Raw genomic sequence first — 144,179 nt, forward strand, 5'->3', positions numbered from 1 at the left:
GAATCCTAGCTGTTCTGCAATAATTCTCAAGACATAGCCAAACTCCACTCTGTCTTGGAGTTTTCCTATGTCTCCTAAATATATTATATAATCAGGTCAACTGCTAATCTTGCCTACAGAAAAAACCTGACATGATCAGACAGGGCAATCCATTTTGAATTGAACCTGGACTTCCTGATCTTGTGTCATGAATGTGTGGATTTTTGAAGAGTTGTATTCATGAATGGGATGTATGAAGGGCATGGTTGTACGGATATGTCTTTGAATGAATTTATGCATTAATACAGTTCTGATTTAGCATGAATCTGAACTCATTAAGTTTTAGAGTAGGGCTGTGCGAAGCATGGGAAGGGGTGCCTGCTTTTTGCAAAGTGGTCCTCCTCAAGTTTACATTCTCCAAAAGGCCAATTATGTTTTTTCAAGGGCCTTCCCAGAAATTTTCCACTTGTAGGAATAACTACCGGTACTAGCAGTCCTAGTGGAAATCTTGGGTGGCATGGAAAAGCACACATGACAAACATGTGAAAGTCTGTTAAACAGCGAAGCCTTCTGGTTGTTAGGATGGCCTCAACACTTTGATAAGGATGTTCTGCTCACAGCAGTGTACTTTCCAAGACACTTCTCTGTATGCTTCATTTAGCTCCAGCAATGCCTGCAATGCAGCTCATTGTAGCTTGCTCAGCAAAAGATGCATTTAATTTTTTTTGGCTTAGAAGTTTGTGTGAATAAAATTCATATGCATATATGGCATTGGTTATACCCACATTCTACTTCAGACATAATTTGCTTTGGATTTTGGTCACTGTGGCATAACATCCCTAGGAAAATTGAACATGGGGGAATGTAGCTTTTGGCTTAGGAGAAGGAAGAGGAAGGGAAGAGATTCAGGAAATTTAAATTTTCCTTCAATTCTACTCCTTTGAAATTCAATCTTTCTCCCACTTATTGATAAGAATTGGCACATAATTCTGGTATTAATGCCGGTAATACATTTAACACTAAACATTGGCATTAAGTTACGCTGGGAACTCGAATGTGATTTTTCCGATTAGCTGTGCCTTACATTACTGATGAGTTACGGAAGAAATCAGTCCCTTTCCTTGTATTCCAGGGAGGGAATGGTATTGCACGCCTCTCGCTACAAATCTCTTGCGGGCTTGAATCGCTGAGCGCACATAAATTCAATAAGGGGGAAGCTACCCCTTACCGCTGCACGCGTTCTTCCGTTGAATTTCTGTCCGCCGCGTACCTTTGCAAACGGAAAGCCCACGAATACTATCTGCCGACAAAGATAGATTAAGAATTCCACGGAAATGCCTCTAGTTTCAGATAGAGAAGCAGCCGGTTACCAGAGTTCCCGGAGGAAGATCTCGTTCTAAGTTGCGTTTTGATCTCTCGACAGCAAAAAAAAAAAGGTAAGTAACGCGAAGAAGCGGGAGGAAATGCAATGCAATCCTTTCTTCAGGCTCTGGGGGTCGCTGTAGCCCTTCCTTGAGCTCTATTCTCCTTCTCCGGCAGCCCCCCGAGGAGCCTGAAGCTCAGCTTGGCGGCGAGCAGCGCACGGGCAGCCTGCTGCCGCGCCGCGCGGCGCCTCCTCCAAAAGCTGCGCGCGTGTGCCGAGCGGCGGAGTGGCAGAGCCGGGCAGCCCCGCCAGAGGGACGAAGCGAGGCGATGCCAGCCGTTTCCTGGCGCCAGAGCCGAAAGGGCCCGGGCACGTGCCTGCGCTGCTGAGTCTCAGCCACGGCGGACGAATCCGGACGGACCGACCGCCCGGCACGCAGCGCGCTGGGGAGATGAAAATGGGGAGCGGCGTGCCCCGCCGCAAGGACGCGCCGGCAGAGCGGCTGTGAAGGCGCGCCCAAGGTAAGGGGCTAGGACGACAACGGGGCTGGAGTCGGGGGCACTGAAAGCGCTGCGAGGGGCAGCGGCGGCGAATCGGAGCTAGTTAAAGTTTGCCCTTGGTCCCCCGGCGAGCGTGGGGGTCTCCCTGCAGACCTTCAGCCGCTCCCCTGGACTTGGGAATCGACGCCGGCTTGCCCAGCCTGCCCTTTCTAGGAAGAGACTTCGTGATCCGGCTTTCAGAAAGCCCGGCGGACCGACCGGGTTACTTTCTCGCTTTGGGACTTGAAGCGGGGTCGCCCGAGGCAAAGCGAACTAGTTGCCCGCCTTGGGATTCGGCACCGGCGTCCGTTTTAAAAAGCCGAGCGTTTTCTCCGTTTGCTAAAGCGGGGGGACAATGAGCCTCCCTTTATTCTGGCGCTCCCGTTAGAGTTCGGGTGCTGCGTTCGGCAGGGCAGGGCAGCGGTCAGGTCTGCGAGGGAGTGACAGGCAAACTCCATTTTGGCTGCGACAACGGGTGTTCGTTGGGGTCCGGGTTTTTTTGGGGAAGGGGGGGAGCTCGATAAAAATGGCGGAGGTGCAAAGTCAAAACAAACTCTCCCGTCAAAGTAAATCTCACCTGACCCCTCGCTCCCCCCAACATCATCCACATAGTGATAGTTTAGGGTGGTCTTGTTCCTCAGCTCTGATTTTCTCCCTAGAGATAAAGGGAAGGATGCGAAGACTCAGAGGGCAGAGATACAGGTTAAAAAAAAGGGTGGGGGAAGCAGGATGCTCTTTGCAGCCTTTTGGGTCTCTTGGCTCCTTAGGAAAAGCACAGCAGAGCATTCCTGTCTCAAGTGAAGGAGGCAGGGTGGCTGGCAGCTCCCTTGAAGTCTGGCAACAACGCTGTGAGGTGTGGCTGACTGTCAGCCTTGGAATACTTGCAGGGATTCTTCCTAGGGGGTGGAGTAGGAAGGACAAAAGAGCCTCCCTAGCATGATGGATTTCAGTTCCAGTCCTGATACTACTTCATTCATTTCCATACTTGTGACTTTCAGTACCTTCTAGAGTCATCCAACCATTGTTGTAGCACAATAGCAATGAAGAACAGGCTATATACCATTCCAGCGATGCCTGGAAGATGCTGTGAAGACGCTTTAAGGTTGTTAGTGGAGAAATGCCCTTAGGATATCATACAGCTTGCGCTGTAATGAAGTATTATAATAAAGACAAGTGTTGTATCATCGCTTGGATACCTGAGTGACGACGTCAATTGGATTAAGGATGGATATCTCTTGAAAATACAATACTGCGTGTTGGGGACCAGAAATATTCATCCCTCGGACTCTTGGCACCATGAGTGTTTACATATGCTTTGAATTAGCAATGTTGCTCTTGCAGTGGAGTCTCCTTACAGTGGAATCACAGGCACTGTAGCAGATACTGTGGTCACAGCTTTAAGGAAGCAGGCAATTGTTTTTCGAATGGTGGCTGCAGCATTGTGGCATGAAGTGTTCCCCTCGAAGTGGGCTGCCATTTGTATTGATTGATGTTTCTTCCCAGGGTAAGGCATAGCCTAGTACACTTCTGCCAGTTAAGATGTGGAGATCCAGTTTCTTGTTGGATAAGTCATTGTTTCATTGGGTCTGAAGTAAACCACATGACTTTTGTAAATTATACCTCATACTTCATTTTTACATTGTTCTGTAATTTATTGTTCTGGAAAGAGTCGATCCAGCAACATCAAGGACCATTAATAGTTTCCTTGGGAGACCCTTTGGAAACAATTTTAAACTTTCCAAAGGATGCAAGTAAGCTACACACATGAAGACATTGATTGATACATAAAAGGGATCCAAGTCCAAGACTTTAAAAGTGACAATATTTTTTTGTCACACCCTATAGCTTTTAGTGGAAGGTTCACTACTGGACATAATTGCATTGGATAGTCTGATGAAAGCATTTTTTTCCATTTCTTTTTACTACAGTAGCCCTTCTGTCTGTGAGGAAATAGATGCTCTTGCGGTAAAATCCCCCCCAAAATGACAGTGGGCAGATGAGCTTTTCTGCTGTCTCCATGAGAATGCTGGCAATACAATTATTACCTTGCAGAATTTTATTCTATTCTTAAAACAGCAAGGGCTGTTCCCACTCTTTCTATCTATCTAATTGGGTCAATGTCTGAGAGAATCCCTGAGCTAGCAAATTGACTCATATAAGACATATAAGAGCTTGTTTGAAATTAGTATTATTCGGAATTAACAAAGGCAGCTAGATTGGTAAGTACAGAATAATATTGGAGTCTTGTGCTGAAAGGATAACGGGCAAGTACAAAGGATTGTTGATTGTGATTTGAAATTTTGCACCAATATTTCCAATTTAATATGCTGGACTTTATTACCAACTTTTCTTTTCTTTTTAGCAAATGGAGAACATCAAAGAATGTTCAGCACTTTTTGTTAGAGAAAATCTGAATATCAGGAATCTGCTTTAATTTGTATAAGCATTTGCCAAAAATGGATGCATTATTAAATCAGATGAATGCAACTTCACTTGCCAGGTTTCAAAGGAAATACTTCAGTGCTGGCCACTGTGATATAAAACCCTTAAGCTCCGTGCTGTATAACAAAGGTACCCTGTGGAAGTATAAAGTGAAAGTGAATGATGATAATTTCTTGCTATCATAATTCACTTTTACTTTATATTTCCAAGAGCCACCTCTTATTATCATCACTAATTGATTGATAATTTCTCTAAATCTAATGATTAATATTTTTAGGAGGCAATGTGAAGATTAGGAAGCTGAATGATTTTTGTATTACACAGTGGAAATCTGAAATTAAGAAATGGGTTCTTATAATACTGAAGGGCTTGTATCTTTTTTCCCATTACCTCTATTTTCTCCACAAAAATAAGTTCCTTAATAGAGGGGATGATCTCCCTCCCTCCCTCCCTCCCTCCCTCCCTCCGACTCTGTGATTTAACAGCTGGATTCTAATAAAGAATAATTGTTTAGAGTTAAGCTGTGCTTTTAGGGTTAAAGAATAAAACACTCCTGAATTCACATTAAATTTGGGAATTTCTTTTCAGCACCCTAATTGAGCCTGTTGTTCTTTTTAACCTACAGAACTACTTTTGTTTTTCCTTTTAAGCATTCTTTGATTCACTGGCCTAACTTGGGATTGGAAGAGTCTTATATTATTTTTAAACATGCCCTTATTAAGTGGCATCAAATTTATGTAACAGTTATTATGTGATGTATTTTTTTTTAAAGTAAAAATTAAAGTCTGGCAATTTTGTATCATGAATTAAAGAATGCAGAAAGTTTTACCAGATTAATCAAAAGTGCTCTTTTTTGCTCCTTTCTTAACAGAAAGCTAATTTAAATGTTGACAAAGATGTCTCCTGCATCTTCTTAGCAATTGAGTAATTCTGATACAACTTTCAGTAGATGGCAGAACCCAGCTGAACTTGTCTGGGCTCTGGTTAGCATTTGAAAGACTGCCAAAGGATACCAAGAAGTTATGCTAGATTAAAAAAATCAAAACCACATCATGGAATAAGGCAGGGGAAAACCACTTCTGCATAGTTGTCAAGATAAATTCATGCTTGTGTCCATGTAATCACCAGGAATCAAGTTTGGTTCAAGGACATTTTTACCTTTTCATATGCAGAGAAATTATGGGAATACCACCGAGTTTATGCAAATAGAGGACTTTGAGATATGGGACAGCCATGTCTGCTTGTTGCCATTGAATAATATCAATATCATGTGATAGATGATAAGTGTAGAAACTGCACTTTAAGTAGAATATAATGATCTTCATTATGTACAGCAATGCAATATTTATGTTGTCCAGAATAAGATATATAAAATTGCTTTAAGTAAACTTCCCTGGGTGCAAAATTAGGATGTTTAGCATGGTTTTAACAGTTATTTTTTTTAAAAAATGATTGACGTGGGAACATGACAAAGATGCAGGTAATATTCATACTGAGAACATGGATAAGGCATATTTTTCCCATCTCTCCTGCTATAGTAACTAGAATGGTCCAGTGAAGCTGAATTGTGTTTTTCAGGACAAATGAAAGGAAGTAGGTCATAGTTAAATTGTGTGATTTGTTACTACATGGAAAAGTGATGGACATAGGCTGACTTTAAAAAGGGTTTGTTATCAACTGATGTCAGCCTTCCCAGGTGGATCATACAGGGCACACGACCAGATGACCTCATTCTACTTTATTGTAAAGCTGCATTGATAGAATCTTGCAAGTTTGATACCACTAATTTCCCATGATTCTTTTTCAACCCAAGAAAGTTAAAGAAGTTAGAGAAATTCCTTTCTGAGTTTCCTTATAGACTATGTCTTTTTTTATCTGGTCATTCACTGAGCAGCATCTGCCCCCTCACAAGGAAATTCCCATTTACCATTTCAACTAGTACACAACTGCTTCACAAATTCCTGAAGGAGAAAAGTTATTAATATGCAGTCTCAGTGGTTGTATATTACCTACAGTATTGGGAGCAGCATGGCTCTCTGAGTATTGGTTGATGGGAAATGAAGCAAGATTTATCCTATTCTGTCATGCATGTCTTTCTTATTGCTTTCCATTTACATTTGGTTGTCCACCATGGAAAAGAAAATGCTGGACAAAGGAGGATTCTAATATTTCTAACAGACAGTAATACTTTCCCATTTTGTCTTTTCTTAAATGGTTATATTCTGTGTATAGGGTTAAATAATCCTAAAAAAATCAACCACCTTGGCAAATATCTAAATTTGAACATTAGGGAATTCTTATATCTCAGGAAGGTTTTGCATTTCATAGGAAGATTTCATTTGATTCATTGCATTGATATTTATGAATGATTCTTCTTCTTCTTCAACCAATTATGTTAGGTATTGTTTACCAGTTGCCATTTTCTCTGGTAATTTGTTTTAGGTACATTCAGAAATATCAGTTGCATATCTTTTTTTAACTTTTCAAACAGATTTATTATTAACTAAAACTGGATTTTTGGGAGGGAAGGGAAGGAACAATAACTGAGACATGCTCCAAATAAAGCTTGTTCACCACCCAGTAACCTAATTACTGAGGAAAACATGCTAACATTGGATTTCATTATACTTTGGTTAAAAAAACATTTTACAGTTTTCAGAGTTTTTTTAATTCTATAAACAGAATAGAATAGAATAGAATAACAGAATTGAAAGGGACCTTGGAGATTTTCTAGTCCAACCCCTTGCTTAGGCAGGAAATCCTACACCTATTCAGACAAATGGTTATCTAATCTCTTCTTAAAAACTTCCAGTGTTGGAGCATTCACAACTTCTGGAGGCAAGTTGTTTCACTGATTAATTGTTCTGTCAGGAAATTTCTCCTTAGTTCTAAGTTGCTTCTCTCCTTGATTAGGTTCCACCCATTGCTTCTTGTCCTGCCCTCAGGTGCTTTGGAGAATGGCTTGACTCCCTCTTCTTTGTGGCAACCCCTGAGATATCGGAACACTGCTATCATGTCACCCATAGTCCTTCTTTTCATAAGACTAGACATACCCAGTTCCAGCAACCGGTTTTTATGTTTTATCCTCAAGTCCCCTAATCGTCTTTTTTGCTCTTCTTTCCATGCTTTCTGGAGTCTCAACATCTTTTTTACATGGTGGCAACCAAAATTGGATGCGATATTCCAAGTATGGCCATACCAAGGCATTATAAAGGTATTAACACTTCACATGATCTTGATTCTATCCCTCTATTTATGCAGCCTAGAACTGTGTTGGCTTTTTTGGTAGCTGCAACACACTGCTGGCTCATATTTAAGTGATTAAAACAGAGCCCTGGGGTACCCCACTGCATACATCCCTCCATGTAGATGCAGTTGTATTCAGGACTACACATTGAGTGTGGTTGGTCAGCCAGTTACGAATCTATCTGATGGTGATGCTGTCTAACCCACATTTTTCTATTTTATCAAGTAGTAAGTTATGGCCTACTTTGTCGAATTTCTTACTGAAGTCCAAGTAAATTATTTTAGAGGATGATCAGGCTTGTTATTTTAATGGCGGATTTTTCCTGACTGGATTTAATTGAAGATTTTTTTGGTTACTTCTTAATTGTATATTCATTTTTAGATAAATATTTTTATTTAGGCCTTTTACTAGAAAAATATGTCTTTTAACTAGAATTAACAACTATAAATTAATACTTCAAAACTGCAGCATTTCATTTTATACATTTTGAGAAATGAGCAGAATTGCTGTGTCTGAAATTAAATCACCAGTTTTCTGACATTTTTTTGTTTATTGTAACATCCAATAAATCTATCTGTTTGGAAGAATTTTATACTATATTTACCACGTTTTCCCATTTAAACTAGCACTCTTAAATCAAGTGAATTTCTCTCCCTCTCACCTCTCTCTTGTAGGGTGTCAACATCTACATTTCTTTTAAATTAAACTGTTCTGGACCATTTGGTTGTAAAGAAGAAACACTTTTTAAAGCTTTTTAAGATAGACTTAAATAAGATTTAAAATTAATAAAATTTGAGATAAAAACCCAGTATTTGATTTTAGCACTCATTTTCAACTTGTAATCATACGTCTGATTACACTTGTTTTGTAACTTATTGAAGTTACTGTCTTTTCATAGAAGCCAAACATACAAGGAAATGTATGATGTGCTTCATAAATCCAGGTGTCATACAGAAGGACATAGTATGAGCCATGGTGGTGCAGTGGTTAGAATGCAGTCCTTCTGCTGGTTGCTGGCTGGTCTCAGTTCGGCAGTTCGAGTCTCACCGGATCAGAGTTGACTCAACCTTCCATCCTTTCAAAGTCAGTAAATTGAGGATTCAGATTGTTGGGGGCAATTTGCTGACTCTGTAAACTGCTAAGTGATATCACTATTATATTTACTTTCATTATTAATATCTTTTTTTCATCAGTTGATTGAAACTAATGGTTGAAAACTACAGTATCAATGGAAATACAAATATAGGAAAATATGACAGCTCATTGAAAGCCTCACAGAGAATTAGATTCTTTGCTTTTGACCAAACAATTATAAAAACAAATTTACTGCATTTGCTAGGAAGGGCATTTCTTAAGAATCACAGGAAGTGATTAATTTTTAAAGTTCCATTAGGGAGATTTTTCTAAGTATAATAAATCTAATACTGATCTCATGCCGTGTATGTAGTAGTGTTAAATCTCTTCTTCACAGTTATATGCTCTTAATCCATTTATGTAAATGATATTCCAGTTGTTCATCTTAAATCCATTTCTGCCAAATGTTCTTTATTGCTGCGTTAGAAACCCAGAAATATTGGGGAGAGAACTTAGAGTGTAAACCATGAAACTGAAGATAAGTTCAATAATTTCTGTTGCAAACTTTAAAGTTAACCTGGAAGAAAAAAAAACCTGGATTACATTTAGTTGCAAATTAAATCATGCAAAATATTCAAGTGCTGGGATGGCCAAAATCATGGAGAATCTGATTTCTTTTTAAAACTTTCCTGAAAGTCTCATAACTGAGTGCAAGGAGAGAGCACATACAATTTATTTTAGTTTACAAGCCACAGTGTCTTGCTTCTACAACATACTGAACCCAAACCTATCAAATAGGTTATGTAATATATAAACCCATTTACTTACTAGTTTATTTCAGAATTTCCAGAGGATTCAGTTTCAGTCAGTTATGTAATGGATCAGATTGTGAAAACGCTCTGAAGTGAAAGTGACCTATTCATGTGATCTGAATGAGTGAATACACACGAGACACAGATTATTGATAGGACCTCTACAAGGATCCAGGTATGTCCCTGTACAGGCATTCTCAGTGGAATTTCTTTGCATAGGAAAATTTTCTATCACATGGTGTGTTGTTAATTTATATGAAAAGGCTTTTTCTTGATTCTGCTTTAAGCATCAACTTCCTCATGGTATGAACTTTTAGCAGCTAAGAAGTTTTTGTTTTGTTTTGTTTGCCTTCTAAAATTCAGTATTCTATGGATGCTCAATTTGCTAGGCTGATTTCACTCTCTCTTGTCAATGGGGTTTTGTCATCATATTTTTGAGCTGCATCAGAAGTTAATTTTATTTATGGCAGTTTATATGCAGTTCAGTTACCAAAACACTCCACATACAGCCTATAAATAGAACCAAAATAGAATGAAAACAAAATATTCTAACAGAAACCAGATTACCAATCATTATATTAACAAAAAAGTGATTATTTGCTATTACAAAGCCAAGAGAAGAGGATATCTAAAAAGAATGCACCAGTTCTGGAAGGAACAATATCCAGAATCAGAAATAACAGGACAACAGAACAGATCGGTGTTGATTTATAATATGAAATGAAGTATTCACAGACAGAAAATTGGAAGAACTGCAAAGGTCTACTAGAGCATAGAAATTGATTCTTTGCTAGAAATAGTTCAGACAGTAAAGGCAAACCAGGGGGAATTGGTAGTAGAGGAAACCAGCATTGCTATTGAACTGTTTTCATTCCCAAACCAGGATCCTTGTCCCCTGCTTTCTCCTCGGAAAGAACAGAGACCTCCAACTAGACAACAAGAAGAATGGAAACAAATAATAACTGATTTTATTGAACACCACAAAACAACAGAATAAGTTTGTCGGCACTGAAATTTGTTACACTCCTCAAAGCCAGCTAACACAAGTATTAAAAGATGCCAATACTGTACTATTAAATATAAGCACCAGCTGAATGGTAGTAACAATGGTACTGAAATGGGGTTTGGACTGACAAACGTGCCACTTTTACCATCAACAGGGGAAAAATAATGAAAATTGAAAGAACCAAGATGCCCTATGGTAATAACATCAAGAATCTGGATGAAAATCATTACAAACACCTGGGCATTCTTCAGATTGGCAACACCAAGCACATTGAAGTTGAGAAGAAGGTTAGTAATGAATATATCAGAAGGATGAAGAAGTTCTTGAAGTCTAAACTCAGTGGAGAAAATATTATCAAGGGAATTAATACCCGGGCAATTCTAGTTAATAGATATGTATTTGGAAAAGTGGACTGGACTCAAGCAGAACTAAAAGTCTGAGATAGGAATGTCAGAAAAATAATGACAACGAATCATGGCCTTTCATCCATGTAGCGATGTTGACAGACTGTATTTACCAAAGAGCATAGTTTAGCCTAAAATATTGCAAGTACATCAGGCAGTTAAAGAAGAAAAAGAAGTCACCTGTAGGACAGTGGAAGATGCTGGTATCCCATGAAAGCTTTCTAAATATCAAAGAGATCAAACTAGCAAACTAGCAGGCAAAGTAGATAACGACAAGATCTGGCAATGGCTAAAAGAAGAAAAGTTGAAGAAAGAGACGAGAGGCAAATTCTTGCTGCACAAGACTAAATACTAACTACAAATGGATATAAAATCAGTACTGAGAAGACTGCAAATGACCTATTTGCAAAGAAGCTGACCAATTAATTAGATTGCCCAGACTGATTAGAAACAACTTCATGACCAAAATGATACATTGGAATATCTGAAAGAAACACTGTTTTCCGGCAAGCAAGAATTTATGTTATTACAAGCTAGACAAAGTAATAGGAAATGAAGAAGCTAAAGTACTGTAGGACTTTAGAATTAAAAGAGACAACAATAGCTTGGATTATGCCCAGAAATTTATTGACAACCACTCAGGCTTTTGCAGTAGTGGTTGTACTTGGGCAAATTTTGAAATACTCTTAAAGGCTTGGATCTCCTGCACACTGTACCAGCTATAACTTCTGAGTTATTTTGAAGGACAGACCCAAATACTGTTTATTGTTGTAATCTAGAGAGGCATGAATAATGCTATAAAATTTAGCATGATAGAAAGGTCTTCATTAGCATTTTGCCCACTAAGTAGAGTTGTTGAAAGGCCTGGCAGTAAGTAGAGGTTTATTTTTTATAAGTGCTTCTGGGGAAGAGACAGGAGTAGGAATAAAATAAAAAGCCACTTTATTTTAGACCATGTTTTTTTTAAATGAAACATTTCTACTAGAATTATTATTTCCTTAATTTCTTCAATTTACTTCTACTAAATTAAGCAAATCTGGTTCATGCAGTTCACTGCCATTACTCTTGAAAAAAGAAAGAATGTTGTGAAAAATCAAAACAAATTGTTTAATGACAATACAGAATAGGAGTTGAGTGAACCAAAGATGCAGTTGTGTGTGTGCAAACTGGCTTAAATTAGTTTATTGCTTTTATAATGGTTAGCCTTTGTTACCCTGATCCCAGTGCAATGATGGTGAACCTTTTTTGGCACCCAGTGCCGAAAATGGAGTGGGCGCACAAATCCTGAAAGAGGAGCTGCCCAGGGGGCATGCATGCACCAGAAAATGAACTTCCGGTTTCCAGCATGTGCATGTGCACTGGCAAGCTAGTCTTCCAGTTACTGCAACGATCAGCTGGCCGGCATATATGCTCATGCCAGAAAACAGAGGACCAGCTCTTCCCGTTACCAGCACTATTGCACGCTCGAAGGCCAGCTGATCATCGGACCCGCATTTGCACCAGAAACCCGGAAGAGGAACAGGCAATACCCCGCATGCCAGGTGACATGGCTCTGCATGCTACTTTTGGCATGCATGTCATAGGTTCGCCATCACAGCCCTAGAATGTAGCTTCTTTTATTTTGATAATGCAACCTATCAGTGTCTGACAGTAGTGGTAATGGTGCTAAATTGTTGAGGCAGAAACACTAAAATTGTTTCAGTTATAAAGTTGTAATTCGTTGCTACAGGAATTTAGTAGAAATGAATCACAAGCAGATTCACAAGAGAATCATAAGTGGATTCACTGGTAGATGTAGTAGCAATAAACCACAAGAAGTTAAGGAAATAATAATTGCAGTAGAGAGTGCACTGAAAGCCTTGGCTTCTTTAGCATTCCACCAGAATTTCTTTAGTCCCTTAACTGGCACTGTCAAGGACTGCATTTGTTTCATTTGCAGGCATGACTCCATGAGTTGCTGACCTTATTTGTTGACTACATTTCAATGGTGCTCTTGCTATCATTATACTCCAAGGAAGGGGTTCTATCATGTTTTGTCTGATTGTATTTTTACTGTGGGGAAGACATATAGAAAACATAAGATTCCTCTAGAAGGGATTCAGAGGAGCTCATCAACATAAAGTTAAGCAATGCTCTGAATTTGAAAGGGGAAAAGGTGTTTTTGATTGTTCTAGGTTGCAAACATATTACCTGTGTGATAGTCCTTAAACCAAATACATCCATTCCCAGAATTGCATGGCAGTTGTGGAGGACAGCTTCATGACTATTGGAGAAGGCATGACTGTTTAAAAGAGTTGCAGACAACGGTAATGTGAATGGCTCCCTGCATATTTTGGCTTCAGTTGCTGAGTCCTACAGCATGTGTTTTGTTCACATTTCTTTGAAGGGGAAGGAAGGACAGAAACCAAAGTTGTAGTTTTAATATTATTGAGTGATCCAAGGCTAGACAGACTAATCCCTTTTTCCTTTTTACCAGATGTATGTATTTACTAAGCCATAGTTTCTTCCATTTTGGTTTATTGGATTTATACAACATAATAAATAAACCATAAGCCATGTTTAATAAAATACGATGACTATATTTATACAATATGACAAACCAGAATTACATTTTTATTTTATTTAGCAAAATATTTGAACCAGACCTCAGAAACTTAGTGTTTGAGACCATAAGTTCTCATTTTAATGTGTTTATTGATAGATGAACTTAGTTAGGTCCTTTATCCTGGTAAATGAATGTTGTTGTAACTGTACTTGTACCAAGTTACCAAAATAAAAATGAGTAATCAGGCTAAAATATGGACCTTTACCATACGGATATATTTTCTAGAAGAGCATTTTTTTTTACTTGAATACCAGCATCTTGGTATTCATTGGATAGAGACAGTTATCAAATGCTGGATTTGAGGATAGAGTTTGGTTCTGCCAAAGATGTAGAAAGCAATCTTAACATAAAATATACAGCTGTTGCATATTTCTTCAGGAAATGACTGTCCATTAACTAGACCTATCCATAGCTGATCAATCAACTCTTTCACTGCCAAGACTCAAATAAAAGCTAAAATCAGTATAGAGCACTCAGCTTAAGTAGTCACATATATAATGCATGTATAGAATAATGCATGTATAGATAACAGCATTCACCTGTACTACTAAGTGGATTTTTCTCTTTCTAACCAAGTTATAATGATGGTTAGATTATTATTATATTATAATAATATTATTATTAACTGCACAATAATATGAAATCACAGCTGTTTTGGTGTAGCCTTCAAACACATCAGTGAAGAATATGTGCAGATCCAAGCAGTGTGGCCTTTTTAAATTAACAAATGGAAAATTTTCCAATACAGATTTTCTAAGTGCCATTCAGTATTTTTTTAGCACGGTGCCCAGTGTGCTGATAATCCCTGGGACCACCATGGCTGGTTACAGCTATAATTTTCGGATACCTTTATTATCTTCTGTAATTCTTTGTCTTCTTTTCTAATGATCTCTGGTGCTACATCAATTATCCACAGTTTTGTTTTCCAACTACATTTAAGTATGGTGTGTTATGAGCCAAGACATCACTTTGTAGTTAGATTATTATGATGGTCATACAATCAGACAGATGTTTAGATTTGATTTGGCATTTTCATCCACCTGTTGAGTCCTTCCCAGGGACCTGGGATAGGCAGATTTTTTATGGTTGATCACAGATGTTGATGATGTGATGATGATGTTGATGATGGTGGTGATGAAATTTATATGTTGCCTGACTCTTAATTATTCTGGATAGTTAAGCAAAACATAAACTATTGCATTATATGTTTAAAGTGTGAGATCACAAAAGATATAATAAAAACATTGTAGAAAGCCTCTGTTTTGTATATGAAAAATACTGTAGATGAGACTTCAAAGTTGAATAGTGATTTAATTCTAGAAACCCAGATGCCTACAAAGCAGGAAGGTTTAGGCCGTATACTGTATATCTACAGAAGTAAAGGCATATATGATCTTCCGAATATATAATGTAGTTACTCAGACCATTATTTATAGCTTAGTATGATGCTTGACTGTATCTATTGCAGCTTGTTCAGTGACCCATTGTATCTTATGCAGTAGCTTGATGTGTGAGCCCAGTCACTGAATTCATGACAGACCATTCAAATACAGCCAATGACCCAAAACAGTTTGGGGCAGATGGAGATGCCACAAGACACAGATGAATGCTCTTGAAGGCCAGGGAAGGGGAACTAGGGTAAAATTGTTTCTACTGGAAGTTAATCTACAGATTTTCCGCTGTATCTTGCTCAGTCAGAATCTTAAGGAACAAAAGCCAAAAATACCTGACTATAAATGTATTGAACACTGTTGAGCATAGACTATTGTAAGCGAGAGGCAGACCAAACAACTGCAGTTAGGCTGCTATATAATCCTTGCCCCTTACATTACAAAATAGAAATGGACTCTCTTCAGAGTGTTTATTTATTCATTTATTACATTTCTATGCTCCCCATCTCAGCATAATACAGTGACTCTGGGAGGCTTACAATATATTAAAAAATTAAAATGTCCTAAAACAATTAAAATTAGAATAACATATTAAAAGTTAAGAGATGGGCATCCTGGGAGTGAGAATCTTATGCACCTAACAGCTACTCCAATGTAGTAGGCCCCTGTTAGTGCCCCAGATCAAGTGGCAGAGGCAATTTTTAGGCTCTTCTAGAAGGCCAGGAGTGTGGGAGACAGATCTTACCTCTGATGGGAGAATATTCCAGAGGGTGAGGGCAGCAGAAAGCAGAAAAGGCTCTTCTCCTGGACCCCACCAACTGAAATTCAGCCAAAGAATTTGGCCAACACTATGTGAAGTAATCTATTTCCACTGGAACAAGTAAGGCAGGGGTGGGTTGCTAATCCTGTTCCAACCGGTTCAGTTGGAATGGGGCCGGTGGCGTCCTTGTGCACGAGTGCAGTTCATGCATGTGTCTTAGCGCCTGCACGATGCTCTAGCTGCTCGCGGAGACTCGCGCAGGCGCTGTATATGCCATCCAGCTGCTCGCGGAGAATCATGCAGCTGCTGTATGTGCCATGCACCTGCGTGGAAGCGCAGAAGCCTTCAAAGACCGGTAAGGAGCGCGGGTGGGCGGGCGGGCAGGCCCTTCGCCGTTCCCGGAAGTTACTTACTTCCGGGTTCGCCGACCAACCGGTTCGCGGGGACCGCCGCAAACCGGTTGAAACCCACCCCTGGTGTAAGGTGGCTCTTCATATACCCCAAGCCCATGCCATAAAAGCTCTTTAAGTTGTTGACCAACATCTTGAATTGGATCCAGAATCAAACAGGCAGCCAATGCAGCACACATGACAGCAGTGACACATATACCACCTGAAGGCCTCCAGAACTGTCCATGCCACTGTGTTTTGTAGACTCTTTAGTTGTAGACTCTGAATTCTCTGCAACATTCTCTTCATAGTGTTGCTATGTGTTTAACTGTATTACAGCTCTTCCCTCCTTTATGTTTAGGCTAAGCTGTTCTGAATTTCTGACTATTATTCCCATGTGAGGCAATGAGAGATAGCATTCCTTTGAAATGGAGAACTAGGTTTATGGAGAGATTTTCATATTTTCAAATACATTGAAGAAGAGAGAGTGGAACTAGGGCCAGCGGCTGTAATGTCATTGATATGATTTGGCAGGACCCATATGAGTTGAAGGATAGAAAGTAGTGTGTTGCCTTGGAACCTGTATTTATGCAGCCTGGATGTTCCCATGAGAGCTGTGAATTGGCTACTCTATATGCAGATGATAATGCCCACATTATTCATTCATGTGATAAGCATTTCTCTGACTTGCTCAAGGACGGAGTCTCACATTTCAAATGCATAGAGGATATGAGAACATCTGGCTGTATTGACTGACCTTCATCAGATGGATGAAGCACCCAAAAGGGAAAGGTCGAGGGTGGGGGAAGAATTTTTCATTGTCTTTACTGTTTTGGTTCATGGGCTTCAACAGCTTTCCTTATTGATGAGGCATAAGGAAAATGTGTCTTATTGCTACTGCCCAGTGGTGTAGATACATTACAAAAGAAATGTAAACTCCTTTTTGCAAAGAAGCATTTTTTAAAATAAAGGAGTAGTGCAGTGCATGTATTAATGTGTATGTAATATACATACTGTGTATGTGTGTGTGTGTGTGTGTGTATATATATATATATGTGTGTGTGTGTGTGTGTGTGTGTGTGTGTGTGTGTGTGTGTGTATTTGTGCTGATAAATAAATAAAGGGAGACTAGTTCAAATCCCAGTAAGGGTATGGCTAGCTGATGAGAGCTAAATAGCTTGAAATAGATCTATAGTAGCCTCCCTTTATTTATTTATCAGCACAAATTAAAAAAACACAAATATAACAAAGGCAACAGTAAAAAAATTGGGTTTCTGTCATGATGGACTCTTGTGACGAGCCAATTGACAGATGATGGAAGCAGTTAGCTTCCTCCTATAATTGGGGCTTGCCAGGGGTTGTAAAAATCTAATACACACACACACACACACACACACACATATATACATACACTGTACGTAAACACACACAAACACAAATATTAATATATACAGTGTGTCAGTGTGTAAGAACAGCTTCTTCAATTCTTATCTTTGGGACAGGTTTTGACTATAATGAAAATGTGAAATGTAAATCTCCTATGTGTGTGTGTGTGTGTGTGTTATAAAACAAGAATGATCTAGTGGTGTTAGCTATTGTTAGGAGATACCAGTTATTCAGCTTTGATGAATCATATTGCAGAATTACCTCTTCCAACAAAATGTCTATAAGAAGTTCATGATCTGAACATGAGTACTGCAACAAGTAGCAAGTGAAAGGCATATTGCTTTGAATATAGAATATAAGAGAAAGCCTTCTGAACAGGTAGATATTGATAGTCTTTTTCTATATGGAAAATTATCATTGGTCACCAAAATACAGTTGAATTTTATACTATATTGTGCTGTGCTGTTCTGTGCTGTGCTCTGTGTGTGTATGTGTGTGTGTGTGAGAGAGAGATGTTCTACTTACTTTTTTCTGCTCCATCCATCAACCTCATCTTGTTCTTGCTTCATCTCCTTAAAGATTTCTCTTGATGAAGAATGTGCCATATCCTCTTGTTACAGGGTATGGGATGGCCTTTCTCATTTCCTATTATTTTTCTGCAAATTTTGTTGCAAGAACAATTGGGTAGAAACAAATAATATAAAAGTTGTAGAATTTCCAGTGGCCTGCAGGCATACTGGACTTTTGATTGGAAGGTAATAAGTCACCTCCAAGTTTCCTTCTGTAATACTGAACTGTCTATGACCTTGACAGAGATAGACATCTGATGGCAGATTGACACTTGCAGCTGACAAGGTGTTTAATCTTGCAGAAATAGTGCCAAGGAGAGAAGAAGAAATTATTGAAACACTTGGTGCACCTGTCTCAGTAGATAAAATCACCTGCAGAGGTCAAGAGGTGTTGCCTGAAAAAAGAAAAATAACCAAGATAGTAGTCTACCTACCCCAACTTGCTTCTGTGATATAACTGTATTTTCTTGCAATCGCAGAATTCAGAATGAGTTCCTTATCCATTAGGTGCAGAGGTAATTATGAGCAGGCTTAAATACATTCATATTTCATCTGTCCTGTTTGCTTCTGTGGCAAATGGAAAAATAGACGATTCTTTATCATTTCTTTCAGCCACTTATGGCATATCCTGTATTGACTACTGCAATGCACTCTAAATAGGGCTACCCTTGAGAAGTATCCATAAGCTGCAGCTGATTTTAAATGTGGCGTAGTGAGCAGTTTGGGCACCCTTCGAGTTGCACATATAATAGATCTGCTACGTGAACTGCATTGGGTGCCAACTTGCTTCCAGATCCAATTCAGGGTGTTGGCTATCACCTTTAAAGCCCTTTGTGGCCTGGAACCAGGTCACCTGGGGAACCACCTCATCTCTATTTCACTCACCTGTCCCACCTGGTCAGGCAGCAAGGGTATATTGTGGACCCCATTAGTTAAAGAATATCAACAGGTGGGAGCCAGGAAAAAAGCCTTCTTTACCATTACCCCTATGGAATAACTTGCCCTCAAAGGCAAGATGAGCCCCTTTTCTCCTAGCCTGCTGGAAGAGTGTCAAGATTCTGCCAGTTGGCATGGAGGTTTAAGAGTGGCATGCAATTCTGGGAGTGATTGGTAGGTTCAAGGTAACCGCCTCTGCCTTTTTAACTTTTTAACTGTTCTTTTAAACTTCATTTTAGTCCTTTTTTAAATTTTGTTTTTAACTCTGGCTTTTATACGATTCTGTTGCTTTATTCATAAATAATCCAGAGTCACACAGGTGAGATGGGCAGCATAAACAATTGATAAATAAACTAAATAAATAGAATTCACTTACAGGTTGTTAGAAAAGGATATAATGAATTTTTGTTTCTTCAGAACTGTTTTCTCCCCAATAATTCTCTTCTGGTGACAATTTTATAACAATGTTCAACAAAAAAAGATCAGATGTATATTAGACTTTTTGTTTTAACTGATAATGTTCTACCACAGATAGGTAGTTCAGTGGTGGGTTCTGGATCTCATTGCAATTGGTATGCTGCAACAGGGCCAGGCATCCACCATTGTGCATGCATGCAGCATGCGTGCAGCACGCGTACAGCACATGCATGAGTACTTATCGCCCGTAGTGCTCCAGCTGCTCGGCGGAGTGTTGCACAGGTGCCATACGCTCTGTGCACGTGTGCGAATGCCTCGATGGGCTCAAATACAGGTAAGGAGGGAGGGAGGGGGGCAGGCCCTCCAGAGCACCAGACTGGAACGGTACCTGGTGTTCCCAGCAGGCACCTGTACACCCGTACTGAGGCGTACCAGTCGTATCCCACCACTGAAGTAGTTGAAACCTCTTATGACCACTATAGGTAAATATTAAAAGTTCTAGTAAGCCAAAGAACCTATTTAGATATAGAACAGTTGTTATTCAATAGCCTAGGATAACTTAGAAGAGTTCATTTCTGTAATCAGTTCCTGAAAGAAAAGCAGATAAAAATATAGGGAAATATCCTTTTTTGGGGCTGGTATTATAACAGTTGTTAGAGGGAAAAATGAGGAGGAATTTAAATGTTGCTTGTTTTGAATTTTGTATTAAATCTCTCTACTTGTCACCAAGGACAGAACTAATGTGGTGAATGTGTTCTTTATGGAACGCATAAAGAACGCATGGAAAGACCAGTTAGTATCAGATTCCATAGTCAGCATTAGGTCATGAAACAGAATAGGAGTCAACATGCATTACATAATTCTATTAGCTCTTCATGTTCTGAATCAGTCTCTCACAGACATAATGCATTGTGTATTCTGAGCTTTGGAATATATACTGATAACATTAAGTTAAGTTAGATATAGCTTGAGAGCTTTCAAGTATGCTGTTTTGATAACATTGAATGAAGGGCCTTCTAATTCATTCGTTACTTACCTCTGGGCAAAGTGTGAATCTTTTCTGAAACTAAGTAATTTGACCTATCAAATACGATTTAGGGCTTCTTAATGGCTATGTTGACACAATCCACTTAATGTGGTTACTGCATTAGCTCATGTTCTTTATGTGCACTAAATTGAACTATAAATTAAGAATAGGTTAGGCTCATATATACACACTAAGACAGAAAAATAACTAAAAATAGTCAAGATTAACCAAGCATGACATCTTTATCCGACCTGATTAACATGTTGTATGAATATTGCTATTGGAGTAATTCTTCCCAATGATTATTGCAACAGTGATTAGATGGAAGAAAGTGCCTGGTACCCTCCACATGTTTTTGATTACAGAATCAGTTAGCGCATATGAGATGGAATGCAAAATATTTGAAGGGCATCTGGATTAGAGCATTGAACCTGACCTGAATTCAAATAATGATTTGCTGTAAAATTAACCTCATGTGAAATTCTGTGAGGCTGGTAAACTCAGGAAAAAAAATTGATGTCTGGAAAAGCCTTTATTATTAACAGAATTTTAAAAATCTACCATAGCAATTTCCCATTACTATTTATACCTAGTGTAATTAAGACAAAATTACTCTGAATCTCTTTCTCCTATTACTTCCCTCCTCTGGATTCAAGATTCTCTTCTGTAATGGCTTTGTTTCCTTCTATTTGTTTCCCCAAACTGTAAGGCATTTCATCAGACCTAGGGTTATTTTCAACCTCACTTCTTTCCATCAAAGGAAAGTTATACACATACGACATAAATGATATGCTGGAAAAGGTTCTATCAGCAGCTAATTTAACCCTTAATTCTTTTAAGGGCAATACATAATGCAACTGTATTATTATTCCATTTCACATGCAATGGGAAGTAAGCATGGTTTTAAAACCTGGCATGCTCTAACTCAAATCAGTCCTGGAAGAAAAGCTTCATGGGGTCTAAATCTGTGTTGGATGCAGCTGTCTTGGCTTTGTTTCTGTTTCAGAAATTAAGATTGGCAGAGCCTAAAAGTACTGCAAAATCATAGATGTTTGGCATGATTCGTATGGCATTAGTTTACATTAGTTTAGTCTTTTTTGGGAAAAGCTTTTCTGTTTTTTCCCCTGTAGCAGTTTAATGAAACTACTGTTCTAAAATGACCGATTTTAACAATCTGATTCAACCATTGTTCCATTTTTTTTTACTGGGTTTGAGAATCTCTGGGACACCCAGAAGATCACCTCTCTATCTGGTGTCCCAGTGATGCTTAGGCTTAGCTGCAGTGTACAGGAACAGGTCCTAAGGTGCTTGAAAAGGAAAAGTAATGGTAGCTTTTCCCCAGTCTGGCTTCACTTTACTGTTCTCTGGTACTCAGACCATTAATTACAGCTGCCAGTGTGGAGAGCAATGTAGGGTTATCTTTAAAATGTAATGAGCACTTCCTGAGATATGGCATTTGCCTGCTGCTTCCGCCCAGGAGTCTCCTCTCTATAGTTCATACCAAGCCTCTTAAAGAAACACTTGTGATGTTTTTTTATTCATAGTGCAATAAATAAAATACATGTCCACATTTAATGTGAGTAAAACCTCTGAATTAGCTTGACTTTCCCCCCATTGTCAGTGAGATGCATCTTCAGATGAAGCTGGAATCTGTTGCTGCAATATTTCAGGTATTTTCCTAGGAAATATTTATTGGCATGGGGAAGTTTTTGAAATGAAATTCATATAGCGATGCGGTTGTTTAGACTGTGATTCGGTTATTTGCATCTCTACAATATCATGTTATTTAACATTTGTTTGTAGAGGGAAGAAGAGATTTATAGAATAAGAGAAACATGAGATATTTTGTGCTGAGTAGTTTAGTCATCAACTAAATACATCTCTCAGATTTAAGGACAGTAAGTTTGATATTTTATTTTGGTGGCATATTTCAAATATTTTTTTCTTCATCTTCTCTATGTAGAGATTTTTAATTCATTGAAAGAAGTATTTTGTTTGAATTTTTACATTCAAATTTATATTTACATTCAAATTAAATCCACTTGATTCAAAGATTTACTATGTCAAGCAAGCTTAAACATAATCAGTGTCTACATCTAGATTATGGGAATTGTTTCTATATCTTTGAGTTCTGTGGAATAAAAATCAAGATAAAAAGTCAATTAGTCAATCTTATATATATATTTAAATGGACGAAGACAACATTTAGAACCATTTATTAGTTTTCTAGTTTATTTGGTTACATCAGTGTATATATAGCTCTGTATTCATCATATTATTCCATTTTGGAGTAAGAGTGTTATACAAAATGCAGAAATAAAGTAAGAAATAAAAAGTAAAAAAAATGAATAAGATAATAAAAGGGAAACCCAACTAAATCTAGTTTACATCAGTGCTTCTACTATTCTACTATTATTGCAAACATTCTTCGCTTCTTTACACCAATACGTTACTTAATATATTGCCTGGTTTTTTTAAAGTTCTTTCCTCTTTCCTTTTGAAAATCTAACCATCTCTATCCAATAATAACTTTCTTAACCTTCCTTTTCCTCTCAGCCAATTCATTTTTAATGTATGGGCATATGTATGTGTGTATCAGTGGTGGGTTGCAGGCAGTACGCCCCAGTAGGGGCGTACCGAGCCTGCTCGGAGCACAGGGTACCGTTCCGGTACAGTGCTCCGGAGGACCCACCCACCTGCCCAAGCTCCTTTCCTGTCCTTTAAGCCTTTAGCGCTTCCGCGCACGTGCGTGGCACGTATGGTGCCTGCATGACACTCCGCCGAGCAGCTGGAGCATCGCGGAGGCTTGCAGAGGCGTCGCAGGCAGATACGACCCATGCACGTGCTGCGTGAGTCCATGTGGGTGATGCCGGTATCCGGAACCCATCACTGGTGTGTATAATTAGTTATAGATACATACATACCTACATATGTTTACACACACACACACACAGACACACACACCGTATTTTTCAGGCTATAAGATTCACCAGAGTAGAAGAAGCACCAAGATTTTGAAGAGGTAAACAAGAAACAAAGATTTTGCATTCCCCAGCCCAAGGAGCACTCTGCAGGCCTCCCAAACCCTCTGGGGAGGGCAGAAATGTGATGCTTAGGGAGGAGTTGGTTGGAAGGTGAAAAACGGCCCTGTTTTTCGCAAAACTGGCATGCACAAAGGGTTTGGGAGGCCTGCAGAGTGTTCCTGGGGGCTGGAGAGAGCAAAAACGGCACTCCTGGGGGGTTTGGGAGGCGAAAAATTGGCCCATTTTTTTTAAAAAAGGGGGTGCGCATAGGGTTTGGGAGGCCTGCTGAGGGCTGGGCAGAGGAAAAATGGCCCTGGTTTTGTTAAAAATGGGCCCATTTTTCACCTCCCAAATCACATCAGTATGCTTCTTGAATTCTTGCTGCTCACTTTTGTATTCATTCCACATTCATATTTAATCCTTCTCTTGTTGTTTTCACATACACACTTCTTAAATTACCCATTCCCACTTCATTCAGTTTATATTTATATTTTCCTTGCTATTCCAGACTTATTGCCATATCACAATATGAGCAGAAATCCACTTTTATGTACAACATTTTTCTTCTTTCTACAAATATTCATTACTTGCAATAGACCTTATACAACCTTTTATATAGCACTTGCACATCTTAAAATGTATTCATCTATTTTTATCTGTTTTGTAAACATTTTGTCAAGGTACAAACTTTCATTTACTTGAACTAGGTCTTTTTTTGCCATATAACTGATAAATTGTTCATACCATTTTCTAATTAGAAGCAACTGTCTGAAGAAGAAATTAAAACTGAAAAGTGTTTCGTTATTTCAGCTAGGACAGAGAATTAAAATATACCTTCAAATTGACTGCAAAGTACTTAGAAGAAAAAAAGATAAAAGATTTTGCAATAGACTTCATAGTCCGAAATAGACTTCAATATTTTTGAAAAATTATGGGGGAATCACAAATATTTAATGCGGGGAAGGAAACCTGGGAATAGTTCAAAATCAGTATTTTTTTTTCTAGGAAAAGTGGGGCGTGGAGGAAGTCTAATACAACAATAGAAAATTCTTTAGTGGATATAGGAAACATTTCAAAGCTGCTATTTGTGATACATAGTACAGACTAGAAGGATTGTAAATTTTTCCATTTAGTTATATTTACTGGGGTTTTCTTTAAACAGTAGCACTTAAATTATAGCTATGTCTCAAATTGCCCCAGTGGGATTGGCCTACCTCACTCAGTCTGGGAGGACTCTTGTTGAGGACCCCAATCAGTCAAAGAGTTTCAGCCGGTCAGGTCTAGAAAGCGAACCCTTTCTGCTGTGGCTTGCCCACCTTGCCACCTAAAGTGAGGTCTGTTCCCACTTTTTTTTTTAGCTTTCCAGAGGAGTGTTGGTTGTATGAATGTGCTGGATGGCTTGGGTCTTGATGCGATGCTCTGTATTGGAGATTCATTGGAATCCTTCAGTATCAGAAGACTATGGTATCGTGCTCTGGCTGTATGCAAAGCTGGAGTGTCCTCTCCAGAGGACGAGGCCTGGGTAGATTAATATGGAGGATAGACTGTTACCCAAGCAGCAGATTCCCCCCTCTACATATCCCTGAAATAGTCCAATGGAACGGCAGAGCTGAAACGATTGGTTCCAGCTGCGTCGGAGGAGTTACCAGAACGTGGTTATACACAGTCATGAACTGCTTCCGGGATTCCAGCTCCGGATTTTGCCTCAAGGTTGACTCCTGACGCCTTTTCCAGTAGTGGATATAGCCACAAGGCAGTGGAAGTTTGTAATCAGAGTTTCCTTTCTCCTAGAAGATGGTTCTATTACTTTATTTGCCATTGGGGCATAGAGCTGCCTTCCACCTTCAAAACTGTTGACCGTCTTCTCCTATAACCCTGGAAAGGGCCCTTACAAGGTGCTAGCAGCCTGGCCAGCTGGACTAAAGTTTTTTAAGGAGATGTTACTCTTCCATCACTCACCCTTTTTCCTGGCTTGTGACAGGCAGAGCCTGGCTTCCCAAATGTTAGGCCCAGGATGATGGGTTTTTTGGAGATGGCTGGTAGACGAATAGGGAAGATGTCTCTGTACTCTCCTTGCCTTTGTTTTTTTTAGCTTGTATTATTATTATTATTATTGTTATACAATTGTATCACAGCGGCCAGTTGTTTCGCCGGATTTGGCATTGGTTACTAGTCGGGCCCCACCCAGGGGCCTAGGACGTCATAACGTATTTTCGTAATATGCGTGCAGATCCAAGCAGTGCAGCTTTTTGCATTTGACTGATGGTGATTTTGTCAATTTTTAACTGTTTTAAATGTAATTCCAGTGCTTTTGGAATAGCGCCCAGTGTGCCAATTACCACTGGAATTACCACTGCTGGTTTGTGCCATAGTCGTTGAATTTCGATTTTTAAGTCCTGGTATCTTGCGATTTTTTCATGTTCCTTCTCGGCGACCCTGCTATCACCTGGTATTGCGATGTCTATGATTGTGACCTTATTTTTCTCAACCAGTGTGATGTCTGGTGTATTATGCGCCAGTATTTTGTCGGTTTGTATACGGAAATCCCACAAGATCTTGACCATCTGATTTTCGGTGACTTTTTCAGGCTGATGTTCCCACCAGTTTGTTGCTGTTTTAATATTATAATTTTTGCACAAATTCCAATGGATCATTTGTGCTACTGAATTGTGCCGCAATTTATAATCAGTCTGCGCGATTTTTTTACAGCAGCTGAGTATGTGATCAACAGTTTCATCAGCTTCTTTGCAAAGTCTGCATTTGGCATCATCAGAGGATTTTTCGATTTTGGCCTTAATGGCATTTGTGTGGATAGCTTGTTCTTGCGCAGCCAGGATTAGTGACTCTGTTTCTTTCTTTAATGTACCTGTTTTTAACCATAACCAAGTTTGTTCACTGTCCACTTTATCTTTTATTTTTTCCAGAAATTGACCATGCAGTGCTTTGTTCTGCCAACTCTCCATTCTTGATTTTATCACATCTTTTCTGTATTCTTGTTTTGTCTGTTGGGCCTTCAGTAGATTTTTGTTCTTTACTTCGATTAATAGATGTTCTTGAGTGTCTTTTAAATAATCAGCCAGTGCATGTTTTTCTTCTTCAACTGTTTGCTTCACTTGTAATAATCCTCTGCCACCTGATTTTCGGGGCAGATATAGTCTATCAGTATCACCACGTGGATGTAAACTGTAGTGCATTGTCATTAGTTTCCTGGTTTTTCGGTCCAAAAGGTCCAAATCAGCTTGTGTCCAGTTAACTATGCCAGCTGTGTATCTTATAACTGGTGTTGCCCAGGTATTTATGGCCTTGATTGTATTTCCACCATTCAATTTAGATTTCAAAATTTTCCTAACTCTGTTGGTGTACTCTCGCCTGACAATAGTTTTTACTTCTCCATGCTTGATGTTATCCAACTGCAGAATGCCTAAGTATTTGTAGGCTTCATTTTCTTTGCATTTAATTAGTTGGCCATTGGGCATTTCAATTCCCTCAGATGCAGTGATTTTGCCCCTTTTTATGGATACAGTGGCGCATTTTTCCATGCCAAACTGCATTGAAATATCGGTGCTGAATACTCGGACTGTATTTGTCAATGATTGGATATCTATTTCTGACTTTCCATAGAGTTTCAAATCATCCATATATAGTAAATGCGAAATTTTTTCAGCTTTTTTGGCTGTTTGGTAGCCTAATTTCATTTTTTTTAAGATTACTGATAGTGGGATCATTGCGATGATGAACAGAAGAGGTGAAAGTGAATCACCCTGGAAAATTCCTCGCTTGATATTAACCATTCCGTAGCTCTCATTCCCTACTGCCAACTCAGTTCTCCATTGTTTCATTGCCTTTTCAGTAAAGGATGTAATATTTTTGCTAATGCCAGTTGTTTCTAAGCATTTTATGATCCAACTATGTGGCAGTGAGTCAAATGCCTTTTTGTAATCAATCCAGACCATATTCAAGTTCGTTTTTCTGTTCTTACAATTTTCTAATATCATTTTATCAATTAGAAGCTGATCTTTTGTGCCCCTGCTCCTTCTATTATTATTATTATTATTATTATTATTATTATTATTATTATTATTATTATTATTATTATTATTATTACCGTATTTTCACGACCATAAGCCGCACTGAAAATCCTAAAATTTGATCCAAAATCGGCAGTGCGGCTTATAACCCGGTGCGCTTTATATGTGGAAAAAGATCTCCCAGCTGCTTTGCTCCTCGCGACTGCAACAGATGTCCAGAAGCGGCCCCTGGGGCCAATGGGGACCGGACCCATAGCTCGACAGCCCCTGTCGCCTCTGGACGTCCACCGCAGCTGTGAGGAGCCGAGGAGAGCGCGGAGAAGAGCGCGCGATGGCCCCCGGCGCTCCGGGAAGCGGGAGAGGCGCGCGGCCCGGCCTCTCCTCCCTGGACGCCGCAGCAGCCCCAAGCGCACTGATCCCCGCGCCCTTCGCATCGGGGCATGCTCTTGCAGCACGCCCCGATGCGAAAAACACAGAGATCGGTGCGCCCGGGGCCGCCGCCGCGACGTCCAGGGAGGAGAAATCAAACCGCGCGCCTCTCCCGCCTCCCGGAGCGCCAAGAACCGTCGCGCGCTCCCCTCCACACTCTCCTCGGCTCCCCACAACCGCAACAGACGTCCAGAAGCGACAGGGGCCACCGAGCCGGAAATCCAATCCCCACCAGCCCCAAAAGCCGCTTCTGGACATCTGTTGCAGTCGCGAGGAGCGGCACGAAGGCTCCCGGCGCTCCAGGAAACACCGAAAGCAGCTGGGAGAAGCGCGCGGCCCGGCCTCCCCTCCCTGGACGCCGCAGCAGCAGCCCCAAACTCACCGATCCCAGTGCCTTTCGCATCGGGGCGCGCTGCAAGAGCATGCCCCGATGCGAAAAACACAGAGATCGGTGCGCCCGGGGCCGCCGCTGCGACGTCCAGGGAGGAGAAACCAAGCCGCGCGCCCCTCCCAGCCGCCCTCGGCGCCCCCCGGAGCGCCAAGAACCCTCGTGCCGCTCCTCGCGACTGCAACAGATGTCCAGAAGCGTCGGGAAATGTGCGGCTTATAACCCGGTGCGCTTTATATGTGGAAAAAGTTTGAAAAATTAACGTTAATTGATACTGCGGCTTATAATCCGGTGCGGCTTTTGGTCGTGAAAATATGGTATTATTATTATTATACAATTGTATCACAGCGGCCAGTTGTTTTGCCGGATTTGGCATTGGTTACTAGTCGGGCCCCACCCAGGGGCCTAGGACGTTGTAACGTATTTTCGTAATATGCGTGCAGATCCAAGCAGTGCGGCTTTTTGCAGTTGACTGATGGTGATTTTGTCAATTTTTAACTGTTTTAAATGTAATTCCAGTGCTTTTGGAATAGCACCCAGTGTGCCAATTACCACTGGAATTACCACTGCTGGTTTGTGCCATAGTCGTTGAATTTCAATTTTTAAGTCCAGGTATTTTGCGATTTTTTTCATGTTCCTTCTCAGCGACCCTGCTATCACCTGGTATTGCGATGTCTATGATTGTGACCTTATTTTTCTCAACCAATGTGATGTCTGGTGTATTATGTGCCAGTATTTTGTCTGTTTGTATGCGAAAATCCCACAAGATCTTGACCATCTGATTTTCGGTGACTTTTTCAGGCTGATGTTCCCACCAGTTTGTTGCTGTTTTAATATTATAATTTTTGCACAAATTCCAATGGATCATTTGTGCTACTGAATTGTGCCGCAATTTATAATCAGTCTGTGTGATTTTTTTACAGCAGCTGATCAACAGTTTCATCAGCTTCTTTGCAAAGTCTGCATTTGGCATCATCAGAGGATTTTTCGATTTTGGCCTTAATGGCATTTGTGCGGATAGCTTGTTCTTGCGCAGCCAGGATTAGTGACTCTGTTTCTTTCTTTAATGTACCTGTTGTTAACCATAACCAAGTTTGTTCACTGTCCACTTTATCTTTTATTTTTTCCAGAAATTGGCCATGCAGTGCTTTGTTCTGCCAACTCTCCATTCTTGATTTTATCACATCTTTTCTGTATTCTTGTTTTGTCTGTTGGGCCTTCAGTAGATTTTTGTTCTTTACTTCGATTAATAGATGTTCTAGATCTTCTTCTTCTTCTTCTTCTTCTTCTTCTTCTTCTTCTTCTTCTTCTTCTTCTTCTTCTTCTTCTTATTCTTATTATTATTATTATTATTATTATTATTATTATTATTTTAATACTTTCATATTTATGCTTTTAATTGTAAGCTTGCCTGAGATTCTTTCTAGAATGAGATGTGTGGCATATAAATTTAATGAAAAAATAAATGTGCAATACATAATGTTTAACTTTGTATCATATAAAAACTGAATCAGCTTCTGTTCATTTGAAGGACCTAAAGTTTTGCATACAATTATATCTTGCATACAATTATATCCACAAAATTATTTATACGCGTATCCATAAATACATTAAAAACTAAGGACACATCCTTGTCTGATTCCCTGATCAATATTGACTCATATACTAAGCATTCAATATATTTTCACATATTAGCACTTTTCATTTTATATTCTTCTTTGCATATTTAACACCCAACTGTCAATTTCATATTTGAAGAAAATGTTCCATAATACAAGTGTATTTATCTTACAATAAGTTTTTTTCCACATGCATAATACATTTGTCACTAACTGGCTATAGAATAAAAATCTTGTTTTATCATTCCCTGTTCAGCATAAAACTATACTGCACTTCTCAAATTTTTTTCATTGTACCTCTTATACCTTATTAACCTGACATCTTGCAGACATTTCTGCAATTACATTATCTATACCTGGAGGCTTATTATTTTTAACTTTTATCACATTTATGACATAAAGTAAAATTTAAAAGTAAAACAATTTATTTCAGAAATCTACCCTAAATAAGATTAATAAGTAATTCCTGGGAGAAAACCAAGTTATTAATAAAAAGCAACCCAAGCCACATAATGCTTAAATGTGAGCACATAGCAAAATAATGAGACAAATTAGTATTTTATTGTGAGTATGTGTTTTGTGTGAAATAAGAGAGGTATGAAACTGAATGAACTTGATTCTGCTATGGAAGTTCTTATAAGTCATTGAATTGCTACTATACATGAATTTGCAAATCCACATTTGGAAAACCTATAGTTGTCATTATCTCTTTCAAAAACAAATTCAAAATATTTTTTGTCTGCTTGGTTATCAGTAGTATACATAGCATAATGTTGTGAATGTTTAATTCATTTCAAATAGCTCCAAGTGTTGCATGCATCCATTTATGTATCATACATTTCAGAATTATTTCTGGTGCTGGTTTGTTTATATCTACTCTCTTCTTAGATCCATATCACTGATATGCAAAAACTTCAAAGGATTGTACAAATTCTGATGATATATTAATTATTACTTGAAATTCTGAGCAAATGTATTTAGCTTAATGCACGCTAATTTTCCTAAGCAACAACTTAGCACTTAGAGAAGTTACCTATATAGACCAGGCATGACAGGGCATATGCAATAATAATATGCTGAAGACAGAATTAGCTGAAACCAATTTCCTTTGATTATTTCAACCAAAGGCTGTATTCTGAAATCTAGATGTGGTGATGTGATAGATAATAATGCTGAGTGCCATTACATATTACAGGGTATTTGCTTGCATTATTCCTTTGTTTCATATCCAACTTAAAGCTAAGATTATGATAAATGTCTTCTTCAAATTTCCTTTATAGGCCATTACAAATTACAAGAGTACATATTTTAAGCTGTTTATTTAGACAGATGGCTCTGATTGTACCAAATTAGTTAACTCATGAGATATATTATTGCCCATTCAATTGGACCAAGGTCTTTTGAGTTTTTGAATTTATGATGGTACATTTGTGGAATTGATTTTAGCTGTCAGTCTTAAGAAACAATTGCTAGAATTAGTCCAGAAGGATCTACAGTATCCTTGTTTTGTGGTAAAAACATCATAGGAAGAAGCACCATGTCAATGCTTGTGATATAGTAACAATGAGTAGAATATTTTTCTTAAGCATTCTCTCAAGATCATTCACACAGCAAAAGAATCAGAGAGTTTCATGGTTATATTTCAAGAACATCAACCAGGTTACTTTCATGAATTTGTGTATGCCAGTAAAATAATCTGTGCACAACAATACTGAAGGATTAGACTGTGGAGACCAAATTCTACTTATAACCATAAAAGAACATGAGGTGACTTGAAGCAATTATATTCTCTCAGCCTAGCAAACCTCAAAGGATTGTTATGGGGATAGAATGGAGAACCTCATATAAACCCTTTTAAATAGATGAATGCAATGTGGAATAGAAATCTAATAAAGATATAGAATAAGTTTACCAGCATAAGAAACATTGCCTTAAAATTAAGATTTCCTTTAGGATCAAAATTTTGTCAGAACAGCCCTGCTGAGGATCGGTGGCTCAGTGCTTAATGACGTTGGAGATGGTCTCAGCTCCAGCGGGTCAAGCTTTACCATTGCATGACAGGGTGAGCTTCTGTTACTTGTCTCAGCTTCTGTCCAGCTAACAGTTCTAAAGCATGTTCTATGCATGTAGATAGATAGGTTCCACTTTAGGGGGGAGACAGGATGGTGCTTCGTGCAGGGAGTCAGATTCCTGATGGCTCTGAATCTCCAGGAAAAGCCTTGGGTGATGCTGCCAGGAGAGCTACTGGTTTGAACCCAGCTTGCCCTCTTGTGGCGCACTTTGTGAAGTGCGCAAGCGTGCCCTAAAACAGAACTGGTACCTTAGCAAGCCAAACTACTACTTTGCAGTAGCATTGTGATCTCCTGGCTACTGCAACAATGCCATACAACAACAACAACAACAACAACAACAACAACAACAACAACCTTGCTGAACCAAACTAAAGCATGGGTTCTCAAACTGTTCAGCTCATTGACCCCTTTATGAAATTTTAAATTGTTCATCAACAAACATTTATATATGAAAATATTTTATTAAATTATTACTGTAATTAATAGTACTTTGAATAATGAATCCCTTCAAGTAGTTGAAATCTACAGGAATCTCCTGCCAATCTACAGGAAGTAACTTTGAGAGCTATGTTTCAATATAACGGCTTTTTGATTTATCTTCAATCTCCTTTCCTTTTGTAAATCTTGGGATAATTTCATTTAAGATCACCTCGAGGCAGATAAATTTTTAGGATGATCTAACATAAGTAATGCTCTGTGAAAAAAATTGTAAGTTTTGGAGGACTTCTTGAGATCCAAAGCCTGTGTCTCTTCCCCTCTCTCATTACCTTTATGTAAGAACTTAATGTGTCTCTCAATCAAAAATACACCGGTCTGAGTAAAATAGTAATAAATAGCTAGGAAGAATGTGACACATGATAAGTCACAGTGGTTTGCAGTGTTCCTTACATGACCTCTGCAAATTGCTGACACCATCACTTAGTTTTCCTTGAATCATTTATTAACCTAGGGTGCTTTAGGGCAGTGCTGCATGTGCTTCCATTGGTGAGAGTGCCTAGGGGTGCTGGCCAGGGTCCTGTTCAAAATTTACAGGCTAAATAGGATTCCTGCAGTTCATCTTTACTTTGTTGAAGGTCTGTGTCAACAAGATTTCATTTCATTTGTCTGCCTGTGTAGAGGAGTATAATTGATACTGATAGTTGCTGTGTGGCTCTTTCAATAGATAGTTCAAAACAGACTTTGTGTAATCAACATATCATCTGTATGCTGGGATCTTTTCTTTCCCAGAGGATCAATTAACCTGCATTAGCTAGTACATCTTTTGCCTTTTTATTTATTTAGTCATTAATTTTGCTTTTTATCAGAACAAAATTGTTAATATTTTATATCCCCTCTCTTTTTTTGCTCAAAGCTATTAAGGCAATATACAATGTTTAAAAATTAAACACTCAGGAATAAAAACATATAAAAGAAACATTTGAACAATAAAACTCAGTAACAATAATTTATTTTTAGGGTAAAAGTAACTTTTATTATTCAACTAAGCTATAGCTGGTAATAGTAACTTGATCCAACAGTCAGATTCACCGGGTAAAATTGGGTGATGAAATGTATCTTTTAAATCCTTTTGCAGTTGATATAGTTCTGATTTTCTCAAATACTTCCTATTCAGATAATTATATTAAGAGTTAGAGGAATTTGTGGAAGTGTCAGCACTAATTTTCACAAATCAGATCTGATGTGTTTTCATATGCCTTCCAAAACATAATAGGAAATCTCTACAGATTTGTGGATTGCGTAGAACATCTTTACAATATTTAGGTATCATTATTATTAAAATATTAATAAAGTTTTTACTAATAATGATATACAAATTTGGAAGAAATTGAAGAACAAGAAGAAAAAAAATGGGCTTCAAAATATTTCAATATTTTGGGGTGAATTGCAGTGGAAAAATTGTGCAGCTCAATATTTTGCTTTAATACCTTCTGTGAAAATTCCAGCACAGGCTTTAAGACATGGACAAAAAAAAAGCTTTTTTTACTTTTATTTAAAAAAAAAAGAAAGAAAAAAAGAAAGAAAGAAAGAAAGAAAAGAAAAGAAAAGATTCACCTCAGCTTCAACGCTAGAACTGCAGCAGAAGATTATACATTGCTGACACTCCAATTAGATTGAGGCATCTATATCAAAATTAGGGTTAGAGACATCGCAGAGATGTCTCCAGTTCACCATGCCTCTCCCATAATTCTTAATAGGTGTACAGACCAGAGGGGAGAAGGCCTAGTCTGCAGGCTCAGAGCTCTGCCATTTCCTCAGGCATAAGAGTCTCAAATTCTTCCCAGATGACAACATAAGGTGTTGCCCAACCACCTCATCAATTCTGTACAGACAGCTTCTTTTTTTCTATAACTTTATTAAATTTTGAAACCAATTCCAAGTGGATCTGGGTGATTTTTATCCATGAGTTGCTCCACTAACATTTTACAGCAGCCCTCCAAATGATTTTTGATACATCTTTCGCTAAAATGGTCCAGGTTTTTAAAGAAGGTCACCAGATGGCACTCCACAGGCGCTATAGTATTAATGCATTTTTTACAGAGATCTAAGTGCTTCAGTGCATATATGCTTGTCTGTTGTGGTTTCAGCAGGTATTTTTGAAGTGAACAATCAGAAGTGACATTGGGTAATGTAGGCTAAATAAAAGAAGGAAAAAGATCTTAAAACTCTGACAGTCTTTCCCAGTGTGGTGCACTTCAGGTTCCTTGGATTTCAGTTACCATAATTCAGCACAGTGGGAGTTGGAGTTTTATATATCTTAAGACACTTCATTAGGGAAAGCAGCTACAATAGTGGTGTAAAGCAGCAAAGTTCAAAACAATAGTATTTTTAACCACCTTATTAACATTGTCGGAGCAGCTGTCCAAAATTCAATTAAAATAGCAATAAAATATTAAAAGTTAACAATATAATTCAGATAAATAGAAGTTACAGTAGCAATAGAAACAGTAAAATTGTACCAGCACTAATACAAGGGTAGAATAAAGTTGATCATTAAGTACCTGGCAAAATAAACATACATAAATGAAATGTTATCTCCTCCCTTTCAAGCCTAGAAAATCACCACCGAGATTTCCAAAGCTATTTGATAATCAGCTTGTTTCCCGGGATGTGCTTTTTGATGGGATAGAATAAGAGACAGGTGTTGATTACAAATGCTAAATATCAATGCCTATGTTGTACAGATATCCTTCCTTTATGGAACCTATCTCATCCTCAAGCATTCAAGGATTCTCCAGATTTCAGTAGTATGTCAGGGATATTAATTTTACATTTCCTTGTTCCACCTTCTAGTTTTCTTTTTTTCAAAATCACATTAACCTTTTTGTGTTACTAACTTAAAGTGATACGGGTAGTCCTCAACTTATGATCCCTGCATTGGGTGCCAGCTTGCTTCCAGGTGTAATTCAAGTTATTGGCTATCACCTTTAAAGCCCTTTGTAGCCTAGAACCAGGCTACTGAGGAACTGCCTCATCTCTATTTTATTGGCCCAGCCCACTTGGTCAGGCAGCAAGGGTATGTTGTGGACCCCATTGGTGAAAGAAATTCAATAGGTGGAAGCCAGGAAGAGACCCTTCTCTGGCATTACCGCTGCCCTATGGAATATCTTGCCCTCAAAGGCAAAATGAGCCCCTTCTCTCCTAGCCTGCTGGAAGAATGTCAAGATTCTGCCAGTTGGCATGGAGGTTTAAGAGTGGCACGCAATTCTGGTAGTGATTGGTAGGTTTAAGGCACCCCCCCTTTGCCTTTTTAACTTTTGAACTGTTTTTTAAACTTAATTTTAGTCCTTTTTAAAATTTTGTTTTTAGCTCTTGCGTTTATATGATTCTATGGCTTTATTCATAAATAATCCAGAGTCATACATGTGAGATGGGCAGCATAAAACAATTGATAAATAAACTAAATAAATAGAATTTACGTACAGGTTGTTAGAAAAGGATATAATATTTTTTGGTTTCTTCAGAACTGTTTCCCACCCAATAATTCTCTTCTGGTGACAATTTTATAATAAAATTCAACAAAAAAAGATCACAAATATATTAGACCTTTTGTTTTAACTGATAATATTCTACCACAGATAAGAGGTAGTTGAAAGCTCTTATGACCACTATAGGTAAGCCACAGAACCTATTTAGATGTAGAATAGCTGTAATATATTTTTGTATTATCAACTTAAAATGATACAGGTAGTCCTCAACTTATGACCCTAATTGGGACCAGAACGTCTGATGTGATATGATCATTAAATGGGTCATCATATGCTTGTGCTTGATTTTATGACTTTTTTTGCTTTAATTATGAAGCAGATATGTCTTTTGCATTGACTCTGCTTGTTGGAAGCCAGGTGGAAGGTCACAAATGGTGGTTATGTGGGACACTGCAACCCTCATAAAGGCATGCTGGTATCAAGGGCCCAGGTTGCGATCATGTGACTGCAAAGATGTTGCGATGATCATAAGTTTGAAGACCAGTCATAAGTCAGACTATATATAATCATTAGTCCTGGATGGATACACACATGCGCGCGCGCACACACACACACACACACTTACTCACTCCCCCTCCCCTTCACAAATAGGTTTTAAAAGATTTATTTTGTTAATGAATTTCCTATTGCTAGAGGAATTCCTACTGTGAAAGAAATTTTAAGATGGGAAAGGAAAAATTGTGATGCCAAAATGCTGGGCTCCCCAACTGTGCTTCATATTGGTATAATTCACTAAAAGCCTTAGATCTTATTAGCTTCCCAATGTTCCCCCTTAATTGTACAGATATATTGTATGTTTTAACCACCATTATAACAAATTACTATGTCACCCTTGTTTAGTGTCTTCTTAAAATGCTGAGTCAGAGCCTGTAATTCATGGATTATTGGTTTATATTTGGGAGATAAATAATGATGCAAAAGATACTTTTCAAAATAAATCTTTCATTTGTATCTTGATATAACTATATTCATCTCCTTTAAGCAGGAATTAATGAGAAAACAGGAGTGTGTAATAAGAGTGTTGATCCACAAACCTAGAAGCCTTTCTCATTTGTTGTCATTCTGTGCATCTAAAACAATTGCACTGGCATCCAGAAACCTTTCAGGCAGTTTCTTGTGACACGAAGAAGCTCCCTGAAACCAACAGGACAGAGTAATAGGTTCATAACACACACACACACACACACACACACACACACACACACACACACACACAAACACACACAAACACACATAGTATACATATATTAGAAATAAGTCATTAGAGAAACCCAATTCAGGTTTTGATCAGAAACGGCTGTGAGTTGGCTCTGTGTCCAGTTGGGAATCTGTATCACTATAAGCAACATGCACTTGCTTTCTGTCTCAGTGTTAATAAATTCAAATTGGGCATTAAAATTTTATAGCTTCTGTAGTTCTTCAGACTCTGCTAAATCCCAGCAGGTAATATGCAAGGTTATGAAGCTGTCATTTCCCCCATCCCTGGTAAATTGTGTTTGCATTGGACAGGATTGTTTTGTCTGCTTGCTGTTCTTTGCATTTCTTGGTCAATGAGCATTTCTTAGTTAAAGATCAAAATTTGAAAAAAACAGAAATAAAGGCTTGTGTGTGGCTTGTTTCTCAGTTGCCATAGGCTTTAGTGTTCTAGGCAGCAGCTCTGTTTTGCCAACCTAGATATATTAAAATGTGGCAATAAAATTAGGAATTTTCCCCCCAATGCTTTTTTTAAATATATCCAAATCATTTTAAAAGGATTTTGAAATAAAATCTTTTAAATACTCCAGACATCCCAGCCCAGTCACACAGTTGTCATATATCCTTTATTCCCCAAACCGACTTCTGAATATTCTATAATTCATGGATTTTTATGTATGGTATTGAACATTGTAATTCCTGTAGACATAGGACAAACTGAAAGAATGATTTCTTTCTGCAGGTGAAATTACATTTATTTTAATAAGAGAAGGATTATTCCTTCCTTGTTTGTGAAGTTCTTTTTCCTCTTGACATAGAGGTTAATGATCCATTTTTGTCTTTCACAAGAATGGAACAGCTGTATCATTTATTTATTTCTGTATATTTTATACAAGTTAATGTATATATTTCAATTCTCCAATATTGGTGGAGATAGCGGTCATGCATGGGTTAACTCAGTCAGTAACCAACAGAACTGAGTCTACCAAAGTGTTGTCATTTCCTCAGGGGAGTGTCCTCCCGCTTTTCTAGACTCAGTTCGATCGAACTGGCTGTGCTAACTGCTTTCTCCTCAACTTTAAAAGTTATTTAAATCGTATTTAATTGGATTTTGTTCTAAATTTCATCTAAATTGGAAGGAATCATGATAGCTCTTTAAAGCTAAGTCTCTCAATTAGTCCGGGCTATTGGGAGAGATTTTTGAGGCTTTTGTCTCTGATTTAGATTTAGATTTTATTTGGTTTGTATGCCACCCTATTCCCGAGAGACTCAGGAGCTTGCTGGCAGAGAGCTTTCCGGCAAACAGTGTCTTGTGGCAACCGTCATTTGAGGCCTCACTCTGCGCTGCTACCTCTGCTGGGCTATGCGTCCCTTCGCACCACAGCCACTCCAGCTGCTTTCAAAAGCTGCCAAGGACCACCAGCAGCCCGGAGCAGCTGCCACCACCGCCGGGAAACATCGCTGCTGCACGCCGCCACCGTTCCTCAGCACTCCTGCCCCATCGGCTGCCTCTGCAGCCTCCCCGCAGGGCCTTCATCGCCCTCAATTGCCTTGTGGTCTCGGCTACCTCGTGGTGCCTGGCCCATAGGTTCTGTAGCCTCGGTGGCCATTTTGTTTTGGCATGAAAATCTCCAGCAGCCAATTTGAAGTTCAACAAGTCGTGAGTACAAGCCATGGCCTCTTCTCCTGCCCCTGAGCCACAATTGCCTCTATCCACCAACAAGACCCCTTCTGCTGGGACCTGCAAACGCAAACTGGCCCCAGAAGCATCCCCCACGGAACCTTCCCCCAAGACTCCCAAGGAGTCACAGAGGGGTAATACCAAGCCACAGGCCAGGGATAGTGCCACCCAGGCTCCTCCCTGCAAGGACAGGGCCAAAGCTAATCACACTGAATCCCATCTTTTTTAGCCCCAAAGGGCTTCTCAGACCAGTCCTCCACCTGACTTGTCCTCTGAGTCAGAGGATGATCTCTCTCCTGCAGTTTCCATCATTCAGCCAGAGGAGGCCAGGGGCCCAGGTGACTTTGCCTGCAGTGGGGATGAATCTGAGGGGGGGGGGGCAGAAGCATCACTCCGGATGAAGATCCCTCTATTGGGGAGGATTCCCCTCCCCCCGCTGCTGCTCTTACTCTCCTGGTATGGCAGGCATAATTTCTGAGGCCACTGAACATGGTGTAGCAGTGACCCTTAAACACAGATCTTCTAACTACTCTACCCCTCGCAGGTCTGCTTCTTCCTCGGGTTCCAGGGATGGGGGGTCTCAGCTTCATCGTTGCATAAGCTCCCTGGCACTTCCAACCAGCCTTTGGTTTTTGGTGAAGAATGCCCGGCAAGGGATTCAGATCTTTCGGAAGACGAGGGACTTCCTCCTGACCCCCCTGCATTTGTCGGTTTGTTCAAACCTGCTGTCTTTCATTCTCTCCTTTTTAAGGCCAGAAGAATCGCTGGCATCCCTTCTCCTAAAGCACCTGAAGGGACAGAAACTGACAAGACAGACACTACTGATCCCCTCTTCATCCAGCCTAAGGTCAAAAAGGAGGTGATTCCATCACCCAGACTCTTCATAGACATGGTCCAGAACCAGTGGGCATCACCAGGTACAGGTCCTCTCCCCAATACCTTGGATAAGCGCCTTGGAGGTACCTTCTGTCGACTTACCTATAATTGGCCTTTCTTCCCCCAATGCTGCCTCAGCAGCTCCTGAGGAGGCTCTTTGCCCTGAGGACAAGAGAATAGAGCACACGCTAGTCAAGAGTCACCAGGTCTCAGCTTGGGCTGTTAGGGCGGGTACCTCTGCCTCCTTCTTTAGTCGCTCTGCCTTCTTATGGCTGAGGCAACTCCAGGCTAGGCTCCCAGCCAGGGATTCCAGGGCTCACAGGGACATTAACAAAATAAAAGTGGCCCTAGAATACACAGCAGATGCTTCCTTGGACGCAGCTAGGTTTGTGTCCAAGGCCATAGCATCCTCCATTTCCACCTGTCGTCTGCTTTGGCTAAAGCAGTGGCAGGCAGAAGCCCGGGCCAAGCGGAGGCTTGGCTCCTCTCCCCATTCTTCATCCCTTCTCTTCGGAGCCCCATTGGACCCCCTTTTGGTGGAGTCCAAAGATAAGCGGAAGGTCTTGCAGCCGGCCACTAAGAAGCTGGAGGGCCAAAGCCAATCCTTTTATTGCAGACAGCCCTTTCGAGGTCAGGATGGGGGGTTCCTTCAACTCGCGTCCACAATGTCAGGCTCCTCCCAGACAGGGCCCCTCCTTTAATAACAGGTCAGGCAGAAACAGCCAGAGATTCCAGCCCAGAAAGTCATTCAGGGACAATACCAACCGATCCTTCAAGAGGCAGAAGTGACTGCCTGAAAGATCTCCCCATAGGGAGTCAGCTGTCAACCTTTGCAGATCATTGGGACGACATCACCAACGACGCAAGGATCAGGGCCACAATCAGATTCGGCCTTCTTTTGGATTTTCTCTCCAGCCCTCCGAACCACTTTGTCCCTTGCCCCATTTCCAGGGATCCTCAAAAGAGGCTCCTAGTGGAGCAGGCCATCCATCACCTGCTCTTAATATTCAACCTGTGCCTCCAGGACAGATGGGACGGGGGTTCTACTCTTGTCTCTTTATCGTGCCGAAGTCTTCAGGGGGCTGGAGAGCGATCCTTGATCTCAAATTCTTGAATCGGTTCATCGGGTACAGGAAGTTCAAAATGCACTCTCTCTTGTCAATTCTAGAGAGTGTGCGCAGACACGATCTCCTAACCTCAGTGGACCTCACAGAGGTTTACATCCATGTACCCATTCATAAGCAACACAGACTCTCCAATTCATCTATGCAGGCTGTCACTTCCAGTATTGCGCCCTTCCCTTTGGGCTATCATCAGCCCCAAGCGTCTTCACCAAGATCCTGTCAGTCGTAGCAGCTTACCTCCGTGCCAGACCCATTCGGATCTTTTGTTACCTGGATGACATCCTCCTGTTGTCCAGGTCACACACACAAGCCCTGTGGGATTTACAAGACACCTTGCAGGTACTTCAGGAGGTGGGGTTCTCCATCAATCAGAGAAAAGCCACATGACCCCCACCTCTCGTCTAGTCCACTTGGGAGCTCTTATCGACTCCACCTAGGGAAAAGTCTTCCTGTCTCAGGAGAGACAGCTCAGCCTCAGGGAATTAGCCTTAGAGATACGAAGGAAGCGGCATGCCCCCCTTCTCCAGCTGTCCCAACTGCTGGGGAAGATGGTCTCTTGTTTCTCCATCATTCCTTGGGCGCGGCTTCACAGCTGTTGCCTCCAAAGGTTTCTTCTGCCATTCCAACAGCATCTGTTCCCCAGCAATAGTCAGGTTGACTCCAGAGGTCCTTCTCTCTCTGGATTGGTGGATCTCCCTGCCATCTCTCAGGGGTCTCTTTTCAGGGAACCTCCTGACCTCATTGTCACGATGGACGCGAGCTTGATGGGTTGGGGCACTCATCTGGAGGATCAGATAGTTCAGGTTCTCTGGTCCGACTCTGACCTCTCCCAAGTATGAATTGGTTAGAATTGAGGGTCATCCATCTAGCTCTCCTTCAGTTCCACTCTTCAGTTCGCAACACACATGTGCTCATTCGGACAGACAACATGACAGCCAAGGCACATGTCAACCGCGGGGGGGGGGGAGACGAGAATTGTTTCTCTCATGGAGTCCGCCTTTCACCTAGGGATCTGGATGGAAGTCAACCTTCTCTCTTTCCACACCGAACACATCTCGGGCTACAACAACTCCAGGGCAGACTGGTTGAGCCGTACAACACTCAACCCTGCGGAGTGGACTCTCAACTGTTGCATCTTACGACAGCTGTCAACCAGGTATGGGGACCTGATCCTAGATCTCTTCACAACAGCATCCAACAAACAGCTGCCCAGGTATCTGTCTCGCTAAATGACACCAGGTGTGGAAGGGACGGACGCCTTGAGGTGCAGGTGGCCCCGTGGTCTCCTGTACGCCTTCCCTCCCTTCCCCCTGATACAGAGGGTCATTCAAAAAATGATAGAGGATGAGTCTGAGCTCATTCTGCTTCCCCCCAATTGGTCGCGCCGGCCGTGATTCGCGGACCACATCAACCTCTCAGTGGGGCCAGAGTGGCATCTTGCCCTGATACCGTCCCTTCTTCATCAGGGTTCCATCAATACCCCGACCTATCTTGGCTCCGCCTAACTGCATGGAGGCTGAGGGGAAGGTCTTGAGGATGGCTAACCTTTCTGAGACTGTAATCCAAACCATTCAGGCTTCCTGACGCCCAGCCACTAATAGAATCTACGAATCAACATGGCAGACTTTCTCAAGGCTTCATTTTCCCAGGTTTTGGAGTTTCTGCAACAGGGACAAAACAAAGAGCTTGCGCCTAACACCTTTCGGAGGCAGGTTTCGGCTCTGTCTTTGGTTCTCTCTCTTCACTGAAATGAGCCTCTCTCCTTACACTCTCATGTACGATCCTTCATTAAGGACACGTCTAACCTCTACCCTCCTGTCATCCACCACTTTCCCTCGGGGGATCTTACCAGGGTCCTTGACTCCCTCAGTGGACCATCCTTCGAGCCGCTCAGGTCGGCCTCCCTGCATCACCTCACATTGAAGACAACCTTCCTGGTGACTATCATGTCGGCACGACGTATCTCAGAATTGGCAGCTCTTTCCATCCGTTCCGACTTGTGTACCTTTCACCCAGACCATGTGGTCCTTTGGGTTAATCCCACCTTTGTCCCAAAGGTCAATTCGGCCTTTCATCGGTCCCTGGCCCTCACCCTACCAAACTTTTGCCCTAATCCCTCTCATAGACTCGAGTGCAAATGGCACAAGTTAGACATCAGAAGGGCTCTTAAGATGTATATTGCCAAGACTTCAGATGCACTGAGGAGCTCTTCATCTCTTTCCATCCCACAAATAAGGGGCTAAAGGCTTCACCATCTATGGTGGGGTGCTGGATCCGATCGGCTATAACCAGGGCTTACGTGGCAAACCAGCTCTCCCCTCCATCTAACATCACTGTGCATTCCACACGAAGCGCGGCTACATCTGCAGCGTGGACAAGGCAGGCCTTGGTGGAAGAGATCTGCAAGGCGGCCACCTGGGCGACCCCTAATTCTTTTATCCGCCATTATAAGATGGACAGATACACATTGGTGGATGCGGCATTTGGACGGCGAGTCCTCCAGCAAGTTCTCCCTTCTTCAAGCTCTTAGCCCAGTCTCAATCCCACCCAGGGACAAGCCCAACTCTGGTATGTCCCATGCATGACCGCTGTCTCCACCAACGTTGGAGAATGGGGCGTTGGTTCTTACCTGATACGTCCCTTCTCTAGGCAGGTGGAGACAGCAGTCATCCCCACCCTTGGTTCCTGGCCTAGTGACAGTGGGCATTATGGAGCTAAGGGTTTTTTCCCCTGGAGAATTGAAAACAGTCAACTAATGCACAGGAGTTTACTTATCTCCTTCGTCACAAAAGCGGGAGGACACTCCCCCGAGGTGATGACATCACTTTGGTAGACTCAGTTCTATTGGTTACTGACTGAGTTAACCCATGCATGACCACTGTCTCCACCTGCCTAGAGAAGGGGCGTATCAGGTAAGAACCAACGCCTCTTTCTTCACAAAGTTTTCTAAAAATAATGGTAAAATTTCAGGCTTTTTTCATCATACTTTATCAAAATGTCCGTATATTTTAATTTCACTAACTATTCTATTTCCCACTCACTGAATCAGTCCATTCTCTTGCCTATAATTGCACACAGTTCTTAAGAGTGGGTGCAGCTAATCTTCATATATTGTGCCATAACTGTTGTTTTCAGGTTTTTACTTATTAGGAAAGGATTTCAGCTGTTTTTCATTTACCACTGTTCTTTTTGTGTGTGTCATCTGACCTTTCTTGGTTATGTCATTGAGATTTCTTTTGATCTGGTTTTAGAGATAGATAGTTCTATAATCACACCTATAAAACGTATCTGACCTCGCCTAACTTTCTAGTCAGTTTCTCCCTAGTATATTTGGGAACAACTGAATTGATTTTTCTACCAATAGTTTATTCTGTGAGCTCAGTTAACTTCATTAGAAAACAGTTGTTTAAAGTACATACATTTCCACATGCAAACTGAAATACCAATGTTTCCTATTGGTGGAAGTATAAAACAGAGACATTTTATTCAAAATAATATCATTCATGAACCTTTTCCCACATATACATAAAATAAGCATGGATTTGTTTGCTATGAATTTGATATTGGATGGCTGAATAAAAGAATAGGTGGTGGATGGAGTATTGGGATGGGGAAACATAAAAAGGAATGTAAAAATAATGTAAAAATTGATACATATATAGAAATCTGGCCTGCAATCTTTTATGAAAAAGTTTACCATTTTTACAAGCTACTGTGAGGCTTTCAAAATTTGCAAGTTACTTTTCAGTTCTTCAATGATTTTTTTTTTAAACTGGTGTTTTTTTCATTTTTAGATGCCCTAATGTTTCCCCTTCTTTTCAAACACCAAGTCTACCTGAGATTGGCCAATGCACAGACAGTAGCTGTAAAGTCCCAATAGGAGGTAAGTATAGCAATTGCTTAAATGGTTTGGTTATGGGATTTGATGGGGAATGCTTGACAAAATATTTTTATGGGAGAGTTGAATGAATCTTAATCAGAAAAAGAAATTAGTTGTGGATGTTCCATCACGGAGGTTTTAAAGAAGAAATTGGACAGTCGTTTATCTGGAATGCCACTGAGAGTGAGACTGTCTCTTGAGTTGGAGAAAGGACAAAAGTTCAGATAAGCTGGCTATTTGGAATTGGAATACTAAGGACCCTACTATTAATCAGAATAAATATGTTCCTTTTTCCCAAGCCATGCTTATTGCATTCAGCTGTTTCAGTTTGGTCAAATGAATTTTGCTTTTCCTGATGGAAAGTACTTCCATCAGGAAGTCAATTTGGGTAATGGTCAATATGGTGTAGGGGTTAGACAAGATTAGACAAGATCCACATTATAATCTGTCTTCAATGTGGAACAGCTTTTTTTCTGTCAGGTTCATACATTTCTGTTACTTAAAGGTTTATGGTTTCCTCTTTTGTCTTTTCTTATTTATTTTAAGCATTTTTATAATGGCATGGCTGCTTTCACATTAATAAATGGATTTCTGACTTTTAAATTATACCTTCCTTTGTGAGAATGATATAGTGACATTTTTTTTCTGCATATAGTGAAACAACTATCTTTTCCCAGAGATGGCTGTCATTCAATTTGGCTTTAATCAATCTAATTGACTGATTAGCAGCAAGAGAAGTTGCTGCTAATGAAGTTGCACCATGCCCGTAAATTGCCAAACCATTGAGCTCTTCTATATCTATGTTTGAATGTGTGTATGCAGCCATATAACGGGAATAAAACTTTTTCTTAGAAAAATGTGAGCTTGGATATTCCTCAGAATTCTGCTTAAAGAACTGTTTTATTTTTCACCAGCAGAAGCATGGAAACAGTTTTTTATACAGCTCATTGAAGGACTTGGTGTTCTAAAAATCTGCATCCTGCCAGTGGGATTTTTTGCTGATTCACAGGGAAAAGGTTATGTTAGGATGACATATTTGTAATTTATCATTAGGGAAGATTGTAATACAGAAATGCTGAAATATAATTTCACTGTTTGTAGAAAGAACAATCTAATCAAATCTTATAATTGTGCATCGTCTTCTTTCCCTACTTTATGACCGCAAAGTTCTCTATCCCCAATGTAAGGCATTTTAATTTATTTCATTTTAATTTATTTTTTGGCATGGCAGAATGAGTGAAAGGAACGTCCAAAGTTTGAGCAAAGGAGTATTGGTGCTCTCTCTCTGCCTTATAATGCTTTGGGGAAGGCTGACACAGGCATCATCATATCACAGAAGCCATTCGGGTAAGTCAAATTATTTCTTTTCTTGTAAATCTGCAGTGTTTAATAGAATACTGTACTTCATTTTTTCTCGTTCTGCTGCCTTCCAGAGATATTGCAACTACAGTTGTCAGAAGTGTTAATTTGCTTTGTTAATAATCAAGTGGGCTGAAAAAAATTGAAATTACGATAGCTGCGCAATAGCTACAGATGGGGCAAGCTGAGCGTGTAGGTAGGTAGATAGAGGGATAGAGAGAGAGAAATAGAAAGATAGAGAGAGAAAGAAATACAGTATGTAGGTAGGGAGAGAGAGAGAGAGAGTAGGTAGGTATCTAGGTAGATAGAGGCAGAGAGAGAGAGTAATATAGTAGGTAGGGAGGGAGAGAGGGTAGATAGGTAAATGTTTCCAGGTGTATTTATCCATGTACTGGAGAATGAAATTGCTGACAATCTGCAGCACCCAAGACTTTGTTTCTGCTGGTACAGCACTTGATCAATGTAATTCTCATCAATCAGTTAAAAAGTTTCCAAAAGGAAAAAAAAAAGTTTTTGCACTCTGCAAACCTCCCAAAAACGGCCCATTTTTTGCGAAAACAGGCCCGTTTTTTTTTTAAAGGGCATGAATAGCATTGGGGCGGGCTGGCAGCATGCTGGGGGGGAGGGACAAAAATGAGCAAAAAATGCCCGTTTTTTGCAAAAATGGGCACTTTTTGTAATTTTTTTTTGCATGCATAGCCTTATGGAGGCTTATAGAGTGCTGCTGGGGGCTGGACAAAAACGCTTGTTTTTTGCTCATTTCTGCCCTCCCCAGCCCCCAGGAGCTGTCTGAAAGCCTACATAAGGGTATGCATGGCCATTTTGGTGAAGGGGCGGGGCTTAGGGAGGCAAAAAATGCTGTATTCAGTGTATAAGACGCACCCAGATTTTCAGCCTCTTTTTTGAGGGGAAAAAGTGCGTCTTATAGTCCAAAAAGTATGGTAAGTAAAATTCTCAGGAACCTCCAAATGTTGTTATCAACTCTAATTCTATATATGATAAAATGGAATATGATAACATGACTGGAGAGGTGAAACACACACACACACACACACACACAAAAACACACAAACACGGCGCTGCAGATTCCAAGAATTCTGATAATTTCTAGACAGGAGTTGGAAGTGCAGGCTATCAGTGGCTGATTGTCAGGTAGATGAATAGTTGTCTGCTACACCTATTTATCTCCGCCCCCTGCCTTTTATCCCCAGAGCTAGGGTGGGCTTCATTAGCAGCAGGGACTCTTCTGTCCCAAGGACCAGCCCATAGATTTCCACTCCTCTCCTCTTTTCTTCCTTCTGCACATCTGCACATCTGCACATCAAACACTGCACTCAGCTGCTCCTCCTCTTCCTCATTAGCCAACTCCAAATCTGGGAGCTGTTGACTCTCCATCTGAAGGCTGATGGAAGGCCCAGGCTCTGCCTCTATCTCTATCTCTGAAAGCTCCATTCCCTCGTCCCCCTCGGAGCTCTCAGAATTACCTTGATGCTGGCCCTGACTTGCTTGTCGCCTCCTCATCTGATTTGGCTACCTGAAGAACTAGAGGCCAATAGGCCCAACACTATCCCATATAATGATTATGTGGCTCATGACATTCTATGAAGGCACGGTTAAAAACAAATTTCCTTCTCCCCAGGTGTCAGACCAAATGTCCTCACAGCTCACCTCCATCCACGCCCAATGCTTAGGGAAGATCCAGCTTCTTCCCCTCTTCACAGCCCTCTGGAAAGCTAAGAGGTCTCTAGGATATAAGGGCAGAGGCTGTTCCAAAGGAACTAATATTATTTCACCCGTCTCTTTCTGAAAGTTGTGTACTCATGGTTCAGGATTTATTCAGGCAACCAACTGAATAAACATTGATGGGGGAAATCTAGTTTCCAGCTGAGTTCCTCTTTCATGTTTCGTCTGGTTTACAAATGTATGCTGCCTAAGGACTATTTCTGTCAAAGTGCTTTCCCATACCATATGCTCTCAATATGAGCTGGGCTTTGAAAATTGACCATCAATGTTCTTTTCTTTCATTCAAGTCCATTTCATCTGAACCTTTTTCTTCCTTCAGGATAGAAGGATAGTCAGGATATTCCTTCTGATGCTGGTAATTAAGGGAAGATGTTGAGAGCCCCTTTGTAATGAAACCAAGTAATATAAATTAGCCATTAGTTAATATTTGCAAATTAGCAAAACAAAACAAAACCAAAAACCAAATAGATAAAAAAATTAAAAAGCAGTGGTATACATTTTTAGTTTTTACTGAAATGTTATAGGGACGCGGTGGCTCAGTGGCTAAGATGCTGAGCTTGTTGATCAGAAAGGTCAGCAGTTTGGTGGTTCGAATCCCTAGCGCTGCATAATGGATGAGCTCCTGTTACTTGTTCCAGCTTCTGCCAACCTAGCAGTTTGAATGCATGTAAAAATGCAAGTAGAAAAATAGGAACCACCTTTGGTGGGATAGTAACAGCATTCCATGTGCCTTCGGCATTTAGCCATGCTAGTCACATGACCACGGAGATGTCTTCGGCTTTGAAATGGAGATGAGCATTGCCCCCTAGAGTCTGGAACGACTAGCACATATGTGTGAGGGGAACCTTTACCTTTAACTGATAATGGGCTGAACTTCAGGTGTTTGTAGAATAAAACCTGTATAGTGGGATTTTAATTATTCAAAAGTGAATACATTTTTACATAATTAACATAATAGTATTAATTTATCTTTCATGCTAAAAATATATTCTGCCATCCCTGAATTCTCTACTGTGACCTGCAAGGAGAGGAAGTTCAGGGATTAATAACTGCAGAGAACTGTCTGAACCTTGCTTTCCTGTGTGGCTTCCTGCGATTGGAAGCAATTAAAAGTGAATAATCACCTTGAGCAGTGGTCCCCAACCCCCGGTCCGCGGACCGGTGCCGGGCCGTGGAGTACCTGGCACCGGGCCGCGCAGCGGCCGGGGGCCATGATCGCTCTTTTAAATCCGCTCCTCTTAAATGCATTTCTCTCCCCCCCTTTGGTCCCACCCTCGGCTCTCTCTCCCTCCCTCCCTTGCCGTCTCCTCCCTTCTCTCCCCCCCCTCCCGCACCGATCCATCGCCAGGGAAAGAGAGAGTGAGAGAGGAGAGAGAGAGGGAGAGAGGGAGGGAGTCAAGAAAACTGTTCTGGCCGCCGCTGAAATGACTCAGTAACTTTTGCGCTTGGATCTGCTTTTTCAAACCTCCCCCAATCATCATCGCCTTCCTTCCCGCCCTGCCGCGCTTGGTCTGGCTCTTTTCTTTTTTTGCTCTCTCCTCGGCTTTTCCTGCTTTCTCCCTGCAATTTTGTCACCCAGATGCATGCTGTGGTTTGCGAGTGCGGCTCGGTTTTATGTGTCCGCTTCTCTCCCTTTCTCTCCACACACACCCCACCTCCATTTAATTATTTTTTTTTAAAAGAAAGAAAACCGTAGTTCTGCCAATTGCAAAAAAAAAAAAAGTGTGTGTGCGTGCATATCTGCCGGCGGGTGTGTGTTTGTGTGGTGTGTGTGTGTGTGTATGCGCGCGCGGAGAGAGACTGGTTGGAAAGGAAGGACAGGACTGGCGGTGTGTGTTTCTGCAGCCCCTCCGGTGGAGGCTGCACTAGCCGTCAGATCTGGTGTTTTTTTTTTCCCCTCTCCTTTTTCCGGCAGGTCGTTTTAATCCTTGCTAATTACTTTCTGTTCTTCGCTTGCCAGCTTCCTTCCCACCCTCCTTCCTCCTCCTCCCCCCCCCCGCCGGGTGCGCCTCCCCGCTTTTACTCCCAAACAGTTATATATATATATATATATTTATTTATTTATCAGCATAAATATAACAAATGTAACAAAAAAGGCAACAGTAAAAAATATTGGGTTTCTGTCTGGATGGTCTCTTGTGACGAGCCTAATGACAGAGAGTGGAAGTGTGACCTTCCTCCCACACTTGGGCATACCAGGGGTTGTGACTTTAAGTGTATATATATATATACTTAAAGTCACAACCCCTGGTATGCCCAAGTATGGGAGGAAGGTCACACTTCCACTCTCTGTCATTAGGCTCGTCACAAGAGACCATCCAGACAGAAACCCAATATTTTTTACTGTTGCCTTTTTGTTACATTTGCTATATTTATGCTGATAAATAAATAAATTGATTAGGTAAAGGTAAACCCTTTATTTATTTATCAGCATAAATATAGCATATATATATATATATATATATATATATATATATATATATATATATATATATATATATATATATATATATATATATATATATACACACTCTCTCTCTCTCCACGGCATTCGCGCGCGCGCGCTCTGTTCTTTGCCCGCCGAATGTGGTGGGGAGGGGGAGGGCGGGCAGAAAGGTTGGTCCAGGTTGAGGGTTCAGGATGGTCTTTGAGAAACATAAGTCTGTCCGGGTGGGGGGGGCATATTAAAGCACTTTATATTTATGTAATTGTATTTTATTTTGTAAGGCATGTTTAAATACAATAAAATAAAAGTTGTTTAATCAAAACAATCTGATATATAAACAATCAATGTGTCGTCGCGAACAACGCCCCCCCACCCCTGCGCGCGCTCAGCGGGCCACGGTAAAATTATCAAAGGCTGACTGGTCCGCGGCGATAAAAAGGTTGGGGACCACTGACCTTGAGTATTTAGGAAGATAGTTTTGTCCGTAAGGGCAGGGGAGCCTTTTTGGTTTGCTTGCAAGTGCATAAGTCCCATTGCTGCTACCTAGAGTATATCCTTGAATGTGGTAGGAGTACATAAAAAGTGGGCATATGGGGAGAGGGATGTAAAGGGAGAGGGAAAAGGCGGAGGGAGGAAGAGATTGATCAGGAAAGGCATAATAAGTACCTGTCTGAGGAGAGAGAGAAAAAGCAAATGCTGCTTGAGTCTCACAGGCATAACTGCATTGTAGTCTTTTGAGTTGTAAATATAGTTCTGTCATTTTTCGTATACAAGCTATTTTCTAATTCTCATTTGAAAGCAAAGCCTCTCGCTTGACGAGAAAGAGCTGATGGAAATTGGGCTAAGAAATTCAAATTTGCATTCCGCTCATGTCTGTTGCATACTTGTATCTGCATAAAAGTGATACTTCTAAAGTAATTCTGCTTCACTGCTTCTTTTCTGACCATAACAGCTTTTGATGCAACAGAGCTTTTTAACAATAGCAGAACCTATGAACTCCGGTTCGGCTGCATTTTTGGCTTCCATACATGAGGCATTCTTCCAAACTGCTTTTGTATTTAATGACCTAATGTCAGAAGGCTGGTTCTACTTCTTGTGTGCTGTGAAAGACACAACAGTGTTGAAAAGACGTTTCAGGAGTTGTGCAATAGCTCTATATTTTCTTTGAGATGTATCAGCATATGCTGCAATTACTAATGGGAGTACTTGGAAATAGTTACAAGAGAAGCTGGAGGCACCAATGATGTTACGCTGTAAAATGTTTTTTTTTTTAAAAAAAAAATTCAGCTTCATAAGTATGTGGAAGGAAGTCTTGCCTGGAAACTCATATCAGTCTTCCTAAGTATTTCCAAGGATAAATGGAATGAAATAAAATTAGAAGTCCTGCTCAGGCATGCAATGCTTCAATGCATCCTCAAATGAGTATATTTACTCCTGTAGATGGCTTTCCAAGGTGACAATAGAATGGTGTTCTGAAGATCCCATTTTTCAGTAGTGGTGCCTACATTATATGTAGGAAATTTATGTGCAAGGGGATCAGGATTTAATGGTTTTTTTTTGGGGGGGGGGTGTAATAATCTCCCCCCACAAATAGAAAGGAAATCTCTGTCTCTCTCCCCCCCTTAAAGAATATTCTCCCTAATATATGGGAGAAGACAGATGAAATATGATTCCATGTACTTTATTCCTTATTCTATTTTTACCATTCATGTCCTTCTATAGATAAATCAATTCTAATCTTTTACCTAAACACATAGTCTCATTTCAAATAATCACTGAGGATCTATTTTTTCTTCACTTCCTAATTTATTGCTAGGTGCATATGAAGATAAATTTCTCTAATAATGTCTGGAATTATTTTAGAGGGATTAAAATTTGTTTATGACATACAGTTTCACTAAATTATTCTCTTCATGAAATTTGTCAAGAAATTTCTTGGAATAAGAGGCAACAATTTGATTTGGGGGAATGTGATGCATGAGGCCAACATATTTTAAGACAGAACAGAATTGTAATGTTATAACAGTATGATAGTCCATCAATTTTTATTCCATCATATGGAATATACATGTACAGACACACTCTATGTTTCTCAGGATGAGTGAGACAGTTTATTTATATAATATAAAGATTAAGTTTATGTTGGATTTTAATAGTAAATCACAACTAGCTCTTGAATATGTGGATTTCTCTTACACACTACTTTCTGTGCATATAAAGACTCATTTGTATCTTATGATTTAATTTTTTGTTCAGCTGCAGTGTCTGCTGAATGTTCTAAGAGTGAAATAGGGATATGTGTGCATATGTGTCTATGTATGTGTGCCTCTGAATATGTAATGAACATTTTCCTAGAGATCAAAGCAGCAAAAAAGGGCAACTACTTTTATAAAGCCATTGTTAAACAATTTTAAATTTAAAAAAATTACTGTGATGAAGGCAATGATCACTAGCAGAATTTATTTGGACATTCTCAACTTTAAAATTAATAATTGGTTGCCTTAATGAGTTTAAGGTTCAAGTTTCTTGATGTGCTTATTTAAATGCAATTGTTTGATAAAAAAGCTGTAATGTCAGGCTTTCTCTTTGAACTCCTTCAGTTTTGCCTAATAAATCTAAATTCAGAAAACAAATTTAGAATAAAAAATCCAATAGAAGAGGATATGTGTAGATTTACATATTTTGGATAATGAGATGTCTGCAAGTACAAGCAACAAGAATTATATAGTACACACACATACACATTTTTTTCAACAAAAATGTTTTAATGGAAGGATGATGCCTAAAGAAGTCATCCTGTCCCCTAATTTCCTCCTGCTTCCACTTTCACAAATTGATTTATAAAACAATTGAAAGTCAAAATATTCGTGGGGGGGAGGGGATTATTTACCAAGCTAGTATGACCTTGGAAATCAAGCTGAGAATTGCAGGATTCTTGGTTAAAAACAACTCATAACATACAATGGAGATGTTCCCTGCTGCATGAACAATGTAGTGGAGAAGAAAAGTATGAAAACATTGGATATCCTACCTTTTCTTTTCCAAGAACTTCAGCATTTTTGGTAAAACCCTAACTGAATAAATGTATCCTTTAAGGAAAATGTGAAATAAAATATTTTCAAGCGTTGATGTTAATTTTAGAGAAGAATTAGAGGATGCTATAAAGTAAGCATCATCACTGAGTCAAGGTGGTAAAATGCACTTCTTAACGTGGGCGGATTTGCAGGTGTCCATACTTTTCTATTTCTATTTTTATTTCTATTTTCAAGGAGATTTTAAGTAGCCCTTAAGTTCTGTGTTTAAAATATTGGATGCTAAAGCTTGTGAAGACATAATCATGGGCCATTTTTCAGAATACCAACTATTCCCATGGTGACAAGCACTAATGCATATACCTTTGCAGGATTTTTGTTTTTATTGGTTCACTTTGTCAGAATAAATGGTAATGTGGCATACTTTGCTCTGTTGCATCCCCTTCTTCACTGCAGGGGTACCAACTAGTTTTACTCTAAGGTGGAGTTCTTTTTGCCCCCATATTATAATGTCTGGCAGCTTTCATCAATTCCATTTATTCCAGGAAGTTTCATAACTCTCATCCTTTCCATACTTACATTTTTCTTCTGACTTACCAAGTAGAAAATATATGTGAAGTTGTCAGCTATTTTCAGTATTTTCTGATGAAGGCATGAAATAGTTTTTAATATAAAGATACCAATGTATAATGTATAAAGATTATTTAGATTAGAATTTGGAAGCTTGGAAGAAAATTCTGTTGAAAATTTATTTCTCTCTTGAACAGAAATTATTGATGATTGAAGTATAATATTTTGTCTCTTACGCAGGTATATTTATTTATGTATGTATTATACTTTGTTGTTATTATATTACATACTTTTCATGCTATTCTTTATCTTTTATGTCCAAAAGTATGTTGTTCAATGGCCATAAGAATTCAGCAGCAGAACTAGTAATAAAACCTTGATTTGAAGTGAATTTCCAGTTGTAGAATAAAATAGAATGGGCATATTTTTACACACAATTGTGTCTCTGCGTATACAGATTTGAATGGCTTTATTTATGGCCATGTAATAGCATCTTACCAGCATGACAGACATTCACTGAGTTATAAACTCATATAAACTGTGGTGAAAGAGATGAGTAAAATTACCATTTTATAAAGGATTTGTAATATACTCTGCAAAGCTGATATGAAAAGTTGATAATCCTCTTCTTTTCTATACACTTAGTTAAGGCATAGTAAGTGCAAGCAATAAAAACATTACTTGTTCCTCTGATAATCATTGAATATGTTCAGGCATAAATGAGTTTAAAACTTTAATTATTCATTGAATATTAGAAGTAGCAAGGTATAAGAGCCAAGTGTGGAACACAGACTTCTTACTTGGCAATCAGCTTTGGAGAAGCTTAGCAATCTCTGATTTTAGAATTGATTATCAGGTAATTAAAAAACTGAATTCTGCCAAATATCAAATCTTAATATTGAGAGGATTAGATTGATTAGCAATATTGTGGTTGAACTAAGAAAGAGAAAGAAATGTAATAGCGAGAAAGTTTACAATTATATATTGGAAAGCAGTCTTCCCCAATTTTGTATCCTCTGACATGTTAGGCTATAATGTACGTATACTCCAGCCAGCTGGTTGAAATTATGTGTTACAGTTGTGATCAATTCCATTCAGTCTAACACATTTGGAAGACCCTAGCTGTAAAGAAATGGAGAATCTGTCAGGTCATCTGGACAAGGCCTTTGCCTTGTCTCTATTTTGCTGGCATTCAATGCTTTTCTGCAGATTGCTCCTGCTTTCGCATCGGAAGTGCTGAGAATTTTTGGATTGAAAGGATTAGATGGTGACATCACCATTGCACAGGGATGCCTGGTTGGGGACTCCTTCCAGGTTAATTGCCCACCAAAATGGTATCTATTTATCTACTTCAGATTACTTGCTTTCAAACTGTTAGGTGGGCAGGAGCTGGAATGAATGATGGGAGCTCATCTCATCACAAAGCAGAATTCGGGTCTCGAACACAGGCTAGCTGATTGTCAACCTAGAGTTCTAACCTCGTGAGCCGCTGCACTTGTATATGGAAAAGACATGCTAGCATGCTTTAGCACATTTAACAGCACTGCCTTGCACCAAGGAAGACATGAAACCTATCTTGCCATTCAGTAGTTGGGCAATTCAAGTGGTGAATAAACTAGGAGCTATCCTGTCTTTTCTCTGGTCAAAAACAAGAACAGCTCTAGTTTTAAAGATCTTAAGGCTGTGATGGCGAACCTTTGGCACGCATGCTACAGGTAGCAAATTGAGCCCTTTCTGTGGGCATGTGAGCCCTTGTCTAGCTAACTTTCACTGCACATGCATGTGCGTGCCTCCCACCAGTCAGTTGATTTTCAGGTCTCTGCCATGCATGCCTCGAAGCTCTGGGGGATGTTTTTGCCTCCCAGAGCCTCCAGAGGCTCAAGAAAAGCTTCCGGAGCCTGGGGAAAGCAAAAAATGGGCCTCTTGGAAGTTTCAGATATCTAGAAATGAGCCTGTTTCCGGCCTCTGGAGGGCCTGCGGAGCCTGAGGAAGGCTGTTTTTGCCCTCCCAGAGGCTCGAGGAAAACCTCAAGACCGTGGGAAGGGTGAAAATGCCTCCCCTCCAAGTAGGCCACGCTGGTGTGTGTGTGTTTGCATGCACAGGGTTCACACACACATGTGCAGGGTTCGCGTGCACATGCACAAGGAGTGGGGCGCATTGCATTGTGGGTGTGGCCACATGCATGCGTGCGATAGTGCCCACACACATGATTTCTTCACATGAGGAGAAAAAAGTTAGTCATCACTAAGGTATCACAGCTCTTTCCACTAGAAATAGAGATATTTATTCTATTTAGCCTATAAATTCAATTAAGACTTAACAACCACACATTACCCTAATATTTGCATTTGGTGGGGATGCAGGGGTTATGTCCAAAAATGCAGTCATATAACTGGGTAGGAGCATCTGGTAGTTTGTGGATGTTTTTGTGGATTAGGGAAAAGAATAGATTTTAAGGTTTCAAGTTGACATATTTTGCTTCACAGATCTTACTATGGTCACTCTTACTTTGCAAAACATACATTGCTCAAAGTTGTTCATTTAATTTTAATACTTTAATAGTAATGCATGTTCTGTGGGGCTACAAAATAGAATGTCAGCATTCCAAGTATCATCCAAAATTAAATCAGAGTCCAAAGCAAAGTAATCCTCAAAGTTCCAATTTATTAAGAGACATGTTGGAACATTTGTGGAAACCCGAATCTGAGCTTCCTGGGTTTTTCCCACCCAGTTGAAAGTTCATGATCTTGCATGATCCCACACCCACAAGTCCATCACATGGTCCAATCATCCATTGCCATGCTGGCAGTTCCACCCATCCAGTTCCTGTTAGGTACAGAGGTGCAGAGACAAAGAATGACCTTGGCTTTCTAGAAAGGAATTTTTTATTTTGACAACAACACATTTTTCTCCTTACTATTCCCTCTCCCAATTCCCCACTAATGAAAAAGCATAGTAAAATAATAGAGAGTGTGGCAGGCCAAAGATCCTAAAAGGAACCGGCTGTAGGCCTGACAGGCGGCCTCTTCTCAGAAGAAAAATGTTTCCTGAAAAGAGAATAACAAAGGGGTTAATGTAACAGAATTAACCACCTCTTCCCTCCCCCTCCCAGGGGGACTCTTTGGCTTGTTGGGAAACTTCTCATGGAATTGTTTTACTAACATCCACTTTTAGGTCCCAGTTTTTCACCCAAGTACCTTTGGACAAAGGGTACCCATTCCAATGCACTAAGTACTATACAGCCTGGAGTCTAAGATTTTTTCACTTCATAATGTCTCTCTCCTTCTATCACTACAGGAGGAGAGGGATCTTGGGTGGACGGTTTAATGCTGCTGGACCCAATTACTGGTTTCAACAAGTTACAATGAAATACTGGGTAAATTTTCCCTAGAATTCTGGGTAGACTGAGTTGAACTGTAACTGGGTTAATTATCTTAACTATTGGGAATGGACTTAGAAATTTTGAACCAAATTTCTTTCTAGGCATTCTTAATCTTACGTATTTGGTAGATACAAAAACTTTGTCCCCCACATGAAAGGGGGTTGGAGTGAGCGATGTAGGTTCCTGCCACATCTGCTAGAGCTTTCTTCATATTTTCCCATCGTTTCTTTAGTGTGTCCATCCATTCATTCAAGACATGGAGGAGGGAGATTCTCTAGGCAGCTCAGGCATGGGAACAAATTTCATATCACTGGTAATATGGAAAGGAGTTAATCCAGTGCTGCTATGGACCACATTGTTATACGCCAATTCGGAGAAGGGTAGAAAGTCCGACCAGTTGTCTTGATAGTCCACGTAACACCGGATGTATTGTTCCACCATCACATTGTCCCTCTCCACTGTGCTGTTTGTGCTGGGATGAAACGCTGAGCTGAGTCTTTGTGTGGACCCAATGGACCTCAGGAACTCTTTCTAGAACTTGGTGGTGAACTGAATTCCGTGGTCTGAAATGATCCTCCTGGGCACTCCATGCAAGCAATAAATGTGTTTCACAAACATTTTCGCTAATTTCTTTGTGGGCAACCCTGAGCAAGTGATGAAATGCGCCTGCTTGGAAAACAAATCAATAACTGTCCAGATTACTCTATTCCCGCTGCTATCTGGGAGCTTGATGATGAACTCCATTGCAATCTCCTCCCATGGTCGGCTAGGACTGGCCACTCGTTGTAGTAGTCCAGGGGACCTATCCAGCAGTGGTTTCATTGTTGCGCAAGTAGCACAGCTTTTTATGTAATCTTTCACCTCTGATTTCATCTTTGGTTACTAAAATTGATGCCTGGCGAGGTGGAGCATTTTTAGGAATCCAAAGTGACCTATTAGTTTCGCATCATGGCTTTGCTGTAGAACTTCCAGTCTCAACCCCACAGGGATGTACAGTTTGAACCCTTTCCAGGCTAAGCCACCGTTCATCATTAGAATGACCTTGTTATTGTTGAACCACGGGTCTGCCAGGAGTGTCGATTTCAACGCTGTTATCAGCTTATCCTGGCTTCGGGTGGTGACCTAAGCTACCTTTTGGTGTGAGAAAGAAATGATAGGGGGAACAACTTCTTCCTTGTTACTAGTACTGCAGTTTTCTCGACAAAACATCCGCCAACAAGTTTTTTTGGTACTTGTTGGATACCTAGGGGTTTTGTCTCTGCTGCAGGTGCTGCAGGTTCTGGGATCTTGGGTTCAATCATCCCTGGGTGGCCCTTTGGCTCCACCGGTGGTAGTGGGCCAAATGCAATCATCAATTTTTTACTGCTGTCCTCCCACTTTATCGTAGGCGTCCACTTGTCAAGCCATGCAACCCCAAGGTAATTAATTCCGGCATCTTTGGAACCACAGTGAATCTAAGAAGCTCATAGTGGCAGCTTACCTGTAACTTTACCAGTTCGAACATTAGCATGGCCGGGCTCCCCCAATTAGTGTTCCATCTATCTGCTCAACCTGAAAGGGGTGGGCTAGAGATCTTGTGCATATCCCTAGTTGCTTTACAATTGACATGCTGATTAAGCATTGAGTGCAGCCGGTGTCCACGACTGCTTCAACTTCCCCTTCCACCCCCGTTTTGAGTCCTTGGAGCTTAGCTTGGAAGGTGAAGGGATGGACAGGTGCACTTACCATTGTGTTGTCTACACTATTCTCTTTCCCGAGGTCTCCCCATTGGTTGGATTTTTCATCACTTTAGGTTGAGGATCAGTTTTCTGAGTTTGTTGGCCCAGATGACCCTTTTCTGGTGTCATATGGGGCCTTCTCTTTACTCCCCTGGCAGTTGGTGCAAACATTTGTGATATTGAGGCTGGAGTCAGGCACTCTAGTGCTCTCTGGCCAAGTTGACAGCAACAGTGGCATTTTATTGCCTCCCCCCAAGGGACGGAACCCAGTTGCATCTGTAAACTTAGGAATTACCTCATCACATTGTTCCGCTATCATTCTGCAGTTTCCCCCTCATTCATTCCTTCTTCCATTGTTGAGAATGGAAGGTGGGATAAGAACCTGTTGGGGCATTGCAGGTGAGACTGGACTCAGTGGGGGAGGGTTCAATCCTTGGTTGGCCACTGCCCAGTTATCTGACATGGTGCCATCTGCTGAGGGAGATCAGGTGTCCACTGGCATCTCTCCCATCCATGACCTGGAAAGGAAGCCCATTCCAGTGGTACTTGATTCACAGGCTGCATCCCAAACATCAGTGGCTGACTAGTAAGAGATGTTGGCCAAACCCCTTCCTGCTGGCTGGGTTGAATTCCCCATGTCTGTCTGTGACTCAGCTCAGGATAATGGGTCAATTCACTTGTTGCTGTGTGGAAGGAGTAAACATCTCCACTCAAGTCCATTGCAGCCTTTGCTAGGGAAGGAGGGGGGAATATTTACTCACGTTTGGCTGCACCAGTTGGTCTGGAAGGCTTCAATCATCTGGTCGGCTACTGGGTGATTGCTCTTGCCCTCTCCAGCCGTGTGTTGAATTAGCCTTTCCAACTGCCTCTGGCTGCGACTGCATCTTCCCAGACAGTATAAATCTTCAATTTTACTCCTCTACAAATTCCTCTGCACTTTGGAAGTTTTGCAGAGAAGCAACTGGTCATCATCTTTCTTTTCTCAAAGGCTCTATCTTCATCTTCGCTGATATTTTACACTGACCGGGTCAGGTCAGTGTTGGGAGTCAGCACCCCTCCCATCCCCCATGCCAGGTTGCCGGTGAAAAATTTTAAGTGAGATTCAGGTTAATGTCAGTGTTCCAAATATCCTCCAAAATTAAATCAGAATCCAAGGCAAAGTAATCCTCAAAGTTCCAATTTATTAAGAGAGACATGTTGGTACATCTGTGGAAACCCGAATTTGAGCTTCCTGGGTTTCCCCACCCAGTTGAAAGTTCATGATCTTGCCCCCATACCCACAAGTCCATCATATGGTCCAATCTTCCACTGTCATGCTGGCAGTTCCACCCATCCAGTTCCGGTCAGGCTTAGAGGTGCAGAGACAAAGAATGACCTTGGCTTTCTAGAAAGGAATTTTTTATTTTGACAACAACACATTCTACTCCTTACTATTCCTCCTCCCAATTCCCCACTAATGAAAAAGCATAGTAAAATAATAGAGAGTGTGGCAGGCCAAAGATCCTAAAAGGAACCGGCTGCAAGCCTGACACAGGGATTGGGAAATTATATGTGATGGTTACATTGTAGAAAGCCCAATGTTGTAAATTGTAAGGCTATTATACAATTATAATAGTTTGTTTTTCCCAATTCATTCTTTTGTTTTGGTTTTTTTTGTCTGCTGCAACCTCTCCTCCTCATTATACTGTTATCTTTTTACTGTATTTAAAAGAGGGTAAAAATTTGGGTGTGTCTTATACACTGAATTTAGCCCACCCACCCACTGGCCTCCACCCTTTGGCTCTGCCTCTTAGCAATTTACCTCCTTGCAGCAAACAAGAAAATGGGGCTTGCAGAGGTGGCAATAGGCTATGACAATCCCTGCAGCCTGAAATAGCTGAAACTGAATCTGAACGTGAAACAGGCTGTTTGCTACAAGGAGGCAAATTGCTGGGAGGTAGAGGCAGATTTTTTTTCCTTCTAATCAGGTTAAACTGAAACAAGCTGTTTGCTATTTGCTCCAAGGAGGTAAGTCAATAACTATAAATGCCTATAGAATGTTCAAAATATTAGACTTATTTTTTAAAGACTGCTTTATTATTGTTCTACATAACTTAACAAAATGAAGAAACTTTTTAAAATAAATGCTTGATCTGAAGAGGCCCAGTGCTATTGTATCTTCTTTTAAATAACAGAGAATAACATATACTTCTAAAAAGCCACATCAATTTTAACAGCATCTGTACAAGTATAGTCTGAAATGTAACACCACAGTGTACATCGTTCGTACTGTTTGCTGTTTGCTACAAGGAGGAAAATTGCAGAGGCAGATTTGTTTCCCCTTGTTTTCCTCCCCAAAAGCTAGATGCATCTTATACTTTGAAGCGTCTTATACTCTGAAAAATATGGTAATTCCTTGTTTGGTTTGACTTTTGTGTGAATTCCAGATATTGTAGATCAGAGGTGTAAAACTCAAGGCCCACAGGCCGGATCTGGCCCATGGGATGCTTAGATCTGACCTGTGGGGCTGCCCTGGAAACAGCAAAGAACCAGCTTGCGATGCCTCTGCCAGCAACAATGGCCACGCAGAGTCCTCACGAGCTCTGTTTTCACTCGCAGAGGATTGCAGGAGGCCATTACAGCCAGAAATGGAGCTAAGGAGTAGAGTTCTCAGGCCACTACAGGTGCTCCTGACATACAGTATGCTGACGTCGAGCTGGCCATGCCCACCCTGGCCATGCCCACTCTGGCTATGCCCACCCTAAACACAAACCTGATGCAGCCCTCAATGAAATTGAGTTTGACAACCCCTGTTGTAGATGGATCAGCTGCCTCTTTTGTTGCTTTTCTCTCCTTTTATCCCTTCTACCATAAGACAATAGGATAAAAAATAATTTGCCAGTTTGTACATGACTGGAATTGGGTAATATAGAATCATTCAACTACTTTATTTTTAAACATTTATGCAACATGCTAAATATGGGATATGCTACTAAATGATTCCAGGGAAGTATGTTCTATTCATTTGAAGTCACAGCAAGTTCCTTCAACTCACTGCGTGATTTGCCATATATTTGCATACTTTACAAGAATTTCTGAGTCTGAGTTTGTCACTGCTATTTCTTGTGGATTTGTACTATTGATTTAAGGAAAGCTGGGGAGAATTAGGAATTGATTTTTTATGAATGGATTGGAATCTACATTTGGCAGAGATGTTCTGAGAAAGATCCTGTGTTCAGAAGTCTTCCATTTTTGTACCAGGTTCTGGTTGGTGATTTTGGGGGTTCTAGGAAATAAAACTTATTATGCACAATATACTGTGAATGAATGAACGAACAAATGAATGAATGAATGAATAATGATAAGGTATACATAATTTCAAGTCAGGTTTGATTCCTGTTGACAGTATGCAGCTTCCTTGATCATGGAATAGAAAGAGTTTTCTGTTGCCTTTTTCTTGAACATTTTGAACATTCCTTTTGATTCTAACAAATAATCTTTGAATTTCCAGGTGGTCTCCCATTCAAAAGCAAATCTTGTTTTTCTTTCAGTGGCAGTCCAATTTCAGCTAGTCTCAAAAAGCTATCACATTTGAAAGTGTGATATGACAGAGCATGGCAATTGTTTATATACATATTTATCTAAAAGGAAAATGATTCTGAATTTAAGGAAGATCAGGTAGAAAACAGCACCCCTCTTTGTTATAATATTTTAGTGAATCTGCTGACTTCACTATTTTATAGATAAATTACTTGGCAGAAATAGGAAACTAGTATTCCTTTTGGGTAAATATAATAATGGATAAAAGGAATATAGTAATGGATTTTAAGATCATTGTGTAGGTATAGAGCTATTTTTTATTTCAAGAAAGATATCTTGATCAAATGGTTCCTGTTAAATGTTAAAAGACATAAATCTTCATTTAAAGGAAAAATCTCACCCACCTGGGATTGAATGTGCAGCTGTCTGTATGCAAAACTGAGCTGAAACTTTGATTGATTTCAGAGGTGACACAAAGGAGAGAAGAACACAGTATGCTTCTCATTGCAAAAATGAACATGTACATACTCCCATCCCTGAGGGAATTTAGGACATTTCTTAATTGAAAGCAGCTTCACAGAATTTTCAACTGATTAAAATATTTTTGTTTATTAGGGTTCTGTTACTTCATTAATCATTCATAATTAATTTACATTATCAGGACCAACAGTGGGTGTTTTTGAATACCTGGATATAGAGAGGAGGTTCTCCTGTAATTTACAATTTAATTGAAATCTGGAGTTTAGAGATGCAGTATTTCCATTTAGAAGTTTAACTTAAGAAGTTTAATTTAAAAAACAAATCTGAATGGCATCACTATTTAAAAGACTCACTGACTTTGAGTTCAGCTGCTTGCTGCCCACATCATTTGTTCACATCCGTACTACTCCTGGGCAGAGGTAATATTTTCATTCTGAAAAGCAACATATTTGTTAGCTTCAAATGCAGGTTGGCTGGCAAGGCCATCTCAAGGTTTCTGATATGAAATATATTAGAAGGAGGAAGAAGCAGCTGTGTATATAGTAGACCTGATATACTATTGTGCCTTTCAATCATAAAACCACTGATTAATAAAAAAAAACCAAGTTTTATTCTGGGCTTAAGCTTTGGTTAATTGGTTTGTCTGCCAAGGTAAAACAACCTTGGAATCTTTTCTGTTTGGTCTGTAGTTATGTTTGACCTGGGCTATATAGAATAGAGGTGTAGGCAGCCTTTTTTGTGATCAGGAGATGCACTGTGAATATAACTGTAAATGTGTGTGCGAAATGTGTGGTCAGCCCAAACTAGTTGACTACAGGCTAAAAGCTGCTTCATTGAAAGTTATGGATCATAATCTAACATGCTGTAGTACTTAAAAGTTCTTCATGCTTCCAACCTAGGGATGAGAGATACTGTAATAATTGGGCTAAAGTTACACAGAGAACTTTATTGCGTATGAGAGCACTAGAACTTGGGTTTGTCAGCTCCTAGTTCAGCATCTTAACTTACTGTGACATCCTGGTTTTTGTGTGTGGGTGTATGTGTACACACTGATTATATTCCATCAAGTTAGTGTCGACTCTTAGCATCTACACTGATATATTTCATATACACAGTTATATGTAATCCTTTAAATGCCATACAGGTAGTTCTCAACTTATGACCACAATTGAGCCCAAAGTTTATGTTGCTAAGTGAGAAATTTTTTCCCCACTTTATGACTTTTTTTACCACAATTGTTAAGTGAATCATTGGGTTGTTAAATTAGTAACACTGTTGTTAAATGAACCTGGTTTCTCCATTAACTTAGCTTGTCAGAAGGTGGCAAAAGAGGATCATATGATCCCAGGAAACTGCAATGGTCATAAGTATGAAACAGTTACCAAGCATCTGAATTTTGATCACATGATCATGGGAATGCTGCAAAGGTCATAAGTCATTTTTTTCAGTCCTGTTGTAATTTTGAATGGTCACTAAATGAACTGTTGTAAGTTGAGGACCACCTGTAGTGGATGAGGAAGCGATGCGAAAGTGTTATCATGGACCGTCTGTTTGTTTGCTGGATTCATGTGCCACTAAGCCACTCAAATGTATGATTGCTTACACAATAAGCACAATAAGGGGTCATTGGTGGTCTCAGAGCTTGGTTGTTTTATTGCAGACATTTCATTACCCAAACTAGGTAACATCATTAGGTAATGAAACATTTGCAAGAAAACAACTAAGCTCAGGAGGATCCCTCATTTCAACCCTGAGCTACAAATGTTTTACTTTATTAACAAGCACAATAAAACAACCACAAAAATTACAGTTAAAATGTCCAGAGTGATGACTGATTTAAATACAGGTAGTACTCGACTTGTAACAATTGAGCCCAAAATTTCTAGTGCTAAGTGAGACATTTGCTAAAGTGAGTTTGCCCCATTTTACAGCCTTCCTTGCCACAGTTGTTAAGTGAATCACTGCAGTGGCTAAGCTAGTAGCTTGGTTGTTAAGTGAATCTGGCATCTCTATTTACTCTTCTTGTCAGAAGGTCACAAAAGATGATCCCAGGACCCTGCAACTGTCACAAATATGAGTCAGTTGTCAAGTGTCTGAATTTTGATAATGTGACCATGGGGATGCTGCTGGGGTCGTAAGTGTGAAAAATGGTCATAAATCACACTTTTCAATATCATTGTAACTTCGAATATTCATTAAATGAACTGTTGTAAGTCGAGGACTACCTGTATTCTTGATAATCATATTTGAAACATCTACTAAAACCTAAAATGTGCATGGCATATAACAATAGTGTCCATGTGAACAATAAAACACCCAGAATGATCCTATGTATTTGAGACAAGAGCCTGTTCCTCAGTGTTTCAGCCATTATGGAGAAACAAGATTGATAACTAGTTCAAGACCTTAAGCTACTTTTTAATACATTCCTGGCGGTAAACACAAGCTAGTATATGGCCAGCTGCATTTTTGCACCAACATTGGTTTTCAGGTATTCTTCAAAGAGAGCTCATGTAGTGTCTATTGCTGCAATTGAGCTGTGTAATAAAAAGTGTGATAAAATTATAGGGACTTGATGGCTCATTGGCTAAGACGCTGAGCTTGTCGATCATAAAGGCCGGCAGCGGTTTGAATCCCTAGTGCTGTGTAACGGGGTGAGTTCCCGTCACTTGTCCCAGCTTCTGCCAACCCAGCAGTTCAAAAGCACATAAAAATTGCAAGTAGAAAAATAGGAACTAGCTTTGGTGAGAAGGTAATATGCCGGCCACATGTTACCTTCCTCCACGGAGATGTCTTTGCACAGCACTGGCTCTTCAGCTTTGAAATGGAGATGAGCACCGCCCCCTAGACCAGGAACAACTAGCACATATGTGCAAGGGGAACCTTTACCTTTAATAAAAAGAGCGTAAAATATCATTGTGGGATTCTTGCCCTCCAAGTAGCAGCAAGCTGACCACAGCTTCCCCCCGCCCATTCAGCAGGACCTGTGAGTCCAGGGCAATCAAACAAACCCTTTGAAATATCTGAAAAAGTTATATGAGAATTTTAAGCTCAGTGGGGATTTAGAAACTGTGTTATTTCATTGTCAAGCAAAACCCATTCCATGGGTTGCTATAATAGGGAAGAACTACTTGTGTTGCCCACCTCTAATAGTGAGAGAGATTATCTGAATTTTGCTAACAATCTAGTTTAATTTAGTACTTTAATATGTTAATAAAATGTATAGATGTACATTATTCATGAAGATTAAAGTCAGATAACAGAGGGGATAAAGATCAGTTCTATCACTTGATTCTTGAATTTCAGATGTCATCTATGAAATAGCTTAAAAAAGAAACTCCTTAAAACTGCCATTATTGCCGCTTAGTTATAGGACTAGATTTCATTTTCCGTGTCTGCAAACAGTGTCCTAGCAGGACAAGAAGTGCTGGTTGTTCAGAAACCATTTGGCTATTGTTTGTCTCTGATTATTACTTCAGGCAAGGCAGCACACCTCATGAAAGGGCAGCACCAACTTGGGGCTGTCTTCCCAACTAGGCAAGTGGGGGTCATGGATGGGAAAACTTTGCCCAGTTTGACTGGTGCCTCAATTCCACCTCTACCTGAATCACAAAGCCCAATCTTTGTGTCTGATTCTTGGAGACTGCCGGGACAAATCCCTGTAGTTTTCTTCACAAGGTTTTTCAGAAGTGGCTTGCCATTGCCTCCTTCCTAGGGCTGAGAGAAAGTGGATGACCCAAGATCACCTGGTCAGCTTTGTGTCCAAGGCAGGGCTGGAAAACATGATCACCCAGATTCTAGTTTGAAGCCTTAATTACTTTATCAACCTGACTCATTACTTTCAGGACAGACTGCCACAATGTGCTGTTTGTAAGACTGCCTTTGAAGACTACTCAGAAGCCACAGATGGTACACAATACAAAAGCTTGACTTTGGGTGCGCTTTGATACTTCATTTTTTAATTACATAATAATTGATTTGAAATCACTACTCCATTCCTGCTCGTACTTTCTAATAAAATATTTTACCATCTATTCTTATTTTCGAGTTCTACCAAAGGGTTAAATATTCATGACTCTCAATATCAAAATCTTCTCTATGCCCCAGTAGTGCCTAAAAATTTCTTGCAACATGCAATAAAACAGCTTTTCTACTGTATGTTTATCCAAGCAGGTTGACTCTGATGGAAATTAATAATTTTTCACTAAGGTAAAGGGTTGATATTTCAAAATAATTTCCTAAATAATTTTTTGATCTGACAAAAATATTTATTTTGGATTAATACTGGGATCTTTCTGAAGGCTAATGAAGCAGGGAACTATATTAATTTTCACAGCATAAATTTTGCCCCACAAACCTAATGGAATTTTAATCTGTATATTAACATTCAAATCAATATTTTTAAATGTTTTGACATGTTTATTTTCACATATTTAGAAATATTTTAAAAAACAAAGTCCCAAATATTTAAAATAATAAGTAGAACTCATAAAACCAAACATTTTACATACTTGTTCTGATACAATGTTAGTATTATCAAACCTAAAGAAAGCAAGCTAGAATTATTTTTTTTAATCTCTCTCTCTTTGTTTTACATACAAATACAAATGCTTCATTTTTATTTTTCTGTGTCTGTGACATTTTATAAAATTGTAGAGTGATACCAACTGCCTGAGAAGTTTCCTGACTACTGACACATACGCTAAATGCACGTATTGGACATTATATTTTATACTAATCTACTCGTCTTCTTCTCTTTTGTGTTTGTGCATCAGAGGTCATCTTAGTCACACAAGAAAATGTCTATCATGAAATGGATTTTTGTTTTCATTTCTTAAGGGCTTTGTCACCTATATATTTTTTGATCAATTTTGTCACTGAGTGATTGGAGAAGCCATTTATATTTTTGGAGAGAGGCAGCTAATGTCGTCTAGATGAGGGCATAAAATGTGTTTGACTGCTCCTTTTTACAGGTCATCTGGATTAGGACAAAGCTTTAATTTTATTTGTATATCCAGGATTCATGTAATCTCTTTTTTTTTTACAATGTATATATGCTTCTGCAAGATAAGTTTTTTTAAAAAAGATAGGGGAAATCAGGAGGGAAAATGACAGCTAAACTGGAGTGAAAAGCATGGCACACAGGGCAGAAAATTGTCCCCATCTCTCCCACGGTTTCCCACTGTTCAGCATTAAGCACTTGCTCTGATTTGCCTTCTCAGACAGAACTGATAAACATTTTCTTCCAGCTCAGCAAGAAAAAAAAAGGGGGACGTTTGAGGGAGAAACTCCTATCATTGTCATTATGCATCCACTGTAGAGCAGGGTTTTTTCTTTCTTTCTACAGATACTTGATATGATATAAAAGCCCTAAACAGATCCTTGGAGCTTTGAAGGCTGGCATTAGCTGACATGATGGGGATAGCTGTAAATCTGTATATTGCCATTATCATACATTCTCCCAAACCATAACCATGAATTTATTCAGCCATAGCAAGACTCTGTGTGTAGATATTTTGTGCATGTAAAATCCTACCATCTTTCCCCGAAAACAAGACACGGTCTTATTTTCTTTTTACCAACAAAATATGACTTGGGCCTTATTATGAGGGAAGGGTTTATTGTTTTAGGATTGCCAGGTGGCTCTCTTGCAAGCGGGTTCCCAAAGAGCTGGGCAGAGCCTCATGGGTGAATGGCTGTGTTATGCTGTCGCAGCAATGCAACACAACAGCCATGAAGCGACCACGCTCACGAGCAGCCACCTGGCAAACCCCCTTTCCAGCACTGGGCACAGCACCATTCACTGACCTAGGGGTATCGCCAAGCCGCATGAGCGCCTGTTCGCCATTACCCAGTTCCCATGGCTTGGTGCCTTCAAAATGCCAGTGAATGATGTTCTGCACAGCTGGAGGGGGGGTTGTGTGAGCAGCTGTTCCGCTCTCGCTCACGCACCTCCCAGCCTCATAATGCCCTGGCCCAGCTCTCCCTGCAGAGCCAGGGCACCTCCGCTGCAGCCGCCACCACCGCCATCCCAGCATGGCTTTTTTAGTGGCTTCCAAACCAAGTCTTCCAGCAGTGGCCTCTCTTGGTGTACGCTTTATGGTTGTACGCTCTGCTGACAGCTGGTCCACAGGCGCTCACGTGGCTTGGTGATACTCCTAGGTCAGTGAGTGGCGCTGTGCCCAGATGGAAAGGGGGTTTGCCAGGTGGCTGCTCATGAGCATGGTCACTTCATGGCTGTTGTGTTGCACTGCTGTGATAGCACAACACAGCCATTTGCTCATGAGGCTGTGCCCGGCTCTTTGGGAACCCACTCGCAAGATAGAAGCCACCTGGCAACCCCCCTCTTCAGCTGGGCAGAGCGCTGCTCACCAACCTAGTGGTATCCCAAAGGCTCCAAGCAACACAATCACCTTTGCCTCCCCCCGGTTCCCATGGCTTGGCACCTTCGGGATACCACTAGGTTGGTGAGCGGCGCTCTGCCTGGCCGCAGATGGGGGGTTGTCCATGGAGCTTATTTGAGGGGGAGGGCTTATATTTTTGTCCACCAGAAAAATGTGGCATGGCCTTATTATCTGGACATGTCATATTTTCAAGGAAACACAGTATTTTTGTTTTTAATGTGGTGTTTAGAGGTCAATGTAAATTCTTTTTGTATGAATTTTCATATCATGACAAGCCACAAACCCTGACTTACTTAATCATTTTGAATTATTGAATAATATTGAAAAGGTGAAAATGGTGTTTTTAAATGCTGCACGAAGAATAACATTTTAAGCACAAATTACTTGTCCATTAGGGACATGCGTGGGATGAAATATGGACAGGAAGAAAGTGAAGAGAATTCTGTGGCATGATGGATGTCTACTCACGTAACGGTAGAGATTGATCAGTAAATAGATCCATTTGCCTGCAGAGTTCCTGCTCCTGTGTCAAAGATCCATTAGCCTGTTTACTCTAAAACAGGGGTGTCAAACTCTATTTCGTTGAGGGCTGCATCAGGGTTGTGTTTGACCTTGGGACTGGTGTTTGTGTGTGTGTGTGTGGGGCCAGGGTGGGCATGGCCAGGTCAATGTCACCCGTGTTGGGGGCGCCTGTGGTGACTCGAGTGCTCTGCCAGTGAAAATTGGCTGCTGAGCTCCATTTTCAGCTGTAACAGCCTCCTGCAACCTCTGCAAGCAAAAATTGAGCTTGGAAGAGCTGCATGTGGCCCTCCCAAGCTCTGTTTTCTATTGCAGTAACCTCCTGCAATCCTCTACAAGCAAAAATGGAGAGCCACACCCAGCCCTTCTGAGCTCTGTTTTTTCTGGCAGAGGCACCATGGGGCAGTTTCCATGACAGCCCCCAGGGCAAAATCTGTGCACCCCATGGGCCAGATCCGACCCTTGGGCCTTGAATTTGACACCCCTACTCTAAGCCTTTAAATATTCAGTAAAAAGCCTTGAGAGGAACTGCTAAGCCCAATCTCCCCTAACCTGAAATTGGGGATGGTTGAAATGGAATCCCACATATTTAAAGAAAATTTATGCCAAGTACATTTCATTGGATATATTCAAGAAGTGGTTGGCCTAGACAAATGTTATAAACTATGATGACATTTTGTGTGTAATAGCATCACAATTATGACTTGAATAATATAGTTTGCATCAAATATAGATGCTATTGGGTTGCATGTCATGTCACTTGCCCTGCTTTCTGGATGATGATGTTTTTTAGTCTATCCAGACTAAGCACACTGAATTGCATTTAGCTAGAATGCATCTCATCTATTTCCATTTCTATTCCAAGTGTGTATTTTACTTAATTGAATTTACTACTTAAGATATCTCATATTCAAGTTGGAAGCAATATAACAAAGTAAATTTATCAGGGTTTTATTTCCTAAATAAATATATTGATATAAAGCAATAGGGATTTTTTGGTTATTAGATTTTAATGTCTCTTATAACATATATGACAAAATTCAAAAGGTGTTATATAATTTCTTTAACATTATGAAAAATGCTTGGCTGTATTTTTAGCCATAGTAATTTTTCATTTTGTGTTTGCATTTTGTACATTACAGAATGCAAGACATTTGGCAAATTTATACATTGGGATAATCTTTTTAAATTGTTGTTGTCAGAGCTATTAATATTTTAGATTAGATTTTTGTGAGCAATGTTTTAAATTATTCAGGTTATAATAAAACTAAATTTGGAAACTGCAAAATTACTCTATATTCAACTAAAATGCAAATTAATCAAGATGTTCAGCAGCATCGACAATTCCTAAGTTACTCTTTCTATTGCAATGTGCTTTAGATGGTTCTGAATCTGGCATTTTTATAACTACTATGAAACTGTATTATTAGGGTTGATACCACTTATTTTTAAGATCTCTGGAATAAAGAATTAAAATATCATTTTAACAAATATATCTTTATCTGATAATATCCTAAAGCACAATATGTTTCATATTATCTTAAAATGAGATTAATTCAACAAAATATTCTTTCTCACATATAAAGTTCGTTTAATTGGTTCTAGTAATCAATTTCATTAGGGCCAAAATAAAAAAATAGGAGCTTTTTCCAGTGCCCTATTTTGAACTGATATCCATTGTTTTATTGATACAATGTTTATACAATAGATACAGTTTAAAACTGGGAATGCAAAATATGTAGATATTAATATGTGTGCATTGTGTATGTGTACATTTCAGAAGTTTAGAAGTATTGGTTGTGAAAAGTAGCACAAAAATCTATGGTGGGTTCCTACCGGTTCGGCCCAGTTCAGCTGAACTGGTAGTAGCTTGACGGCCTGGGTCATTGGAACCAGAGCGACCCAGGCATACCACACTGATGAACTGGTTCTCCCAGCGGCGACATAGGCGCCATCATCTTGTTTTTTGCTTCTGAGCATGTGCAGAGCAATTTTTGTTGTATTGCAAATGCATGCGCAGTGCATTCCTGAGCAAGCTGGCAGTAGCAGCTGTCGGAACCCACCACTGACAAAAATGATTATTATTCCATGTTGGAAAGGTAGAACCACTCTAGGTTTAGCTTTTGGATTATAAATATGAGCTGTTTTTGTGATGGCTTGTTTGTCATCTGTATAATGAAAAGACCAATGATTATAATTTTATCTGATAAAGATATAATGGCTTATTTAAAAACTTAGCTGAATGAATTCATCCACACTATGTGTTTTTTCTTTTTTCTTTTTTTTCTATAGTAAAGTGAAAATTGTATTTATCTGTATCCTGCCTTTATTATTTTTACAAATAACTCAAGGCAGTGAACATATCTGACACACCCTCCTTCCTCTTTCTCTTTCCCCCACAAAACCTGTGAGGTGGTTCGGGCTATGAGAGAGTGACTAGTCCAAGGTGGCTGGCTTTCATGGCTAAGACAGGACTTGAACTCATGGTGTCTTGTTTTCTAGCCTGGTGCCTATACAAAATAGCGCATAGCAAAATAAAAAAAGAAGCCTAACACATTTTTTTTTAAAAAAAGGCTTACCTTGTACCCACTACATATCTGAGGTCAAAACATGTTTGTATCTATTTTATGACATGTTTGTATCTATTTTATGACATGTTTGTATCTATTTTATGACATAATCTCTTCTCTGCATTATACTTTGGTGCTATCAGTTGATTCTGAAGTTTGTGCACCATATTAAGTTCCTGACAGTAAAAACAATTAATCAGTGGAACAGCTTGCTTCTTGTAGTTTTGGATGTTCCATCGCTAATGATGATTCTCTATATTATTCAGGTGTTATTGCAGCTGCAAATGAAACATGTGGTTTGAATATCTTGCTGAGAAAGTTCCCTGAGCTAAGTTCAGTTTGCTATTGGAACAGATATTGGAAAGCTTGCAGTGATGAAGAATTCTATACACAAATTCTAAACATTTTCTCTTCCACAGAAAATCCTTCCAATATTTCAAGCTTAAGTGAGACACAAATAAACGTAAAGAAATACATATTTATGAAGACAAATATCTCACCTAGAGGTGAGCTCTGTTGTGATTCATATTTGCTTTATAGCCGGGTTGACTAACCGAGCAGGGTTTTTTATTTGTTGTTTAAAAAGGAAATTAATGCACATTGCTTTCTTTCTCATGTAGTCATAGTGGTGCTAAGACAATGTAACTTTTTGATTAATAAGGCTATACCCTACATCATCAAAATAGAATAAATCAGAATGGAAAACATAGCTTATTTTAGTTTTAAGCTTCCTAGGGTTTTCTCTCTGTGTATTAAGTGATACCTGTGGGGTAGCTAGAATGCTGGATACGGATATGAGAAATTGAAATCTCTGTTCATCAGTGACACTCTAGGAAGCCTTGAGCATTACTCTGTACTGCATTTTAAAACTGCCTCATAGGAGTCCTACGAGGCTAAAATGTTGTTCAGAAAGCTTTCAAGGTAACATTTCATGGCATTTTTGCCAAATAGTTCATAATCTTTCTCTACTTTTGTCAGTGCTCAAGTATGAAAGAGATTATCTAGAGAAGTTAACATATCTTGTAATTGATTTATATGCATGAAGGGAACTCTAGTCTACAAAAAAGCTTATGAGTGCAATAAATCTGTCAGTCTTTAAAATGCCACAACTGTAACATAACACAAGAAATATACCCTTGGCCTCTTCGTGTAAATAAAAACCCATGGTGCCAGTTTTTCATCCTTTTGTGTGCAACTGTTCTCATAGTTTTAAAATGTGTATCTATCCTGAATTGACAATTATTCCATTGACAATAATTCTTTCTCATTAATTATAATGCTTTTCTTACAGCCTAATCTTTATTGCCCCATTATTTTATTCTCCTGGCCATGTGCGGAAGGCATTAAGAACCCTTACCTTGGGCAAATAAGAAGGCTAGTGAAATAGATAGAATCTTTTTTTGGGGGGGTTTCACCCCAAATTAAATCTCCCTCCTTCTGAAGTGCAGCAGAAACTTTTTAAGAGTAATCTCAGATGCAGACAGTAAAGTGTCATGAATTGAATACTCTTCGGCTTCAACTCTGTCAAGTGAGGAGGTAAACAAATCCTGCTAATCTCAACATTAAATGTCAGTTATGACATCTCTCCCCCCAACTCCTATTACCTGCAGTTTTCAGACATTCAGATTTCTGACGTTTAGAGAAACCCTTAGAAAAGGTTTTGAGAAAATTGTTAGTCCCTTCTGCTGTAATCTATAGCAAACATGGGCTTTTACTTCTGAGGGGTCCTTGGTGCTCTCTTAGCTTGGTTGTTTTCTTGCAGACCTTTCATTGCCCAACCTGTAACATCCATCAGTGCTAGTAGAGTTTCTTCTCATTGTATATTCTGGTGGCTTGCCTTTCGGTGTTACTGGGAGTTGTCTTGGTAGTTGTTAGGTTGGGCTGTTTATTGTTAGCTTGTTTGGTAAGCAAGAAAATAAATAAGAAATGGACATAAATATAAACGTAGCATTAAGGTTAAAAGTAAGGAACAAGACAATTGCAGACATTTTAATTTTGAATAATAAAGTAACTCCTAGTGGGAGAAAAAACAAGCATAGTCTTTGTGTCTCTCTGCCAGCTTGAGAAAATCTCAACTATCATTTTTCAATCTGTCAAACAATGAGAGATCTCTGGGTAGATAACAAGATGATTTTAAAAAAGTAGCATGCATAAAATAATAAAAAACAGTGGAAAAATAAAACTAACAGAATAAAGACAACAATGCAGGAAAGAATATTAACATTTAAATAGATAAAAATCAATGTCTTACAGGCAATTAAAATCTAGGAGTTTCTCCAGAGATGAGAAAAGCAAAATAAGGGTGGCTTCCTTTCCCCAGTTTTCCATTCTATTATGTTTACATAAATGAAATCTAAATATATACAAACTGCCCTGTCCCTTGTTGTAAAAGGCATTTCAAGATATAAAGAAATCAGTCCAAATTCAGTTGGTATTAGTGCAGTCCTCTGAATTGGAGCAACTCTAATTCTTATAATTACAGAATAGGTATTGGAATATTTAGAAAGCATGTTCATGTAGTCCCTTGGGAATACATAAAGCATTATTCTTCTCAAAATCATTACAGGAGAAAAAGGTACCAGCTGCCATAAACCTATAATTAGTATCAGCATTGAAAGACATTGTCTTTATGAGGAAAGAAAAATATGATAATTTATATTTATATAAAAACACAATCAAAAGAAAACAGTGAATTTATGAGATTTGTCATAGCAGAACTATAAATTAGAGACAAAGAAGTTGATCTGTTTTGAATATAATGACACATTTCATTATAGGATTATTTTTTCCTGCTGCTGAGATTTTTTTAATCAAGTGGTTAAATATTTTTTTCCCTATCCTAAAGCAAGATTTTACTTTGAAGCTATGCCTCCTCCTTTTAGCTTGGTGAAATAAAATTGTATTCTTGAGAGATGAAAAATTACAAAAGCTGAGGTAAAGAATAAGATTAAGGCATAGCTTTAGAAATGATTTTGGGATTTTAGTTCTTCAGGAAATTAAGACAGGTTCATCTCATTAACACCTATTAATTTCAAAGAAATATATTAATGTGACTTTCCTACTCCTTTTTTTCTCTTGAGGTTCAGTTGATACTTACTACTCTAAGGCTTTCCTCCTTCAAAGAAAGTAGTATGTGGCTGCTCCCAGCAACTCCTGAGGCAGTCATTTAAATCTGTGGACTAGTTAATATGCCTCAAACTTGAGCAGGATGCTTATGGAACATAACTTATTAGCCCACTTTATTTATTGAGAGCCTGCTGATTTGAAATAATAAAGGAGGTGGTCACTGTATACTTCATGTATGCTGAAAATGTTGGAGGGAGGCACTATTCCTCCTTCCTTTAGATAGAATAAGGAAATCTTTGCCATTTCAGGAACTTTGGCATGGTAGCACAAGGCAATGAGTGAATGGCAGGTTTTGTATTGTTGGTAAACTGAGGTAGCATGAAATGGCTTATGGTATTAATTGCCTACAGTATATTACATTTCAGGGATTTTTTTTATTTCATTCAAGTTGTGTCTGATTCGTGAGACTGCCAGGAAAGGTTCCTGCAATTTTTTTTGGCAAGATTTGCCATTGTCTCCTTTCTAGGTCTGAGAGGAAGTGATAATCCCAAGGTCACCCAGCTGGTTTCAGAATTCATGATCTCTGAGAAGAAATCCCAAAGCAGGCCCAAGGGTCTAGATTCCAGTTCTCTGCTATACTTATGAGACTCTTTGGTGCTAGAATTTTTTTTCTTCTCTTCATTTTTATTTTTCTCTCTTGTTTAGCTTATGAGCTACTTCCATAGAAGGAGAGTACTTCAAATGTTTGACCGTCCTGCAGAGATGCAGCTGTATTGATACAACTGCAGTTAGGGTGTGGATTCCTGAAGCTCTTTATGGCTCATTGAACACCCAAGATTGTTTTGTAAATCTTTCAGCATCTGCTGTTGCTTGAGCTCTTTCTGGTTGCCAGAATTAATGAATAAATGAACTGTTCTAACCAAATCTATTAATAAAAGTTATGAGAAACTGGCAGGACTTGAAAGTAACAGGCAGCACATAGTAAGTTTGAGGTCTGAGGTAAAGGTGAGCCATGATTTGCTGAATAGAGATTCACCAATTCATACCTGATCTTTATCCTTTCATCGTTATATCACATATTACATATCAACTTAAGGATTGCTGGTCAAGGATTCTTTAGCTGAGCAAACACATCCCCAAATTTATTCATTTCTTCAGATAATTCCAGAAGGTCATTATGGATTATAATAATGTCAATTTATGTGAAGTGTTAATTATAAACAAAATTATATTTAATATCTGTATAAAATTCATATCTTGCAAATCAGTAGGGTACCTCAATATTATTGTCCCAGATCAGTTATATTGAGGCTGAAAAGAGTGCTTGAAATGTTGCGGTCTTCATGACATTTAAACCAGGATTTTTTTTTACAGTTCTGACAGAGAATAAATGGAGTAATCATAAATCAAGCAAATTTCCTATTGTGCTCAATCATAAAGCTGTAAATTAGTCTTCAGGCTCTCAGAATTGCAGTGGGTTAAACAATGGCGTTGTTCAAGCCAGATCAGGCATTAAGCTTCCAGCAAACAACCCACACTTGGTTTCAGGCTACAAGAGAAAAGATGGTAGAAATTATTAGGTCCAGGGTCATGGAATTCATGTAAACAGTCATGAGCCACATGGCTTTAAAGAAAGGCTTAAATCTAAGATCTAAAAAGCCCCCACAATGTGTTGAATGACTAAGCTGAAGAAGTCAGAAAAGGCAATTATACAGCTCAGATCAAGGAGCACCAAATAGAAATACCAGGAAACATGCATTTTAGTAGTCTGCCTTGTTTGTTTCTGTCTTTCAGTAGTGGGCTCTTCCTGGGCTTCTCTCATGGAAGCCACTTTCTGTCAGACAGTGATGGATGGGATGACTTGCTATTGTTGCAACTTGATCTTGATCTATTTTGATATAGTCCTTAGTTCTTTCTCCACTATTTGAACTATTCCCCTATTCAATCTGGAATCAATTTTTGTCCTCCATCCACATCCAGGAGGGTTGACTTCAGTCCCATGGACCTTAAATCCATTAATAGTAATAACAATCATGATCACACATATATGAAGCTCTTTAGAGATGTTTTGTAGCCTTTACATTTACCATACTTGGGTATTACTTTCTTCCTTTCCTTTCTGCTTTTCTTTTTCTTTTCTTTTTTTTTACCTGTTCACTATACCGCACATAATGACACAAACAGCCTGAGCAAGTACTTTTCTCAATTTAAAAAGGATGAGTGATTAATTATGAGATTAGAGATGCCTGTGATAATTAAAGTAAATAGTCTGATTGAGAGATCACTAAAATCCAAGAATGCCTTTTAACTTTTGAAGGGTACCAATACTTATGTCTATGCCATTTTCAATTGTTTTGTTATTTACAAGAATATGCTAAGTCATACATCAAAAGCAGAGTATCTGCTCTATATACTTTACAGTAAATAATAGTGGAATTTAATTGTGTCAGCTTCAGGTTAATTTACTGCAACTTGGGGTACCAATACTTTTGGCTGCTTTTTCAAGTTTGCTTTGATATTTGCATTTATCAATAGTTTTCTGGGATCAGGTCCCTTTAATCTGATCAGTAGAGGAAAACATTGTGGAAAAGTTCTGAAATCTGTGTAATTCTCTGGAGGAATTATTCACATTCATATGAATTTTCAGTCTTTTGACTCTGCTTTTTGTGATTAAAATGATTAATAATACAAAAGACGAATCCATCAAAAAACAACCCTAGTTAGAATTTTCTACAAAGGAATGAAAAATGGCAGGCAAGTACACCATGAATGCTTTTCTGGAAGGAAACTGGCAACTGTCAGATATAAGGGTTTTACCATGTCAAATGATTATAGGTTATGTAGTAGCGCATGCATTTGCATACCTGAAAAAGATGCTGCTGCATTAGAGAAGTGCTGCACTTCCAAATGGTCCAGCAAACCTCTTGTTTTTAAAGTATGCACAACCAGATTAACGGATCAACTTGTTTTAAAATTAGTGCAAAAACAAGATGGATTTGAACATAAAAGAGATATTGGAGGTGGGGGCGGCTAAAAAAATTGAAGAGAGCAGGACAAGAAGTATCTCAGGACTTTTTCCTGTTATTTTGCATAATAAACATTTCTACTTTTTCATATAAGTTTATATAGGTTTTGTCCTAAATGTGAAAGTGGTACTTTTACATATTCTAATGCTTATGATGAAGAGGAATCTGGGGACCGCTGCTGTAAATGCCAGGGCAATTTCAAATATTATTTGCAATTTATTAGTATGACATATTGCCTTTGTTTAATTGAGAATCTCTTGTTTCAGGTAATTAAAATTATTTAGATGCATATTCCTAATAAGTACATTCTTCACAACAAACAAGATTCAACACCCACAATGCTACCCCCATTTTCTCATACTGTTATCTGTGAAAAATGGCTTGGGATATTTATAAGTTTTGGGAAGTTAGGCATAGTTTTATAGAAAGTCTGAAACTATTATACTTTATATTAAACTTATAAATTATATATAATTTATTAACTTATAAATTATATATAATTTATAAGTTTAATATTCTGTGCAAAAAAGTAAATGCATAATACTTGTAAAAATATGTTTAGTTGCTAAATTAAATACATTTTTAATCTTTAGACTACATGTAGCTAGATAACCTTTCTGCAACTACTGAAACACCCCAGATTAGATACAGCCAAAATGTTAAGTCTTATTTTTAAATAGAAGAAAAGTTTGGGAAATTTAGACATGCAAAATAAATGTCCTAAATCTTGTCTTAGCTTAAGGAACATATTTTGCTCTTTATTAAATGTTACCTCTATCTTCCCAGAACAAAACAACAGTTTATTTTTCCTGTTTCCAAAGTAGTTTTGGGACACATGGCCTCTAATCGGCCCCTAGCTATGCCCAGATCATTTTATTTAACAAGCACAGTATTAGTATTTTTCCTAAAACTAATAGAAATTCTGAGAATATGGAGTAAAGTGTTTCATCAGCAAAATAAATCTCAAATAACAAAGGAAATTTTAAAGAACATTATTAAATGATTACAAAATCATGTTGCAGTTCACCTAGGACTGAACAATTTTCTCTCCCAATTAAAGACTGGCTTTCAAATGCTTCTTGGTATGAATCAGAAATTATCTGAACTTGGAAAAATAATTATGGTAGGTAAGATTTTATCTGTAATATGCTTAGATGTGTAGAAGTTAACCTGCACATATTAGTTTTTCTACAAATAGCTCTAAATAGTCTGAGACTTGGGATCTAAAAATTTTGCATTTGTTTTAATTTTTCATTAATACCCTGAAGCCAGAGGTACGTTCCTACCAGTTTGACCTGGTTCGGCCGAACTGGTCGTGGAATGCCGGCCTGGGTCGCAGAATTGGCAGCGACCCAGGATGGCCACGCCCCCAAACCTGTTCCCTGGTCACCACCACCACCATTTTTTTTAGTTTTTCACATGCACAGAATAATTTCTATTGAACTATGCATGTGCATGCAGCACGCATCCAGTATGCATGCAGCATGCATCCAGTGCACACACGCACAGGAAGCGCATGCAGGAGCAAACCAGCAGTAACACTGGCTGAAACCCACCCCTGCCTGAAGCCCACCCCTGCCTGAAGCACTCTGTCTCTTCCTGTCAATAGTTAGATACATGTTGAATAAATATACTGGTAAAAGTGTATTACTTTTGACTTGAGGTTACAGATCATACACAAAGTATACATAGATGACCTCTTAGGAGAAAGCTGCAAAAGGCACATATTGAGGGACAGACTGTGTGTAAGGATGATAATTCTGGAAAGAACAGCCAAAGTGACTCAAAAATAAATGGGATTTTGAGAAAAGGGACAGAGCGTGTCAGCCAGATTTATTTATCATCTGAACAATTGTCCCCAATATTCAAAAGGAATCTCTGAGGCTTTTTCCAATGTCTTCTTTCTAGCGAAGGGAGGGAGGGAGGGAGGATGGAGGGAAGGAAGGAAGGAAGGAAGGAAGGAAGGAAGGAAGGAAGGAAGATTTTTGCCAGCTTCCCAGAAGGAAACTCACTGGGGAAGCCAGCAGAAAGATCACAGTCACTTCTACGCCTACTGCCTTTTTTGCCCACTCTTGGCTATTTAGTGAAATACTTCTCAGCTACTAAGTGAATTACATCAATAATCAGCTGAGAAGGCGAACATTAGAAAACCTATATTGGAGCAGATCATAACTTACCTAGTCCAGCATTCTGTTTCCACAATGTAACACAAAATATTCCATGGAAACCTATCACAAGTAGCCACTGATATCCTCCACAATTTCAATTCCCCTGAAAATGTCCATCTTGGTGAATATTTGCTAAGTCCTATAATTATGAATGACAAACAATTTTGCATTCTTTCGGACCTTACCTGTCCAATGTAACTGCAGGAGTAGGGGTGGGTTATAAAAAAAGTCAGGATTACAGGTATCATTGTGCAATCAAAGACTTGGCCATTTTAAAATATTTGTGATGTGCATTAAAAAAGATTTTGTGCTCCTCATCTTGAGTTATTTTTAAATTCCCTTGGTGCATGTCTTTGCTGGTTGCCATGATGTAGTTAGTAGTCCAGTACATAGTGAGATGGGAGACCATATAAATTTGTTTAATAAACAAGCAGACAAATCCAGGTGCTTCTCTCCAATTTGCCAAGATCCCATTGTTATTAGCTTTTATTAGCTCTTAGTTAATTATTAATATTAGTGTGGGAATTTGGAACTCTTAAATTTGGAGAACCTGGGATAACATTTGCTAGCCCCCAATTTAATTTTGCTCTATGTTTAATAACTCCCTCAATTTGACTCAAAACTCCTATAATTTAGCTTTGTTGAATTATTTGTTTGATGGATGGATAAATGGATGGATGGATATATTGTATTTGGTTTTGGTCATAGCCCACAACACAAAGAACCAGACCATAAACCAACCAGCAGACATAAAATACAAAATATAAGTTTGCGTAACATAAACCTTCAGGTAGGAAAGTTGCAAATGGCAATCACATGACTCTAGAATGCCGGAATTTTTCCATCTCCTTTACACAGTGACTCTGGGCAGTGTACAAATAAAATCTTAATGAGAAAAGATGTTGAAATTATTTATTAAAAAATGTGGAGTCAAATACAACATGTAATAAAGAATTGAAAAGAGGCAGATAAGTCAAAATTTATGTCAAACATTTTATTAGGTATTCAAAGTTATTTATCAATTAATAATAAAATTTAATATGAAACTTTTGGAAAAAAAACATTTAATTGCAGTACATATTTCTTTTTGTAAAAAGTCCACTTCTTGATCGCGTCATCATTTATATTTTGACCAGACTTAAAATATACTTGACTTAAAAAAAAAGAATGAGTTACATTGTCATAGAATACTATATGCACAAGTTTTTTGCACTGATGTAAATGGTTATGACTTGAAATATATAAAAAGCCTATTACAGGAAACACTATTTTTTATGCTGAATTCTAAGGGAAGACACAGCAGTGTTTGTAGATATGTTAACTAACTGGCTTGAGATGCATGGCGCTTAAAGCTCTGTTTTTTGTTAAGGCTAGGCAATGGAGCAGTAATTATTCCCTCATAGGACATTCTTTTGAAATTGCTAATATTTCCAATGATCAATACTAAGAGCCTTTATATTTTGAGATTATATTTTAGTGAGAATTTATGAGTTTTAAGTAAAACTGAAAAAAGATGGAATTCCAGTATATATTCTCAAGGCAATATATGAAATCTAATTCATGAAAAATATTTCTAGTCATACACTTTATTAAAAAGCATTTAAGTCTGCTGCAGTGTCCCGACTTCCATAAACTGAACAATAGCTAGATACCTATTATGTACAAACAATAACTTTATGAATTGACAACTGTATCTTTTTGTCAAATATGTTCTGTTAAATTCCTTTGCAGCATTTATAATCAATAAAATCCAGGAGGTGATTACTTATTTAGATTATATACCGGAATATTTTTGTTGGCTGCTTTATCTACTTCAGCTTCTATGTTCCTTTTGCATATTGAAAACTTTCATTAAAACTGAATTACTAACAAATTTAAAGACAGAGGGAGAGAGAAGCAGTGTGTCAAATTTATAGTCAGGAATATTATTACCAAACATTTGCAGGATAGATAATTGTGTGATTATTAAGGGCAGAAATGAAAGTGATGGTTCATTAGTAGAAAACGTCCATGAAATATCAATAAATATACATAAATGGAAGTGGTAATAATGCCGAAATATACATAGGCTCTGAGCCAAGGACTTTTCTTACTATCTAGGTCAAATAATTTTAATTCTGCCTCCATCTCTTTAAGAGACTGATCTTCAGCATCTTTTCTTCGAAAAAACTTTTATAAAATGCAAGATTTGCTTCCTGATATATATGCATATAATGGTAGTAAAATTGCTGATGATAAGTCCTGAGCCTCTGGTTCAGGAAGTCTCCCTAGACTTGGATCCCTTTCATATGCATAGGAAGGACATTGAAGGACATTGAAGAAAGGAGATTTAAGAAAATTATTTCAATACCTCTGGCTTTGTTTATTACCTTATTTACAAATTTAAAGATATTGAGGCAAATATCAAGGGGGCTGTTAATGTAATTCTTTTTAAACATGAGATAATTCCAGGGAAATCAATTGTTTAATTATTTATGTCATTCTTGTGAACATTTTTACAATTAGAATCACGTCTGCAACCTTATAAAGAACCCAGCAAAACACTCCTTTAAAATGCCCCTGTAAAAGTGCCAGATACCTCTGTTTTGGGCCAACTAAGTGGCCATTATGCTTCATTTCTTGTGACATGCAATTAAAGTTAAGCAAATTTTCTTATATTACATTATTAATAGCAAAAATGAAATGAGTCATCAAATGATTGACACTTAACAAATATGAAGTGTTTTTACTTGAATTCTCAAAAACATTCTTGAGTTTTATTTAACTGATGATCATATTTAAATTAAATGATAACAAGAAGAAACAATCAATTAATTTGATAAATATACATCAGCTGACTCAACTCTAGTTACAAAAGGGAAATGGAATGCAGTATTATAAAATATAGCTTTATTAGTTTGTTACTTGCTGGAGTAACAGAAAAAGATATAAATGGCTTAGATTCTTGGATTAAATTGTATCTCATCTATAAATCTTTTAGATTATGGTTTCTAGGGAAGGCAAATGCACTTCCATATAAAATCCTGGATCCCAAGTTGGTAATCATGTTCAAAAATGATAAATTTTAGGCATAGGATAGAAGGAGAAAAAAGCAATGATAGGAAAGGGAAATCTACAAAATTATTAAATTCAAATTGATCTAGAAATCAGCTTCAGATGACCTCAAATTGATGTCCATTACTTCCATTGTCATGACATGTAATTTTTCTTTGGATTTAGATTGGTTTTGGATTAGTGACGATTCGAAAAGCAGTGAAGTTATGAGTAAATTTATATCAGCCATTCCTATCATGAAATTTCTCTAGATTATTTGGGAATAGCAAATCTGACTGTTGCAGTTTCAACACATCTGAAAGGCAACAGGTTGGCGAAAGTTGATGCAAGTTCAACTGGATATGGCTGTCTAAAAGTATTCTTGTGTGGCTTGTACCACATTTTACTCAAACAATTTTGCCAGAGTTTATGACAAGAACATGCCACCAATGTAATTTTTTCAGTTTGCAATGTTTTGATAAGAAACCTTTTTATGGAATCGACATTAGCCAATGCTAATGACTTTATAATGAGTATACTATTGGATTTGCTCATAAACACAGTTAATTGAACCTGTTGTTTTAGATACAGCTGGTGTTTTGGACTCAGCTGAGCCTTGATTTTTTTTTCCAGATGCATGACTTCTTGCTGATAGTTGGCTGCTGAAAAATTGTATTTTTTTTCTCAGCTCTTATTTAACGCATTTAGCAAAGGTTTTTTTTAAAAAAACCTGCTAAGCTTTTTGATCTACTTTTTCCTTTATTTATTTTATTCTATGTATTCTATGTCTTTCTGCTCCTTAAACATAGGTGTACTATATGCTTTCCTTTCTTGCAGTGCACATAGAACCTGGTACGTGTGAAGTCATTGCTGCCCACAGATGCTGTAATAAGAATAAGATTGAAGAGCGCTCCCAAACAGTGAAATGTTCCTGCTTTCCAGGTCAGGTGGCTGGGACAACACATGCTGCTCCTTCATGTGTAGATGGTAAGTGTATAGCTATCTGAAGTATGAATGCTTGGACATGACTATAGCAAGATCAAAAGATGGATGCATAGTTCTAGAGCAGGAATGTCAAACTCGATTTCATTGAGACACATCAGAGTTTTGTTTGACCTTGGGGGGAGGGGATGGATGTGGCCAGGGTGGGCATGGCCAGATTGATGTCAGGGAGTGCCTGTGGTCACCTGTGTGCTCACCTGTGTGCTCTTCCAGTGAAAATGGTCTTTTGAGCTCCGTTTCGGCTGCAATGGCCTCCTGCAACCCTCTGCCAGCGAAAATGGAGCACTCCCAAGCTCCATTTTCACTGGGAAAGGCACTGCGGGCCAGTCCTTCGCTGTTTCCAGCGCAGCCCTGCAGCCCAGATCTAAGCACCCCACAGGCCGTATCCGGCCTCCGGGCTTTGAGTTTGATACTCCTGTTCTAGAGCCTGTGAGTCTGGATAGCTGTGCTTGCTGGGAAATTTATATCAAATATGATCAGATATAGTTTAACAATATCAGCTATCCCAGCTATGTTATTTGGTGTTCTGCAAGAAACAGGGATGTATGTGCTTTTGATTTGAAGGCAAAAGTATGCTTTAGAGCACATGGGAACAGACTAAACTTCCTGTCAAGCAGGTTTATATTAAGTGCAACAATACCACAAAATGACTTAGCTTCTTTAAAGAGTTATAGGCAGCTGCTACATGAGCGCCTCTGCATGATCAGAGCATTTGCCTGATGCTTTCTCTGATAGTCATTAAAAGAAATTAATAGCAACCATGATTAGCCAATTTGAATAATTTTCTATGGCAGGGAAGGCTGATGTTTCTACATCCCAGTCCTGGTTTTGAATTTGTACAGCATCACAGTATCTGTCTGGGTATGCCAAGATTTGGAAAGCACTATAGTTTAATGATAACCAAATGCTTATTCAGTGTCATTGGTTCAATCCCTGAAATCTTCAAGTAGGATTAAGAAAGCCGTGCAAGCATTTCTTCAGTGTGGATCAGTCTTGCAGCTAGTAAGATGGACTACTACTTTAGCATCATAATCCAGATTAACACAGATTTTATGGGAGTGATTGACCAAAAGTATCTGAAGATCAGCAGATTGGAAAACCAACAATAAGATAGATGGGGTAATAGTCTGACTCTTCTGAATGTTCTTCAATTACTATTTTTGGAATAGAAAAAGTGGGTTATCAAGTACTCCAAAATCTTCTGCTTTCTACTGCACAGTTTGATTCATTTCTTTAAGCTTTATTGCTTTCTAGTTTTTTTTTTTAGTTTATAATGAAAATGATGATACTATTGCATATTCAATCAGAAACAAAGTTTGAAGTTGTATTAGTAAATCTTGACAGAATTGGCATGCTGTCCCCATAAAATAGACAGTATTATGTTTTGTTACCGTCCCGAACTCATTCATCCTCAACAGTTTTGTAATAGGAACAAATGACTGGCCCTGTGACTTCAGGTCTCAGTTGAGATGTGACCTAAGATTGCATGCACTGTCCACCTGTGGGAAAGTTCCTGAAGTTTTATCAACAGGTTCTATCTGTTTCCTTTCTTTTGCAATGGCAAACATGCTTCATTCAAGTACGTATTTTCAATCTTTTTTTAAGAGAAACTTCACAGATTTAATTCTGTTATAACCAATTAACTGGTTATAATCTGCAATCTTTTAGGCTGATTGTAGAGCCCTTCCATGATAACCTGTAATATTTATTACTTAGATATCCAAAATGTGAAATTAATTGAATCTTGCCAAAATAAATACCGTAGCTCACAACTAATAAAGTTTTGTATTGAAGAGATATACTCTTATTAGTTTCCTATTCTTCCTAGAAATGTGTGGCCACCAACACCTTGCCACTACTGGAAACGAAATCTGATGTGGAATAAAAATATACAAAACAGGACAGGAAGCCTAGGCCAGTCACATCGCCTTCCTCTGTAGTATAGATACAATGGTATGTTATCAACTGCTTAGTATTTTTTAAAGGAAATTGGTACAGTAAATACTGTAATCAATTTGCTATTTTAAGTGATGTTCTTCCTCTCTCCTGGGAAAAGAAGGATCTGCCTTGCTAAGAGATTTAGGACATAGGATACACAGATATATTTAATGGAAGAGATGGGCTACAGAAAAAAAACAATTGGTAGCTTTTTGATATGCATGTGATATTTCATAATTGTGTAGTATTGTAGATATTAAGCCATACATTAATTATTTAACTGGTTTTAGCAAAACAGTAACTCTCCCACTTATTCAGAAAATTGACTATAGATTTTTCTTTCTATAAAGAGCTTTTCCATTGAAACTGTAATTATTGCCCAGTTTTGACTTCAGAAGCCAATATTTTACATGCAATTGTGTCTCATTTTTAACTCAAAAAGGGATGTTTTTAAAAATCAACATTTCCTTTTTTTCCCTCTTGTTGGAAGGTCAATTTAGCTATAATATCTCAGATCCCTCTCCCTGAAATCTACTTTAAAAAGTAGGAAAACTTGTTACTATAAAGTAGGCGTAACACATAGGAATGAAAGCATGCAATCTAATCACCTGTGCAAACTGCTAAAAAAAAACCTTAGCCCATCTATATTTTATTGAATTGTGTCATTTGGGATCTATTTGAAATGGCTCAAAGCCTCTGCTGGTACATTATTGATTGGCTTGGCAGCTTGGTTGGTGCAAATGGATTTATATGTGATGCCAAGAAACTACTTAAAAAACATAGGATACTATTCCCCTGAAAGACTAGCATCTCTTAGCAGCTTTGGAAAAGTGCTTCAGTTTATGTGAACAAAGCATTTCCCTAAAATTACCATTGAGATTTCATTGAAATCATCATGCAGGCAAGAGTTTCCAGTCAAACATATAGTTCTTTTGCCATTGCTTAGCAATTAAAGTGCAAAGAAAAAAGAGAAATAAAAGGGAAAAAGAAATGTGCACATCAGAAAGAATAGAATAGAATAGAATAGAATATAGCTACAGCTATTGTCTTCAAGATCTCAAATGACTGTTTGAGCTATTGTAAAGTTATGGGAAATTCAGAAACATTCTACTTGAAAACAGAAATTCTTGAGATTATATGGTAGGGATTCTGTATGGTAGTAGCTTTATACAGGTAGTCCTTGACTTATGATCACAATTGAGCCCCAAATTTATGTTGTTAAGTGAGACATAGTTAAGTGAAGTTTGCCCCATTTTATGATCTTTCTTGCCACAGTTGTTAAGTGAATCACTGCAGTTGATAATCACTGCAGTAACACGGTTGTAAAGTGAATTTGACTTTCCTATTGGCTTTGCTGGTCAGAAGGTCAAAAAATGGGATCAGTGACCCCAGGCCACAGCAATGATCATGGGGATGTTTCAAAGGTTGTAGCTATGAAAAATGGTCTTAAGTCCATTTTTCAGTGCTGTTGTAACTTTGAACAGTCACTAAATGACCTATTGTAAGTTGAGGACTATCTGTATAGGGCTTATGTACCAGGCATAAGCAGTATATGCTAATAGAAGAATGGCAGAATGGATAAATAGACGCTGGGCTTCTGCTTAAACTTAAATGGCTACTAAATGCATGCTATTTATTCTGTTGCCCTGGTGACTTCAACAATAATATGTACCTATAAGCACTAAGAGAGAACAGGAATCCGAGAATAAAAAAATGAATGCGCTGACTATACTAAAAAAAAAAGAGAGAGCAAAAAAAGAAATTAGAATGGAGTAGAAAAGTCTATGTGGTTAAAAAAACGTTCCTGCCTTCAGCTTTATCAGTGGGCATATATTTAGACGTCGACTTCTGTATGGAAATTTTATATAACGCCTTCAATAAAGATATTGAAAAAGGGGTTTAGATCCCTTTTGTAAATCAAAATTCAGTTTTATTTCCAGCATTAAATGCTGAAGATTTTTAGAACATACTGACAGTATGTTTGTTTATTTATTTATTTATTATTTGATCCTTATTGACATGATAATTTCAGGTTAATCTCTAACAAATATTTGGAATTTTTTTGTGCTAATGGGGATATTAATGTTTTAAAATAACTTTTGAAGTTATTACAAGAGGAAGAAAACCAGTTAAAGCAAATGTAATATTTTAGTCCAGATGCTTTTGCAGCATCCAAAATTCTTGTCTTTCTGTCAATACTGAAATGTGTTTTGGACAATTCTAAAACTAGTATCTTTTTCAAACAATTACGTTATTGTGAAGACGGATGTTAGTTAATTGCAAGAACTTTAAAATGAAGCATTAGAATTCTCTGTATTTTAAAAAAATCAGTGGCGAAGATATTCAATTGGGTATGTTTCTTATTATCTTAAGAAGAGAATAATTCAGCAATACATGTTTTCATCTTAAAGGGTCTGGCTGTCCACATCATTATGTTGGAAGTTTGAAATGTTGGAAGGCTGTGAGGTCCACAGGTGGGGACAAAGGGCACAAAATAAAAAGCAGTGGAGAGACATTCCTGATGGATTACTAAGTCTATGGTTCTGCTGCTCTTTCTGGACAAAAATCAATTATATATATATATATATACACACACACCTTAAATAAAATATATGTTTTTAAGGTATTATTTTTTACAAGAGACTTTAGACAATTATTAATTGCTTTGCCAGTTTATGAGGACAGCCTTTAATCATAAGTGACAAAAGGACTGTAAGTCACTAGTGAGGAAATAGCTATACAATTACTGGGTTCCCGCTCAGATATTAATCTATATTGCCCCTGTATCTGTCCCTTACGGTGGATAAATCTATTGTGATATCTTCTCTTTAGTTATTGCGTCACGTAATGGTGCAGTACTACCTTGCTTTCATTAGAAACTGTGATTTTTTTTTAGGCTCATGCAGTTCTGTCTCTAAATATTGCAACAAGGAAGAGTCGTATTTAAACTTGGCCAAACAGAGAACAATTGTTAACTCAAACTATGTCAGAGAAAACAAATTATGCTTTATGAATCAGACTTGTTAACAATCAAATACGCTAATCAGACTTCCTCCATTTCAGACCTAATGACAGATCCTGCTTAGTTTGAATTAAGTGGTAGAACTGACTGCAGTGGCAGAGAAGAGGAAACAGGCAGCCTGAGGCTCGCTGTTTTGTGCTCAGGAGGGCAGCACACCATGCAATATTGCTTGCTTATTTGTCACTTTTCTGTATTCTCAGCTTTTGCACTGCAACTGCATTACCATGATATAGGAAGGAGCTGACAGGCAAAGTGAAATCAGGGTGTTGCTGGCATGTCAACAAAGGCAGACTGAAATCCTTTTGCCTGTGTCTAGTTTACCAGACCTAAATGCTTGTGGAGGCAAAGGCCCTGAGAAAAACAGAGAACCCCGAGGTTCCAAATCCCAGCTGTAGTTAACCTTTCATGACAGCTTGTTCTTGATCAGTTGTCATTAACATGTCTTGGACTGTTGAAGCAGTCCCAAGGCAGAAAAGTACTAATGGAAGAATTCATACTTTCCGACTAATGTTGTTTTGCTGTGTGCTTCCTGTCAATGTTTATCAATCCTTATTCTTCCTTTAAGAATGAAATATTGGCCCTGGCTTTGCAGAATATGACTGGTAGCTCTTCCAGTTTTGATCATGGTTCTCCCCCCACCCAAAACCCTGGCTAATTATAGACTTGGTTATGCACCTTGCATTCATATTATTCCAGTGTTACTCTGTACGACCACATGTAAAGTTTTCTGTAGAAAACACAACTAATGAAGATATATTTTAAAATTTCCTTCCTGGATACTTGCTCCACCAGCCTTGTATCTTGTGGGTGTGGGCATTATGATGGTATCTTAAAAGTATTTCCCACTTTATGTTTTCTTCATTTGTTCCTTACTAGAGATTAAGAACTGGCCAGATAACTATTATAATGCCATCCAGAATGGCAGAATATTGGCATAAAAATTCCTGCCACAGTGACCAAGTCTATTTTGTTTTAGTAATGACATCAGTGAGTGGCACTGTGGTTATTGTATCAATGTGGAACACGTTAAGGAAAGTGATTGATGGCTGCCCTTAGTTCATTTCCCCCCACAAGATGTCACTTGCTAGTAGGAAAACCACAAATTTCTGTAATGTGCTGGGGCAAGGCTGGATGAATATTGGTAAGGGCCTTGAATGATAGGTTAAGATGCTTGATTTAATAGATGGCAGGCAGAAAGGTGTTCTGCATCTATAACATGTCAGTTACCAGACTTCGGAACATAGTATTCTTTTGGAATAATATTAAACCTTGTCTAAAAATAGCCCAGCTGATGGGTCACAGAAGCTGAGGAGTGTGCAGTGAAGTATTAAAAAGTTCTCTTAAGTGCTTCTGCTTGGCATATCCCCTCTTCCATGTCTTAATCTAGGTCTGATCTGCTTTCTAAGGTGGCTTGCACATGCATCAGAAAGAGCTGGAACTTCCTGTCTCTCCCCTCTCCTATGCAAAAACAATGAAAACCCTGTAATTATACTGATCAACTCAACCTTCTGAACAGGATACACATTTGCAGCAAAGTAATAAGCCAGCTTCTTAAACACAAGTTTTAAAAGAGTACTAAATCCTTCTGTGTAAGGAATCTGCATAAACTAGAACAGAAGCTTTGTTTTACAGATAGTTTTTTCATTTTTAAAATAAGTATTTTGTCACGCTACAATTTGTGATACTCCATTTCTGCATTCTCAGTTTAGTCATAGCGGGGAAAAAGCTGGAATTCCCAATATCATTTCTGGGATTCAGTTGTTTTTCCTTGCCCCTCTCCTGCTATTCTATCTTTTTTGTTGCTAATTTCTACATACTTTGTCTTCCTGAATAGAAAGTTGATGGCAACCCAACATAGTGTCACAGCAGTGTGTATTTGTTCAATGAATTGATAAAACAATCCAGGGGTGGGTGGGTTCCTGCCGGCATTACTACCGGTTCAGCGCCTGAAAAAATGTGTTTCATGAGCGTGCACATTTGCACCTAAAAAGTCACAATATTTAAAAAGGGAAAAAATACATTTTTTCAATGAAGATTGTTCTGCGCATGTGCAGGACATAAAATCAAGATGGCGCCACCGAGGATAGAACTGGTTCGGGTGCGTGTCCGGCTGAACCAGTGGGAACCCACCTCTGAAACAATCCCAGGCAATGAAATGTAAAAATTAAAGAACTTAATTTTTGAGTGTTAGACATGTGTGGGTGTGACTATCTGGGGGTGGAAGGGAGGTGGCTTACCCCTGAGCTGTCTTAGTCTTGGAATTGATGAACTGATAGAAGATTGCAGACAGATAGGAACAAAACAACATACACACACACACACATGCAGTTAGCAAGTATAGTGCTGTTTATTGGCATTCGTTCCTAATGCAAAATACATTTACAACATTTTTAGTGAATAAACTAATTTTGAAATTATCCAAAATAAAGCAATCAGAATTCCACTTACACAAGAACCAATGTGCAGCCTGTTCCAGACCAATCAGGAACCAGTACTCTTGGTTCTTTCAAAATGGACCAATTGAAAAAGGAACCAAACAAAAATCAGTTTCCCAGCATCAAATACAAGAAGCCGTTCACCCCATTTCTGTTGCCTTTAATTTGCCAAGGCTAATCACTAATCAGCTCACTCTGCCTCTGAAAAATGCCAACCACAGCTGTTGGTGAAACACAGAACACAAAAGAAAACTAGTCCATGGCTATTCAGCTTGAAAGTTCACCATTGTTTCAGTTTTAAATAATTTCACAATCAGACATCACAAAGAAGAAATGTTGCCATTGACAGTTGCATATGACATTTTTCTGTTTCAGGGTAGTTTAACTTTCCACAGGGACCCATTCTAAAAGGTTTGCTTGGGGTCTAGAGGTTTTTGTTATGCCCTTGTGTGGTTAAATTCACATAGTTATATTACATATGCTCTAGATTTTGAATGTATATTTATTCTATGTAAACAGGTACAATTAGTCATAGTTCGGCATGGTGTGTTTTTAAGAAAAGAGGGAGTGCGTGGGCAGAATTATATCTAAGATAGAATAAATGACAATTTACAAATGGGTCTCCCAAATTTTAACACAACATTCTGACTCTATCACTTTCAAAGGTATTGAATGAGATATTACTTGCTTGCAACTTGCCTCCAAGAATAAGCATATGTTAGCTGCCATTAAGAATTGTTCAGTGCTATACCATAACTGAAAATAGCAAAAGGAGAAAGCAAGAAAATAAATTAGAATTAGTGGATGACAGTACTTATGGCAAAGATGATGGCAGTAAGATGAGGCAGAAGAAACACCAGATTTTCTAAAGAAACTAGTTAACTTCCTTTTAAAAATAACATGGAACAAAAAAAAAAAGAGAAAAGATATTACTGTATAAGAGGTATTTGAATATTTGAGTAGAAGGATTGCTTTGCTGTTTAACACTTCCTGGATAAAAATATCTTTTTCTATCTATGAATTTTAAAAATCAATTGCAAAATTGCATTGGATTTTTAATCTTTAAAAACATTTTCCCCTGTGGTGGAAAAGCCAATTGATAAGGCAGATGGTTTTGACTGAGAAAATTTAAGTTTCATTTTGGTTTTTTGACTGTTCAACTTCTTAACCATCCAGAGTTACTGTTGTTTTAATTACAATTGCCAAGATATTGTTCTATTCTTTTGCAATGTAATTTTTTGTTTTACATTCATAAATCAAATAAAACTTTTTTCCTAGTATGTATTATATAGGCTATTTTCACTATTTGCCATGTGCTTATAATAGAAATTTATAATTAATGTTGGTGATTATTGTTTTTTAAAATGCATTCTTGGGTTTCTATAAAGCTCCTTTGTTTCATTGCTCATCCTTTTATCATCTCTTGATAAAAAGTAACCATATAGCTTTTTCATTTAAAAGAAAGGTGAATAGGTTATATTTCAGTGATAAGAAGGCAGACTCTGAGTGTAGGAAGTCATAGGTTGATCTCCACCATCTTCCCAGAATTGGACTTGACAATTTTGGCTATCAAATCCCATCCTCGGTTCTATGCAAAATGACAGCTGGAAATATTCTTGAAAAATGGCTGTCTTGCCTTTGCTTGCTGAATAATTGGTGCAACCACAGGAAATAATCTTGGATTTGTTTGATCAGTGGCTGAACTTTGCATAGGACAGTTTTGTTCAAACATGTTTGCGTGTATTCATGTAAATGTGAAAATATCTCAAAAAATTAGAATGACTTTCCTCGTAACTTTATTATTATTCTTAACACAATTTCTTCCTTCCATAGCTGTGTTCCAGACTTTGGATAATATGAATTTTTGTCTCAGTTCCTATTTCAAAAATAATAAATAAATAAATCTGGATATATCAATTCAATACTTCTGATTTACACATACCATATATAAAATTCACTTGTATTTAATAGACATTGATTTGAACTTCCATCTATAGCTAGTTTGGAGCTGCAATGATAACATCTGATAATGTGTTGAGCGCTTCTTTCAGTGCATTGTATAATATAACCCAGTGATGTGTGGTGAGGTTCACGGCTGGTGAGGCAAGCGGGCAAAGACCGCTCTATGTCGGCCAGCACCAGCTGCCCCCAAAGCCCCGACACATCCCGCTGGGGTGTGTTTCGCTCTATGGCGGAAAGGCGTGCCGGCACTTTAAAGTGCATGCCGCCACGCCGTGGCCATACAGCGGGAAGTGTTTCGCTCTATGGCAGAAAGGCGTGCCGGCAGTTTAAAGTGCATGCTGCCGCGCCACGGCCATTCAGCGGGACATATGGCCGCAGCGCAGTGGCATGGCTTTAAAAAATAAAAAATAAAGTGCCAGCTTGCACGCCAGCAGAGGCGGGTAAACACACACACACACACACACAACTTATAATAATACAAATTACAATTACTTACAAATTACAATAATTTTGAATTCCTCCCCCCTCTCTCCATCCCACCTTTTCCAGCTGTGTCACAGACAGGATTTCAACTCTCCTCTTGTCTGCCACGATGAAAATGTAAAAAATGTAAAAAGAAAAAGGCAAGAGCTGCTGGTCAGGCTGGGCTAGTTGCTGCTAGAGTCACCATGTGGATGATTCTGCTTAACTGTTTAAAAAAAGCCTCTAAAAATGTGCCCTCTGCAGGAGGAGGCGAGAGAACCACGTGCCTCCTTTGCATAAGATTTTTTTTGCCTTTTAACCCTTGCTTAACTCTGCTCAAGTGATCATAAAGATAGTCTAAAGGAGGCACGTGGTTCTCTCGCGTCCTCCTGCAGTTAAACACTAAGCAGAGTCATCCACTGTGACTCTGGCAGCAACTACCTCAGCCTTTTCAGCCTTTTTCCTTTAAAATTTTTTTTCTTTTCATGATGACAGTGGTGAGGCCTTGCCTCCCCTGACTGCACGTCCCTGAAATAATCTTACTTTGAAATCTTTGGAGTTCACTGGATGTATACATTTGTGTTAAGAAAAAATACAGCATGAATCTAATGAATTGCTAATGTTTTTAACAGCATCACTTGTTTTCTCATAGCATCAATAGTGCTTCAGAAATGGTGGTGCCAAATGCAGCCATGTCTAGAAGGAGAGGAGTGTAAAGTACTACCAGATTTGTCTGGATGGAGTTGCAGTACTGGAAACAAAGTAAAGACAACTAAGGTAGGTCTTAATTGAATAAATGTAATCTCAGTGAATGAATGATCAGACTCACATATTTTGGCCAAACTGCACCATTTTTGTAATGTGATGTTTAGAAATCTAGATGGACTGCTGAATGAGAATTATGATCACTTTATTGCTTTGTGGAGTTGGGCTAGAAGTACAAATATTACTGCTGTCTGACAGGTCAGAAATGCCACCTTACCCCTCAGCCATTGTCCAGGCCAACAATCCTATGATTCTTATTAAAAAATAGTTTACAAAACCATGTTGAGAAAAAGAAAAAAACACAATGGGGAGGCAATGTAAGCAAAGGATTATAGGTTTTTATGAGTTAATTGTCCCATGGGTACCAAAATATCCTTGTTCTTGAGAAGAGCCAACGTCGTGACGATACGGACGTGCGGTCTCGAAGCTCTGAGACCGCAGCCAATACTTTTGCCGCTGGGTGGTCCAATTGGACCTAAACCGTTCCACAGAGATGGTGAACAGGAAGAATATGTCTTGCTGATCTCAGGGATATCGCAAAGTCCCTGATTGATGCAAGAGAAGTTCTTCAAGCCGGCGACAAAAAAATCCAGCCAAGGCTGATGAAATTGGGGCGGCTCCAAAATGGAAGGATATGGAAAGAGAAAGTGTTTCCAGCTGGTGAGGAATTTTTACCATTTTAAAAAAGACTGCCTATAAAAAACTTAAAATGAATTTAAATTGGAGAACAGAAGAAATAAGCGGCAGAATTAAGTTTGGAATGGTTTTGGACAGTGGGTTATCTTACTTTTTAAATGCTATGTTTATGGATGGAATTTATGAAAGCCTTTTAAAATGAATGGATTATGTTTTCTTCTTCTATTTTTTTTCTTTTATTATTCTTTGTAACCTATGAACTAAAATTCTCCTCTTTCATTACTGTGGGTGTTTTTCTAACTCATTCAAGAATTGGACCTTTTTTTAACTTGAAATACAAAAAAGATACAAAAGGAAACAAAGAAAATTGCAACAATAACACTGCTACTTGGAGACTGGAGATTTGTGTATTGGAAATGAAACACTTTTACTTTTCTTATTGACATGGCTTGGCATTCCAAGATCTCACTGCTTGTTTATAGAGAGTGATAAGAAGAAAAGCATACAGATGTCCCTTTGAAGTATATCTTCAACCAGAGAAAAGTGAAAATAAAACTTTATTGTGAATCTATGCTTAATCTTGTAAAAAGCTTCCAAGCTAGAGCAGCAGTGTTTGTTAGCTGGAGATAATGGCACAATTTCAACAGTAGAAAGAAACTTTAAGCCTTCAAAAGATATTCTTAGAAATTCAGAAATTATCAAATGCATTTGAGAGGATGAAGAAGAAGTTGGAAGACTTAGAGCATCTAAGAGTAAAATATGATGAAGTTGGAGATGTTTATCAAGTGGAAAAAGTGGAGGTTAGAATCCTAAAAACCAAAGAGGAAAATGTCCATAAAGAAATTAAATTTGCTGATATTTATGGTGATTGGTTTGTTTCTGGAAATGGAAAGAGTGGAATACTGAAAGAGGAATTAAATGGAGGGGAACTCTATCGCAGATAGCAAGACACAGAAGAAGAAAAAACAAAATAATTTATGGATTTAAAGAGAGAAATTTTATTAGCAACATCATTGATAACACTACTGACAATTAAAGATAAGCTGATTAAGGAAACAGAAGAAGGGCATTGAAATTACATGAGAGATTTTATAAGCAAGGAATTGCTAAGAGGAATCCATACAAATTTGATTAAGGAGATGATGAGAGGACTGACGCCCCAAATAGCAGAAGACATGAGACTGTTTTGCTACTGGAAAGATACAGGTTGATAGATGGAAGTGTATAATTTAAAACTAGTTAAACTTAGTGAAATTTAGTGACAATAGATATAGTTAAATAAATAATTAATTGATAATTATAATAATGTATTCAATGTGTAGTGTTATAATAAGTAATAATTGGATATGAATATTGAATGGTACCCATGAAAGAAAGATTAGAAATCCTTTTGGATTATATATAAAGGTTAATAAAAAAAGAATTAAGTTAGATTCAATTAAGTCTTCATTATTGTGGGGGGAATGTTATGATACAGGATATAATCAAATAAAGGAGGGATATTGATAACAACACACACACACACACACACACACACACACACACATATATATATGTACAACATAAGGAAATTGGATGTAAATTGTAAACAGTGATTTGGAAAAGAGAATTAGAAAAATTTGTTACTAAATATTATGGATGTTTAGCTAGAATAGGACATAAGGATTCAGTGTTATTGGAGGATTTTAGAAATAATAAATGACATGCCAGTATGTGGTTATGTATTAAATCTTGGTATATTTTATGGTGAAGGACGTTTAAACAATTATAGTCAAATGAAAAAGGAGGTATGATGATGGTAACATGTATAAATATTTGAGTTAAAATACTTGAGTTAATATGAATTATGCTTGATGACTGGAAGAGATGCATGAAAGCCTTTTGTAACCAACTTATACACTTTCTACAGTATGTAAAGAAGGAAGATTTTATGTGTTGTGTTTGTTTTGAAAATAAAAAATAATTAAAAAACAAAACAAAATATCCTTGTTCTTTAGCTTAGTTTTTTTATTGGTAAGTTGCTACTATTGGGCCTAGCTATGAAGGATTGTTGTGGTTGGTGCAGTGGCAGGGGGTAAAAATATAAAATAATGTAAGAAGCCACACGACAGGCAAGCAATGAAACTCCATAGCTGATAGGATGATTATATGGAGAAAGGACACAATACAATAATCACATCCTATTTTCCAACCCACCCATCTCTCAAACATACACTATCATTTTTGTAGTTATTTAGACATCCAACTATTTTATGAAGAGTTTAACCCTAAATATGTGTTGAACATCTTAATGTAGTATGAATAGTGCATTTTAGTACAGTCATGTAGCTGCATAATAAAGTAAGGGAAAAATAAAGGATTTTGTCAAAATTAGAAGAAAGGTTCAACAACAAATCTTACTAAATATGTCCCAAATTTGGTCAGTTCAAGAAAGCTTAAATATATTTTCCTTGATAGAAAATATTTTTCTCTATTCAAAATCACTTAATTCAGGTATTTTTTCCCATCTGTCCTCCTATTATATCTGAGAAGAGTGACAAAATCAGAAGTGACAAGTGTAGTGCTGATAATAAAAGATCAGTTGTCTAGTTAAAAGAAGCATCATCCAGCTGATAGAAATTGATTTGCAGTTCTAATGGCTATTTAGAAGGAGCGTCTCTGACTAGACCATATGAGATTCATTCAGTATTCCAATGAAGTTCCTAGATAGATGCTGCATCTGTAAGATTTTTGCCCAGGAGCAGGTTTTCCATTCTTTTCCTCTCAATCCAGCCAAACAGTTTCCATCCTGTCACAGCTCCTCCTGTTGGAGCAATCATCTGTGACAGAGAACTACATGATTATTATTTTCATGGCTTGCTGAATACTCTGAAGAACAAGGTATAATTAAAATTTTATCAAACTCATTAGTAATTACATGTATGTCATGGTTAATCAGTTGCATAATTTTGTAATCATTGTTCATATAGTGGAGTGTAATTATTCTTCAAGCTTTGCCTGCTTTGTGCGTCCATCTCCTTTACACACAAACATCCCCAAAGAATTGCTCTGTGAAACGGCAGAGTGTTTTCTTTCTTATCTTTTACTCTCTCTGCCAATAATAAACACACACTGAAATGCTTTCTAAAAACTAAGTATCAGAGTAGATCCCATTGATTCAGGAAATCCTGATGACTAAAACTTCTATCTTCCCTCCATCAACCTTGCTTTATCTGTTACACATTTTAATTTTACATTTTTTTGTGTCAGTGTTGTATGTGTGCTCATTTTAGTTCTGAAGGTACTGTTTTGAGAATAGAAATTTTATCCTATGGTCATCTTTGCCTCTTCCTTACACAGAGAAGAATTTGCACTTTTTTATGGCATTTTCCTGAAGTGTTTTGAATGAAACATTCTAATTTATTCTAAACATTCTAACACTTTTCTAATGTTCTGATCCATTTCCAACTAGTTGGGATATTTTAATGGCCTTTGGAGCAATCTCTCAGCACGACTGCTGAAAACTGGTGGGCGGTTTCCTCACTTTTGATGTGGGAAAGAGACAGAATTGTGGCATATTTCCAAATTCCCTCCAAAACCCCAAGAAAAAAAAAAGATGATGAATCTTTTAGCTTTACTTCCACCCACTTCACATTACCAACTTATCCAGTGTGGTCACATCTTCTCTAAAAATTATAAATGTGAAATCCTATCTACCAAAAAATTCATTCTGCCTCTAGGTCACAGGATTAGTTACAACCACTGGAAGCAACAGACTGTAGCTGAGTCTTTATTAATTGGGGCATCCCATTCATAGCTGGTAGAGATGATTGGGTTTTGGAGCATGTGCTTTCAAAGAAATTGCTGAAGTGAAGGAACAATAGAGAACCTGATACTCCCCTAGGGCAGGAGAGAAGTGCCAGGTAATGAGCAACCCAGGAAGACAGATAAGAATTCACCCAGGCTTGGATACAAAACACAGCGGTCCCTCTGCTCATTTGGACTAATTGACACTCTGAGCATCCTTACCTGTTCACAGAGAACTGTTTCCTATTTTTAAATAAACCACAGTGTCACTGCATTCATGCTCAGATGTATGGGCAATATAGAAATAATAATACCCTTGTTTCCCAAATACAGGTGAATTCCCACAATATTCAAGAGCACCACTTCTAACTAGAAAACAAATTCTGTCTCTCTTGCTCATATCACTAGTATGTGACTTCATAGCTTTCAGACCTCTGTGTTTATTTTATAATTTGGCTTTCTCTGATCATTCAGTTTTTGTGTTAAAGCAAATTGTCTCCTGTTTGTTCTGTCTTTGAAATATGAGATAAAGCTGCCACTCTGCTACTGGCTGGACATTTAAATTCTATGCATATAATCCCACATTAACTATAGTTTTCTACTGTGTACACATAGATGGAAGGTTTTGTTTTTTTCTTGCGATGCTCTTAGTTCTCTATTTTGCAGTAGATTGGCTAAATTGTTCTTGTGAATGTATCTCTTGTTTGGCATGCACATATGGCCAGGGAGAGAATTTAAATAAGAATATTTAAATGTATCCACAATTCTCATGACTGTCTTGACAGAAATCTCCAGGCTTTCAGTGAAATAAACGAGAGTGGACTTTGTAATGGGTAAATGAGGTATGGAATATCTGAAGTTTCTATAATCATCCACAGATATTATATAGCCTTATATAGTGCTAGGCTTCATGGATGTAGATTTGTCAATTTGTTAAAAAGGGAATGAGTGTGACTGGAGTTAAGTGATAGGTATCCAAACATGTTTTGTATAGGTGGTTAAAATTTGAAGCAGCTCAGCTTTACAGGTGGTTCTGATTTAGTAACCAGTAATTCAGCAATTGTTCAAGCTTGCAACTTCAATTGGGAAGCTGGCAGGATAGTGTGAGGTCCTTGATTAATGACTGTAATTGGAGGCTGCTAGACTTGACATTCTAAATGACACATTTCCCCAAATTGGGAAATTTGAGTCTCAATGACTTGTTAAATGAGGACATTTTTAATGCCAAATGTAAAGATTTGGGGCATAGCAGCTGAAACAAACTTAGGGTGGCTTAGACACACCAGATATGCTTTGTTGCACTGGTGAACTTCTAGATGCATGTGTTGGCTCTTCTCATACTGTCCACAAATATCAACACCTGAAAGTTGGGCAGCAGTGTTGTTCTAGCATCTTGGCATTGATTTCTGTGTTTTCTGAAAAACTGGAACAAATGTTTACCTCAGCTTTACTACCTTATATAGAGAGGATCGGTTCTTAAAATGATGGTGAGAAATACATAAATAAATTTGGCTTATTTTTAAATAATAATGAAGTCACTGAAATATTTAAGATAGGTAGCACAATACCTGCATATTTCTGGCTTTTACTTCGCTGTCTCCTCTGAAGTTGTAGCTGGTGAGGACTCTCTTTCCTTATTGACATTCCCATTTGAGCCACCTACAGTATGTTGTTCCCTACATTGAAAGTGCTGGCAGTGATTGTTTCTCAGTAACAATAGAAGTGGCTTTTGCGGCTCATGTAGCTGACTCAGTTGCAGGACTAAGCTTCTGTTTTTTTAAATCAGACTCTTTGCCTTAGTGATAGAAAAATTGTTTTTTTCCCCAAATACAGGTTGACTACGCTGGCCAAGCTAGACCAGAAACCAGTTGAGTAAGAGAGGCAGACATAACAGGATAATAGTAGACATCATTACTCCCTCCCATGAAAACATAGCTGTTATGACTACAGTAGTTTGTTTACATTGGCCAATGGAGATGAGGAATCTTACATTTTAGGAGTTTATTTTTTCCCTTGGAGTCGGTACTTCCTTAATCGCAGAAGTCTGATTATAAGACCTAGCTTGAATAAGAGGAGCTTTCCTATGGAGGGCATATGCTCTATAACTCTCTGAAGCTTCCACCCATGTCAGACTTAACATTAAGGTACATTGATATGGACTAATTATTGTAATAATTGGACATGTGGAATCACAGAGGTGGAAACACTGAATTTCACCTAATTCATTAACATCCTACCAAGCAGAGCTTCTATTTCTGGGACTTTAATCACCCTTGTTAAATGCATATGCATTTCTATTAAAATATTTTGAGAGGCTTGCGTGGCCCTGGCTTTTCTTTTCAGACTGAACAATGTTAATGTACCTATGCTGGAGGAATATAAATTTTTTAAAAAATGCCTTTCACTTTAACAGCTAAAAAGGTCACTTAACATAATCTTAAAATTGGAAGCCTGGAAATGCTTGAGGGCATTAAATTATAAGAAATGTTAATATTTAAGCATTTTGGAATAAATTTCGTTGCCCCCATATAAATCTCATACGTGCTCTTTTGCAATAGAGCATTCACTTTTTCTTTTTTTGGGGGTGGGGGTGAGACTTTTGATTCATGGGATTCTGATGGACACTTTTAAAGCAGATTGAGTTGCCTTTTATTGCTTCTCTTTGTGACTGTGCATATAATTAAAGACATTCCTTGTGTGCATAAGACAGCAGCCACCACTAAACTAGGCTGTTTGTGCAAACTACAGTGTTTGTCTACATTTGGAAGGTGATAGAGATGGGTTTACACAACATACCAATTTGCTTAACAGTTACATAGAAATATACAGGGGCTGACTCATGCAACTCACTAATCACATAGTGACTACAGGCTGGTTTTAAAATACTTTAAATCAGAAACAAATCATATTATCACTTGTATGTTATGTAAAAACTATATAAAGGAACAAATTAATGTAGCAACTAAACTGAGTCACATCAACCTTTGGTCTTAGTCCAGTAACAGTTGTTGACTTAAAAATCTATTTTTCCATCTTAATATTGACTTGGAACAATGTGTTGTCTTTTTATTTTTATTTTGCTTCCAGAGAACTGATTCATAATGGAGCTAAATGGCTCTTTAGATTTGACAGAATGTGCCTCTGACTACTCAGGCACTCATATGAAAAGTGGCTCTTTCGCCAGGATGATACATCTGCACTTGGTACTTACAGTCCAATCATAGGCAGAGGTAGATTTGGTTTAATAAAGTGCCGATAGATATTCCACATGTACCCATGTTATGTTTCAAAGGATCTTTTGTCCTTTGATTCCAAGATGCTATGTAGCCTTAATTTATTAACAAACTGAACCTTAGTATTATGTAACCCTTAATTGGCAAGGAATATAGATATAGGGGAGTATAAATCCACACCAAGATGTTAAGGTGGCAGAAGTCTCTTTGATACATTCTGTTCTTTTCACAGGTCACACGATAGATCTTGGAAGATCCACTGTTATCAGATGTCATCTTCATTGATATGGCCAGCGTTCCAAATATGGCACAATACGGCTTTTGTTCAGGTGCAAGATACTTCTCGTATGCTCTGCAGAGTTGGAAATATGAGGACTTCCTTGGTACAGGATATAATGCATTTGAGGTATAGGATGACTACTTTTTATGGGCACTTTATTAATCTTCCTCAAGTACATCTGCCTAGGGGATGGTGCTGCAGTCTCCTTTTGCAAGAATACCAAGGATTAAAGAACAGGGTTGGTATCCCTGTCTCGGCAGATATCTTGGAAATTTTTCCTTGTTTTTGAAAATAAAATATTGCATCAGCTACTGATTAAGTAAGTGCAGCCTCAAAGGTATTTAACAATCAATTCTACAATTCTGGGTCTTGAATGAGGTTACAACTCCCTTCTGTTCCATAATTTTTATTCCATCTCACGGATATACCTGTGAGGAGAGAGAGAAAAGCATTTCTTTCCTTTCTGTTCAGTCAACTATTCTTCACTACATAGAGTCTGTAAATGGCCCCAAAGGGCAGGGGGAAGCTTTCTTTCCTTTTAGCTGTTTTATTTTTGTCTCAAAGCTTGCTGTGTTGATTGCTAAAAGAATTTGAGACTTGAATGGATGATTCAACATAAAATTAGGACATTTACAAATGATTTTTCAGCCAGAGTTTTGTTGGTTTCACGGATAACAGGCTTTGAAAATTTGGGTCCAAGAAACCAAACTCTGGTCTTTCAAAAAACATCATGCAGTTGTTCCAATATTTATCAAGACAGCAGACCAGATTCTTTGCCAAGGTTATGGGATGATCTACAGTAGAGATAGAAGTTTTAAAAACTTTGATGAAAGAAATATCTTCTATTTGATTCCTACAAAAGATATTCTCCCTGACTATTCTTTCACGTAGTTCAGCATTTACTTTAATCGGGCTTGTTATAGTTTAAAGTCTTTAATAACTTTAAAATTATAAGGATAATTTGTTGGGGAAATTCTATTAAAAACCTGAGAACAAGGGAAGTATTGTCTTTCACTTTGCTGTGTTGTGCTTGGTTGAGTTTAAATTTTATTTGGAGACTTGAGTTAGTTTAATTACCACTTAGTATTAAATAAATACTTGTAAAGGACAACTGTAATGAGTACAAATCCCTCTCAGGGGCAAATTATTGTTTTTAATAATCTGTTCTTTATTAAAATAATGCTGAAGTCCCTAGTTATTTTACTCCTATTTGTATTAGGGGTTGAAGGAGCATCCACTTGACTTTGGTTTATTAAGACAAAGTTTTGAAGGTTTTTTTTTTTTTTGCTAGGGCAAATCAAAGACATAGAACACATTGTCTCTGGCAAAATTAATGTCATATTTTGATAATCTGGCTTCCCAGTGGAAAACTATATTTAAGATCCATATAACATTGCATAGCAAATGGAAAATTAGTTACGGGGGTGTAGACATGTTCCTTTAACATAACTCATTATTATTTTTTCTTGTTAACTATTGAAATCCACTTCCACTTTATGAGCATCTGTAAAAATGTTCCATATCTGTATCCTATTATGGCTACCTTGATTCCTGACGTTCTATTGATATAATATAGGAATGAGGCTGCAAGTATATAAATTGCAAAGTAATATCCAAAGTCAATATCTAATTCCAACTAATTTAGATGAATTGGAGTATCCAGGAAGAATGTAGTGGGCAAGCAGATGCACCTTCCAAACTTTGCCTTGCCCTGTCCTGTTTTGGAGTGGCCTGGCCTCCATGCTGTGACTGTATGAACCCTCAACTTTGTTATCTCAACGTTTTTGTAACAGACTATGTTTTACTTGCTTCAGATGCTGTGTAAATACCAGACTGTGAAATATTAAAGTTCGTTTTAATCTCTGCAAGGCAATTCATTTGGTTTTTATTTTCCCCCCCAACCTAATGGAAAATTAGACAGAACCTTTGTAAGGCAAGTTTGGATTTCCACCAGGAAACTAAAAAGAATGGAACCAAGATGCCTGGGACAAGCTAGCAAGAAAAAGATCAAGTTGAGAAATAAGCATTATCAGGCAAAGGCTGAGAAGGAAAAAAAATCTAGAAAATATCTCGCAGCACATCCCAGTGGGGCAGATAGCTGAGCATTCACTTTTAAGCATTGTCAATTGCTCCATTGTAAGCATACCCCCATCTTCCCTATCATATCACCTAAGGCAGAATATATGCAGCTTTCCTCATGTTTTCCACTACATAGAAAACTTGTACATACATTACCTTGATTAGGCTGTTTTCATCTGTTTTGTTGTCCCACACATAGAAACAATGCATGCATTACCCTGATGAGACACAAACACACATACACAAACCACATCAGCCATTATTAGGCCTGCACAGGAACAAGCAAACAAAAGCACAATACTTGGTTACATAAAGAAAAAACATATGTGCCCCATATGGGTTAAGCTGATAAAGAGACTAAAGAATTCAAGGACTTACATTCTATATGCTTGCTTACCTTGTTTTAATTAAGAGATTCCTTTGGATAAAGTGGGAGGAAAAGGTAAATTTTGAAGACCTGTAGTGAGGTGAAAAAAGTGAGCATTATGCACATGGAGATGAGAAAAAAGGAAGACGAATAGCATAGTAAAGTTGTTGGACTGGCATAGGGAAGACCCTGGTTGAAACCACCCCTCAGTCAGTGAAGCTTAATAGCTAATGTTGGGCCAGTCACTCTCAATCCAATTTACCACAACCACAGGGTGGAGGAAATGAGAGACCACCTTGAATCCCTGAACAAAAGGTAAGTAGAAATCAGATGAATAAACCAGAACACAACATTTCTACTAGTTTTGCTCTTTATACAATGGCATAATAGTATGTATTAAAAAGCCTAAAGATAATTGTAAATTGGTATAATTATACCATTGTATAATTGTAAAAAGCCTAGGGATTATACAAGTTTCTCTAGGTTTGAAGCTGCATTGATTCATTTATTTTGAATAAGTAAAGTATCCCACTCTTCTGTGACAAGACTCAATCCAATTGGTTGCAAGCGTAATCCACAAGCATGGAAAGATTTTATATGGCACAGTAGATTTTCTACCATCATGTGTTTGTGTATGTGTGCATCCATGCTTTTAAATTTAGTTTTATTGCTAGCAAAGGAATAGAAACCAAATTATTGGAGCTATGATAAAATGATAACGGACAAATTTCTTTGTAGATGGCCAAGTGCATAAAAGTTCTACATTGAGAATCAGAAAATATAGACATCTGTAAAACCTTAAAACAAAGCTAGTTTCAAATTATAACCTGTAATTCTGCCCTTTTAGTTTTTTCAAAATACAGGTAGTCCTTGACATATGGCCAGAATTGGGATCAGAATTTCCATTACTAACCAATGTAGTCATAAAACATGATGTTACATGACTACATCGCCATAGCAATCCAGGCTAGTCCTGATTACTGTCATAACTTCAGCTACATAGGTCATTAAGTAGGAAGTGAAGACAATTCAGATAAAGTGTGCAGAGGGTGGGTGGGAGGTGGTGGCCCTGGGAGGCCTAATACAGGACACGCATGAGTTGTGGAAGGGAGGGTGCAGCAGTTCAGCAGAAGCTCAGGAAGGACGGGGAAAGAATATGCAATACAAAGCCCAGCCCAAGCATAACATAGCAGCACAGCACAAAAAGGGTTCTTGGTGTGTCAACTCTACAACTGCAAGATGTTCCTAAGCTGTTGTACAGCAGAGCAGTACAAATTAGTACCCTGGGAAGTCCCAGCCATCACAGGAAGCCCCAGCAAAATGGTACAAAGATGCTGCCCAACAGCATGGCACAAAATAGTTGTTCCAGCCATTGCAGTCCAGCCACTCTCACTGCACTCAGACTCCTGCTGCCCTACACACACCACCATTGCAGGTCTTCCTGTTCCTACTGCTGACAAGGCATCCCCACCCTGGTCCTTTGTGAGGCTGTTGCTGGCCACAATACTACCATATTTTCCAGATTTGAGGAGAAGGCGGACACTCCATTTGGAGAATGGCATACATCCCATTCCCACAGTGCTTTGGAAGATCTCAGATGTTTTTGAAGGCTTTCTAAGTCCTCATAAGAATGGAGCACCCTCTTCGGAGAACAGCACATGATTTGGAGCTTGTGCAGCCTTGGGAAGAAGACCTGACACTGTCAGCAGCTGCCTTAAATAGCATCAAACTGAGTATGCCTCAGCAGCAATAAGAGAATATGGTGAAGTTCAACAGGACACAGTAGGGTCTGTGGAACATAGGAAAGCAAAGGTAACTGGGGATTTGTACTGCTGAGGTGGCTGGTGGCAAAATAGACCTTGTGGCAGTATTTCTCAGTGGTACCAGCAGTGCTGGGGCTAAAGTAAGCACTGGTAGTGGCACCACTTGGCTGAGATGTCTAAACTACTTTAGTCACAGTCCTGCTCTCACTGAGAAATACCATTGTACGTGGCAGAGAAAATGGCAAAGATGGCTGAGCAGAGATAAGTGGGTGGGTGGAGTTGAAATGTCCCTGCTTAGTCCTACGGTCTCACTTCTTCCATCTGAAATAAAGAATAACTAAAAGTCCAGATTATTGGAGCAATATGCTGGCTCTGTAAGCCGCTTAGAGAGCGCTATACCTCTCTAGTGTAAAGCACAATGGCAGTATATAGGTCTAAGTGCTATTGCTATAAATATCAGAATCAGCTGCATGTGAATAAATGCTTGGGCTGAGCAAAAATGCTTTTCAATCTTATGTGTCAGAAATTATTTAGTGCAGGGTGACAAAAGGAGTGGATAGGAAAAAAACTAGTGAAGTAAGATTCAGCTTTGTCTGAAATTCTATATCCTTTTTGGGGGTAGAATAATTTGGGATCTATTTTGGCCATTGCTAGCAAAAATTCAGGGATGTCTGAAAATGAATATTTATTGAGAATTTATCCAAATCGCCTTTTTGTAAAACACCAAACACAGGTGGCTGATACCCCATGAAATCTTGCTTGGTCCAAAATTACCAAGAGTTTTCCCAAACACTTAAGAAGATGTAAACAGTGATTACATTTCTGACTTACAGCTGCAATGAGGCCCATTAATTTAGTTCTTCACCCCTAGGTTCTTCTGGTTTCTAGATTTTAGCTTGTGCTCAATGTGTGGAAAATTGAGGCAATTTTCTTGTGCTGGGAATCCACCATCTCGCTGAAACACTTTAAAAAGATGATACTGCCATTGGGGAATTTGGCTAAAGTATTAAAGCTTCTGTTAATTTCATTACTCTTTAAGGTAGTGTTTAATGTAAATTAATGGAGCTGCGAACATTCAGGGCTGTGCAAAGCCCGAAGGTATGCATGTATCTTTTTTTTTTTGCATAGTTTTATACTGAAAGTATTTTAAGTTTAAAATGTATAAAATTGTATGTTTTTTTATTAAGGCCGAAATGTAGCTAGAGGAGATAAGTGTTTCAATTGGTAAGAGCCTGCTTTTTATGCCTTCAACTGCATTTCCTCATGTGTAAGTAATCAATTACATTCTGGTGAAGGGCAGATATGTCACTGGTGGCCGAATAAATTGTTGCTGTGGGAATTCTGATTAATTGGGAGGGAATGCACTTAAGACCATCAGACAAAAGTATTGATGTAGGAACAAGAAAGAAAAGCAGCCTTCTGCCAAATTGCCAATGGCCATTCTGACAGGGATGATACAAATTCAGCTTCAATATATTGGGATGGCATAAGGTTGTGGGTGGCTGTGCTGAAAGTATTTATCGCATTGTGGAGGCTTCAGACACAACTGCGGAACCAAAGCAGTGTCTATTGCAGAGCAATTTAAAGTTTTCCAAGGTAAATTAGGTCAATAGATTGTTCCTGAAACAAGGTGGCTGAGGGGTGGGAGTGGAGAAGAGCTTCAGGAGGCAGAGGCATTCTCGGATTAAAACTATGCATCTCCTTAAATAGCTCATAAATTAGATGTGGTAGCAATGGATATGCTGCATTATCTGTAGCAGCTGTGTATTAAATCTTCATTTCTGTAGAATTATTCTTCTTTTCTCTGCCCACAAGGCCGAAGGTAACAACAGCACTTAATAGTTTCTTTGTTGTTGTCAACTGAGTTAATTGTGGGATTGCCATTTCTAGTGAATCAGCTGGCATGTACACACAAAACCTAGTTAAAGTAATGTCTTATTTTTGGATTTAAGTAATGTACTTTAGTACTGATCATTTGAGAGTAATGAACAAAACAATTCAGACAATGAAAATGTGAAAGAACTCTGTCTGATAATACTATAATAATGATAAAAATATTGGCCTGCAAGATATATTTTGAAGAAAGAAGAGAATGTGTTGTTCATTTGCACATGTAGCTTGCCAATTCCTACCGAAGCCAGTATTGAGTAAAATAGTTGTAGAATATAAACAAATCTATTAAAAAAGAGGTATAGCACACTGATATACACACACAACCTACATACATACACAAAAGCATACAAAACAAACCATGCTGAACTGTCAGTTGAACTAGCTCTAAGGAAGCTCAGTTGTAAGGTAATGTATATTTTTAATCACTGTAATACACTAATGCAAGACTATTAAAAGAAAACTAACCCAGAAGATAGATAGATAGATAGATAGATAGATAGATAGAGAGAGAGAGAGAGAGAGAGAGAGAGAGAGAGAGAGAGAGAGAGAGAGAGAGAGAGAGAGAGAGATATGATAGAGAGAGATGAGAGAGAGAGGGGGGAAGGAGGGAGAGAAAGAGAGAAATATGAAATTTGTATATATTGATTATATGTTTCATGCAAAATTTGTAATATAGTGCTCTCAGAAAATAAGTGTGATGCATATTAACAAGGGGGCAAGTCTTTAATTATCCCATCATGCTGATCGCTTTGAAGCCAGCGTCTGTTATTGCAGATGGCCCTGTAAGGATCATCTTTTACCATATGAAACACCTGCTTTTTAATGATTTTTCTAGAAAATATTGTTCTTGTCTATGTGATATACAAGCAAGTGACACCAAATGTATATCACCTTTCTGGAGTGATACTCCTTTGGAATTGGTCTCAGTAAAATCAGATGTGCCAAAGATAAAAGTGTCCTTCAAGTAAAATTCAGCCACTGGGACTCCAGCCATGTGTTCTTCTGGTTTCCATTGTCTTCTTCCAGGAGGCTTTTTAAAGTACCAAGCCTGATTTACATTGAGTATTATCTAGTTCCAACCCTGTTTATATTTTCCAGATCAGCCAAGGTAATTTAGGTGCTGCCATCTAATGAAACCACTTCTCAAATCTCTTTTATTACTTAATTCCAACATAATAGGGAGGGAGGAAGGGAGGGGTGTGTGTGTGTTTCCTTAGTTTTCATTTTAATCTGCTATAAATCTGGTTGGGTCCAGAATATACTGTTCTGTAAACAGTATATTATTTATTGATTTCCTGAAGGTCTGTCATTGCCTCCTTTCCCCTGGAGGCAATTTTAACATCAGGTTCCATGATCTTTTGAAAGCTGCAACCTTTTCAGAGTGGTTAGGACACTTTGCAGTGAAGGCAAAACTGACTTGGCTGCCTCAAAATCTCCAATGGAATATCACTTAACTAGAGCTCTACCAAGCATGTGTTAGTAGGATCCAATCCTGTGTGCTACCAGAAAGCTTATACCTTGATTGCCCCAATATCATCTTAAAAGTTGTCATTTGATGTGTAGCTGAGAAGTTTCCTAGCAGTCCCCTATCTCCCATTAGAGTTAAAAAAAACCAGTGCTTGGAGTTGGGTAGGCTGAGTCTTTTGTTCATCTTTAGTGTAGCTTACTCTAGAGCTCTGGAATCCAATTTTTTAAAATAGTTTTCTGAATTTGGATTTTACTAGTTTCTGCATTGTCTTCTAATTTCAAGGTTTCTTTGAAATTATCTTTTATAGTTAATATAAAAAAATCTTTTAAATAAACACATGACAAATTATAGTTTCCAAGGTCCCTGAATAAAAAAGAACAGCATATTCTTATTATAAATTATGGAAATTTCTGTAGTCAGAATACAGGTTTGCTTTATTGCATGAAAAATAGCTAACACTTTTGTTCCCAACTTATGCCCTGAATAACTTTGATGCTTACTTAAGTATCCTCAGCTGCCTGTGAATTTACACTATTGCTATTTATAAATAGTCATGTAACATCTTCCACCTTTAAATTTTTTTAAGTCTTTACATTTGTTAAAAATGTTAATTTTTCTTTAACATTATGGATTTTTCATACACATTTCCTAGTATGTTGTGTTCTAATATTTCTTTTTAAAACCTTTTGAATTGTCAAACATTTTGGAACAATAATATTACTTTTAATAAGAAACTGAACATTTAAAAATGAAGCTAGAGTTTTAAAATTGATGAATACCAAACTCTTAACTATAGGCTGGGAATGGTTAATGTAAATTCATAGCTCTATATAGATGCTTCTTCTGAATAATTCCAGGACTAAATCACACATAGCGTTTGCTGCCTGCAACTTATTACATTGTCACAAAATAATTTTTTAAAACGCCCAAGAAGTAAAGATCGGGAGAACTTTCTAACCAGGCTATGGCTATTAGTCAACTTAATTTAGATATTATATCTAAATAATATATGTAGCTATTATAAATATTGTATATGTATACTTAGAACAGCTGCATTCTTGCAAATGTTACAAGTACTGATTGTAATCTTTAGCACCATCAACTTCTGTATGTCAATGATTGTTGTGTCTAGAAATGCATGATTTTAGAGTTATCATGTTCAGCTAATGCCAAGACTTGACTACAGAAAACCTATATGTGGAGATACCAATAAAGATGTTCAAAATAGGGCAGGTGGACTGACCTGGAAAAACAAACCATGTGTATCAGCCATACTTAGGTACCTTTTCTGGCTACCAATTTGATTAGAGAAGTGTAGATACCATCCACTTCTATAGCCATCAGATTCAAAACCAAAGCCTATCCATACATACTTTTTAGCCATTTTATATAACAATTTCTTGTTGGTTGGTATAACTGATTGGTTGCACCAGATCTGTTGGATGGTATAACTTAATGCAATAAATGATTAATAGATGGATGGAAAGCTACTTTCCAGGCTTGCAAACTAAACAAGACTTTAAAAGAGATATTCACAAGGTTCTTATCTTGGCACACTTAACTTACCAGAGCCGAGGTGGTGCAGTGGTTAAATGCAGCACTGCAGGCTACTTCAGCTGACTGCAGTTCTGCAGTTCGGCGGTTCAAATCTCACCAGCTCAAGGTTGACTCAGCCTTCCATCCTTCCGAGGTGGGTGAAATGAGGATCCAGACTGTGGGGGCGATATGCTGACTCCGTAAACCGCTTAGAGAGGGCTGAAAGCCCTATGAAGTGGTATATAAGTCTGCTATTGCTATTACCAAACCTTAGTGATGTTCTACACAGGCTAGAAGAGCTTAAATTGATATTTAATTGCTCATAATCCTCTGACATTGTTGCTGTCATAGTTCAAACAGAATAGAGCTGGAAGGGACCTAGGACGTCTTCTAGTCCAACCCACTGCAGGATACCATATACCATTTCAGATAGGTGTTTGTCCAATCTTTTCTTAAAAACTTCTAGTGATGAACCACCCACAACTTCTGAAGGCAAGATGTTCCACTGGTTAATTGTCCTCACTGTTAGTAAGTTTTTCCTGAATTTCAGATTGCGTCTTTCCTTGATTCGTTTGCACCCATTGTTTCTTGTCTTGCCTTCTGGTGCTGTGGAAAATAAGTTGACCCCCTCTTCTTTGTGGCAGCCCCTCAAATACTGGAATACTGCCATATGACAATATGGCTTCATGCGAGCTTCCACATTTTCAAAAGGAGAGCAAAAGTAGATGCCCCTGTTAGTTTTGTTCTTTCTTTCATGGCTATGGGATACTCAAGTATCAGCTTCCAGTTGCTGGATCTTGATGTCAAGCATGAGGAAAGACCAAGAACAACTATGTGCTTTATCTCCTGTGACAGCAAAGATTTGAAAAGATAGGATCCAGATTTGAACCACCTTCATGATGGTGAATGATAATGCAGCCCACCGTCAGCCATATGATCTTTAAAGTATCCCATTCCACTGTCATCCCATCCTTCCCCGATGATTCAGTCCAAATCACAACGTAAAAGTAATAAGTTAATTTTGCTTTTGGGCAGAGCAAAACACTTGACTGTCTGGAATTTAGATAATGGCACAATTCTGTGGGAGGCAATTACAGACTCACTTGCCATATTCATGCTTGATGTGATAGAATGCAGTAGTATGTGAATTTGCAGGAGGGAAGGGTGCATTCCAAAGGACTAAGACGCGACTGAGCCCAAAAATTATGTGTGGGAGAAAGGATGAAGGCAAGATTTTGTCTATTGGTGTAAAACAGTAAACACTCAGTTTGGAAGAATCACCATGTTCATTCTTGATTTGGACCTGACATTTGATACTTCTCCAAGATTACAGACAATTCTTGTCTCTTAAAGTTTGATGGACCTGGAAAATACCTGGAAAATTTCTATTTCTGCTACATGAACTGGCACTGAAGAATCTCTTCTATGGGAAGGATTGGTAGGGTTTTCCCTATCCTGGGCTTATTATCTATTTGATAGCTAAGGCATCATATACAAAAACTTGCACCTGGGCATAACATCTTTATTTCCCTGTTCCATGTTCTTAAGAAGTGAACTATATAGACCATTATATAGCATTTATATCCTTTCCTGTAAGTGTTAGCTAGATAGGACCTAAAGCCAGTGTATTGTACAATATGACATCTGTCATCTAAAGCATGAAGGTCTATAAGTTCAATTTCTAATAAATGGTTTGAATTCCAGAGAATAACTTCTGGCCACCGAAATATGATGATTCTAAATAAGGATGAAACCAAAACAAATGCTGCCTGTAATCCCTATAACTAATTTTCACGCATATAGTTCCTTTTGAATTAGATGAAGCCTGCCAGGTTTCACAAGAGGGATGCAGAGGTGTTGTTGAATAGTATTCATTCTTTTTTTAAATAATTTTTTATTAGTTTTATTACAGAAAAAACACAAAAAGAAAAGCATCATCTTTCATTACGTCTTGTAGAAAGCGTATCCATTGGTCACAAGTACATTTCATGCATTCTGTGCACAATCACATATATTCCATTCAGTTTAAATTGTATATGTTAAAAATTTATATATTTTGCTGTCACCATACCACAATTTTCATTTAGTTAAGATTTCAAAAACACAGCCACCTGCTGGCATTTTTTTCGCCTACCCCCAGTTCCAGTCAATCTGCCATATCTTTATATCTTTATAACATATTCTAAGAAAAAAAAAGTCAATTAGTAGGACATCTAACATTTTCTCTCTCTAACATATCTTTATTATTATTATAGTTAACTAGGGGTTATTTACATTTTTCTCTCCTCTCCACAAACGCAAAAAGCAACAATCTCTAAACAACGATCTATTAATATGTGTTAACAAAATGACTATTTAAAATCTAAGACAATCTAAAGAGAAAAGGAAAAATGTTGACATTTCTAGTTAATAATCACCAAAGTATATGTTAACCTTCCCTTTTGCTTTTATAGTTGAAAGACAGAAAAAAAACAATTGTTTGCCATTTCTGATCCAAATTAAAATTTCTAGTTGATAATCTCCAAGATATGCATTAACATTCCCTTTTATTATTGTAATTAGAGAAAGACAGAGAAGAAAAGAAAAGAAAACAATTGTTTGCTATTTACGTCACATCACCTCTTATTCTAATCCAAATTATTTATAGCTTCATAACAAGGTCTGAAACACAAATTTATAGGCTTTATCATTCCACCAAAAGTCAGTTCAATTTGTGGCCTGGTTATTTATCCTAATTAAGGTTATCCTTTCATTGTTAATATCATGATATATTATATGTTAGCGACTAAACATTCAATGATAATCTATAAGAGTCTACAAAATACTAAAATCCCTACTTAATAACCATCAAAAATTAGCTAATTTTTATCATCAATTGGCATTATCAGCCAATGTCTTTCCAGTAGCAAAATTATCCTTTCTCTCTCGCCAGCAGTTGTGTCATTTCTCTTATTAGAATCTTTTCAGAGTTTAACATTTCTCTCTGCACTCTATAGCTTAAAGGATCTCTCATGTAGTTTCGTTGCTCTTTAATTGTTATTAACATAGGCTTAGCTTTGGTTATCAAACTTGTTTCTGGATATATTTGTCTTCTTAGTTCCATCTTTCTCAACCTTTTCCCCACCTCTGGCATCTTGAAGTTGAAAGAAAGGCTCCAAGTTGTCAAAAACATTTTTCCAGCTTCCCTTCTTTTCACTTTTGCTCATATTTAGTCCATTGATGGATTCATCTGACATCTTATCTTTATTTTCTATGTTTCCATTCTCTTCTTTGATCTCTGGGGCTCCAACCCCCTCCTCTTTAACTGTAGCACCCCATAAACTCTCTCATTTCTTGTCAAATCTCTTAAGTCCTTCTGCAATATTTTGAAGTCCAGACAGGATGTTTTGGATTATTAGATTTTCTTCCTCTGAATATTGATCCATTTTTCAAAATGCAAAGAAATATAAAGGAAAAAAAATAGGAAAAGGAATCTGCCACTCTAGCCTGTTAAAAATTTAGGAAATGTGTCTGTATTTATTTTGAATCTTAAACACCAGTTCTTTCAAAGTTTCTTAAAATAGGAGGGTTTTTATTCTTGCTTGTCTTTTTCTTCTCTTGCCAAAATATTTACCAGAAGCACTAACAAAAACAGGTTTCATGCTTTAAGTCTTATCAGGTATTATAAGCAAATTCCAAACCCTTCCATTGCAAGGTCAGTGAAACCAAGTGAAGCAGAACAAAGGATACATTGTATCCAAAACAGAAATGAAGTTCAGACTTTGGCTTCCAGGTGGCAGATTCAATAATTAGTCAATTGGTTTTTTTTGCTTTTCCTTAACTATCTTTCATATAGTTTTAACCAATAGAAGGAAAAATTTGTTGAAGTAAGAGAAGTTTAATTTAGCCAACAACAAAAAAATTAGGGTAGTAAAAAGGAAAAAATAGGAAAAAAAAGATTAGTCCATAGACTACAAGCAGGGAGACAGGAAATGTTGCAATTACTTCAATCCACAAAACATCGTTACTAACTAGAGCAGGAAATCTTCTAGTAGCAGTCCAATAAGTGTCAAAATCGCCGCTTTATTCTTACTTTAGGGACTAGTTGTTTTTTTTTAAGAAAAAAAGTTTCTTAATACGGATCTTCTGAAAGTAAAAAAAGAAAAAAAACCTCACCAGATGGAACGCTTTCGCTTCGTCTCTTCCTTCAGGAGCCGTCTCCGACTATGCCAGCCTGGGGGCTGCCTGTTTGTCCTCAGTTGGAAGCACTACCCTTGGGTCAAACAGGGACTTTGCGAAGTCCCTGTGACCAGCAAGGCTTTGGCTTCCCTGTCACTGTCTCTTCGGGACGGTTTAGGTCCTACCGGACCTTCCAAAGACAAAAGTTTCATCGACGGACCCGGACTGTCAGGTCCGTGCGATGTGTCGTCGCGACATTGGCTCCTCCCTCCCCGAATAGTATTCATTCTTATTTGTGGAGAAGTGGCAATTAGAGATAGAAATAGACAGATAGAGATCATAGATTCTAACAAAATAAAGGATTTCAGAACAAGTGTAATACTTGTTTTTAGTACTTAGCATTATGTGCAGAGCAGAAGAAATATATTTCTATTCCCCCCCTCCATTGTTTTCTTGATATAGTTTGTTAGAAAATAGAGCCCATAGATTTGAGTATAAGCAGAAGGAAAAAGAGTTAAAGGGGTGCTATTTGAAGCTGTGTTCCAGCTGAAGGAGTTTTCTTTTGCAGTGATCTGATAATCTAACAATTTGTCTGTTAGGGCTGTGAAAATCCTCACCAAAGCTTCAAGCAAAGCATTGCTCTCCCTCCTTCCCTATTTATTAGAGATCAAGTGGCTGGATGGCTTTCTGTTATTTGGCTCTACAGCCCTTCAAAGTCTCAGTCTAGGAGAATTTTGAGAGGAACCACTATCACAGGACTTTCCTAGAAAATCTCAAGGTGATTCCAACACCTTCATCTGGCACAAATCTCTTCATGAAGAATTCAGAGCTGAAGCATTGTATTGCCAACAATGACAATGATAGAAAAAAGATACATACAGATGCTGCATTGGATATAAATTCAAATTAAAGTTATAAGACTAAACTAACTTCAGGATATATGTGAGGGAAGTAGAAACATGGCACATATATACAGTATATTCAATATATAACTTAGCTTCAGAATGAAGCCAAAAAAATCCTTAAAAAATAAAGAAGGGGCTTTAAGTAACTAGTATCTGGAATAATAAAAGACTGAGTTACCACAAAAAATAAGAAAAATAAGCCTAATCACCAAAGCTATGCTACACAGTCCAAAAGAGAATTATAAAGGAGCCCAGAAGAAATTTGAAAGCAAGTTAATATATTTCAGTATACACGGTTTTCCCCCAAAGCAATATGTTAGGAAAGGCCTAGTGAATGTTTCCTTATGATTGAAATTCAACTTAATGGTCACAAAGCTATACTATCTCTTCTTTTTCCTCCCTCTTTTAATCTGGGAACATTTTGGACCCACCAATTAAGTTTTCAGGAGATATTGCCTCTCCTATGGCTGAATTTTAAAATCATTCTCAGACCACAGGGAGAATAAAGATTTACTTTGAATGGTTCCAGGAAAATTTGCTTTGCTTTAGACAAATCTTAAATCTTTCTGCTCTATTTAATCTAAGATTCCTCCAATCTGATCTATGCTCCTTTTTTTGAGGTGCATTTCTACCTGGGTTGGGGCCTAATTTTGAAATTACTTATTTTATGGGGTGATAATTATCAACAAAAATAATATAATAATGATAGTTGCACCGGTCATAAAAATAGATATTAAAATTCCACACAGTTAATATTTGGATCAGGTAAAAAAAATTAAAAAAAAAATTGTAAGCTTTCAAGTTTCTTAAGTCTTCCTTGGCCAAAATAAGTCAGAAAAAAGTAGAGGGAGGCAGATTGTGGTTGATATTAACAATTTCTAAACCAGCTGCATTTTTAAATGGAGTGAGTGAAAGCCTTAAGGAATGCAGTGTGGATATTAGCTGACACAGAATAGTACACAGTGGTTTTCAGTTACAGCAGGAGGTCTCTAAATATTTCAGGAGGAAGATAACCATTTGGCTTTTTAAGATTCTTGTTTCTGTACCTACCAATTCCAACAGTTAAAATACACATTATCTCTGTCCTCTATATGAAAGAACTGAACAGAATAAGGCACTCTCGAGATTAGCAAAGCTGGAGATGTTTTAAGGTATTAGTCAGATGCTAGTTAAGTAGGAATACCTAGACAAAAATAGTAACATCCCAACAAAAAATTAAAAATACTTCCTTTCCTTTCCATAATCCCATTGCAGACTATCAAAATGCAATATTCTTCACATAACAAGTAACAAATTAAAAATATATGATTTTCTTTACTCTCTCAATGTCTTTCATTATTACTGACAATCACATTCTTCTTATCTGAACTGAAGATTGGAATACTGTATTGCTGTGATTCGTCTTCTAACAATCATTTTCCAAAGATGGAACTGCTTATTGCTTTGCCCCTTTGCAGTTCTGCTATAGATTCCCATAGGGCTCTTACATGTCATGTTGTCTGGAATCTGTACCAAAGCCTTTGGGTAAACTTAACAAGGAGTTCCAGAGTTGGATTAAATGATGTTAATTTTTTTAGGCTGGGATCACTTAACATATTATTTTAATCAATAGCAAAGACAATTGATTACAGTTGATGTACAGTTACTAAATTACTAGTGCTGAGACAAAAAGGGACAGTTATGAGTCATATTAGCCTCCACCAACCAGCCATGTTATGAAAATCAAAGATCCAGTCAACTATAGATCAGTATTCATAATACAGGACACATGACTTCAAGATACACAGGGCTCTAAGGCAGTTTTCTTTTACATGTATGCCCCTAGATTGTTGTACTGCAGCTTCTATCAGCACCGGACGATATGGGCAATGGCTAGGGATGATAGTGAACCCAATCCCTGGAAATTAAGAGATCACAGTAAAACAAAGAACCTTTTTTTTAACATTTAACCCATGCTTACCGATCTATATCCCAAAGATGCTTTTTCATCTTCAGAACTGAAAAAGCTTATTGGATGAGAAGCAAAACATCTTCAAGGAAAAACAAAGTAAGGCCAGTTGCCTCTTGAAAAAGCACATTTGGGGCAACCATGACCTGGATGACTGAGAATGTCCATATATACTTACAGATATATGAATCCTAACTGGAAACACCCTTCATACAGAGCTACCTTTTTATGAAAAACCAACAAACAAACCTGTATGCCATTATTTGTTGACATGGAATCCCTTTGTTAAGAAAAGAAAAATTCACAACATGAAAGTCTTTTGTCAAACAGAAGTGAAAGGCCTTACGTTCTTAGAGATAAGACAGTTCCAATGCCCCTAAATGTCTTGGATAACTGCCATAATAAAGAAATTTGGATTATGTATCTGTATGAGCATGTTTATGTGCCAGACTGTCTATACAAATGTAGCCCTGCCTGAAGAATGACCTCTCTTTCCGGATTTTGCATTGATTAGTTTTTGTAAGTGTAAATAATTTATTTGGGAGATTTAAGACCACTTGATATGAGAGAGAAAAAGGATTAGCAGAACTGGTAGGCAAAGTGTTTTGAGAAATGTATTTTGTAAAGGTTGTTTCAGGAACTCTCTCTTTTTATGTTTTGAAGTTTAGTTTAATGTTTTTACATTTATTTCTTTAAAGCCAATAGATTAACCAAAGCATTAAGTTGGTACCATTGACTGTTAATATTGTGACTAGCTGAGCTTTCAGTTTCCCATTTTTTGTAGCATTTAGTTTGAAGGCTTGCTTTTAACATTCTGGATTAATGAAAATTTGTGTTGGTGAATTTGTTTTCAGTTTGTGCATAATCTCTTCATAAAATAAATGAGCCTTGAACAAAAAAAGTACAAAAGACAATAAACTGATGAAAAAAAACCAACAACAGTTCAATAACTAACTTTTTAATTACGTTTTTAAGAAAATCTGTTTCTTTAGGAAGGAGGTACTAAGTGAAAATCCCTGAAGAGACTTGATGACATTTGAGATTTTTTTTAAATACATAGACACTCAGCTATCCTAGCATAAAACTTGTCGGATTTCTTCAACTTTCATGATGCCTGGCTAGCATATCTAGAAATAATGGAAATTGATGTGAAACTATTGCCCACAATCAATTTATCAAAATATAATTTCATATCTAAGAGAGCTAAAAGTTAAAATAGCTATCAAACCAAACTCTGGGAAAATTAGGAAAAGGTTGCAATAGAAATGGATATAGCTGAAGGGATGGATGAGAATCGGACAAATGTCTGATGCCTGAGGTTTCCAATTTGTAGGAATTTCTAAGTGGATGTATGACTCTTGGACTAACGGACAGATTCGAATGCAATTGTCCCTTTTCTCTCCTCAGATCTGGGGTGGGGGTGTCTAGTTCTCTACAAGCCTTAATTTTTAAAACATGAAACAATTGTGAACTGTGCATTTGCAAAAATTTGAGAAAATGAACTAGACTCATTCATCTTTTTTTCTTTTTTCTCCTGTATGATGGAACTGGGAAAATAGAATAATATTTAAAGAGAATGGGGAACAATTTTCCTTATTCTTTTCATGGACACTGGGAGATACAATTGAAAGAAAATGAAAACTCTCCCAGTTATTTTGGCCCACACCCAATGTCTATTTTTGTCTATAATCACTAGCTACGCTGCTTGTTTCTCACCATTATATGTTGACCTAAACTAACCTTTTGCTGCTGGGCTTGTTAGATATATTAGCATTTATGAATCCTTATAAAAGTAATGAAGTAGGGGAAAAGCTCTGTTAAAGCTGAAGAATAACTTTTTCTAATACTTAATATACATACCTTTATAACTGGAGAATGAAAACTCCTAATGTCCAGGTGTTGGTCTAAAAAAAAAACCTTGTACAATTTTACACCCAGAAAATAGTTTCATGCCAATTTAGAGCTATTATATTCCCCATTATACATTTTTGCTGGTTCTGAAGAGATTTCTTTCACCTCAGCTCAGAATCAGATTTTGTGTGACCAGTTGCAGTAAGCATTGAGAATCAGGGGAAACAAAATGTCAGCCAGTTTCTAAATGAGGATTAGGATGTCACCAACAATTTCTTACACTGAACCAGGTCAAAAACCTTAAATGAAAAAGGGGTTGTTAAGCTGATAAGAATAAGCAGGGCAGCACTTCGAAAATAATCTCTATGAGTCCTGTAAATTATGCATATCTGTACCCACAGATTTAAGTAAAAAAAGTCAAAAAACAATAGAAAATGAGAAGTGTATAGTTCCATCAGTAACTAAATTTGCGGATTGTCTCAGATTTTCCAAAATGAAGTTTATGTGGATGTTTATAGCAGCAGCACGCCTCACAATCACAGAGGAAGAAGTAAAAAGAGGTAAAATGCCCTCAGCTCTCCTAAGAAGGCATTCCTTCAGATTCATGCCCTCTTTCATCCATTATAACCAACTAATAGCAGTCATTCTCCAAGCAAAGAAACAAAAGAAAATGGAAAACTCAAAATGACCCATTTTGTGCTCCTCTTCTGCTTGAAATGAATATAGTGCAGTCTAAATGGTGATTGTTAGAACTTTCTGTGATCTGATATTTACTGGTATTGGCTTGTCTCCCAAAATCACTACTTGGAGCATGAGCCATTCAGGGGCACAATAGAAAGAAAGTTATTGCTCTCTTGCTCAGGCCTGTGAGCTTCCCAAATGGCTAGTCAAATGCTGGGCTAGATGGGCCCATGACTTGATCCAAGAGGATTCATCGTTGGCTCTTATACTAGCCACCCAACATAGTTTTGAACATTAAAAGAAAATGGGCCAGGAATTCTTGGCAGTTGCAGTGAGCTTGGGTTTATAAAGACTATGGTAGAATTGATAAATAAAAGATTGGATCTAAAGATGAAAAGAAATTGATTGGTCTCCGGGAAAGGATGCTCTAATTTAAACAGCATTAGTTTTCCCCCCAACTTTTCTTGCTTCTTTAGAAGAAATCAAACATTTAAAGTTAGTATGGAAGCTTCTCCCTAGCAATTAATCAGGTAAGTCTGTAACACACCTTTAGGGTACGTACATATGTACCAGTCCCAATTAACTCCAAGTGTTATGGATATAGAAGTAGGTTGATGACATTTGCTTCTAGTAGTAGAACTTGGATGCAGTGTGCTATCTGAGGGGGTTGTCTTCTACAGCCTGCCCTTAAGGCATCAAAATGTGTCAGTTTTCTAAATGTGCTCTGTGATGAAAACAGGAACAGATGGGGGTTAATCTTCAATAAACAAATTGTTCCATGAGGCACATGAGGGAACAGCTCTATCTCTTTTTAGACCTCTCTCCCTGGCAAAGTGTAAAAATTTCCTTAACTTGTGTGGAGTCTGAAATTAGGTGGTAAGTAAGGAATGAAGACAGATGGAAAAGGCAGAGCAGCAAGGCTGATCCTCCATAAATAGCTTTCCTGTACAGGACAGGTGTATTTTTCTTCTTCTTCATTGAAGGAGGCAGATGAAGATGATGAGAAAATAATTTGGGCTTTTTGTTAGTTAACTGTTAATGCATTTACCCAAAGATTAGGGCATCGCCATATCATTACTTGTCTCATTTTTATATTGAATCTAGAAATGTTTCATCTCATATTGTATGTTTAAGGAGATGAATCCATTTCTTTCTCTAGTTTATTTGAAATAGCAACAAAACTGGTATTTTGGGGTTCTATCAGTGGGGTTCTGTCAATATTTTGGGTGATCTGCCATCTATTTTGAGATGGTGCTGCCATCTCCATGGTTCAAGTCAACCATTAATCTCTACTCCTGCTGTCCCTATATTGAGGTTCAGTGTCTTGTTCCTGTAATTTGTCTTTTGTTCTATGCATTGTTTATCTCCCAGTCCAACCAATCTTGTCACTTGCATTCCACACACAAAACAAGAAGTAAAATAAAGACTGGTTCTCTCCTATTCCCTTGTTCATGGTTTTTTCCACTATCTGTGTATATTTGGCTAGTGGTTTGGAATGGGAGCGAAGAGATTTTTGTACTCTAGGGCCAGTTGAAACTCAAGGGGCAAGTCATTAATTGAATGATGTTATTTACCCTCTACTGTTAATCAGTCAGAAGGGAAGACAATATGCATTGACTAGCTTTCTGCCAATTCCCTGCATCTCAAAGTCAGCACAATTCAAGATGTTCAGCAGTCAGTTTCCCACTGCTTTGTGAGAGTTTGGGGGATGGAAATGCTGAAGCTACGGAGTTGCCCTAGGCAGGGGGTAGGCCTAGAATGCCTTTATAGCAATCAAATAGTTTTACCACATAAGGTTGCCTACCCTGGGCGCCATTGTTCTGACTCCTACAGTTTCTGCTTTTGTTCCTTTTCTTTGAATGTGAAGGAACGTTACCTTTTTCCACTGGAAATCAACTGATTAGTGGCTTCTAAAACACATTTTACTGGTTATGTGAACTAAGACAGCTGGGTCATAGGACGCTGTTATTATAGTTTACAGCCTTTTTTTTCACTTGAGTTCCTTCTTACTCTCTTGCATCTCCTGATTGCTATGGGCATTCATAGCAATTGTATAAACAATTTTTGCTAAAGAGAAAGGCTTGAATGTTAAATTGTTGCACTTGAACAAGGGGGAATTTTCTGCCTACAGTGTCTGTTTTTCACTTCATATTCCATAAACATTCAAAAATCCCCAAATTTTGAGGGTTTCCATATTCAGTTGAAGAAATGTAGTGATGGGAAACTTTCATTTTGCCATGGAAAGAGAATTAGCACCTAGGCATAAATATAAGGAATAAACATTTGTTTGTACACTCTGCAGAGGTACAGTAATAAACCCACAAGTAAACCAACTAGGATGGTTTTTAACATTGAAGCTATTGTAACAAGACAACTCTTAGAATGATTTGAATAGTTACAATGAACATGGCTAAAGAACACCAAACAAAGAATGAGATTTAACATATATTCAATTTTTGGTGCACATAATATCCACTGGGTGGAGTGACCAGATTTTCCAGAATAACAACTGAGATACATTGATTTGTATTCATTTATACAGGCATACAATTAGTTGTAATTCATTACGCTGGTTTGTAATTCCAAACTAGAATTACAAGAAGAAGAAATGGAATTTAATGTTTGGAAATGTTTCACCATAAATGAAGTGGCTTTCTGTAATTCCAATACTTTTTAGTTTATATTTTATACCCTGTGTGTAGAATTATGTCCAGATCTAACCTATTTTATATATGTCGAATAAGCAATAGATATGAACTTCTATATCTGGGTTATAAAACTACAAACAACAATTAGATGGAAATAAAGATACAGAGGTGAATTTCCGTGAATAGATTTTGCAGCCTTGATATGGTGGTCCTAGTTAAATACTCATGCAAGGCAACTAATGGAAGATGGATTTTTTTTCCTACTTCACTGCTCATGGAAGATGAGCTTCCTGATCTTTGTAGTAGTCCTGCTAGCCCACTGCCCCAGGTCAGGCTCCTAGAAATTTGGGCATTTTGCTGTTTTTGAGGAAGAATGTGTACAGTGCTTGTAGTGGTGGGTTCCGGATGCCATTCCAACCGGTATGGTTGGAACAGGCCCGGCGGCATCCACATGGACATGCACAGCGTGCACATGCATCTTAGCACCTCCGCGACCCTCCACGATACTCCAGCTGCTCAGTGGAATGTGCTTGGAAGTGCCAAAGACTTAAAAGACCGGTAAGGAGCTCAGGCAGGTGGGTGGGCCCTCCAGAGCACTGTACTGGAACATTATCCTGTGCTCTGTGCAGGTCTGGTACTGGGGTGTACCGCCTGCAACCCACCACTGAGTGCTTGGGACACCTCCTCCAAAAATGGGATTATTTTAGAGAAATGTCTAATTATCCTACCACTTTTCCTTTAAGGGTAAAGGAATAAATAAACTTGACTAAAGTATAGCATATTTCTTCCTCTTAATAATGTGAAGTGGCTCCCATAAGGTTGCCGTTTTTCATGGCAATCATGAGAGGTGGGTGGGCTTCAGACAAAGCCTTAAAGTCAGCCTATAATTTCTATGGTGGAATAGAGTCTCAAACGTGAGTCTCTGTGATCCTAGTATAAGACTATAACCACTACACCATACTGCCTTTCACAGTATTAAATAAACAAAACAGGACATGCCACTTTAGAATTGACAGATTAATAAACAAAAACTCAGTTGGCCAGCACTGTTAAGAAAATAAAAGAGAAATTATGGATCTTAATTAAACATGTACCTTTGTAATGTAATATTTTAAAAAATAACACAATTGAAGTAATGGCGTACAATTTAGAAATGATTTGCTACATTTTTTAAGCTCTTGTTGAAATCAACTCTAGCCCCTATGGCCAGTTATAACTAGTTTTCATTAAGAAGAGTCCTGAAGAGAGAATGTATAATCCCACCAATCTAAGTTCCGCTTTAAATATATTGGTAGACATCTAAGGCAAGCACATGGAAGAGAAAAGCTCACTATGGCTAAAATCTCACTTCAATAACCCTTTTAAAATTATGGGAGATCAACACACCATGAAATGGAGGTGTTTATTTTTATTTTTTTAAATGAAACATCATAAGAAATGCAAGCACATTCACCTTTGAATATCAGCAGATGCTTGTCTCCTGCAGGAACAGCTGCCTTCAAAAGTTACAGCAGGGTTTCTGTGGCAGAAATACTTTATACATAGAACTCCTTTATCCAAAAAGTGAGGTGCCACTGACTTAAACTCAAAAGGCAAGAGCACACTTGACAATTGATTATAAAAGATACCCACTAGATTAGATTTTTTTTTATCTGTGTTCTGTCAGAAACTTTAAAAAAGCAAGGATCTCATCCCACTGCTTAATCTTTCTTATTGGAGATTAATCAGAAGTGAGGGAAAATATGGAAGTTCTAATCTTTTGTGCTGTTTTCAGCTTGCTGAATTGTTTTATTTCTGAAAGCCAGTTTGAGCAACTCCTGTTTTGGAAGGGAAAATAAAACTGAAACAATCTTAGAAAAATAATCGATCAGAAATGGTGGCAGGGAGCAATTTCATCAGTTTGACTTCTCATAAATGGATGGTTTGTGACTGACCACAAAAGCTGCAGTATTATTTTATGAGAAGACTGATGACTTCCAAATGTGCCCACAGCATCAAAAAGATGTTTATCCCCAGCCTGTAATTTTGAGTGATTCTGAATGATGTTTTCTAATCCCAAAAGTATAGTGTATCTCAAGTTAAACCTGACTTCTGATAACTTGATGGACACATATATTTATTTTATAAATTTATTTATTAATCAAACCACTTGTCTCACCAAAAGTGAATCTGGACAGTGCACAACAATCTGATAAAGCAACAAATGTGAAAACAATATAACATATACAAATCCAGTTTAATAAATATGATAAAAAACAAAGATACAAACCTAGGCAAAGGGACAATGATGAATGGAACCTCAACAATGGAACCCTCTAAGCCAGAGGTGTCAAACTCATGGTGTCATGGTGGCATCACAGGACTCCCCCTCCCATTTGCTAAACTAGGTATGGTCGTGGCCAGTGCATGACACATCTGGCCTGCAGGATACAAGTTTGACAGCCCTGCTCTAAGCAGTCTCCTGACCCCTGGTAGCTTCAATCCTGATAACAAAGCCAGGTCTTGAGGGTCTTTTGGAATAGCAAGAGGGGTGGAACTAACTTAATTTCAGGGAAAGGGATGATCCATAAAGTGGGCATCTTGGCGGAGAAGGCACATCTCCTGTGACCCATCAAATGCAGCGTGCTAGCTGATGGTACCTGTTGCATGTCCTCTCTACTGATGTAACTGGTGTAACCAGGGAGAGGTGGTCCCTCAGATAGTCCACTCCCATGCCATGAGGGTCCCATGCTGTTCCCATGCCATGAATATTCTTGGGAACAATATGGAAGTTATTTTCTGTTGAAGTCTTCCAGGTTATATTTCAGCTACAGTAGAACATTGCTACAAATATTTATTAATATCAATCAACATCTGTGGAGAACCCCCCCCCCTTTATTCCTGTGTGCTTGAAATATAAAAGTAAAGGTTCCCCTCGCACATATGTGCTAGTTCCTGACTCTAGGGGGACAGTACTCATCTCTGTTTCAAACCAAAGACCCAGTGCTGTTTGAAGACGTCTCCGTGGTCATGTGGTCGGCATGACTAAATGCCAAAGGCTCACGGAATACTGTTACCTTCCCACCCAAGGTGGTTCCTATTTTTCTACTTGCATTTTTATGTGCTTTCGAACTGCTGGGCTGGCAGAAGCTGGGACAAGTAATGGGAGCTCACTCACTTGAGTAACAGGAGGTCACTTGAAATATATAAAAGTTAAAATACAAGCATCTGCTGAGGAGCAAACAATGTGAATTATGACATGACTAAGAAAATACAGAACATATGTACCTGACACAAAGGCAGAGTCTATCAGGGGTGTCAAACTGGTGACCTTTAGGCCAGATGTGTCACGTGCATGCCACGCCCACCCCTGCTCTGTGAAGGGGGGAGATGTCGCAAAACATTACATGATGGCCATGTGACATGGTGAGTTTGACATCCGTGGTCTAAATCTGTCTCACCAATGGGTACACTGGGTGATGGATGATTAGAATTGGATTCCAAGACTTCAGGAAGGAGTCAGTTAGAGAAGACTAATACATAGCATCTTTTTTTTCTCTTTTACTGTTCATACTGTTTCAGTTTAGCCATGCAAGAAACTTAACCTTTTTATAATTCTGAGAACTTCTTCAACAGACTGGACTTTAATGTTATAAAATCATTTTATTATTCTCATAACAGCTAGTTCTAATGCTTCCCTCCCCTTTTACTTCCTACAGTTATTCAGCACTACAATGGCCCCTTTGTATCAGCACTAAGTGCTGACCTTGCATCTTCTCCACTGTGCTACTAGGTAATAGGTATAAATTCTGAAACCCAGCAGCTCTTGTGCTGGAATGTAACTAATTTCAAAGCTATAAGGAAAGATTAGCTGCTATTGTAACTAGGAAAATGGAAGCCAATGACTATTTCCTATTACCGTATCCCATTCCATCTCACATAGACACAAAAAAATGCTACTGAAAAATGCAAGATACTTTTTATTTTTGGAACAGCTTTGAATATTTGGAGCAAATATGAATTTTCTTTGAGAATGTATCATTTGGAAATGCCCTTCTGGGACAAATCATTCTCTCTAGAATTACTTTTATTACTTTTATTCTTAGTTGTCCTATATTTAAAATGTAATTATTTTAAAAGAAAGAAAACTTGGCAGTAGTAAACTGGTGACTGAGATTTCATTACTGTGAAATGAGATATGCTCATTTCTGATTTTTATTTTAAAATTAACAGGCAGATGTCACAGAAACTAGTTTCTACATGATTCAGAGAGAGAAAGAAAAAGAAAATAGGTCCCACTTTGAATGTTGGTGTTTAAAATTTCTCCTGAGCTGAGTGGATAGTGATTGGTGAGACATATAGATTGCCAACAATTACATCTGCTCTTTAAAATGGTTGTGATCACATAGGTAACAGATAACATTGCAGGCAAGTCACTCTGAAGGTACATGAGATGCAACCAACTTGCCAATGCTAACCATGTTTGGACTGTGTTGTGGTCTGCTGCCGGCCTGCGGAGCTAGCAGCAGAGTCAGGCAGTGAGGAGGTTGGGGAGGAACATGGGACAGTCCTGGAGTCTGGGGTGGGCTCTTGGATGAGGGCTTTGCATTGGAGACAGAGAGGGGGCCAGGGCCATCTGGGAGTTACTGTATGTGTTGCCTCTGGAGTCAGACATCAGCAAGGAAGAGGAACAGGGGGAGTCTGTTCCCAGTGCGTGCATTCGCAGAGATACTAGAAGACAAGAACAGTTAAGACAAAAGGGGAGACTCGGCATTAAGACTTGGAGATGATTGGGCTCTCCCATAAGACATAAGGAAGGAGCACAGGCATGTGAGCCTTTGCAGGAAGCAACTTTGTTCCTTCTGGTCAGTTTAAATTCTGAAGCTTGGTTTTGACTCTATGCTCCATGTAGCATTTCAAAGCTAATTGGCAATTAGGTTTTGGCAGCATTTCAAGGGAGATAAAAGTAGATGCTTATCAGCCTTATCCTGAAAGACTTTAGCAGACTTCTATAAGACTCTTTACAAACTATTTGTGACTCATTACGGGCTATGAATTAACATAATAGCAGCGAACTGGATTAAATTAAACCAATAACATAAGACTGAATTGATGTATAAGTGTAGAGAGGCAGGCTCTTGGTGTAGAACATTAACAGATAAATGGATTACAAGCACTTTTAGAGATAGGATTGCCATAGTTAAGATGTACTATCATTTCATAGTTATAATTATATCTGCATTAAATAGTTCCAGTGGAATATCATGGCGAGGAAAACTTTTTGGCCTTGATGAATAATTATTTATAAGCAAATTGAAAGGTGAGGATATTGTTTTATTTCAGAATAATAAAACTTCACATGAATTCATCCACACATTATCTACTAACTAAATTTAAACTTTTAGAAATAGAAATGAAAAATAAAAATTTATCAAATGTAAAAAAAGCTATGGGATGAATATCAAAAAGAGCATTAAGCAAGAAATAAGGAGGAATCATAGAGTGCTACTCAGCTTTAGGAGACAAAATTAGGTGAAATATTTATTTATTAGATTTTTTTCTAAGCTTTTTTCATATTCAATTTAAGGTGACAAACATGCCTGATAGTCCTTCCTTCTCCTATTTTGCTCACAACCCTGTGAGATGACTTGGGCTGAGAGAGACCACAGTTACCCATCCAGCTTTCATCGCTCAGGTGGAATGAGAACTCACAGGATGTCCTGATTTGGTAATTTGACAAACAGCCACACTTGCCTTGGGCTAATGCAGATTTAACAGAAATGAGCATTTGCTTATTACAGAGGTAGAATCTTGAATGTTGTTGGTCATCTTGGCAACCATTACATATCTGATACCATAGAGGATGTAGACTCCATGTTACATGAATAGATAGTCATGTATCGCCAATATTTTCTGTTCATTTCAATCTATGGAACCATACGTTTACTTTATAGAAAGTTACTGTATTTGAAGGGCTATTTCTGGTTCTTCACTCAAGTCTTTGATGAGGGTGAGCAAGATATTTGGCCCCATCCCTTCTGGTCAGTCATGCTTGCCATCTTTTATTGATTTCATTGTAATTTCTTTGCTTGGTTGTAATGAATTACCCAGAGTCATTGAAATGGGGTGGCTTACATTATGTTGTTGTTGTGAGGTCCTTGGTGTTCTCTGAACATTGTTGTTTTCTTGTAGATGTTTCATTGATATTTCATTAATATCATCAGGGCCATCAGTAGCATCACTAATACTTTGCAATTCAAACATTTTATTAGATTATAGAATAAAATACAAAAATACAAAAGCAAATAGTAAGATACAGTGGGGAGGAAAAGGTGGGAAACAATTGAGGAGGAAAGGAAGAGAATTTTTAAAAAGTGTTGACTTTCAACTCTCTCTGTTGCAGTAGAATAAAGCTGTAGTAGTAGTAGTAGTAGCAGTAGTAGTAGTAGTAGTAGTAGTAGTAGTAGTAGTAGTAGTGATGATGATGATGATGAAAAACCCCTTACATGCGGTTATAATGATCAGTTCAGTTTCTTAGTCTATTCCTGCATTTAAAAAAGAATATGCAATAGTATATTGGTGTTACATTTATTGTTATTATTACTGCCATTGTTGTTGTTTTATTGTTGTTGTTATTAGCTTCACATTATGGGAACATATAAACTGTTTTATATAGGTTTTTCCTTGTATCAATGCATGTTTAGCAGAATAACAAGTTGGAAGAAACCTTGGATGTCTTCTAGTCCAATCCCCGGCTCAAGCAGGAATCTCCCATGCCATGAAAATAACTGTCCAATTAATTCTTAAAATACTTTAGTGATGGAGGACCACATCTGAAGGCAACCCATTCCACTGATCAATTGTTTAACTGTAGGAAATTATTCCTTATTTCTAGTTTGGATCTCTCTTGATTAGTTTCCATCCATTGCTTTTTGTCCTGCTGTCAAGTGCTTTGAAGAATAGGTTGACTCCCTCTTCTTTGTGGCAGCCCATTAGATATTGGTACACTGCTATCATGTCTCCCCCAGTCCTTCTTTTCATTAGATTAGATGTACCCAATTTCACTAAGTTTCAGTGTCCAGTCCCCTAATCATCTTTGTTGCTCTTCTCTGCACTCTTTCTGGAGCCTCAGCATATTTTTTATTTGATTGTATATTTCATGCTTTTCTGGATCTAAGCTTTAATCAGCCTTGACAGATTGTGTTTTTGTCTTTGTGTTTTGTTTTGATTACAAATGTTCTATTTTTGGTAATATATCTATGCCCTACTTCAGCTTTTATTTTGGATACTTCCATAGGAAAGAAACTATATGAAATTCCATGAACCTGGGAAAACCTGTAAAGGATGCTTAATCTCCTCGTATTTTGGGTTATATATTTTGAGTTTTTATTGATGACTGCACATGTTTTATTCTTAGCACAACCAAGACTCCCAGGAACACATTTTGCTGCTAAATTACATGGTCTATGACTCCTTCAGAACAAAGCTATTAAGGATATGAACCCGAAGTGTTTGTTCTGCTTAATGAAATTGTGATGGGGCCTGTTCTGGAGGCAACCAAGGAGATGCCAAAAAACATGGTCTCATGTTTTATTAAAGTGCATATCAATGAAGATGTTCTTGTGGAAGAGAACAAAATAAAATATTCATGCTCCAACAAAATGTGCAATAAAAACCACTGGAAAGAGTGGTGGTGCCCTGCTACTAGCATCATTTCAGTGTACAATATTGTGATCAACTCCCAGTGTAGATTAGCACCCCGATGCTCACTTTTTTTTACAATCCCTAAAAAACCACAGTAGACAAATATAATAGAGGTTATCTTAATCTGTATCTTTTCTTGATACAGAGACATTTAAGGAAAATAAATATTTTCTATTCAAAGAAATACAATAGAAAGGGAGATACAGTACATGTCTTTATCAGTGGCTAAAATACCCTACAGAACTAATTTTATTTTAGATAAAACACTTATTAAAATTTGAGAGAAGCTCTCATTTCCAGTATCAGCTGTTCTTTTTTTGACAAGCTAATGTCCATTCATCTGTCTTGACACCTTTGTTCCAACTGTTATGGTTGGTCTGATAAGCTTCATTTCCTTCTTTGATGACTCTGGGGTAAAGCACATTGACTTTATCTGTGCCTATGTAAAATTTGGAAGCACTGATTGAATAGGAGAGCTAGGAATAACATAATCAGTGAAAATGGAGAGGAAATATAAGTTTTTTCTGCTCTGCTATACTATTGAGGAAAATCCTTCTTGGAAAACTTTTATTTGATTTGTGGGGAAACATGAGCTTATGGCAAGACTTCATTCGAATGCAAATGCAAGCTGTGATATTATTTTTAAATAAATAAAGCATCCGATCTCAGTCCTAGCTTCCCCCAAAGGATTAGCTCAATAAACTTCACAGTATTAGGTGAGATATATAACCTAAGGTTTGAGATACTTTAACCTAAGGTTTGAATTCCTACTTTTTCTGCTATAATATTGTATTTGTCTTCAAAAGTGTTTGAAATCATGCCTAGAATTTGGGTTTTTTTTTTGGTTTTATGCACTGCTATCTGCAACAGGATACCATCTTGTATCATTTCCAAGGCAGGTCATAGTGCATATGTGATAATAGCACAACACAGAGTTTGAAAGCTTGACTCCAACTTCTGTGGAATATTTTTGAATTACAAATAATACAGCATTACCCCATGATCAGATTGCCAAAATTGCCATGAATTCTGAATTTTTTTTCCAAAGGTGCTTTCAAAAGGCAACTGGACCTACTTTCTTGTTTTTTTCTCCTTGAAAACATTGCACTTCTCATCCAAAAAGCTTCATTCCAGTTCAGTTCAGCTTCTTGGATGAGAAGCAGAATGTTTTCAAGGAAGAAAAACAACAAAGAAGTTTCAGTTGCCTTTTGAAAAGCATCTTTGGGAGAACCATGGTCTGGATGATTGAGAATCTCCATAACACTTGTGGAGAACAATGGTTGGGGAAGGCTTGTAAATTGATTCCATCCAAACCTGCTGCATACCTAGTGCAGATATCTGATTAGATTTAAAATTTGTACATACATCACATTTAATTTTTGAATGATTATGAGATAATCCCTATTTGAGCAGACGCGCTTTTAGCTTACTTTTAGCTACTGCTACAATCCAGGTCTAGATAGGAGATCCAAAAAAACGATACGTGGAAAACAAAAGTTGTGAAAGTATTTCAATATTATTTTCTTTACAATATACAGCTTTTTTATTTGGGAATATGAAGAATCAGTTTCTTTGCTTAGATAATAAAAAATGAAAAGCTCAGATCCAATGTATAAAAAGCAAATAATTTCTTACAAAATAAGAATTATCTAGAAGCACTGGTTTTTTTTTAAAGAGGTCTCCATTCTATTCCTTTATTTGCCATTACACAAAGGAGTTCAGATAATTTTTGAGCCCTGCACTTTAGCTAAATGAAATCCAGATTTCAACATGTGGAGAGATATATCTTTTAAAAGCAATCTTCAAAAGCCCTAGTGCTTTCCTAATAGACCACATATGCAATGCTCATGAATAGGAGGATAAACTCACTTCAGCTGTTAGGGAATGCTCAACATAGTTTGCATCTTATACAGCTTGCTTTTCATCCCACATTCTTCCTCCCTCAGGCAGTTCTATGCCTCCAGCCTTGTTAGCCAGAGGGCAAACCCACTAGGAGTAGGGAAGAGAGCATATACGTCATTGGCCTCACCACACATGATCAATATCCAACAAAATAGTCTGGTATGGTTCACTTGCATAAGGTTCCCTGAGCACTCCATATGCTGACAATTCTAGCAATGATGAAAGACATAAGACAATCCTCAGGAGCCTCCTTTGTTAGGGAGGAAAAAGGTGCCAAATTAATCTCTTTTTGCTGCGTTGTAACTCTTCAAAGATCTTTATTTATTTATTTGAAGGATTTTTTAAAGCTAACCTTCAGCAAAGCTGTGCAGGTACAGCAAGAACCAGGATTATGAAACAAAATCAATAGACAACATTAAAATCACACTTAGGCAAACAAGAGAGAAGATCAACAATGTTTGGCATAAATCTTCAGGAGACCAGATGATACACACATAATATTGATGTTACATGTTTTAATGCCTGAGCAAATAGCTGTTAGAATATCTTCACAGGGGGCATGAGGAGAGTTGCTCTGAAAAGGGAACTTCATAAATAGCTTCTAAAAGTAAAAATGCTTTCCTCTGGACCCAAAAATTGATCTATAGACAAGCATTATCATGAACCTTATTTGCTGCACTGGAATCATAGATCTCTAGGAATATGTTATCATCAGAAAACAACTTTTGGTTACAGTGGCTAATGGTGGACCCTGCAATCAGATCACCAGATCATAATATTTGGATTGCTTTATAAACTAATAAACTCCTGGCCCAAAATACTGAATCATTTTTCCCTGAATGACAATATGGAACGAGGCCTGTCCTTCTGCAATGTAGCTAATTTGTGAATGTAAAACTCTAGATGGGTGTTTGGCACAAGAATAAACAGAAAAAGACAAAACACAGCTGACCTTGTTTTGAAGTCCTAAAGGGTTGAATGCTGCCTTAGCAAAATGTAGAGGAAACAGTACATTTTCAATTTTTCATACTGTTCACCTATACCCTAGCTATATTGTAATATATAACCAGATATTTATTACCAACCATTAACAGGCCACAAGGGACTTCCTTTCATGAAAACAAACTAGGGTAATAGCTACATTTCTGGAAATTCTCACTGCTTGGAGAATGCGAGATGTGTAACAATTGTTATTCAATAAGAAATATTGTAGGCTTGTCAGTTAAAAAAGAGCATTATCATTTTTGTAAGTATCAGAAATGGGTATATGCGTCCCTGAGGGTGAAGTTGTATTCCACAGGCAATAGGCATGAACAATTTAAGAATTGAACAAGAAACCACTTTTATTGCAAAACAGTTTACAAAATAAATTTTGATACTTAGCTTAGCAGTGGTTGTGAATTATTACTACATTGCATTGTTATGTCTCTTCCTGTCTTGTCATAACATCTACAGATAACATGATTTCTAAGTTTCTTTTCTCCTTCTGATAAAATATTTTGCTCCACCTTCTCCCTTTTACAGCTTCATTACTTACCATCATTACCATTTTATCTCTCACATCCAAAATTCTCGAGAAAATTTGATGTCTTAAGCTTTTTAATGGTTTATTCTTCCAAATCTTTCCTCTCTCCTATCCCACAATCTGGCACAGCAAGACCAGAGAATAAAATTGATAAAGGTAAGAGTTCTGCTGCCATGCTATGATTTAACTGACTTACTTCTTCTCTGTCAAACTGGATCTCTAGTTCTTGTATCATCCTGTCTCTGGGTCTCAACTACAGTAATGATCCTCCATCAGCACCTTTTCTATCCTCTGGTTCATTCTGCTCTTTGTAAGCAAAGGTCTTCAGCTCCTTTTCCACTGGCTCAGTGTGCTCCAGCATTGCCCCAGGCCATTTTCATCAAACAGCATCTGTAATAGTATCACCTAATTTTCATGGGAGTTCTCAGTAATAATAGGACAACACACAGGATGGCAATCATAAGAAACAACAACCATTTTATCTTATCCCAATACTGCATCTGCATAACCCTAAAATTCAATGGGGTTTAGGAGGGAAGAGAGAGAGAAAGAGGGAGTGTGTGAGGAAGGGGGATTTCCTAAACCCCATTGAATCCAGAGGAGGGAAGAGAGAGAGAAAGAGGGAGTGTGTGAGGATGGGGGATTTCCTAAACCCCATTGAATCCAGAGGAGGGAAGAGAGAGAGAAAGAGGGAGTGTGTGAGGAAGGGGGATTTCCTAAACCCCATTGAATCCAGAGGAGGGAAGAGAGAGAGAAAGAGGAAGTGTGTGAGGATGGGGGATTTCCTAAACCCCATTGAATCCAGAGGAGGGAAGAGAGAGAGAAAGAGGGAGTGTGTGAGGAAGGGGGATTTCCTAAACCCCATTGAATCCAGAGGAGGGAAGAGAGAGAGAAAGAGGGAGTGTGTGAGGATGGGGGATTTCCTAAACTTTAGGAAATCCCCCATCCTCACACACTCTTTCAGCCTCTTTCTCCCCTCTTTCTGGATTCACTCCGAAGTTTTTAAAATTACCTCTTCTGTAGAGACCAGGTTATCAGCCACGTGAGACACACACTGTGTTTCTATCAGTAATCCCCTCCTCAAACAACAACACAGAGAAGCAGCAGTCCAGGGCGGGGGCGGGGGGAGTGGCTGAGCTTGGACAGCCTCAGAGGCAGCTGCTAGCTAGCTCCGAGAGAGAAAGGAAGAGAGAGGGGAGGAGGGAGGGGCTCCTCAAAGCAACAGAAAAAGAAAAAATCCGTGAGGGAAGTCCGCGGTCTCCACATGGAGTAAGTCTTCTCCTCCCTCAGCCATTGGCAACAGCTCCCAGGGACGCACGGGCAGGAATGCGCTCATCTTGAAGAAGAATATACGCTCCCAGTTGCTAGGAGAGCCTCGGCGGCTGGAGGCTTTTTCATAATTTTTAAAAAAATTGGGAGTTTTTTTAAAAAAACTGGGACACGGGAAAAATTGCGAAAAAGCGTGACTATCCCGCCAAAAGCGGGCCATCTGGTCACCTTATAATATACTTTTCTCAGAAGTTTATTTGAGCAAGAACTTCAATAGCTCTTTGTTTAATATTGAGTGGAAGGAAAAACTAAAGCTTAGAAGATTGAAGAAAAGTGCTGAGGAACTTCAACTTTAAATGTATTGCATTTACATTGTGGCCTTTTTAATCTGATTGAGGAATAGCTTTTGCAATTTCCATTCAGTGCCTTAAACACCATTTTTGAGCTATTTGTCTCTTGGCTTGGCTTTTTTCCCCAGACCTAAAGAAACACTGACTCCCAACCCTACAGTTTTATTTATATAACCCATTAATTAATACAAAATTGGGATGTAAGCCATAGCAAATAAGCATTCATGGAAAGACTTCTGGCCTTTGGTAATCCCTTTATTATGGAACAATACTGAAGAAATCAAATGCCTGCAATAAATCAAGAGATTAATAACAGGCTGGAAAAGGTACAAGTTAAATTGTGACTTGCACAAATCAATGGTTTTATTCCTGCCCCTATTCACAGCAACAGGAAAACATGGTTAGAAATCACTTTATACAAATGAATACCTACTTTAATCTTTGATCCAATCAGTAAATAGAATAGGCTCAAAACAGAGCTTGTTCTGTCTTTTGCCTTCCTTCCCTATAGTGTATATTATGTCAAAGACATTTTCTGGGAAAAGAGACTACAATGACTTGGTTTGAAGAAAATGCCCTTGAACTTAAAGCTAATAGGCTCAGTGGGTAACTTATCATTTCAGAGGTAAACAAAATTTAAAATCCAGAAGAAAAAGATCTCAGAATCTTTCCCAGCTGCTTCATGTAGAAATGAGCATAAACAATCATGAACCTTCGGGGAAATTCATTCACCAAGAAAGTCTCTCAAAGGTAGAGAAGGGCAAGCTTTGTGTCCAGAATTACCTAATGTTTCCAAGACAACAAAGATACTCCTATTTCTAACTTACTTTTTATTTTCAGATTGGAAGGAAGACTAGTCAGGAGTTTAGTTCTAGCTAGATTAGCAAATTTGATCTATGAAAATCCAACGTCACTTCTGCACAGTCATGATCTCAATCCATGCTGATTTCATGACTTTTGCATTGTATAATTATCACCTATCTTTGTGCCAAAGCTGTTTTACCTGTGAATGTGAAAATACTATTATAGCTCTGTAAATGTTGCTTCAGGAGTCTGAGTATATCCCTGAGTATATCTGCAAGGGGCAGTGAGAATTCTTGCCTTGCCTCACCTCCCAAATCCTGGGCTTCTGTTGTACCAACTTGCTATCTTGATAAGGAAAAGGTGCCCAAGTGTAGAATTGCTGCTACATCAGCTTTATAAATTGTAGGGAGCTGGAAGACTTTGCAGATCTGCTGCCATGACAACTGTGAAGCTTTAGAGAGGTTTCAGTGCAAGGTTTTGTTTTTTTAACACGCTGCTTTCCCATCGCACAGCTTTCCCTCAAAGTGTTTCTGGGATTTTTTTTATAAAACATATTTTTTAATATTCACAAATACAAGTTTACATATGGAGGGAGCATAGGAGAGGGGAAAACACTTGAAATTGTTGTACTGGTTTGCGGAAAGGAAAAAAGGACAAGAAGGTTAGTTTAAGCATAAATCTAATGAAATTGAAAGCATGGATTAAGGCACTCAGTTATTGACCAGTTTGAAATGATAGCAAGCAGGCACTGTGACACTGACAGGTTCTTGTACTCAGCTATTGGACAGAAACAGCAAGAAAAGATCGCCTGAAGGCTCTCTGGAAGCTCCAATCTTTGCAGACATACTATATATTGGGGTCTATAATATCCTTTTAAAAATATAATTTCTATTGAAAATTTAACAGTAAATAAAGCTAATACAAACTAATATAAAGTAGGAAAGAAATCAAAGCTGAAAGTGGAAGAGAGGAGAAAAAAGAAAAAGAAAAATTAGAAAGAAAATTTATTTTATTATTAATTTATTAATTAATTATTAATTTATTAAAAAGAAAAGAAGTAATTTTCAATTTTCATAATAGCAGTTATAAATTTACCTCTTTCTCTAAAGTTACATTGTGATTCCCTTTTTTCTAGGCAAGGCTAGGATAGGCTAGGGTAGGCTAAGGTAGAGTAGAGTAGAGTAGAGTAGAGTAGAGTAGAGTAGAGTAGAGTAGAGTAGAGTAGAGTAGAATAGAATAGAATAGAATAGAATAGAATAGAATAGAATAGAATAGAATAACAGAGTTGGAAGGAACCTTGGAGGTCTTCAAGTCCAACCCTCTGCTTAGGCAGGGAACCCTACACTATTTACGACAAATGGTTATTCAATCTCTTCTTAAAAAGTTCCAGTGTTGGAGCATTCACAACTTCTGGAACAACTTTTTGAACCAGTTATCCCACTGATTAATTGTTTAACTGTCAGAAAATTTCTTCTTAGATCTTGTTGCTTATGTCACCCCAGTCCTTCTTTTCATTAAACTAGACATACCCAATTATAGTAACCATTCTTTATATGTTTTAGCCTCCAGTCCCCTAATCATCTTTGTTGCGTTTCTCTGCACTCTTTCTAGAGTCTCAACATCTTTTTTACATTATGGCAACCAAAACTGGATGCAGTACTCCGAGAGTGGCTTTACCTAGGGATTATAAAGTGATATTAACACTTCACGTGAACTTGATTCTATCCCTCTATTAATGCAGCCTAGAGCTCATGAGAAAGTGTTGACTTTTTGGCCCACTGCTGGTTCATATTTAATGATTGCCCACTAGGACTCCAAGATCCCTCTCACAGTTACTACTATTGAGCGAGGTACCACATATATCGTACCTGTGCATTTTGGTTTTCGTGCCCTAACGTAGAACCTTACTTTTTTTCACTATTGATTTTTATTTTGTTAGATAGCACCAGTGTTCAAGTCTATTCTGTCTAATAATCAAAACCATAAAGATATATGGTTATTCTTTTCTTTTTCATGCAAAAAGTCTGTAAAAGATTTCCAGACAACAGTAAATGTAGATATTGTCTTTTCTCTGACTAAAGAAGTCAATTTGGCCATCTCAACAAGTTCCATCATTTTTACTAATAAATCCTCCATTGTGGCTATTGCCAAATCTTTACATCTTTGTTCACAGAATAATCTTGTTGCAGCTATCATGCACAAAAATAAGTTTCATATTTTTCCAGCTGTCTTCTATAAATACAAAAGAAAAATCTCTGGTCTCAATTGTATATTAATTTTTAAAACCGTCTGAATCAATGTATTTATTTGAATCCATAATTTTCTAACTTTTTTTTACATATCCACCAAACATGATGAGATGTCGATTCTTGTTCACATTTCCAACATAAATTTCTTTATACATTCTCGGGTTACATATACCAATATTTTATTTTAAAAAATCCTCTTTAAGATTATAACATAGTACAAATTTCAATCCTTTCAACCCATGGGAACAATTTCCCCTTTGTTCCACATAGATAGATTACAACAAAAAATTTAGCCAATTTTATCATACATTACTTCTTGTTCTTTTCAGTAAAAGCTTATATATTTTAGTTATTATTTATTCATCTTTTGTAACCAGTTCTATTTTAAACTTAATGTTCAAAACTGTATCTTAATTTGTTTACTTTAAACCTTTCTAATTCTTTTTAAATAAGAGAACCACTGACAACTATATCCCTATGTCAACAGTTCTTTTCTTGATTTTATTTCACATGCCCCTTCTCAAAAATCTAGTATCTGGCAAGAAGTCATGCCTATGAGTTCTCATGCTTAAAATACATCTTGTGCTGAGAGTCACAAAGATGTTTTTGGGCACAGGATTGTATCTATCCCATATTCTCACATACACATTATTCTTGACACACACACACACACCCCCGGTCACCCAATTCCTACAACAACAAAGTTCCTTAACTGGTCATAAAATGGCATTGCATAAAATGGCATTGTCTGTATTATTACAATAGTTCATAATTTCAGCTGGATGGGTGAAATACAGGAAATATTCTGGCAGAGCATTAATTCACAATAACATCCAAATGAGTTGTGCAATCACAATGTAAGCTGCATCATCTTGTACTTATGTGGCAATTTCAATACAAAGTATGTAAAGTGTAGAATTTGTGTTGCAGTATTGCAAAGCATCTTTCATTACATGTCCCCTTGAAAATACCTATTCTTCTCATGTGAGAATAAGAATGTTATTGTTTCTTTAAGTAATAATGATTGTCAAAAATAACACAGAGCAGCTGTGGTTGATTGGTATTGGATTAGGACTTAGCCTTCAAACATAAAAGCTCACTGAGTGAGCAGTCATTCTTTCTCTTCGTTTACTTATGTAATAAGATAATTGTGGAGAGAAACCATCTACAAAGCCTAGAGAACAAGTGGCATTTAAACTAATAAATAATAATAATAATAAATTAAACATTTCAAAAGATCCAGTATAATACCACATGAAACAGGTTTAATATAATCTATGATACAACTATGATAATTAATGTCAAGTCATACTCTTCATAATTTTTATTAGTCACAACATTTTTCCCCAGCAAACATTGTAAAAAAAAAAGTATGTCAAGTGGTTCTGTCCATCAGCACAATAAACTGAATAAAATATAAAGAAAGATGACCACAAAAAAAGAACTGTGGTGTGAAAAAAAATATCCGAGAAAAACCGAGGGCAACTTTATAGGAAAGTCAATTGGGCAATGGCTCAGAATGTTGTTGACTGTTCCATTCTAAATCTTCTCTTCCCTCCAAGTCATGTGATCCAGAATGGAATATATGTGGCTGAGGTTGTAGATCCAAGTGCCCAGTATACCAAAAATGCATTGAGGCAACATTAGATGGGAGCAGAAACACACATGCTTAACTTTGTTAGGCAGAAGAGATCACAGGTACCTTCTCTGCTCTGCATACTTTTCCCATTTTGTTTTTTCTGCAGTCACATGTGCATGGCTGCTTAGTATGCTAAGCACTATTTTGCTATTATTTTATTATGATCTCTCGCAATCTAATATCTCACCAGGGTTATTCAAGTGGGACTTGTTTCTTCTGAGTGGACTTAATTTAATTATGGTATCCAGTTTTAGTCATGTTCATTACATGTGAATATCATCTTACATAATTAATTCAGGCAGCCAAAGGAGGCAGTTGTGGTTGCACATCCTTCTACCCAAATCAGAATATTGTGCATGGTTTATCTGCAATGATTCCAGCACACAAATGCAAAATTGAAACTACACATCATTTAGTCCTATTAAGTGCAATGCATACAGCACATGAACCAACTTTGCCATGTAAAAAAATACCAATGTCGTACCAGTGAAATACACAGATTAAAACTGGATTGCAATTCTTGGCATTAGAAAGACACATCTCGGGAAAGAATGGGTAATAGCTTATTTAATGGACCAGAAGGTCCATTAAAAAAAAGAACCACTGAAAAATACCCATAAAGTCTCATTTAAAAAAGATCAGCTCAGAATGAAGCTATTATTTACCACCTCCAAATTTCATAGGTGTAAAAGAAAGGTACAATTTAGCTGTTCTTTCTTTTGAGAAGATGAGCTGGCTTATGTCCTAAATATGTTATTGTGCCACTTGAATTGATAGTGTCCTGTTGTGTCTTGGAAAGAGCTAAGTGGCTGTTTTCTTCTTTATATTAGCACAGTAGATATTTAAACTACTAGCGGAATTCCACCTTTCCAGTTAATCATCAATCACGAAGCTCACATCAGCTTTGGGTTGTTGTTGAACTTCAGTGATTATTATGTGTCTTAGAGCATGGACAAATATTTCTGGGAGAGACTAGTTTACCCTCCAGTTCAACATGTCTAAATTTTTTATCTAGGACAGTAAAAGAAAATATCTTTCTAATGGGTTTCATTTTCCTTGCTCACTGCAGGAAGCTTCTGGCCTCCCTCCAGACTGCAGCCACTCAGTCAAAATCTCATCATGCCCAGGTGAAAAATTGCTTTGTGCGTTTCTCTGTGATTCTCTTTTAGCAAAACTTTGATGGCCTGAATAAAATAGAAGATTGGAAAACAAAGCATAGCGACACAGGAAATGGCAGGAAGCGATGACTTTATTTAGTGGTTTATTTATATATGTATTTAGGTCTTTAATCTACATACTGTAGCACTGATCAAAACAGCCTAAGTAAAAAAGGCAAGTGCTTGACTGCAATCTTAGGCTGTGATATATACAAAGGAGTTCCTATTTCCAGTTCTTTGGTTACATTGAGAATAGGTTCACACAAAAACCAAATTAAAAAACAACAACATCTTATACTTTAGTATGTTGCTAGAACCAGCCTGAGGTTCCCATAAACACACCAGGGATGTAGATAGAGACATCTTGAACAGAACTGTTGTTGCAAATAACATGCCAAATTCTGTATTATTTTTCCAATATTATTTAAGCATACATATCAACTCTCTGACATTGTCCCATCTTTGCCTCTAGCAATTGGAGCTTCTGTACAAATTTGTATATGGCGTTATTCAATAATTCAATAGTCCATTTTTTTAAAAAATGTGTAAGGGGCCTCGATTCCTGTGGCAAGTCTATGCAAGATGCAATCAAATACTCAATATATTTTAAAAGCAAAAGCAGAAGACCATTCAATAATAATACAATCAACTTCTAACAGCTTGTATTAGTAAAACTTATAAAACATTGCTCCAGTTTATTAATGGGGTCATAGCTCACTTGTCCTGAGACCTGCTAATAACTCTTTATAACTGCCCATATCAAAGTAGTTCTATGTTTATTGGTTGGCTGAGTTTTTGGTGGGCCCTGGAAATATATGACCTACCTCTTTTCATCCTATGATACAAAGGGATTGAGTGGCTAATGACTTTTAATGTTACTGAAGCTGGCAAAGCTGAAGTATTTAACTTTTCTTTTAAAAAATGAAGGCTTTTCAGGGATGAAGTTAGTTTTTCCAACTTTGCAGAGGCATAGAACCCTAAACTGGCCCAATGTTAGTGGGGAATTTTAAAAATGTAAAGAAATACCATGGTTATATAAAACCTCTGCTTGGCACAAATTGCAGGGGTATCAAACTGGTGGCCTTCGGGCCAAATGTGTCAT

At 38.1% G+C, this 144,179-nt stretch overlaps 1 protein-coding gene across 2 annotated transcripts; it reads left to right on the forward strand.

Annotated features, from left to right (window-relative positions):
• Positions 1–1,611: 1,611 nt before the first annotated feature.
• Positions 1,612–105,075, forward strand: TAFA3 (TAFA chemokine like family member 3). 2 transcript variants are annotated; one of them, XM_087720145.1, is made up of 6 exons: positions 1,612–1,863; positions 44,561–44,649; positions 45,878–45,993; positions 84,519–84,668; positions 95,155–95,279; positions 96,214–98,040. In XM_087720145.1, exons 3-6 carry the CDS (start codon positions 45,879–45,881, stop codon positions 96,229–96,231), a joined length of 408 nt encoding a protein of 135 aa, XP_087576271.1. In that variant the 5' UTR covers positions 1,612–1,863; positions 44,561–44,649; position 45,878; the 3' UTR covers positions 96,232–98,040. The 2 variants fall into 2 exon arrangements, with proteins under 2 accessions (XP_087576271.1, XP_087576272.1); XM_087720146.1 differs by lacking the exon at positions 96,214–98,040 and adding an exon at positions 103,155–105,075 and having other exon boundaries at positions 1,619–1,863.
• Positions 105,076–144,179: the final 39,104 nt, after the last annotated feature.

Source organism: Thamnophis sirtalis, unplaced genomic scaffold (assembly GCF_051295495.1).
Source record: "Thamnophis sirtalis isolate CommonGarterSnake01/CBP01778 unplaced genomic scaffold, rThaSir2_p1.2 scaffold_7, whole genome shotgun sequence".
NCBI lineage: Eukaryota > Metazoa > Chordata > Lepidosauria > Squamata > Natricidae > Thamnophis > Thamnophis sirtalis.

Bases quoted from the DNA above. Each gene is read 5' to 3' on its own strand.
- TAFA3 (XM_087720145.1), top strand. From the start codon at position 45,879: ATGAGTGAAAGGAACGTCCAAAGTTTGAGCAAAGGAGTATTGGTGCTC. The intron at 45,994-84,518 runs GTAAGTCAAATT...CCTTTCTTGCAG, and splicing joins ATATCACAGAAGCCATTCGG to TGCACATAGAACCTGGTACG. The intron at 84,669-95,154 runs GTAAGTGTATAG...GTTTTCTCATAG, and splicing joins TGCTCCTTCATGTGTAGATG to CATCAATAGTGCTTCAGAAA.